The following is a 114,798-nucleotide window of genomic DNA, read 5'->3' on the forward strand; positions in this document are numbered from 1 at the left end:
CCCCCCCTCCCTTAACGCCACTGTTGCGATTGGTAATTTCAGCTAATCATCCTTCTGTAGGGAAATTATGGAGAGGCTTTTAGAGGTCCAAAATGCTATTGACAATTGTCATATCCAATATCGACAAGTCTATCGTGAGACCTACGACTTGACCTTGAAGGCTCTTCGTACGTGGCCCGCAGAGGTTGACAGCGTCACATGGCCTATTTGGATTAGCGATTCATTCCTAGACCTGCTCGAGCAGGGAGATTGGATTGCTCGTATTATCTTCTTATTTTATGGGTTAAATCTATTTTTAGGCTCGCGGAAGTGGTTTAGAATGGGGGCAGGGAGGCGGCTGGTACTGGGCGTCCTAGAGCCCATTGGGACAGACATACCGCCACAATGGGAAGAGATGGTTCACTGGATGAAACAGGTGGTAAATATATAGCCGAGTCTAGTGCATCTGTTGCTGCTAATTCAGGCACGTACTACATGGTTTCGCCCCTCCGGGTCAGTATATTCCTGCCGTGATGAAAGTCGCGATCCGATACTTTGTGGGGTCAAACGCGCAGCGTTTCAAGTGAACCCCAGTACATGAAAATCACTACATGAGAACCAAACTCTGGTCCGCAAATATCGGAGATGGGCTGCCATTAGGTGAAAAAATGGATATCGTCAAAGCCAGTCTATGGATGCTAGCTTGGTGTATCAGAATGATTTAATAACGCGTCGGGCACTCAACTACTGTTTCAGTCGTGCCTTTAGAGTAGGTTGCCGTTATCTATAGTTAATGTAGCGTTCATAGTAAACCAGAGTATTACCCCAGGACGAAGTAGACTCTAAAAGATTTTGTTTGATAAATCATTTTATTTATACTTGAGCACAAATATCTTAAAGTATATCTTCTACTAGATGGAGAGATCTTCGGTAGGAATTCCTGTAACGAATCAATACAAGATTTCAATATTTTATCAAGCAACCCATATTCTTCGCCCCTCCATAGCCTATATGGAAATTTCACGATGAGAGATCCCACGTTATAAGTGACTCCGATGGTCGACTCAATTAAGCGCCCATAACGGTGTTTTGCCATAGGGATAGCAAATCCCATGGCACCCGCCAAGGCAAGGTCCATGACATAGAGGCTATGGAGGTCTTGTGGCTGCGTTGACTTTAATTCAATCGAACGTAGCTACCTTCCGTATTGAGCAAGTACGGTTACATGAAGCTTGTCCTCATGGATCTGCTTAAATTCGTATTGCTAATAGCACAATCGTTGTGGGTCGTTTTACTAGTACGGAATTCCCTGCTAATATATTCTAGATATCGAATTAACTACCGGCTTAGCGAGTTATCTCCAGGAATATAGGGAGGAGAAACCGCTATAAACCCAAGCACAAGACGTCCGGGTAGAGGCAATGACATTCGATTAGGCGATGTGGTGGTTAGTAAACCGGTTGGGAAGTATAGTGGGGTGATACAGTATGATTATGGCAAGGCAGTCCAAGGTGGACAGTTAGAGCCAACAGGCTCCTTAAACAAACCACCACAGACTCTTTTGACACATATAAGTCGACTTGAGGCAAAGCAGATGACTGGGGGTGAGGAGGATGTTTCCAAGATAGTGTCGGAAGTGTTGGAACTGAATCCCGAGATGAATCAAATGTTTTCACCCCCAGAACACGACACTGATTTTCTTTTTCTTTCGTCCTATCATCATGGCAACCAAGGAGATACCTGCGAAAAGTGTGACAAGGAGCAATTGGTTACACGAAATCGGCGTGATACCAGGGCCCCATTCATCCACTACGGATTGATTGCGTCCGGGGATCAGGTGATGAAGGACTCGGACACACGAGATCGTCTAGCTCAACGCCATGGGATACTCTGTTTTGAGATGGAAGCTGCGGGTCTCATGGATGATCTCCCGACGCTTGTGATTCGAGGAATATGCGACTATTGTGACTCGCACAAGCAAAAGGAGTGGCAAGGTTATGCAGCTTTGACAGCAGCTGCCTATGCAAAGGTGCTGGTATCTGTTATACCTGTTTGCTATATGAAATTTGACTCGCTGAAGAGCAATAAAGTACAGCATTGGGTGGTCTCGCTGGCAAGGAATCCGAGATTTGTTGGTCGCCAGGATGAAGTCACGAAGCTAGAAGAGTTAATTACAATTCCAGATGGGCCCAGGAGGGTTGCAATCACCGGCTTGGGTGGAATCGGAAAGACGCAAGTGGCCCTAGAGGTAGCACACCGCATACGGGACCGAGACAAGGAATGCTCAGTTTTCTGGGTTCCTTGTATAAGCAATGAAATGATTGAGCAGACATTCCTGAATATTGCGCAGATACTAGGGCTCCATGACGTGAAACCAGTAGACGTCAAGGAACAGACTAAAATATATCTCAGCTCTGAGCGTGCAGGAAAATGGCTTCTCATTTTTGATAATGCGGATGATACAGAGATGTGGGTCTCAGCCAATAATGCAATCCCATCCCTCGAGGACTTCCTCCCTCAGAGTGACCAAGGCCACATTTTATTCACGACCCGCAACGGAGAGCTTGCGGTTGACCTCACAGCATCCAATATTATTGCTCTTCCAGATGTGGATAAAGAAACTGCATCTAATATCCTCGAGAGCTTACTGTTACAGAAACAGCTGCTCGATGACCCTATTACAACAAGTACTCTCCTAGAACAGCTCGCATTCCTTCCATTAGCAATCGCGCAAGCGTCAGCATATATAAACAAAAAGCGCCTAAGCCTGTCTGCATACTTGATGCTTTTTCAAGAGAAGGAACAAGACTCTATCGAGCTCCTTAGTGAAGACTTTAGGGACCCAGGGCGTTATAAGGATATCCAAAACCCCGTGATCACGACATGGTTAATATCGTTTCAGCAGATTCAACACCAAGATCAATTGGCAGCAGATTACTTATCCTTTATGGTCTGCATCGATCCACGAAATATTCCCCAGTCCCTTCTTCCTCCGCAGACCTGTAGGAAAGAAAGCCTCGACGCTTTGGGGCTCCTAAATGCATACTCATTCACCAATAGCCAAGACTTGAATATAAGTATGCACAGACTTGTGCATATTGCAACCCGGAATTGGCTTAGAAAGAATGGACGTTTTGGGTACTGGATCCAACGAGTGGCAGGTCGTATAGATATGGCTTTTCCAGATGATCACCATACCAACCGACGACTTTGGCGAGAATACCTCCCTCATGCCTTGGCACTGGTGCATGATAATGAATTCGTTGTACAACAGGAACAGTATGTCAATTTGATCGAGAGGATTGCAGATTGCCTTGATAGTGATGGAAGATATCACGAAGCGGAGGTATTATATAGAACGTTAATGAGGATTAATCAAGAAAGAGATGGTCCAGAGCACACAACCACGCTGACCAGCATGGTGAACCTAGCATCAACCTACTGGAATCAGGGACGATGGAATGAAACAGAGAAGCTGGATGTACAAGTTATGGAGGCAAGAATGGCAGCCCTAGGGGCGGAACACCCTGATACTCTTACCAGTATGTTAAATCTATCAGTGACCTACAGAGATCAGGGACGATGGAATGAAGCAGAGGAATTCGGGGTCCAAGTTATGGACAGAAGAAAGACAGTCCTAGGGGCGGAACACCCTGATACTCTTGACAGTATGTTAAATCTAGCATTGACCTACTGGAATCAGGGACGATGGAACGAAGCAGAGGAATTGGGGGTCCAAGTTATGGAGGCAAGCATGGCAGCGCTAGGGGCGGAACATCCCCGTACTCTAACCAGCATGTCGAATTTAGCCTACACCTGGGAATCTCAGGGCAAATCTCAGGATGCCTTGTCTCTAATGGAAAATTGTTTAGAGTTGCGCAGGAAGGTATTAGGGCCCACGCACCCCAATACCAGATCCTCGTATCATGCTATTTGCGAATGGAGGGATAAGTATAGTTTATCCTCAAGCCGTACCCCCTCAGCAGCATTGAAATACAAGTCTCGAAACATCCTCAGTGAATTTTTACCGGGGTCTGCGGCAGCTGTTATGGCCTCTCAGTCTGCCCGTGAAAAGCTTGTCAACCCATTTCGCACCCCGGGACTATCAACCGCAGGTCTATTTATTGAAAACCATCCCTTTTTCACAGATTCCAGAATACCCTTACCTACGCTGGAAGATCGATACCTACAAGAAGTTGATTAATTTGGCGCTGCCATAGCCTCTGCCATCAAGCTGGGCAATACGAATTCACTGGTGGGACTCATTTGATCTCAAATTCTTACTATATGTATGATATTTTGTAGCTATCCTGACATTAAATAAAAAACGCGCTCCTGAATATTGAAAGACATGATGTTGATTGCACGAATGTCATACCTAAGCAAAATGACTGATGTTAGTCTCAGATTTTACCACTACGGGCTGTATTATGTACCCAGATGAGTGCTATATGATAAAACTAATAGATCAACAATGCCCATTAAGTATCTAGTCATCCATGGAGCCGCTTTATAGACAAGCTTAGTCGTTAAATCACTTATTTACTTACAGTGCAAAATGGTCTAGATGTCATAAAGGTTCCGATAGAAATTCGTCATTCCTCAGCAGATCCCTTGGATCAAGACCGTTATTGATTGAGTTGTCACGATCTCAAGACACAGCAAAATAGCAAGATCCTCTATGGACATTCTCCACGATCATTATCTCGGAAATGGTACAAGACGCCCCTTTTAATTACCATGGGTTCTGATTGAGAGACAAGTTACTTGTAACGAGAAGGCGGGCTGGTCTCACCATCCACCACGTAGCCGCGAATGATCATGGATATTCCAAATGTAATATTAGAGATAGGATGATGACATATTCTCTCAGATCAGCCATAACATATTTGTCTAGTCTTGGTCTATACCTCCGTCGACCTTGATCGGACATTAAACCGACATAGCCGAGGCAATGGATGAGCTTATCTTATCGGATCATCTTATCGGCTATCAACCAGCCCATCAATTGTAACACACGAGCTCAAGAACCAATTCAACAGGACTACTACATCACATCCGAAGGACATACAAAATGTACGACCAACCCGTGTACGCCGAGACAAGCCCAGAGGAACTCTACCAATTCATCCGCGACAACCCCCTAGGCATATTAACAACTGCAATCCCCTCAACCCTTTATCCCCTCCTTCAATCCACCCACATCCCCTGGATCCTCGACCCCCCGAACCAAGGAAATGAAACCGCCAAAGCAAGACTCAGAGGCCACATCGCCCGCCAAAACCCGCAATCCAAAGCCATAGTCGACTCCCTCAAAAAATCAAACTCCAACTCCCCTTCCGGCTCCTTCTTATCTCAAGAAGTCATGATCCTCTTCACCTCCCCGCATCACCATTACGTGACGCCCAAATTCTACACAGAGACGAAGCCAGTCACGGGCAAGGTAGCGCCGACGTGGAACTATAGTACAGTACAGGTTTATGGCACCTTAACTGCGTATTTTGATGCCGAGGTCAAAGAGACGGGGGAGTTTCTGGAGCAGCAGTTACGGGATTTGTCTGATCATTGTGAGAGGGATATTATGGGGTTTACTGGGGAGGATGGGAAGGAGGAAGCTTGGAGGGTGGATGAGGCACCGGAGGGGTATTTGAGGGTTTTGAAGAGGAACATTGTGGGGTTGAGTGTGGAGGTTGAGAGGATTGAGGGGAAGGTTAAGATGAGTCAGGAGAGGAAACGGGGGGATCGGGAGGGAGTTGTTGAGGGGTTTGCGAGGTTGGGAACTGATACCGCGAAAGAGATTGCGAGGTTGGTAAAAGTGAGGGGGGATATGAGGGATGGTCACGGTGTTGGGGGGTGATTGTTCTTTGGCTTGTGGTGGAGGGAGATTGGTGTGATATTGTATCGTGGGACTAGAACAGAATACAGTATGGTATGATTATGGGTGGGTGCTATCGGTTTGTATAGCGCCAAATTACTGGCGACGATATACTCCTGACCGGAAACCGACTAAGGCTTGGATGTCATCTAGTGTGAACACTAGGTCCGGTCTTCTCTCTTCGCCTCCTCTGCTGTATCGCTTATCGAAGGAGACGACGAGCTCTCGTTCCCGACCTCTTCCTTCGTCTTATTACCAACTCTCAGACCCCGATAAACCTGTTTGATCTGCTGTATACCACCATCAAAAATAGGATAAAAGATAGCCACAAGCATAGTCAACCAAAGCCAGATGATAGCGACAACAATCCACGCCGAAAAAAACTAGAAAGTCAGATTAGAAATCAAGACGAAATATTTAAATGAAGATATGGATACATACCCCCTTCCCAAAAACATACTTCGACCCATACATCGGCAACGGCCAAATAACCCAATGACCAAGGAACGTGGCGATGGACCAAAATGCCGCAATGCGACCCCATCGTTTCAATTCCTGCGGATCAAACCCCGAGGACGGTCGAGCGCCTTCTTCTAATCTGCTTTCCTGTCGGATGCCTTTTTTGTGGTTATACACGGTTGTCAAATCGCTATCCAGTCGTTCTAGGGCAAGTTTCTCCTTTTTGAAATCATTCCAATCGTAATTCTGGGGGCGAGCTAGTGTGATAACGACGGAATATAGAATAGGCGAGAATGCAGATGCGACAGTTCCATATACACATGGCAGTATTTGACCCGTCGCGGAAACAGAAATGGAACCGTAGAAGTGCTGGGCGGTTCCAAGCCAGACACCAATCCCCGTTGCCATCCCCAGAACGGGCGAGAGAATGGCAGCAACAGTGCTTTGGCGGCGCCAGAGAATAGTAAATGCCATTGGGAAGATGCCGGGGCATGTGACGACGCCTAGGCATAAATCAGTATATATGCTATATACCATTGCAATATAGCGTGTACATGGTAGAAAGCCTTACCGAGCATATATAATGTCCAACCAAGATCGATCCCAACATAATGAAGCATGGTACTAAATCCGGCCGAGAACGCGGCGAAGAAAATCACACCGAAGTGACTGGAACGAATAATGTCGCGATCGGATGCTTTTTTGTTGAAGTATTCGCGATAGACGTCGAAGCTGAGAATGGAGCTGACTGCGATTACCTGTGCGGAAAGCGTGGATGTCACGGCCATGAATGTGATTAGAAGAATTCCTGCTGCTCCGCCTTTGCCTGCGATCGTCATCGCGGCGTAAGGTAGGACGAGACCTCCACTGACTTCGCTTGTGGTCATTCTCTGAATATGGTCGTTAGTACTGGGTAGTATGTTACGGTTGGGAAGTACCTACTCTCGGATACGTAGGGAAGGATGGCTGGTTTTCTAGACCAATGGCCACGGAGCTCATGATGGTCCCTAGTGCCCATGGGATGGCGAAGTATGCGATACCTCCGATCGTGTATCCCGGAACTACAGAGGATGGTGCGGCGGAGAATGCTTTGATGAAATAACTTGTATCCATCTGGGAGAGCTTTAGTATTACTGATGCAATAGATGAACGGCTGCACCTACAATAACGAGACCAAAATTGGAGCAAATGTGCAGGATCCCGAAGAGCATCGCCTAGAGATCGCGTCAGCGTGGCTGGTGTGCTGATATACGAATGCCATACCCCTTTAGATGTCATCGTCAGGTATGTCCCATCATGATTTCCTGAAACTGGGTGTCTTTGTGCAGCAGCTTGGACGAGGTCGTATAACCTGCCGATGGAACCGACCCCGTCGAATGTGAAAGCTTTGATAGAGAAGTAACATGCAATGATAAGGATGATCGCTGTGTGGAAGTAGTCGGTGAGGAATCTGCGTCCCCATGTAAATCTGAAATGTCCAGGGGGGTTAATGCTTTACTCACGTCGCTTTAATACCACCAACAAAAGTATAGACGGTCACACCAACGGGCAGAAGAAATGTGGCAGCGATAATGTGCATACCAGTTCTTGTTCTGGTGTTAGACGATGTGGACACTACGAAAAAGACGCTACTCACACAGCAGATATGACAGCAGCAGCTCCGAGGAGCATGTTCGCACAGGCGAAGATATTGTTGACCAGACAGAGTATCATGAATACAATATGAGCGGTCCGACCTGATAAAGTTAGCATAGCGTGGAGCCAGAGCGGTAAATAGATTATACCATATCGGATCCTGACCACTTCAAGAGAAGTGTGTGCCTCTGGAATTTTGCGCTTGCAGGATATTCCAATGAGGGCGAAGAAGACAATCATCGGACTGCATCCAGCAGCAAACCAAAATGGGCCCGCTACACCATAGTCATATCCGACAAATGATGAGCCCAGCATGGCTGTTGTCCAAAGCCAGGACTGTCACCAGTCGTTTGGTTAGGGCTTCCATAATTTGAGAGAATAGTGGCGGAGGAGACATACGGATATCACGGCTGATGCTGTTAAGCCGGTCCGAACAGTTCGATTGGCTGTCATGAACCTGGACGCTATTAGCGACATTTGACAGAATATAGAGACCAACATTATACATTTCCGTCTTCTTATTGTCTTCTCCCGTTGTCTTCTTGAGGACCTTGGTGATAAGCATCATCGCTAAGGCAAGGTTAGTGAGCCTGGATAGGTGCCCGTAGTCCCAAATGTACGGAATTAGCATACCAAAAGCGATGATCAGGCCAATGACCACTACGATTACATATCCAACTGCCTGCGACAAGAGTGGTTGCACAGAGTCGTTGGCACCTCTGGCTGTTAGTTCTGCCATAGTCGCTGAATGGAGCCAGCAATCTGGTTCTATATACAGAACTCTTGTTTCTCTCCGTTATGGAATCGCTACTGTGCGAAAGTAAGAATTCGACTGACGGTTTCTAGTTAAGACGACGTTTACTTCAATGGGTATTGTGCGAAATAAGTATTTCTATATTGTGTACCGATCCCTCGACGGCTTTAATTCCCACGAATGGACGCTTTCGCCAGAGCTCAAGGTGGTGCATGATCAGCGCCCTTGCATATATCATAGACTATGAGAGGGTTAATGATATGATATGGTTAGTGTATGAGGTGATTTGGCTCTATGCGTGTTGGGATTGGCTAATTCATTTATCAGATAGACTTCTGGACTGGGTGGATAAATCAATATATGGTCGAAAAAACCGATAATCTGGTAGATGTGTAAAACCCAAATTTATTCTAATTGAACATATCCCGGCTTGATCCCTACTTATATAGCTATATAGCGCAGGGACATGACAGTCGTCTTCCATCCGCATGGATGCCATGATGTACTATTTTAAAAGCATTACGAGCGATGCTATAGGTGTACAATGGTAACAATGCCGTGTTGTCTTGTTTCAGTGCTTTGATATTCTCCATTATGATTTTGATCTTTATTGTTAATTCGGGATATGGCCGGGGACTAAATTGCGTGATGCTGGTGTTTGGTGACGAGCAGCGGCCGATTTTCTTGGTAGAGAAAATCTCCGCGACTAAATTTTGGATCTTCCCTTCCTGATAATAGCCCTACACGTAGGTGAGAGAGAATACAAACAGGGAAATAGCGCTCTGAGTTTAAAAAGAGGTGATCGTTAATATGTACTCCGTACGGCCGACCTCACACATCCCGCATGGTGTCATCGCGACCCACTTTGATGCTATGCAGCACAGGAGCAACACCCCTCCATCCCACTGAAGACAAACAACGAGGGGAAATTCGGGTAAATGCTGTTAGCAGATATTAATACTCATGGAGCGACGCTTGGTTCTATGGGCTTCATCTCTTGTTGTTCCCTCGCTTTTTGTACAGACAAGTGACTGGAATTCAATTGATACCGCGCTCTCCTCTCTCTTAGACTTGGACTTCTTGTTTTACACTTCAGTCTACCAGAGAGTTTAGGAGATTCTGCCCTTCTTCGACCATGACACTGACTAATGACCCCTCCCGGCCAAATGGGCCGCGCAAGTCACTTATCCTTAATGCCTTCGTTGAAATGTGTACGAGGGAAAATCTACATAGCCAATTGACACCATAGATATCGTTAACCACGAGTGTAGGCAGCGGCCACCAATCCCCAGGCCTATGGCGACACCCAGAAGACGAATCCCATCGATTCAATGACATAGACCACTGGATTGAATTAGCGAAACTCCTCGAATCGGCTAAATTCCACGGCATCTTTATCGCAGATGTTCTCGGTATGTCACTATGACCCTGAAGCGAGAATAATGAACTGAAAGTCCTTTAGGAGGATATGATGTATACAAAGGGCCCAGGAATTTGGAGCCGGCTATTATCTCCGGAGCGCAATGGCCAGTCAATGAGCCCTTGGCTGTGGTACCTGCTATGGCGGCTGCTACCACGAATATCGGGTTCGGGGTGACAGTCACCACGACTTATGAGCAGCCGTATCACTTGGCTAGACGGCTTTCGACGATTGACCATTTGACTAAGGGGCGGTAAGTCAGCGAAGGCTTCCCATTGTGGACTGTGACTAATTTATTGTTTGGGTTTGTACAGGGTTGGCTGGAATGTGAGTTAGACTTAAACAGATGGAGTTGGGATATTTCTAATGTACATTAACCTAGATCGTCACCGGATACCTTGACTCTGCTGCCCGAAATCTTGGTCATACTCAACAACCACAGGTAAGTGCGTCGAAACCTGGAATCATTCATATGAGACTTCAATCTAACAATAAATAGCACGACGACCGCTACGCAGTTGCAGAAGAGTACATCAAAGTAACGTACAAACTCTGGGAATCATCCTGGCGATCAGACGCCGTCGTCCTCGACCGAGAACGGGGCATCTATACCGATCCATCACGAGTCCGAGAAATCAACCATGTCGGAAAGTACTTTGACGTTCCAGGACCACACATCTGCCAGCCCAGTCCCCAGCGAACACCTGTCATTCTCCAAGCCGGCACCTCAAAGGCAGGCAAGATCTTCGCAGCCCAACACGCTGAAGCCATCTTTGTCGCCGGGCATAGCCCCGTGGTTGTGGCAAAGAACGTGGCGGAAATCCGAGAGCTGGCGAAGACGCAGTTCGGGCGCGATCCGCAGAGTATTAAATTTTTGGCTCTTATTTGTCCTGTGCTGGGTCGTACTGAGGAGGAGGCACAGGAGAAGTTCAAGTATTACCGCAGTTTGGGGTCAATAGATGGGGCGTTGGCTCTGTTTGGTGGGTGGACTGGGATTAATCTGGATACGTATGGGGATGATGAGGAACTTCGGCATGTAGAGAGTAATGCTATTCGGTATGTGCGCGATCATGAAAGTTACCTTCTGATGATCGTATGGCTAACTGTGTCTGCAGTTCTGCTGTCGAAGGGTGGTCGAAGGCCACACCTGGCGTCGATAAGTGGACTAAATCCACCGTCGGGCAGCATATCACCGTGGGCGGCTTAGGGGCAACCCCAGTTGGCACACCCGAGCAAGTAGCCGACGAGATGGAGCGATGGGTGCAGGAAGCCGACGTTGATGGATTCAATCTTGTAAGTTCGCAGCATATCTGGTTCCAACATTTATATTCGAAGTATACCGTACTGAAGGTCAAAAGGCATATGCCGTAAAGCCCGGTTCATTCAAAGATATTATTGAACTTCTGATTCCGGAACTTCGTCGTCGTCGTCTGTTTTGGGATGACTATGCTGTCAACAAGGGTACTTATCGGGAGAACCTCTACGGGAAGCCGGGACAGAGTGGGCCACCACAGGACCATCCGGCTGCCAAATATCGTTGGAATGCAGGGGTTGATGCGGAGGAACATAAGATTCCCGCGAATTAATTTGGCTTCCCTTAAACTAGGAGTCAGGACATGTTTCATTGAGTGTTATGGATCACACCTTTTCAATATATGATAACACCTCGCTGAGAAAATAAGCACCGGCGGTTCAGACATATCTGAATGGCTTGATTCCCGACATGCAAAAATGGGCCATGTATCCAGCATTAAAAGCGAAATGAAGCCGTATGCCCCATTGCGTTACCCCTCTCTCTATGGTGTCCTGCGGATATGTTGCAGTAGATTATCATGTCGATTGTACACCTTCCTATATCCCCGGACCGTGCAGTGTTATTGTTGTGATTGCTGTGAAGACACATAGAGGATATCGATGTGCCGCATTTAATCAGCCTTCCGTCCGAAAGTACCACTATACTGACAGTCTTCCCAGCCACATCGGAGAGGAGTGGTACTGCCATTACTGGGTCAAGAATCCTTTAATAGACTTGAGATGGACTCGGGGTTTCCAATCCTTGGTTATGCCCTTAGAGTTTTAATTGTTCGGACACTTGCTCCACCGGAAGACGACCAGGATTTGAAATTGGGATCCCATAAATTTATACTAAATCAGAAGATTCACTACTACATTAAAATGGATTATTTTAGAAAAAAAATATATTTTAGGAAAATATTCTATACGAACTCGATACTTAAGAAAAATACCAAAAAGACTGCATAAAAAATCATATGACCAAATGGTTACTAAGTTTGGCCTGTTTCCTATGTTTATCTAACCATTTGGTTCTGAAATGTTGCGTTAGCCATGGTCTTTGCGGTTAGTGCCGTAGTCTAGATACATTATATAGGAACACGTAGGAGCACCAAAACTGGGCCAATCAGAGACACTGGATCCGAATTCAACGCTTGAGATCCCAGGTACTAGGGCACAGAATATAGAGTAAGTCAACAAATAGTCCTGTCAACACCGTCAGATATAAGTTTTGTTCCCGATTGTAAAATTCTCTTACACTATATAGGCGCCAACGCGGCACCTAAAGACGTAACGGCAGACACTAGCTCTATCGCGTTATCAAACCACGCTTGGTGTTTCTGCGCGTCTGCTTGTCGGCTGTACCCAACGGGTTTGGGCTAATCGTGGAACCTGGTGGGATAGTAGGTGGGGCATCGAGAGAGAATGGGAGGGTTTTGCGGTTGATAACAAAGGACACTCGAAATGGGATCTTTTGTATCGTCAAGGAGGCTCTTGGCCATTGTCGGTTATCCAATTCATACATAAGATGAAACTGTAATATCTATGTGGACCTGTACGGCTTGCGTATCACTAAGACTATCGTCGAATCTGTCCATTAAAGCTATGCCTTGGGTCAGTGACAGCTCAATTACTCGTAATCATTTGCAACTTTGTGTTTTTCTGAATGCGTCAGTGGCACTGAGCTTAGTCTGAAATTGAGATTCGGCATTTCGATCTCTCGAAATAGCGGACAGAGGGACAGAGTAAGAGCATCACGCCACGTTAGATATAGAAAGCTTATCCACACCGCAAATTCAGTACACAATTTAAACCGCACCGGGAGTCTCGGTTTTATTATCCACCATCAGTCCGTGACAGCCAGCCATACATAAATGAAGTTGGGTGTATTGGATGGTCAAGTACCAAGGTACTAATGACACAGAGACTACTCATGACTTACTGCATCCGTATGTCTCGAGCTTCCTGTCATCCAAAAAAGGAGCTAGAGCATGTGAAGAGAAGCTTATACAATGAGGTAATTTCATGAACAACCTACAAGCGACAAATACCAAATAAACGTCATCATCATGTAACGGGCCTTCAAAATGCATTATTTAAACACAGGGAAACTACGTTCTCATGAGCAGTTGAACTAATAACCCTAGCATACCAATTAATACTTGAACTGCAGACTAGGAATACAGCATTATGGCAGTTACAACAAATGAGGTGACCCTCGAGAACGTTATCAGGATAAGCCAGAATGAGAATCAGTATGACTTTATCATTGTGGGAAGTGGAATGGGCGGCGGTACGCTGGCTAGAATGCTAGTCCAGGAGCACGGTAAATCGGTTCTTCTGATAGAACGAGGAGGAATTCGTTTCAATACCCATTGCCTTAATACTGCCCGTCCACACTGGCATCATGAAGCGCGTTCCGGCCCCTCGCAAGATAATGACATTGTCTATAGGGCGGTTAAGGAGCAAATTCCAGTTGCAGGAGGTAATTCTCGAGAATACGCAGGCGGCCCAGTTTACTGTCTTGGGGGCCGCAGCAATGTCTGAGGACTCTACTCCCCAAGCTTACAGAGTGGCTGGACTAGGGAGAATTTCCCAAGGGAAGTGGCCAAAGGCCTGACTATGGTCGTCAATGGCTGTAACGCTTTCGAAAGGGCATACCAGTTGGTAACTAGCAGCGAGACAGCAAGGCATGACGCACCATATCCAGAAGGTGTGACAGCAAATTATGAATACTACGATGGTAAAAAGGCGGCTCTGGGAAGAGAAACGGGGTTGAACTTTTCATTTGCGCCTCTTGCAGCGGAGTTCGTCTCACCAAACCAAAGCACAGATCAACTGTACAGTTTTCCTGCTGGCGCGTATAGTACAGTTGATTGGTTACTGGATCGCATATACAACAATGACACAAGATTGACTGTCCTGCTGGGAGCAGAGGTTTTAACCGTTAACCCACGATTGGACACACCAAACGACCGGAGGATCGACAGCATAACTGTGCGTCAGAAGGAAACAGTAGGGGAGATACGAACTACATCTGCCAAAGCCGTCATTCTCTGTGCGGGGACAGTTGACACAGCTCACATTGCAATCCGAAGCGGAATGCAGAAAAATGACCATAGCAACGTGGGTAAAGGGCTGACGGATCATTCAATATGGGGCACCCGTTTCAAAATTGTCCCAGATCAAGGCGAATCTCTTTCACCTCTGAAACTACAAGCATGGTGGGACCTACCAAGCGCGTCCCCGTCCTGTTCTTGTGCTTGCGAGGGAACGTGTGATGAAAGCTGTCGCTGCACTCGAACTGAACACAGGTGTGACTGTGGATGCGGGCGACCACGATGTTGCTGTTTGAATTCATGCCAAGGGATGCAGCCCAGAAAGAACCGACAAATGGAGGAGGTTAGATGTGAAGGAGACCCGGTGTTGATTAACATCTGTGTCAATGCGAACACATTTTTGGGGCATAGTCTGGAAAGAATGTTTCCTCTTCAATGTCTCAATCAGAGAGGGCAATCTCTCCCACAGGAGAGAACCGAGAACACGAGGACCAACACAGTGAATGTGACTTTCGAGTTCGCCTCAAAACTTGAAGACAAAAACAGAGTCCTCAACAAAGGTCAGCCCGCGCCGGTCCTGGACATATCAGAATCTGATGAAAACTCCGGATGCTATGAAGCAATGAAACACATGACACGCAATATTATGAAAGCTCTGCAGCCTGAGTTGTTTAATGGCAGATCCTCTGTGGATGAGAGGAGAATTAGGCTATCAAGAGCAGAATTCGGGGCAGTTGCTCATGAAGTAGGAACAATGCGAATGGGTACACAGGACGATGCAGCTGCCGTTGTTGATGAGAATCTCAAAGTTAAAGACTGGAAGGGTTTGTATGTCTGTGACCTGTCGGTTTTCCCAGCATCTCCAGCGGCCAATCCGTCGTTGACGTTAGTGGCACTTGCTATGAGACTTGCAAACTACCTGGTGGAAAAGAGTGGGTAGATGTTTCGAACGGGCATGAGGGTTCTCCGGATGTGAAAAGATAGCTCCTTTGATGTTTCGTTTCGAGCAATGCTATAATAGCCTAAAAGGTCAACGCAATTCTTAAAAAACACTGAAAAATATAGTTGGTGGGGCAACTTAATGGCTTTTAGTAGATCCTAGATAGATCCATCCAATGTTTCGACGAGGGGTCTGCTAGCATGATGGTCTGCTGACGTTGGTTTCTACTACCTTCGTTACGCCTGGAATATGCTTAGACCTTCCGAAGGCAACTTTTGCGTCGTCGTTCGCTAATAGCGTTATGAGAGTGGTATGGTTTGGCTTCCAGACTAACAAAGATCCTATCAAGAAAAAGTTCTGTTCTTACGTTCATTTAACTAATATTTTAGCTGGACTTTAACCTAATCCTTTGGCTGTTCCATATATTCAACGGGAAGCCAGAGTGTCATCGGTCTAGTTGCAGATATAATTTTTGAATCAGCCCAAATGCCAAAGTTTCTAGGCCGTTCCGTTCTTCTCAAGAGACCAGACTATGTGTATTCAGACCAGAATTGACAACCATTCGCATAACTATTGATGAACTCCAGTGTCAGTTTGATTCATATCTAAATTAAATCTCGACAGATCTAATGCACAGATTTTAACATGTCATCTGGATCTCCTGACGTTATTTCGTCTGCTGCCAATAGCGGCGTACTTACGAGCACCGGACAGAAACCTTCCTCAAGAAATGTGGGCTATTGGGGCGATATAAGACCGAGCGTGCAAAGCATGTGGGAAGAGGTGCAGGGCCGAACAACTTTGTTTTTAGGATCGGCCTTGTCATCTTTCAAGCCAACTTGTCTCCCTGCGTGGGATAAGTTTGTTGAGCTCCTCTGCACTTCAATTCTGGACCAGGCCACTACAGATGTTTCCTCACATGATGGTATGCTGCATGGAGGTCCAATATCAATACTGGAATTCAGCTAAATGTGGATAAAGTGAGTGTTCTAAGGGAGATCATCCTCAGACCATTGAATGTTGCGAATTATCACATCACTGAACTCATAGCCCGTCGACTTGGTGACGAATACATAGGTGTTCTTAAAGCTTTCACCGCGAGAAGGGAAAGCTGCAGTTTCTGTCATTGTAACGTCAATCGAGCACATCTTTGGGCTGCAGAAAGGCTGCAGAAAGGCGAAGTATCGGTAATTGTAACAACCGATTTTGATAATTGTCTGGAAAAGGCGTTGGAAGTGCTTGAAGCGAGTCAATACGAATTTACTGGAAGGGAACATGTGCATGTTGAAGCAATTTCCAACCACTTTAAAAAAGGCTGACGTGACCCCTTCCAAGCATTCTACTTTGGTAATCGTGGTCAACGGTCGCGGACCATCTCGATTTGCAGTGTCATTGATGGCACAAATGAACAGGAGAAAGGTGACATTCCTTTTTAAGATCCACGGTTCACAATATCGACCAGAAACTCGTATTGATACCCGGCTCCAGCGCGAACAGAGCTTGCCTTCTCATACTGTTCGCATCATGGAAACATTACTGAGACACACTGTCATGTTTGTGGCCTGTTACAGTTGGTCAGATATGGAAGAAAACTTGGATTACCTCTGCATGGATCGAAATAGAGACAATTCGCGTATCATATGGCTCCAGAGAGATAGCGCAAATATCACCAGTGCAGTAAGAAAGCTTTTTGCTCGATTCAACGATAACACCAGCAGTTCTGGCGGGAGGTTCTGTCTTATGGAGGGGTCTATTTGTTTGGACATCCCTCGGGACGGCTTTGGACAATTCGAACAAGCAATAAGGCAATGGGCAAATGGTATTGGGCCTTCATGGTGTAAACTTGTTGTGCTTGATATCGTGAGGCATTTCTAGAATGTGCGCCAAAGTGGCATCCGTTCCGTTGAGGAGAAGGCATTGAGTGTAGTGGCCGATAACACCGATGCTAGACAAGATTGGAACGCTATTATGTGTTCTACGAACCTTGATAGATACACGGACCAGGTATCATTTCCCTTTAAGGAGGCCAGTAATACTATTGTACTAACATTGCTGACAGGCTACCAAGGCTAAGGTATGTTTGGCGGCCACAACTCTCTTGAGAACTATCATCATCACAACGAGCGAAAGCTCCGATTGCCCTCACAAGAAGTTAATGGCCTCCCTCCTGGAGCAATTCCGGCTTCGGTTAGAGGTTCTGTTAAAGAACAGAGTCCAGGAAATGTTTTCGAAAGCGCCACACACTCAGGGCTGGGTTATAGATGCTCTTTATGGCGTTGTATTATAGTCGGCAACGAGAAGGTCGCTTCACTGGAGGCCCTACGGCACGCATTCAATATTGCCTGGCTTGTAGGCGACCGAGGTGCACAAGATGCCCTGGGTAATATCATACGGTTCATTGAAAAGCAGAGTCTCGACACAGTACAAGCAGGCGACACCAATGTTAACGATCAATCTCCACTAGACCTCCCGGCAGAAAATGTGGCATTTATAGATTTAGACAACGTTAGCATGGAAATTAACAAGTACGATGTCCCACCTGAAAAATTTATCCGCGCACTGCTGCATCGAGCAATCTTATTTACTGACGCCATCGCTCTTACGCCAAACGTCTTGACTAATTCGCGTGTTTTCATACATGAAGTCCTGTTCCATGGTGGAAGCAACAAGCCGGACAAATTTTATCTTCAATTTTTGAGGCCGCTTCTCCCAAGGGTGTATGAGGGGAAACCACGTGCGCTGACAGCTTTCCGCAACGATTGTTTGCATAAGCCAGAGTATGTGAAAGAGAATGTGGCTTGGGAGAAGATCTCGGTACTAGAGGACTATTTTGAAAAGGAAAATAAATATGAATACTATGACGGGAATCAAATTGGCACGCGGTATGGGTCATATATTGAAAGGGAGGTGAGCAATGACTTTAAGCAACAGACCAAGAAGCATCTGATGGAACACTTCGATTCTTCCCTTCTTGAAACATCCGACCATAGTGCATACCGCGATAATGCTGAAGAGATTGCGGATAAACTGTTAAACACTTTACCAACGTACCTGGAACACGTCCAGCCTGTGACGAGGTCCAAACTATACAGATTTGGCGATCTATCCGAGCAGGCTTCAGATGAAGATATCAGAAATCTTATGAAGCCAGGAGAGTCGGGTAATATTCAGCCACTGCCCACAGCTGACGAGGAAGCCTTTCTTCGAAATCGTCATGACATTATCTCTAAACCATGGCTTTCTGCCCGGTTCTGCCACGAGATGTTTCACCCTCCGTATAATGCGAATATACCATTCGAGAAAGTCATTGAGTCTAATGAAAGTACAAGTGTCTTTTTCGTGCCAAATGAGCTTGGCTCCTGGATGTTTGCTGCCACAGTTTCCAGTCGACGGTTGACGAAGATAATACAAAACGATGCTCTGCTTTAGTTCTCAGTCAAGTTCCTCACAGCCGTTTGGTTAATGTGAGAAAATCACTTGCTCTCGTACGAGCTAGTCTTCATTCACAACAGCCCTCACTGAAGCGGATAACGAAAAAATCAAGGAAGCAGTTAGGAACCTACACCATGTTCCTTTCACCGAACAGTGTGGGATCTGCGATGTAGCATTGTTTTCTCCCGAAGAGAGGAGAAATCCACTGCGCTTCCTGGAGCAGTGCCTTTTCTTAGTTAGAAATGGCAAACCATTGGAAAGGATGTACGAACATCCGATACTCAGTTTTCCTGGGCTCCACTCAATAACTGTCCAGAATCAATCTTAGACCGCCCATGCGACCGGGTCTTTTCCAAGGTGTACGTGTGCTGCGGTACAGGAATGCAGCGATACCAGCATTACAAAAGATTAAAACTTGTGAGGAGGTTATTTGCCTTAATTTTGAAGTTGGTTAGCCACTGGGGAAACTGTGTTGGCTCTTCCACGACTGTTTGCAACAATGGGTGCCTGTTCCACTCCCACAATTTGTCTTTTGACGTCTTCGCTTTTTTCAACTGTGATAGGCTCTGTGGCCTTTTGCTTCCTTTTACTGGAGTGCCTTATGCGTTTTGTCTTTCTCTCGCTGAAGCTGCGCAGCAGCTCATTTTGTAGTCTTCTCCTGTCGGTTGACTCCTTCTATAGCGTTCACTTCACTTTCCTAGGTTTTTTCGTTCCTCAATCAGGGCTTAACAATAGTACCTAGTCTCACTCAAACAATACCGTTTAGTTCATGTAGAGAGTGAATAAAACAAGTGTTTCCTTTCATTTTCTTTGTTCTTTTCACTAGTACTACATCCCTATTGGATGTAATACCTTTTACCGGCTTCCTGCAACTGCACGGCAAGGGTAGCAATTATTGGAAAGCGAGTCTAGTACTCTCTCTAAAATAATTATATAATCTGAATTGTATCTGTTTATTAGTAAGTATACTTCAGCTAAGGCTTATTTTAAACGTACTACTATCAAGGTATTGGGTTATGTTTATCAGTAGCTGTTGTATCTGGGAGTGTCTTACTCTTGATATGGAATAAGAGCCTGTTAGCAGGACTTACAATAGGTGTTACACTATATCTGACCCCAGCTTTTTATAAGAAAATATTTCAACTTACTCACCAGGAATAGTATCACTTTAAGAGTAGTATTTATTAACCTTTACCCAACCTGCCTCTAGCGTGTAAAAGTACTTGTTGATTCTATAAAGTATGCTTCTGCTGTAGCTACTTAATTCACTGTTTAAGGCACTCGAAAGCTTTATTATAGAATTTTAATCTAGGATGTACTGTGGCATCTCGGGTTGTTTAAGAGCTCAGTTGGATAGTGAAAGAATGGCTCAGGAATATACAGAAGATAGTTAACCTGGCACCGTTCTCTATCTTGAAGCAATTTCACTTCACAATCATACCTTGCACAGAACGGCGCAAAGATACTGCATGGACACTTTACACGAATTGAATGTTTTCGATAGAAGATAACAAGCCTGATGACCGGCGGTACAAACAAAATTGCTCAATTCCCAAATACTAAAGCTAACCATATATGCAAGTGTACCGACAAATATAGGACATCGCCCAAGTAAACTGCCTCTATATTTGGTGTGCCCGGCGGATATGTTCCAACAGATTATCCGCTCGATTGCACACCTTTCTACATCCCCGGGCCGGGCAGTCGTATGAGTGTGGAGACACGTGCAGAACATCGATGTGTCGCATTAACTCGGCCTTCCGTCCGAACGTACCAGTGTACTTGCAATCCTTCCAGCCACAGCGAAAAGGTGTACTCCTGTTACCCCTAGGTTGTGAAACTCGTTAGGATATAGAAACTACTTTGCTTGGTATAATTGTGCCAAACGACTCACCGTAACTGAACAGACTTCCGACGGTTTTGGGGTTTCCGACCCTTGGTTGCAGCTTTAGGGTTTACCGATTGTTCGGATGACCGCTCAGCATGGGGAACCGGTGTCATTCTCCGTGGCTGGTCTGCGATGGAGAATGGGTTGTTGAGACTCATCATGGGTTGATTACCGAGGCCGGTGTTGTCATTAGTCGGTGGGGCAATTAAGCTATGTGGATCCAAGGTAGGTATGACATCCACCTTGCGGATATAAGATTGGAAGTAACTAGGTATAACATAGCTTTGCTTTGCGGGTTGCGGTACGTCAAGGAGGGTACTTTCGGGATCTTCAAACTCCTGTTCTGTCCCAGATGGAAGGTTGAATTCATTCCAATCAGAATCCGCGGGAAACCATCCATATGCCATGCTGGGGATATTTCTGCGGAAGAAAGGAGATAAATGGGAGCCTGGGGGATATGCGAATGCCCGGCAGAAGCCTTTTCACTAAGGATACGTCAATCGGCAGTGAGAAATCTGAAGGCCATAGATGAGCCATCTGATAGTATTTATGTTGTTTAAGATAGCGTACATAGCGGGCGACGAAAAGAAGCCTTCCTTCACTTTTCTCCTTCACTTTTCTCCTTCACTTTTCTCCTCCAGATTTCTCCTCCAGATTTCTCCTCCAGTTTTCTCCTTCAGTTTTCTCCTCCAGTTTTCTCCTTCAGTTTTCTCCTTCAGTTTTCTCCTCCACTTTTCTCCACTTTTATTGAGTTCCGCGGCCATACGTAGATCAGTCAACCCTCAAACACAATTTGGACCAATAGGAAGACTTCATGGCTGATATTTTGTGCATATTTCGTTACCAGTACGCATCGTTACGCGGCTGACGAAGGACGGTAGACGGGAGTTTCCATCTGTTCTGGGACTTGCGGGGCGGGACCAGGCAACGAGTTCTCTGCCCCATTCGGCAACGGTCGAGCCGTGACCCTGGAAAAACGCTTTCAAAGAAAAAGAAAATAAATTCTTAGACTAAAATCTATGTATGGTAGGGCGCAAGCTGGGAGTTGCCTCATTTACGCAATAAAAATTTTCATTCTCTCCACTACAAAAGTGCCACTGGTTGGTTGATAACTCCTATAGTCACACGACACGTTGCATCCCTAACTCAGCAAAACAAAAATTAAAATCAGAAAATAAAATAGAATAATAATAATAATAATAATAATAATAATAATTAATACGACATGTTCTATTCAGTCTGAGCGTATACTAGAAACTTTCAGTTGCGCTTTATAAACACTATGGCAAGCCAATGCCGCCAATCCGCATTAGTTCATTTTCCTATATTTTTTGGGGGCTTTTTCTCACCCTTTTTTCCATTGGCTCTTTTACCGCTTGGCTGGCCGCCTTTTGATAATTCAGTACTAAGCCAATTCTGATTGATTCAGTAGTTCTCACACAGTCACGTGGCTATATGATTAGACCAAGTAGACCAAGTAGACCACGCAGTTTAACCAGACTAAGTAGACTAAACAATTCAAGTAGATTTAGTATTGTAAACTATTCTACTGGCAGAAACAAGCTAAAATATATAGGAAAATGAATCAATCCGGATTGGCGGCATTAGGTTGCCGTACAGTTAGATACATTATTGATATTTTATGAAGATCCCAGCCACTCTCATTCGTCAGTAGGTACTATCTGAAGACTCTTGCTTACTATATTACAAATAATACTCTCAATGATCGTGGTAATCTGCCATCATCCACTTCATATACCTCAATATATAGACCACACCCCCTTGCCTGACAGAAGCTTCACAACCAGCACCATGAAGCTACCGACTATAGTCACCACCCCACTAAATGTCGACGCTGTCTCGAAACCGCCAGACTGGGACACAAGGACGCCGCTGATCGGTGTTCCGATTAAAGCCCCAAAAGCTGCACAGAACATGCCCATCCCAATGTAGGTGCCAATGTCGCGCGGATCTTTGGGAATCTGGGCGAAACAAGCCGACAGCATGGAGACGACCGCACCTGAGGTGAAGCCATAGATCACGGAGAATACGACAATCGCCCCGACCGAGTGTGCGCGTGTCCAACAGAAGCACATAATACCAGTCGCCAATCCAGAAATACCAAGAACATTGAGGCGGCCTAGAAGTCGATCGGCGGCCATACCCAAGATGATGCGGCCGAAAAATGAGCCACCATTTAGCGTGGCGACAAGATAGAGGGAAAGCTGTTGTGACATGCCATGTGCACGCTCGGCGTAGGTGGGGAGGTAGAACATTGGAATGAAGAGTCCCATCACCAGGAAGAGGTTGGAGAGCACTGTACTGACAAATAGGGGATTTCGGAAGCCTGACCAGAGAACAATGGCCTTTTTGCGTGGTGGGAGACGGGGCCGCACTACTGCACATGAGGGAAGTAATATACCAAGCATCATGAACGCGCAGATGCGAACACTCCAGCCGAATCCCAGCTTGGGGTTATTTAGCATTTTCGTCAGCGCAATGGGGAAAATGACCCCGCCCAGAGATGACCCTGCGACCGCGATTCCCAGCGCGGCGCCGCGGTTGTGGAAGAAGTAGTGGCTCACAGCAGCCAGACCAGGTGCCATGATCATGCCGGATGTGATTCCCTCCAGAATGCCCTGCGCCAGCAGAAACTGGTAATAGTCTTTGCAGAGGCTGGTCATCATGGCGGAGAAGATGAAGAGAAGGGCACTTGGCCAAAGGACCTATTTCAATGATAGATCTAATGAGTACGAAGATCCATGGGCCTCCCCGAGTTCAGCAGAACGAGGAATGAGGTTTGGGGGAAGGGAAAGGGTGCACCAACCACAGATCCATACTGATCAAATAACGGCCCACCAATTAAGGTACCTGAGAATAGAAAAAACACTTGTAATGATCCTAGCCATGAGATGTCATTGGGCGGCCGCGTCGACAGTTGGTGGGTTTGATAATATTCCTGGTATACGCCAAAGCTATTCACATATCCAAAGGCGCAGAACATCAGTCCGGCAGCTCCTGCGACGACTGACCAGGCTCGAAGGCCTCCGTCAGGAAAATCGGGTTTCCGGGCAGCAGGGGCCACACTCGATGTCAAGTTGGCATCCTGCTGGCCGCTTGGATTGTTAGACATGCTAAAAGGCGGGTGAATAATGCGTCTAAAAGAATTGGTTCTGGTGGTAATAGTCGGGACCAAAAGGAAAACTGAGGATACAATCTTTGAGGTAATAATAAGTCCCAAATTAACCCGAGCTCGAAGATCTCGAAGTGCCTTATAGCTTGTTTATGCTGCCTCGCCTCAGCGGCGCTCGGTGCGGACATCTCGGGCGAAGAGCGGCGATAACGTTGCTTAGGAACATAGGGCTGGTAGCTCGGCACCATTCGAAAAGCGCCAATGAACAATTTTAATTTGCCCACTCAAATACCATCAAGGACACTGTCCCTGTAAAGGAATATGCAATCATTTGAATAGCTCGGCAAGAGGGAGTATAGGTAGACGTACCTATGTACTATGTTTCTCTATATCGCTGTTTCGGGTAATCATCTAAATCACACTGTACTATGTATGTATGTTATACAACCGGTTTTTCGAATATTCTGTTTTGGCTTCTTAAATTATAAGACAGAAAAGACACCACTTGCTTTTCAATACTTCTCCTCAAACTTTCATATCACTGATTCCCATACGATCCGTAATACAGATGACCGTGCCTAAGTATTATCGTTGTATATGTGACTCACAATGGATCAAATACTACAGACTCAACCTACGAGACTGAAATCCTGCTATTATGAACCCTAGGCAGTTTCCGAAGCCATCGATGATATCTTCTAACTAGGCTACACGGCTAAGCCGCATCAGAAAATATATCGTTATATTCCTACCACGTCCCTCAATTTTACTCTGGGTTCCTCGCTAAGAATCTGTTCGCTAATGGAATTGATATCCCAGAGTATTCCATTAATTTAGTTTGCATAATCTATCTATACCCCTATAACGAAATTCACAAGTAGGTCGGGTGGGGACTATCTAGAGTGCCACTGCTACCTCCAACCCCAGAGAGAATGGGGGATGCGATGTTCACCCATTTATAATGCACTGATTAGAGCGGATATTCATCCATCGAGTCCGAGAATATCCAAGAAGCCATGTCACCAAAGTTCAAGTTCATATTGCCGAATTCTGTAAGTGTTAATGGTACGGAATCATCCTGACGCACAGTATCTAGCTCTGACTCCGACGGACGCCATGTACCGCCATCGTCCCGCGGTCCAGTATCACTCTGCTGTTGTAGAATCTCCAACGCCTCTCGTGCGGCTATTGTAGCTGCCTTTAAGACATGCGCGGCAACATCTATGCCTTGCTCCATCGCTTCAATCTGAGCGATGGCCATATGTAGAAAGACATGGCTCTTCACGTTAGTTTCACCCCAGTGAAGACGCTTGACTGTAATGCCTAGAACCTGCCTGGTTGTGGTGAGGAGTTGTGCTCTGGTGTCCTGACGAATCTGGAGGAGCTTTTTCTCCGATTGATCTTCTTTAATTTGGGCCACGATCTCGACGCAGAGCACAATCGCAGCATGGTGCATTATATGCCGAAAGAGTGTGATCGATACCAGTAGCATCTGATCGAAGTCCCAATCCCGTTCAGGTGTAAGCAGAAGGAGGGCATTATCGAGGCAGACCTTGCGGGAATAATAATAGCGTGGGTCTTGACGAGCCTTGGTTGCAAACGGCCTGTGTAAGGCTAGCAGGAAACGGCGCGTAAGAAAATTGATTAGGTTGCGATGGACTGCAGTATACGAATGCAAATTTGTTTCGCTAGCGGTAATAATCCCTACTAGATTGTCGGTCTCTCTCAACACATCCTCGTACAACGGCTCAGTGAATGTATCGTTCATTAGTCGAGCTATCGTTATACGGGCCGCTAAAGAGCGTCGTAAGTGGGTTTGCAACGAGCTTTGAGTTTGTGTTAACGGGGTTACCTCTGTAGGATAGGTCGTGGTTGTCTCATCAAATGCATCGTCGTCAAAATTCGAAGGAGGCGTAGTATCGAAATCAATCGCGTTCGGTAGCATGCCCAGGTCCATTGATATCTGGACGTCAAGCTCCAAAATCGTGCTCCACAATCGCCGTCGCATTTCGGCATGGTAGAGAGGCATTTCCGGAAAGTGAATTGGGTCACGATGCAAACCCATATAGTTCGCTATGCGCTGTACTACCCCCTGTGCGAGCCATAATCTATCAGGCTTGCCACCGTTGAATTGGAGCGAAAGTACAACCAAGCAATGGGCCTGTAATCCAGATATAGTGGCGAAGTCTTTGCATCGAATGTCCGAAAGCCAGGCTTGGGCTGCTCGAATCCATTGGGGAGCATAAACACGCTGAAGTGTCTCTGATTCTGTGTCCTCAGAGAAGTGGACACCAATTGACACGACTAGAAGGACAATGGCAACGAACAAAGGTCGCCGTTTGTTCGGTTCGTCCCAAAAGGCAGAGTATTCCCGCCGAAATTTCGGAATATGGAGGATGCGAAATGGAAGCTCTACAAGGCGAATATAATTATCCACAAGTTTGTCACAAATTTCTCGAGCCGGTAGAGACCTAACAGCCTCTTCCAGTGCTAAGCCTGCTGGGGTTTGGTGGTTCTTTACAGATCGCGCCATAGCCTTGGATGAAGCGATCAAACCCTGCACCTCAGACAGTACCGAAGATGGAATAATCTCCGGGGCCCGATGATACTCTGGGTTGACATGAATCGGATACATTTCGTCACACTGATATTAATGGGTTAATTACGCTGCAACGCGCGCCAAAGGCGGAGGCGTACCTGACGATAGGTTGCGATGGGATGGGTGGTCCCAAGAAGGCGAGCTTTCGACAAGACCCCGTGAATAGTCCCCAGATCCAGCGAATCATTTTCATGGCGCCGGGTGTCGCTGATACAGCCTCGTGAGTATGGGAGGTCCCTCTGGCCATCACTACGGCGTTTGGTAGCAAGTGGAGAAGACAGTTGCTGCTGAGCTTGGGGCAACCGTGTTGCACTGGTATTGATTGGAACGGTACGACTGTTAAAGCTTCGCGTTGTAGAGTTGCCTCTCGCTTCAACCTCTGTGAGGGAGTGAGGTTCTTCATCTCGGTCGGCGGCGTAGACACAGCGTATCTCCGCCGCGGAACACCGACCGCAAGGGTCATTTCGGTCGCAACGGACTTTTCGCCGATGACATTCTACACATGAAAGCTGTATTCGTCTTCGCTTGCGAAGTGCTCGTGATTCCATTTTGTATTTTATCTGTCCTCCAGTTGCTTGGAAACGAAGAATGTGAACAAATTGTCCAAGAACCGATCTCCCGGATGGGCGGATTTATGGTCGGCGTATCGGTATTTCGGCGTTATTTTCCAAGTTTCACATTTATCGTCGGTCATACTTAGTAATCTTTGAGGAGCACTTTTTTATGAACTAACAACAAGCGAATATAGGAGACGTTGACCCTAATACAGGAACTCTTAGGAAATAAAGATCACCGCCAAAATACATTGATGAAGACAGGAAAATCGGCGAATTACTTGCCGAGAAGGTTAAATTGAGCTGTTAGTGCCTTGCTGCCATTCCCTATCTCACCGTACATTTTCTTCTAGATCTCGTGTTATCACGATATTCTGACTGGTTCCTGTTCAGATCAAGACATATGCAGTGGTCAAACTACCGTCGGTCTCATTGTTCTACCCACCTGAACATAAGCACTACTGTGTGGGGGCTATTAATCTTGCGTATCCGACAGGTTGAATCTAGTCTGCCCATAATCAGTGAGCACAAGCTCATTGGTTGCTGGGTCTGATTCCTGGTATTAGCTCAAGACTATTATTCTTAGCACTTGAACGCGGTTATATAAACCTGACTTTCCCAGCCCTACAAGATGGGATTTCGTCGGTAACATTTCCACGCCCCTCTCCCAACTCCAACAATATCCCAAATACAAAAGAATGGACCCGTCCAAGCCAACACTACTTCTAATCTCTGGAGCATGGCATACCCCAAAGTCCTACTCCAAATTTACCGATGCGCTCAAAAACAACGGCTACGAAGTGCACGTTCCTCGTCTCCCAAGCATGAACGGAGCAAAACCCCCCAACGCAGATCTGACAACCGACACAGATCTGATCCGCGGCTATGTCGAAAGCCTTGCCTCCGCCGGTCGAACAATAGTAGTAATTATGCATTCCTATGGTGGGCAAGTCGGAACCAACGCCCTTCATAACCTTGGGTTGAACGACCGCAAGAAGCAAGGACTCGTCGGCGGTGTCAGCCATCTGGTTTACATGTGTGCTTCTCTTTTCACGGAAGGTGCCTGCATATTGGACATAGCTAAAGAATTCGGTACCGCGGACCAGATGGCCAATGCGTCCGATATCCTTGAGTTATTTCCGAGGGAAGATTTGAAGAAGCTCATGGCTGGGCCAGGGGTCGAGGATGCGGATGCTGAGGCCCTTGTTTCGACGTTGACGAGGTGGAATGGTGATGCGATGTTTCAGCCGTTGGAGAGGTGTGCTTGGAGGGAAATTCCATCGACTTATATTCATACGACTAAGGATGTTGCTGTGCCGTTTGAGTTTCAGAAGGTGATGGTTGAGAAGGCTAGGGCTAAAGGTGGGGCTTTTGAGATTGTGGAGTTAGATGCTGGTCATGGTGTTTATTTGAGTCTGACTGCGGAGGTGGTTAAGATTATTGATGGCGTGGTGGGCTGATAAGTATAGTTCTGACTCATGGTCGACTTCTAAAGCCGATGCTAGTTGGGGTTATTTTTCATTCGGCCCTGTGTTTCCTGTTTAGAATCTGAATCCACCAGGGAAATACTGCCAAAGAATCTGCTGAACATGAATTATCCTATTGAAGTACCAATGGCGACCATGATTTTCAAAAACTTCCAATATATACCTTCTAATATCCTGAATCTCATACATATACGTGCTAAACGCTTAAAAGTCCTCCATGGATGGGAATTCTTCCCACTGCACCTCCTCTTCAGGAGGTTCCTCCGAGACACATCTATCGCACTTGCAAACAAAGCGAAACGACCCTTGAAGATGGTCTCGCCGGTCTTTGAGTTCGACCTTCTTCGTCAGATCGAAGTACGATATACAGCACTCCTCGCCGGTGGCGATGTCCTTCGAAGCGACGAAGACCATTCGGCTTTGGTTATCGGGTTTATGTATTATCTGCATCAAACGTTAGTGCATGACCAATATTAGGGAGCGGAATATAAATAAATCAGACATTCGGAGAGCAAGAGTGATTCGCTAGAGCTGCAGTCGGGTATACGCCAGCCCCGAACTGCTCTCCGCGATCGACTGCAAGCTCCGGGAGGGGGAAAGCCCCCGTCTCCCTGGGGTACAAGCCAAATGAATTGGCTTCTTCCTGACAGATTAAATCCAGCACATCGCTGGAACTCATGCCATGTGGTAGGGAATCGCTGCTTCCCAGATATTTCTTGACCAACATGGTCCAATGTCGCACTTGGGAATGGGCCCAGGTCTCTTGAGACCCGCAGAACGAGCGAATAGCGTTCCAACCTGTCTCGAAAGAACCGAGATTTGAAGATACTGAACCAGTTTTGTCGCTTGAGGGTGTATTCCGAAATTCGACATGTCGGTTTGCAAGGATGCGCACGATTAACCACAGCATACCGAAGTCATACTCGCCCCATTTTGAGCGTATCGAGGTCGCATATTTCTTTAACCAGGTACATTCGAATTGATGGCGGATATTGTCGGCATCCCGACACGATGGATTGCACCAGACCACATCGGCCGAGCATCGGTTCGGACAAGATACGCGCTCTACGGTCCGAGCAACACGTCTATGACAAGCAGGATTGCTACAGCGAATATCTTCGCTTTGTTCCGGACAATCGACAACCGGGATGAGCGCATAGGGCAGGTCAACAAGTAATAATTCACCCTTCCGGATGGGTTGGGAGACTCGGAGCTGACGGCCCTTGATCGGGTCCACGCTCTGGATTAAACGAGGGTGGATCCATGATTGTTGACGATCGTTTAGATTTTGGTCTGGTCTGATAAGGTGATCTGTTGTTGCGAGTAATCGTTCTCTAGCTATGGGTGATTGCATCTTATTTTAGGCTAGGTTGGGTGGTGTGGAAGGGTTGATGATGGGGGAAATTGCTGGAGGTCAGTTGGTGGCCCCTTCAATTTCCCTCATTTTTTTTTTCTGTTTGTCTCAGGCACATTATCCCCTTTCTGGGTTCCACTGTGTTCCATAGATATGCGAGGTTATCTGTGGGTGGCTAGCGAATTTATTCGCCATAGTGGGGATTCCAACGGATAGCCAATTATTGGAGGTTATCGTGAAGAAAAGAAAAACTTGGCTTTCGAATTTAGGGCTCCGAGGCTTCCGCCTATCGCACCGAAGATCTAGGCACGTGGCTAGAATCTCACTGCACAACTCAAGAGAGGAAAAGAAAACACGGACACACACAGAGTGAGATACACAAATAATCCATGGAAACATAATCGATATACTCATATTCGAAAAGCCGAGGAGGGAAGGCTTGGCAATAGTAATTCGCCTCAGCTAAAAAAGATATATATTCATATCCACATACCTGAATTAAAGGGTCTCTACGCGATATACATCCCATTTGACATCGATTCTGGAATAACCCTGTTGGATTATGTATAGTAGTGAGTCGTATGAGTCTAACAGGGATTTCCACAAGTTTAAAGTGACTATGTAGCAAACATAATGTACGTTGAGACGGACGAATGAATAGAAAAGAATTTGAATTCCGTTTATTGTTATAAAGGATGTGGTGATTATAGTTTTACTTGTAAGGGACTCATTCTAGTCTGGTTGCGATGCCAGCTTGGTACGCGAGAAATATTGGTCATAAAGTCGATGGTTATTCTGGCACTCTCTTGGACAGGAGGAACTTCGTCGTTGACAAAACGGCACTTGTTTTTGAATTACACACATTTATGAGAACCGTTACTCCGTATGTCGTTCCACCGACTGAACTATGTAAATGTCCCGAGATTTGGTGAATGGGTTACCAGATGTACTACTTACCATATATCGCCCAATGTGCCAATGAAATCATCCGAAAGCTCGAACTTGAGCTAATTATACCCCAAAAGAAGAAGACAGCGATGAAATAACTAGACGTATCCCAAAGCCTAGGGCCTGAGAATTGCCATAATGGATGGCAATGACAATACTAAGAATCAAAACACTTAACTCCGCAAATATGACAAACAGGCTGTCAGGCTCATAATTTATGACATGATAAATTTTGGAAAATGTCCTTTGTAACATCTACATTTCATCGTGTAGAAAAAATAGACACACGGGGTATAGAAAAACATAAGAGATGCACTGAACTCTTAACACCGACAACATGACCATTTATACAACAGGTGTTAGCTCGCGCTGACTATCATAAGCATTGAGATGGAGATCAGAGCTTCCCTTCGACTGACTTCGAACACGCTGAAACCCTGGTTTAGCATCTATGGATGGGTACTTTGTATGAAAACATCCTTGAAATACAGAAATGCGGTCGTTGTCCTACTTCACGAACAACTGGAGGAAGGAGAAAACGAACGCCATGATATTGGCTGATTGTGCTTTTGGTTAGCATCCAAATGGCTAAGTTGTGATTAAGATGCTCAAAGGCAATACATACCGACAGTGGCTTTGATAAAGCTCCACATCCACAGTCAGGACATGTCGGGGTTTTTCTCCTTTGTGACAACGACAGCAACTCGCACAATCGCTACGATGATGATGATGATGACTGCCAAGGATAGAATACTAATCAGAATCTTCTTGTGGCGGATGGGAAGTCAGACATTCCATAGTAGAGTAACTAGGAGGCTGATGACTATATTGGGAACCAAGGATCAGTAAGCTAAATTGGTAAGGATAAGGGTGGTTAAGACTACACTGGTGAGATCAGTGAGACATCTAACATCAGGTTGATGATAGAAGTGTAGTATTGAAACATAACAGCTGCCTTTTTCGGGCAATTTTCTGTCGAGTGAGATATCAATAAGAGTTAGCCTGATCCACAAACTAAGTGAAAAGCCTCCATCATTGTGAGCGTACCTAGGATGTAGCCTTGGTCTCTCAGCAGGCAGGGGTATGGAACGTTCCCAACGCAGACAAGATACGTGGCGGCAGCGAAGCCAACAACACACCAGAGCCAGATACGCCACGAGCGATCCGTACCTCCAATCCGCTGGATGAAGATCTTACAATGAAGACCGGCCCTGTCACCTTGGCAGAAGTGTCTACCTGGTAGTTTGTCATGGTGAAATATAGAGCATAATGAGTTATTCACATCAAAGAATGACGAGCAGCCTGTGCAGCTCCGCGAGACTAGATGTATGTTGCCTGAGCGCTCGATGTTCGCGAAGAGGCTGGGGTCAGGTTAGATATGTCTGGCTTGTGGGATCCCATTTGGAGGCTATCAGTGTGAAGGAGGAGATCCAATCGCCTCATGAAACAACATCGGGACGGAGAGGCTCTACGCTCCTGAAGTACTATTGACAGGCATTATGTACAACGTGATTAAATTGACAATGTCTTGGAAGCGGTATCTCGGGGCGATTGCAAGACTGATTTCTACCTCACCAGCCTTTACAAGTAAGATCCCCGCGCAACCACGCTCCTACGGTCGTCCGAGTGGGACTTGTACTGCAACATTGCTATTTCAAAATGTGTGGAGTAAGCATTAAGGGACGACCGGGTGAGTATCTCATAATAACCGACATAGTCGCAAGGCTGACTCTCATGGGGCAGAATTGCAGATACGCTACATTAGGGCTAAGTGTCGCTGTGTTGCCAATTCCTTATTTCTGGTCAGGATCGGCGGCCCGGTCCTGATCTACTGCGCAATCCATCCAATCACTTGCTTCGCGCGCTCAGCCTTTTTCCGATCGATGTTGGATTGCTGCTGTAGGTATACCCTACAGGAAAAAGTCTGGTTTCTTCAAGCGACGACACACTTACAGGCACGGCGACAGCTGAACAAAGCGAGTAGCAATAAACGGTCAACATTAAATACCGGGTGATACGTACCCATTTCCAGTCGGGACGCCATCCTCATTACGAATATGGTAAGCTTTAGGAGCTGGGGTCTGCAGGACAAGGGCACACAGGAATTCAGCACATAAGGCTTGGGAAGATGCTTGGGACTTGATAGTTAGACTCGCTTCCTGGGTCCAAATGTACTGGGCCCCCAGCACCGTCTGGATGCGTGTGGCATTGACGGTGTTGGCGACATTGACCTTCTGGTAGGATTGGAGGTTTACAATTGTGCCATTTTTTCATCCCAGCGAGCCAGTCGAGCTACCATAAGTTGAATCGCCTGTAAGGATCCCATGGGAGAGGATTCGAGAATTATTGCTAACTTTCAGCAAAGTTTGGTAGATTATTGAAGGTGAATTGCTTTTCCGGAAAAAAGGTTGCTGATGTGCATGACGATCGGGACATATGGGTACGTTCCTCAAGGACTCGCACAAACTCATAAAATGGCGTATGGGCCCCTATATTTAAATATTCTATACTGATGCGCAAAACTAATCACTCCCTTAAGAGATGATGTAGCATGATCATCGCCGGAGATTGACACTACGCGATCACCTTACCGGCAGACACTCACCCGTTGTTGGCCGATGTGAATGCTATGACTACCGACGGATTCATCGACCGAGAACTGTTAGCCTTCGGATGTGTTCCTGAGCGCTTGCATATGTTGTGGTAGCGCAATACGCCGACTCGAACTTACCCGCAGGGGAAGTGTTCCATCCATTTGATGCAAACCCTGTTCAAGCATGACCTGGTGCCTGGACCGAAGCCTAATATGCTACAGTGATACCAAGGGGCTCTCGATGAACTAAATATTTTCTCGGCACTGATCCGGAAGGTGATCTCCATGTTACATTGACCTGGAAGGAGGGGAACAACGATTTAACATAAATAATAAGACCTGAGAACTGAGAATTCTGCATCGATTGACTGAATTTGCGGTATGATTAATTGTGTAGAGGAAAGTGTGACGGACGATTCCTGTTCTAGGGCCGGCCCGCATCCCATGATGGCCGGAGCCCCAACTGGACCATGTGTCTTAAAGTCTTGTCTGCTTTGGGGGTTTGGCGTTTGTTTGGTTATTTTTAGTGGGCACTGACTCGCGCTTAGTGCTTCGAAGTGGGAATAAAACGCTCGGGAACGAGAACTGTAGGTGAAACCATCTCGGGTGTAAGCACTAATGCAGCCCTAAGATCTTAATCCCAGAATAGTCGCGGGGCCAACGAGGCGGAGTTGAAGTTCCAGCAACGATCGGCGCATTGTTCGACGAGTAAGAAGACAGGAATAAGGAATACCCGAAGCAGCACCACTTGTACTCTCCCGACTTCAATCTCCTGGTCGTCGTCTTGGCGCCTATTTTTTTTTTTCCTCCAGCCTGTGTTCCGTTCTTTCTCTGCTTTTCTTCCCTACCTCTTTTTTCCCCTCGTCTACCACGACAATTGTTCGACCATGTTGCTGCTAATTCTTGCAGTGGCCGTCCTGGGCTGGACCGTGTACAGCGTCGTGTGCCTGGTGGGGAACATCCGTCGTATCCAGAAAATCGGCATTCCTTACGTCGTCATTCCTTGCAGCCCCGTCAATCCGGTCTGGATCCTGCTCGAGCCGCTTATCTTCTTCGTTCTCGATATCCTCCCGTTTCAATTCGGTCGCGTCAATCACTATGGTCGCCGCACCTGGCAGTTTGCCGACAAAGCCCAGTCGCATATGCGAATGGGCGATGCCTGGGCCATCGCAACCCCCAACGAGGTGTTTGTCTACATCTGCGACGCGGAGGCTATTACCGACATCATTGCGCGTCGCACGGATTTCGTGCGCCCGCTTGAGCTCTTCAGTATGACCCGACGATAAGTTATGGAGCCTGTTTCGCTGACCTTACTAGCACTGCTGAATGTGTTCGGGCCTAATGTTGCCACGGTTAGTCTATTATGCTTCTACCACTGTGATATAAATTCTAACTTGTTGGTAGACCGAGGGGGCCGACTGGCAGCGCCATCGTAAGATGGTCGCCTCTCCCTTTAATGAAAGCTTGAACAGCTTTGTCTGGCGCGAGGCCCTCACCCAGGCGCAGAGCATGCTCGCCACTCGCATCACGGCTGGACCATCTGGCGGACTGGGCACTGACACCCGCACTCTGGCCCTCAATGTGCTTGCGGCAACCGGTTTCAAACGGTCTACACGCTTCCAGAGCGCTCAAGAGGTGCAGTCGGAGGATCCCCGCTCCTACGCCCAGTCGCTGAAGACCGTCATGTTAAACACTTTCCTCATCATGCTGATTCCCCCCTCCGTGCTAAAAGTGCCCATCTTCCCCAGCTGGTGCCGTCGCGCCGGTCAAGCCGTCGAGGACTTCAAGCAACACATGCTCAACATGTTCAACACGGAGAAGGCGCTCCTGGACCAGGGCCAGCCAGGTACCGGCACACTTATGTCTTCCTTCGTTCGCGAATCGACGGTCGATCCGAAGAGCAATAAGACCGTCCTTACCCTGGACGAAATCCTGGGCAATATCTATGTTATCAACTTTGCCGGCCACGATACAACTGCTGGTACTCTTGCTTACGTCCTATTCTTGCTTGCCGCATACCCCAATATCCAGGAGTGGATCGCGGAGGAGATTCGGGCTGTCTTCCCCAACCCCGACCGCGACACATGGGATTATAAGGAGGCTTACCCCCGACTGAAGCGCTGTCTGGCAGTGGTGGTAAGTATCCCCGGCCGATCTCTCCTTCCACGACCCATATATTAACTCAAAGATCCAACAGCTCGAAACCGTCCGTCTTTACCCACCAATCATGGCATTACCCAAATCCGTAGCACCCCCAACTGGAACCAGCCTGCGCCTCCCCGAAAGCAACCGCACCATCGTCCTCCCCAAAGGAACAGTAGTACTACCCAGCCTCCTTGCCAGCCAAACGCACCCGAAATACTGGTCCGACGAGCCAAACAGCTGGAATCCCCGCCGATGGATCGAAACCAGCACACCGAGCACCGACACCACCACACGCGAAGAGCAACTCGCGTACGAAGAAATCATGGAACCTCGCCCAGGCACATACTTCCCCTGGTCAGCAGGAGTGCAGAACTGCGCTGGGCGCAAATTCGCCCAGGTGGAGATTGTGGCGGCCATGGCGGCGTTGTTTAGGGAGTATCGGATGCGTCCGGCGTTGTTGGATGGAGAAGACTTCGAGAAGGCGCAGGCGCGGATCTTGAAGTCGACGAATGATAATTATCTATTGTTGGTTATGGGGATGAGGGATCCGGATAGTATGCAGTTTGTTTGGGAGAAGGTTAATTGAGTTATATCCTTGGGTTCGATGTGATTGTATGTGTGTATACTTCTGTCGGGCTTGAGTTCGATTATGGGGTGGATGGGGTGGATACTATGGCACTATACATTAAATACTCTAATCGACTCTTCTAATTATCATTCAATGAGATACGATTCACATTCGTAAGAGTACTGTGCATACACTTTCTGAATTAATTGGGTCGCATTGGGTGTTTATTGTTTGGGAACATCGACGTAAGGAGGAGCGTGGTGTTAAGAGACGCAGACAGAAGCGTCTGGACTCATGATGCAGTAACTTGGCATCGACTAAGTCCGAGGGAAGCTACCTCGGGAGGACCAAAGTACAGGTACAGTAACATAAAGGCTATAGCAAAACGGTTGAACATGGCGAAGCAGCCAGTATGAGGGGCGAACTCTATAGTAGTGAGGGGAAACGGCAACCTCGGTCCGGGGTTATGGGGAAGATCCCCTCACCACCAACCAGGCAATAAGCTCAATTACATATATTAGCCAGATATCCACAGCGATTACACCAAAACATCCAAAACAGATACAGCAATTGAAAGTAGCAAAATGGCATCAACAAACACAAACAACGCTTATGTCCTAGGCGTAGGAATGACCCAATTCCTCAAGCCACGACGCACGCGCGAATACCCCGAACTCGGCTACGAAGCTGGTGTCAAAGCCATGATCGATGCCCAGATCAACTATGACGATGTACAAACCGGAATCGCATGCTATTGCTATGGAGACAGCACCTCCGGCCAGCGGATTTTCTACCAGTTCGGCATGACGGGCATCCCTATCTACAACACAAATAACGCCTGTGCTACGGGCTCGACTGGTCTACATTTGGCGCGGACGATGGTGAAGGGTGGAACCGCGGACTGTGTGCTTGTCGTTGGGTTTGAGCAGATGCGACCGGGTTCCATTAAGAGTGTTTGGGATGATCGGCCCAGTGCGCATGGGCCGTCGACCCGGATGATGGAGGAGGTGTATGGCAAGGATCCGGCGCCGAGGAATGCGCAGTATTTTGGAAATGCGGGGAGGGAATATATGACTAAGTAAGTTATGTGTTACTTTTGCTTTGTATATCAAATGGGTGGTGTGGTCTAATATGAAGCTCAGGTTCGGGGCGAAAGCGGAGGACTTTGCAGAGATTGCACGTATCTCGCATGAACATTCACAGAGGAACCCATATGCTCAATTCCGGACCTCCTATACCCTGGAGCAGATCCAGAACTCGGGGACTATCTTTGCTCCGTTGACCAAGCTGCAATGCAGTCCCACAAGTGATGGTGCTGCAGCGGCTGTTATAGTATCGCAGCGATTTCTGGATGCCAGACCGCACTTGAAATCCCAGGCTATTCTCATGGCGGGACAGCAGCTCATGACGGACGGGCCGGAAGTGTACTCGCGAAGTGCAATCGACCTGGTAGGCTTTCAGATGAGCAAGCAAGCAGCCGCGCGCGCCATGGCAGAAGCGGGTGTCACGCCGAAGGATATCAAGGTGTGCGAACTGCACGACTGCTTTTCGGCAAACGAACTTCTACTCCTTGATGCACTTGGCTTTGCAGAGCCAGGAAAGGCCCACGAGCTGGTTCGCCGGGGTGATATCACATACGGTGGTCGTGGACCTGTCATCAACCCTTCCGGTGGACTTATTTCCAAAGGTCATCCTCTTGGAGCGACTGGTGTAGCGCAATGTGCCGAGCTCACTTGGCAGTTACGGGGGTGGGCTACCAATCGCTTGGTTAAGGGGACTAATGTTGCTTTGCAACATAATCTGGGTCTTGGTGGTGCGGTCGTCGTGACCGTTTACAAGAGGGCTGACGGACAGAGTAACCCAACTCTTTCGGATGCAGAGGTCCGACAGAAATCTGCGTTGGGATACAATCCAGCGGTTGAGGCGCGCTATGTTAGACCTGAGGATGGGGAGAAGGTCCGGAGTCGGACTAAGCGACATGACCATCCATTGAAGGAGACGGTGGGTACCCTGGCAGCACGTATTTAGCGGTGGGCTTGGGTGATGGTTACTGCTGTGGAGGGTCGATACTACTAATGTATTTATTTGTCGTGAGAACCATTTTTATTCTTCACCAATGGATAAAAGACATAAATGATCATTGACACATAGTGACAGAAATATATCACATTGAACCATTTCAACGTATAGCAAGCCTGACATGTAGACGACACTACATGACACATATTTAGTCGTGGTTATGTTCTAGAAGTGCCCTTTCTAAACGACGACAATGGAACAAGCTTTACCCTCTCTCGTAGAAGAAGTGCTACAATCAAGGAATTAGCCGACGACACCAGGCCCGATCGGCCCTGATAGGATTGCCTTAAGGAGGGTAACGATCTCATCGCCCAGGGCTAGAAGAGCCTTCGGGTCAGCAAGACCGGTGATCGCAGTAGATTTGGTACATCCTTGTTGAACGGGCTTATTGTTCATACGATCGATGAGCCAGAGCATCCCATCAGCGGACCCCGTAATCTCGAGTGATGCATGTTCAGAGAGTTCATCACGCTTATACTCAACGCTAGCTCCACCCTGACAATAAGTCTCAACAAGAGCATCGGTGTCATTCACGGGGCTTATTTCATCCCCAACAGACTTGTATACCAGAAGAGGGATCTTGGGCACATGCTGTCCCATCGCGTTGGCATCCATCACTTCCACAGCCGCCGGCTGATCGAATATATTCCGGTCATTCGTATAATCGTAGATATCCTGACCAAGATATTGAAGTATATCTCCCGAAAGACACAGATTTTGGGTCTTGTTGAAGTCAGCCCTCTTTGATGGTTTAAGTCCGGCATCAATAAGTTGCTGGATGCTGGGATACTCATTCGCCAAACCCTGGATGCCGGAGGGGACGAGTCCGACAAACAGACCCTTGTTGACTGCCTCAATGACCGGTCGAATCTTGGGCACCGTACCACCCAGTGCGGCTCCCACAATATTGAGCTCGGGGGCATAGGTGGGATGCAGCTCTGCGGCAAATCCACTGGCCAGACTTCCACCGGAGTACCCCCATAGCGCGATGGTAGGATCCGAAGTGATGTTTGTAAAGCTCGAGGATGCCAAGGCAGCACGGATATTATCCAAAACCGCTTGCCCAGAGAGGTTGTTGGCCAGGAAGGCTGCCTTGGGTCCGAGATGGTCTGGGACTGTCACCACCCAGCCTTTATTAAGGGCTGCGCCGAAGAACAATAATTCTACTTGCGGGATTACCAGGCCCAGAATACCGTCGTGGGCTGCCTCAAGCTGTAGGGCATAGGAGGGGGCACAGTTTGGGTCGGCTGCATCTTCAGCTACCTGGTAGGAGAGCAGCTTGGAGTAGTCGGCGTTGTGGGGAATCAGGATGGTAGTAACTGTTGCAATGGCATTGCCAGAAGAGTCGCTTGTTCGGTAAAGGATCTGATGTGCTGCCTGAATGTTGACTTTGGCGAAGCCAAGCGCCGCAATTGGGTTTGGGGGAGTTCTATGGCGGAGAATTGTCCCAGGCGCCGAGGACTCAAAACCTTCAGGAGGGATATAGAAAGGGTCGTCCACTGGTAACGCAGGTGCTGAATCCCGTGAAGGCAGCTGGGTTGGGAAGGCCGAAACAATCGAAAGCACGGCGACGAGTGGCGCCAACAAAAGGCTTAGCCTGGCCATGGTGTGTTATTTTGAATGTGTGCAATTATTGGCCCCTGAGGTAGAGGCCATACCGTGTTTATATACCGTTTCATCCGCATACCTCAGTCGAGCAATTTAAAAGCAGACTATGGTGTTATCACGATGAATACTATTGGATAGGCAAGGATATACCCAGTCATTTCTTATTTGTGAGTGTGAATTCATTGCAAGAGAATGGCACATGAATGGCACTCAGTACGAAGCACATCATGGACTATTGTCAGCAACCGAGGTTTTTCAAGGCTGATTAATTAAAAGCGCAGTAGCCTCTCCAATGATCAATCCTTCAGGCAGATAGAAAGGGTCTAAAGTGCGGGGCAGGTAGTGTAGGGCTCAAATATGGGATCTACTTACCCTGGTCACGAATACCATCGCGTCCCCGAAAACATCCCGATGCATGCAGCTAGTCCATCTTGTCACTAGGAGTTATTATTTTCCTCCTATATGAAATTAAGGATCGCTCAACAGTTTCAACGACACATTGTGCTTTCATCGCAATAGCCTCGGCATTTTTCACGCTTGACATTCTGTTGGGAACATGTCTATATGATTTCCACTTCTCGAAGGATTAGTTCAAATTAATACGTGCTGCTAATTCAAATGGGGCTCTATAATATCGAATCAGCTTGAGGCATTAACCGGAACTTGTTGGTACACCAACTTACTGAAAATAACATAAGGAATTCATGTGCCTTGGAACAGCTGATCATTTCCCCTTCCGAGTAGAAAGCGGCACTCGCGTCGATCTCCTTGTGAAGAATATGGGGTAGAAGCCTCCCCTCGTATTCATCGTATTCACACATGTCTGTCTCTCGACTCCTTGTGATGCAAACATGTGGGTCATCTAATACACAGGCTACAGCTCAAGATGTTGACAATGGTCAATGGTGGAAATGATCGGTGGTTCCAGGGGTTAAAGCCTGCGGACGGTACGCAAATTTTGGGCCCCACCATTGCTTAGCACGTATTCGAAACAACCCTAATTTTGGATCTGAGGTTGTCGTTCCAAGTAGTGCTCCCAGGACTACTGCCATAACCTGTCCTAATAACCCGAGGAGCCCAGTTCCCAGCCTGACCATTTCCATTAAAATGTTACAGACCCTTGACCAGCACATAGTATCGAAGGTCGGTGAATGAGGGAGAATTGATACATAGAGTTGCTCTGCATTTTATAATCTGATAGGCTGTATACGCCCCCAGAAATCCGCATATACATTGAGTTTTTCATTTCTCCTCTATTTAACCAAAATATAGCCGTTACGTTACTGATCTATTTACAGAGTGTAGATATAATATCGTCGGCTGTTGTGGAGTAGCGACTCCCCAAGTCTCTCATGCAGCAGTATACTCGTCAAAGGATTTACCCACAATTCCTTCCATGTCCTCTTGATCCACTTCGTCTCCATCGTTAGATGGGGAATCCAACGAGGCTGCAGTAGATTATCCGGCCCCAATCGATCTATACATTGGTTCTCCTTCCGGAATAAAACTGCTAGCCTTTCATGTCCTTCGTCTTCCTATGTACACGGGCGGAGCAACGAGGATCGCCTTCAATTCACCTCTATGTATGTCCAAGTGAGAGGTCGTAAATGACAGAAACGAGGAAGAAATGTCCACTACCTTAGGTGTCGACAGTCCGACACTGTGGATCAGTCAGCCTTGCGATTGAAGGGTAAAGTGCGATGCTACCCGTCCAGCGCGACGATCGCGTGAAGCAAACCAAAACACTTCTCTGCTACTAGTAGCTCACAAACCTTCGAGTTGCGACTTGCGACTTACTGACTTACGATGGTCGACTCTGCTAGACCTTCAACCCCTGACCGTCCGAATTCTACGCGTCTCGACCGAGACAATAGAATACGTGTCTTGACTCTACGGGATGCTGGATTTACCTACCAACAAATCGTCGACCACCTGCCCGGTATAACATATCGGCAGGTACAATATACATGCCAAGCCAAGATATATTCACCTAAAAAGGCTCGTGGCCAAGCCCCTAAACTGTCTGCTGCCCAAGTAGACGACATACTCTCTTTTATATCGTCCTCGGAGCGGGCGAAAAGGTTGCCATACGCGAAGACTATTCAAGAACTTGATTTAAAGATTCCAACGCAGGCTTTGGCTAGAGCTCTTCGAACACGAGGCTATTCACGCGGTGTCAAAAAATCCTGACGAACTTGTCCAATTCCGTTTCGAGTTGTGAAGCACCACCTGCGGGATTTGCTTCTGCATTTACTCCCCACGGAGCCGCATACTCAGGACTGCAGTTCTTATGCAATCCTCGTGGAGATCTTCCCCGCTTTATCAATGCAAAGCAGTTGTCTCCATACTAGGTCAATTTATTATACTACACCAGATTCGATTAGGGCAGATGGAGGGGCGGTTTATGATTGGTGGACACCCCGAGTCTTATCGCCCGCGCCCGCATCCCGTGATCTGGCTATGACTGGCCATTTTCAGCCACTGTCTCTCTACCTGTCTTGAATCATATCCGTCAAAAGACCCAAGTGTCCCTCTGTAGCTTACCTGGGAACAAATGTAACCTTACAGGGTAAGGGTAGCGCGATGTCAACAGATAAAAAGCGCGCAGCACGGGCGTAAGTCGGCAGCTTGAAGCTTTCGAGGACTACTTCAGACACTAAGGTTCCACCATGCAGCTGCGACGAATGCCGGCGCTTGAAGGAGAAGTGTGAAGGTGGGATTCCCTGCAGTAGATGCTCCCACTCTCGTCGCTCCTGTGAGTTTAAGAACCGCGCATCAAAGGTGCGCGAATTTCGTGCCTACATTCCTAGGTGTGTACCTTGGCTCCATCCGTACTATACTCGTCCCCTAATAAAACTGTTAGAACCAGATCTCCTGCCGTAAGAGCAGATATTCGAGAGTTGGCTGAGCGCTCAAGGTATATGGAGCGTATATTAAAACACACGATACAGGGTATCTCCCTTGATACGGACAATCTCTCTCACATGGCAAATGCCCTCGCGTCGAACCAAGAGCACCCCAGAGAACTCCCTATGGAACCCGAAGGGGTCGATGGTCTCTCCATAGATGACGAAGCTTGTACAATCGACCCGGTTGAAGATACCACTACTCGTTCGTTCCCTTCTATGAGTGCTTTAATTGGTAACAACACTAAAGTTGAGCAGATTATTCTGGAGAGTTCTCATATTGGAACTTTTCCATGCGCATTAAACACCAAATTGAACATCAAACCAGGCGATCAGTTGCTCAGGTACTCACGACCGATGCCAGTTATGATAAAAGCTAACCGAAGCAGCAAACACCTAATTCTGATCAACGTGTCTTTGAGTATTGGCGAGCGCAACAACTACGTTCTGGCCAGAGTCATTTATCCGCGGCAGTCGCCTCCTGTCCTCCACGACAAATAGCCAGGTTTCTGGCGAACATCTTTTTCAAGTATGCTGAAACACATTACTTCTTTGTCCGAAAGGGGTGGTTCTTCGAGAACCTCGATGTGCTTTATAACGACCCTAGCAGCTTTGGTAGGAAGGGTGCCGCTGTCATAAGCATCATGCTTACAATATTCGCGATCGGGACACAGTATGCGTACCTGGACTCGCCCAGTCGCGATACCACGAAAGATGGAGACTTCTCAGAAGATGACATCGGTGCCACCTTCTATCAGAATGCGGTCCGACTGTTACCTGAAATTATCGAATCGTCTTGTTTAGAAAGCGTTCAGGCATGCTTACTCTTTGGATTTTACTCATTACCAATTGATGCGTCCGGCCTCGGATATATCTATATCAATCTCGCTGTGCGACTCGCTATGCAGAATGGCATGCACCGGAAGTGTAAAGGTGACCTGTTCAACCCAGATATGATCGAGACGCGGAATCGTGTTTGGTGGACTGCCTACTCGCTTGAGAGGTAAAACATAACGGCTGTATGGAATGGTCTGGGTGCTAATATGGGCTCCCAGAAAAATATCCATTTTCCACGGGCGACCGCTGTCTGTCCTGCGATCAGATGTCGACACAGATGTACCAGAATATCGCGATGGGATGCACACCGAAGATCCCCAGTGGAATGTTGCACGCGCTGTGACATCCATCCAACTTATACATTTTCTCGAGGACTTCTTTCACGAATTGTGAGCGCGGAATATTTTCGTTAGACTCAGTACGGCAAGATATTAATGTTGTGCCTAGATCGCTCCTGCGTCATTGCGAAAAGAAAACAATCCCAAATATCTTGGCTCGTTTGCGGGACAAAAAATGCACCATGACGGATTGGTGGAATTCAATATCAGAAGGTGTACTTGGTGATTCAAGTCAGCCACAAAATCTAAACCGCGCTGCAATGCATCTGCGACTGGAGTATTGCCTGGTTAACATGTTTATCGGACGGCCGTTCCTTCTGAGAGACCAGGCCTCACAATCCCCCCGAAGCTCTCCAGCTGGGCCAGAATTTACGAACACGGCACACGATAATGGCGACGGCTCGAGTCCAAAGCAGACATCTAGTACACAGAGTCTCATCATATGCTGCATACAGGCAGCAACGGAGGTGATACGACTTTGTCAAATACTGCGAGACAATGGTCCAGGTCTCGCCAGAGCTTCCTACATTGAATATAGTTCTTGTCGAGCCTCGTCGTTAGTCTTGATTGCCTACTCAATCCAGAACCGCTCGGGAGAATATCATAAAACATTACAGGACGGGCTGGACATGATCCGTGAAATGGCGGCTTCTGGGGATTCGGCTCGATCGGAAGTGGCGTTGATTGAGGCGCTGGAACAAGCACTCGCTCGTCTGCATTCCGAGACACAAGCTACACAGTCGAACGATGGCCCCTCAGAGACAGTATCAGCGATGTCAGATTATAAAGCATTCAAGCAATGGGGATCATCATGGAGGAGCGGTGGAGCTATGAACATGTGCGACAATGTTGCTATTCTTACGACCACTGCTGGAGCATCAGCTGGCTCTTCACTGCCGCCTATAAACTTTGATCCCAACTCAGTTGGTTATATGGAGCCTCTGAATCTCAGCGAATTGTCCAATGAGTCCCCTAGAGATATGCAGATGGACGCCCTCAATGCCTGGGATCCGGTCAATGAACTGTCCATTTTCGGGGCTGGAAATCTAGCCTTATCCTCCGCATGGCCGACACAGACAGAAACGCAAGTGCTTGAGCAATTTCTTGCCGTGCCCGAGGCTGGCATAGTACCTCGTCCTGACGCCGATGGCCACGGTGGCTTCGCGCAAATGTTTCCCTACCGTGCGTCCCAAGACGCCAGGACGTCCCGACGTTGAGCGAGGAACTTACCTATACCTTCCCCATTGTACATTGATGTATCTAATATGTTATGATGATTAAATGAGCTTTCAACTTATTACTGTGGCTCCCATTACCTTTGTTGACATCTCAAAAACACTACCTTGAAGCTTCAATAATCTTGTCTGCCATCTCAGGCAAAGAATCCGCCAACACCTCCATCTGGGTATCAAAAATCTCCGCACACGACTCCTTCTCATACACCGTACAATAAGCCCCTCTAAATCCGACCTTAACCGCCGCCGAAACATCCCACATATGCGCCGCTGCAAACCACTTCACATCCTCCTCAGCAAACCTCTCCATCGCAGGCCTATACGCCCCCAGCGCCGGCTTAGCCACCCCCTGCGAATCACAACTGATGAAGTTTTCCAACGGCATATCCACCCCCGCACGCTCAAAATACCCTCTCACACGCCTCGTATCCCCCGTCGTGAGACACCAAACCGTGAATCCCGCCTCTCTTAACCTCGCAAAACACTCCCGGGTACCTGGTCTAAGCTCCAACTCCGAATATCCCTGCACACACTGGTCCCTCTCAGCCTCCGTCGCAAACGACCTCGGGTCCTCGACCCCCGCCATATGTAACGTCCGATAGAAAAACGCCGTAATAACCTCTTTATACGGTTTGTACCGTTCCGAAATCGACAAGAAGGTAAATTCCAGCTCGGCAGTGGTCATCCAGCTGAATCCGAAGAAACGGGGCGTAATACATTGCGCGCGGAGCTTGTCGCCGATGACGCGGTCGATACAGTTGTAGAAGGCATCGAAGGAGACGCAGGTGCCGACGACGTCAAAGACGACGTGCTTTTGGGCGGGCATGATTTTTTTCTATTTTGTGGTTGAGGTGTTGTGTTGTGTTGTGTTTGTCGAATGTGGGGTGTCGGGTTATCGGCAGGATGGATTGTTATGATATGATGCTGGATGATTGTAGTGCGTGTTGTGTGCTGCTGATGTCCTTAATACAGTTTTATACTCAATTGGTCTTGGGGTGAATATCTAACCTTCGAGAAGAAATATGCACGTGGTAAAAATACCACAGATCGAGGTTTTGCTTGACAATGGAAGAACCGATAACGGAGGAAGCTTGTTTACCGGGATTGAGCTTATCGAAAGCTTTCCCCGCTATCACTTGAACTCTTGTTGTCGTGGCCGGCATTTGTTATGCCGGATATCGCTTACTTGTTTGGGAATGTCCGGGCCGGTAGATTGTGATTTGTTTGTTCTGCCGGTAAGAGAGGGTCATGTGATGAATCTGATAAGCCGAGATAAGATAGTTGATAAGGTTCAGATAAGAACCAACAATCAACACCTGGACAATGGGATTGTTGAATTGATACCATTGATTCTGATTATGAATATCCTATGGTATGATTGGAAATGTATCGTGTAGTATATTCTAGGTGGATTATTGTACGATATTAAGTCTTTTTGGAAAATTTTCTTCACTTGAATATAAATTATCATTGTTTTCAGTATACTTATCTTTAGAAGGCACTACTAGTATATATATTCGCAAAGGAATCGTAAAAACCGTACTAAGACCACAAAATATTCAACCTTCTCAGCCCCTTCTTCGGCCTCGGTTCCGGCTCCGGGTTATTCTGATAATTCTCAATAAAAGGCCGAATAGGAATCTCCTCTAACGGAATAATCCTCGTCTTCTTGACAAACTTGTAACCCAGGTAAATACCCAAAATAAGCGGCCCATTCAGATACGACGAGATAAAAGTCTCAGTATCCCAATGTCCATGCATGAACGTCTTATAACCACCCGTAAAGAAAAGAATAACCAGTAAGATCAACGAGCACCACGTACTCCAGGGCTGGAACGGTGCCGCCCACGGCAATTCCTTATGACGATCGATCCCTTGCTTCTTGCATCCGTAGTAGAAACGGAGGTAGACGATACAGATACAGACCCAATTGACTAGCGTGGATATGGCGACGATATCCTGTAACCAGGTGAAGACTGTACTTGCCGAGTCGGAGAGGGTCATGTAGCCTAGGGCCATAAAGAGGCCGTACAGGGCGACGGAGACGTATGGGACGCCGAAACGGTTCATGCGTTTGAAAATCTTCGGGGCGTGCCCGTTGCAGGCCATACCGTAGAGGATTCGGGAGCCACCGAGCATGTTCGAATTGCCTGATGACCAGGCGGAGGTGAGGACGACGGCGTTGATGATGGATGGCACTGCCGAGATGCCTGCGTTGCGGGCGGCGATGACGAAGGGTGAGTGGGCTGCTGTGCTTGTTGAGCCGAGTAGGTTGGGATCGTTGGAGGGTACGACTAGGCCGACCATGAATATTGTCAAGATGTAGAAGAGGAAGATTCGAACGAAGATCCGTCGCGCGGCTTGCGGGATTGCATGTCGAGGGTTGCGTGTTTCAGCGGCAGCGACCGTGATGTTGTCGATGCCGGAGTATGCATAGAGAGCGTTGTCGAATGTGGTCCAGAATCCCATGAAGCGGCCTAATGAGCCACCGACTCCTAGGTATTGTACGAACGGGCCGGGGTTCTTCCAGTAACTGAATCCGATGGCTTTATGGTCGGGACCTCCACCACATGTGATGACCAAGGCCATGATATTGATTCCAATGACTAGCATGATCTTCAGCATGGAGAAGCCAAACTCCAGCTCTCCGTATATACGGACAAAGAGGAGCGCCGTGATAAGCATGAGCACACCGAACACAGTTATCCATATCGCGTTGTTGATCGTAGCCCAGAACTCAACAATAACGGCAGCTGCCACGATCTCGGATGGAATTGATACAACGTAGGAGTATACATGGTTCCACCCAATGGCAAAAGACAAGGCAGGATCGCAGAAGAGTTCTAGGTATCGAATGGCACCTCCTGTGAGGGGGGCTAGGGCACCCATTTCTCCAACACCGAACACAACGCTCGACACCGTGAGACCAATGATGGAGTATCCGAGAAAGGCTCCAAGAGGCCCTGCTGTTGCGATGGCTCGTCCAGAGCCCAGGAAAAGACCAGTTCCGATGGTACCAGCCAGCGCGATCATCTGAATATGTCGCTGGTGGAGGCCTTGTTTGAAGTCATGCACCTCCTCCAGCTGGCCGGCCGTGTTCTCCACATCGTACGATCCCACATTGTCGTGGAAGCCCTTTTTCTCTGTAATGGGTGATGGACCAACTTCGTCAAACGAGGGGTATTCTGCGGTATGGGCAGGCATCTTGCTTGAGACTACAATCGATAGTGTCAAACGTAAAGTAGGAGATCGTGTGCTCGACCGGGGGGTGACTTCTTCCCATTTTTGTACAATTTTTCATATATCTATGTGCAGTTTAGGTTCTTCATGGGGCTATTTCCCCCACTTGTCAGAGGCTAATGCAAAGCCAATATCAAATCCCATTTCCTTCATTGGCGGGGAGTTCTGCACATACATGGTTAAGATAAGAACTAAGTGAACCGGATGGATCCCGGCAAGTTTACCACGTTGGACATGTCTAGGGGAATAGCTTGAAAGCCAGATATAGAAATAAATTAATTGATATACTGATAAACCGGAGAATCTCAGTGGAGCCCGGACCGACCATGGATATCTGCCGGGTTTAATTAGGCAATTCCGGTCCGGTAGCGAGCTTTTAGTGATCCAAAGAATCGTACGCCGTGCCGAGGCCGATTGGCGATAAGATAAGACCTCAGACGCATCACTGTCTTATAAACTTAACTGTGTCATCTTTTTCGTAGCTACTCCAAGCTATAGAGGCCATAACTTCACATTTTAAACACGAATATGCAACCGCCTGCTTCGAATGGGACTATAGCTGCTTCTGCAGTGGAAACACAAACGGCAGGATGCTTCCCCGCTCCTAATCCGGGGGAATGCTTCTGGCAAACCCAACCTCATCCGAAGAGTGACCATCGCTCGACGGAACAGTTGCCCGAGCACAGTGACATTGTCATAATTGGCGCGGGCTACGCTGGTATCAGTACGGCCTACCATATTGTGAAGGACCATAAGGATTTCAACAAGTCAATCACAATCCTGGAAGCTAGGGGAGTTTGCTCGGGCGCGACAGGTCGTAATGGAGGTCATCTCCGGCCTGATTTCTACGGCCATATTCCCACATACATCGATCGCGCTGGTGCACGTGCAGGGGCTGAGATAGCGGAGTTCGAGGTTGCTCATCTGCCCGCGCTAAAGAAAGTCATTGAGGAAGAGAAGATCGATTGTGATTTTACCTTGACAAGGACGATCGACGTCTGGTGCAATGAGGAAGCCGCGGCAAAGGCTAAGGAAACTTTCGACAAGGTAGTTGCGCAGAGTTTTGAGTACATGAATGATGCTATCTTTTATACCGGCAAGGAAGTCGAGGGTGTAAGTGCTTGCTAATTATTAGGCAAGTGACAGATGCTAATGTTGTATAGATCTGCGGCGTCAAAGGCGCTGTCGCATGCGCTTCGTACACGGCTGGGACTGTGTGGCCGTATAAATTTGTCATGCATCTTACCGAGTCCCTTCTTGCAACAGGCAAGGTCAATCTTCAAACACATACCCCCGCGACCTCCATCACACCGGATCCAAATGGCGGGTATGTGATTGGAACTCCACGGGGAAGAATGCACGCAGGCAACGTTATCCATGCAAACAATGCATACGTCGCGGCCCTTCTCCCCGAGTATGAGAAAAACATTATTCCATGCAAGGGTATTTGCTGTCGAATTACGGTGCCAGAAGGAACTACGGCACCCCTTCTTAACAACTCCTACATCAACCGAACAGAAGATAACACTCTTTCATATCTGATCCCGCGAGCAGACGGCAGTATCATTGTTGGTGGTGCCGCCGCCAAGTTCCGGGCCTTCCGGGAGCAATGGTACAACAACGTGGACGACAGTGTTCTTATCGATTCGGCAAAGGATTATTATACTGACTATATGCAGCGGACGTATCGTGGGTGGGAGAATTCGGGGGCTAAAGTGGACAAGATTTGGACTGGAGTCATGGGGTACTCCTATGACTCAAATCCCCACGTCGGCGAAGTGCCTGCCAAGGATGGCCAGTTTATCATTGCTGGTTTCAATGGCCATGGTATGCCGGTCATCTGGTTGGCAGCCAAGGAACTGGCAAAGATGGTTGCGCAGGGAACATCGTTCGAGGAGACAACTATGCCCAGATTATTCAAGACGACGCAGTTCCGGATTGATCGGGCAAGGGATGGGAAGGAAGAGGATGGTGATATTTTAGGAACTGGTAATTTCCCGGCGACGAAGCAGTAGTGCCTCTGTTATGGATATAAGAATGATTGCGTTATGCGATGTTGCAATTGATGTTGGCTCGGACTATGGAGTTATACATAGGTAGAATGTAAATAGTTCCTTTGGCATACTAACCACGCTGAACCTTTGATGGCTTACTGTCATTTTGTATTTTTCCATTTTTCATTTTAAATTTTTTTGTCTCTTTCACTACTTTGGACACTTGCATAGAGCCTTTGCAAGATCTAATAAACGAATCAAGACCCCTACAAGTGCTTCTAGGCATCCCAATGACACACCAATAAACAGATTGCATAGTAGACCTCGATAGTCGCTCAACAGATACAATACAACACAGACCCCCCAAAAAGCTAACTGCGAAACATCAAATCCTCAACCCCCAACCCTCAACTCAGGAGACTCCTAAACATGCGGTCCCAGCTCACGGCAATCTGATTAAACGGACTCACAGCACTTGAAGCAGCCCTATAATCATTGTCAGTAAATTGTCCACCCACTATACCACGCTATCTCGGCTTTGATGAAAGAGTACTGGTGTACATACAGGGCCTTCACGGTAAAGAGCCTATATGCATTGTTAGCGGTCAGGTATTCATGCATGCGAGTTCAACTACATGGACAACATACCGGGTGTGCAGCATCACAGTACTGATCGGAACCAGCGCTGTAGGGGTGACATTCCTCAAGACAGTTCTTGGGGTTCTGGCCCCCTGCCATCACGGCGGGGGTGAGGGCAACGATGGCGGCGAAGATGCTGAGGAAACGCATTGTGATTACTTGCTGTATTTATTGAGTGATTGTTTGAAAGATAAAAGACGAATTGCTTGCTGTTGTGTCTGGCTGAATGGTCTCTTGCTCAATGGATATCTAGCCTCTTTTATATCTTTTTGTGATGGTCCAAATGCAACGTTGTGTTCAACTCCACTGCGGTGGCAAACTCCATGTGTGGAGTAATTCTTCAGATGGAGAACATATGCATTGTATTCGAATCGTTACATCATACTAACGGTGTAAAGGTAACTACGTAGTTACTATTAATGGACCGGGTTCAATGATCGTCATGGTGGATGAGATAGTACGTGGGCCCGAGACCCATCCAACCTCAACTTTGGGACTGGAACGGGGATGTAAACCGCCTTCTCGATGGAATGGGAATCCAATACCCAATTTTTGGAAGGGATCGGATTTCCTATTGCCCCGTAAACCCCGTTTTATTGCTTATCCCCACAATAATCCCATAGGATTCTTCCGTCTCAACGGTCCGCCGGACGGGATTGATCGTCCTAAATTTGTCTCAATAGTGGTAAATAGCCGTTGACGATTGAGACTAAATTCACTAGTTTTAGTCATCATCATCAGTATTTGAGGCCTTTTATGAAAGCAGGAATCGTGGAGGCTTCTTGTAGGATTTGTTGGTTTTATAGAGAATCACTATTGTCGGACGTCCCTACTGGGCTTTGGCACTGTTTCGGGTAGTATCATCCCAAGGGATATAACATCCCTAACAGAAATATACAAATAGTCATCACTCGTTATTGATCAATGTCCGATCGTCCATGGGAAGGCAAACGCGGTTGTGGCTGAGGAAATGTTGCCGCTGTCAAGGGATGGATGGCGCGGTGGGTCTAAACGATCCACAAACCCCGATAATGCATGACGCATAGGCATAGGGACGGAGAAACCCGACACCAAAAGGACCTTTAAAAAAAAGTACAACTGGACAATAAGCTCCTTGTTGAGACATTTAAACGCTGACTATACCATATATATCCATCCTCTCACATAATTATTCCAGAAACGCCGATCACAGTGTATATTTGAACAGGGGACTTTTTTCACCCATCTCGTTCAACTCCTCATCTGTATATCGGTCTCGGATCTCCGCTTCGCTTAGCTGGGCTTTCTGTTTATTTAACCTAAAGAGACAGAACTCGAGTACTAGGCAAGCTATGAAACCCGCCGAAGCGAAGGCAAAGGAATTCCCGTAGCCGGTGGGATATCGGGGCGCCTCTTTCTCCTGATAGATAAAACTGCCAATAATGCCTCCCGCATTACCCATACAGACCAGGTAACCGATACCAATTGCTCGCTTTGTGGGGTTTGGAATATTGGAAACGTTCCAGGCGTTTACACCCGGTAGAATGGGGTACATCCTAAATGAGATTGAGTTGGAAGGTCTGTGACTGAAAAATTGTGTGACTGTGTACTTACCCGAAACAAGCCAGACAGACACCAAAGTAACACAGTGCTATATTATCACTAATGTCGGCTGCCTTGGTGAATAAGATGCTAAACGCGACGACCTGCAATAGTTGAGGGATGATGATAAAAGGCATGCGCCAGGTATAGCGATCGGCGAAAACCGAGAAAATATAAGCCGAGAAGGCACCTACGGCGTAGGGTGGAATGGTTAATAGCTGTGCTTTGGCGGAAGTGAATCCCATGCTTTGGATGATCTGGGGCATGGTGAACTTCAGAGCGTAGTTGGGTACGGCGTTGGACCAGTTGGCGAGGATTAGTAGGTAGATTTTCCAATCCATCAGAACACTGATCAACGCGCTCCAGGCGACTCCTTCTTTCTGGGCTCCTTGGGTGCTGTTCGCAATTTGCCGGACCTCCAGAAAGCGAATCTCATCGGGTGTAAGCCACCCCGAGGATAGTTGAGGTGAGTCAAGAAGCAAGAAGAAAGTAAGGCAAGCCAGGCAGATAGTAGCAAGACCTTCTATTATGAAAATCTGACGTGATACACCGCATTAGCTCGGACGTCTGGCAGTGCACAGTTAATAACCAGGTTTGGTGACGCACCCATCGCCAGCCTTCGTAGCCAGCAATACCATCCATCTTGGCAATGACAAAAGCAAGAAGCCCCGAGAATGCTCCTCCCGAGGCAGCCGATGTGTATAGGATAGCGATGCGTGTTTGGGTTTCGTTGGGAAGGTACCATTTGGAAATGATCAAAACAGCGCCCGGAAGAAATCCTGCCCTGCCATATGTTAGGCACTGAAGGTAACAGCGTAGCCCGGCTGGGATAAACCTACTCGAATAGACCAAGGAGAAACCGGATGCCAACCAGGGAACCAAAGTTGTGAACAAACCCTGTACATGTCATGATTATTCCCCAGACAAGGATCAAGGATCCCAGATAAACAGACGGTCGTTTGAAGTGGTTAAGGATTATGTTACTTGGAACCTCTTGTATTGCTTGTTAGAATTTGCACTTAGTTTCTAGAACTGGAGTAAACGTACCGGCGAGAATGTAAGGAATGAAGAAGACAGCCAAGGCAATGTTGTACTGATTGCCATTCATCCCCAAGTCGGGAAGAAGTCCTTCAATTTTGGCATTACCTAGCCAAGCCAAGTCAGCGATACACCGAAACGAGGCACACTGGAGAGACGCATATACCAATGTTGGTTTTATCAATGTATGCAATCAGATATAGTAGAACGAGCATGGGAATCAGCCGCCACTGCGGGTGTATGTTAGTACTTCACTGATCAGTAAGAGCAGGGAGGACAAAGCTGCGTACATCAACCTGGAAACACAACGTGCTGTCAGCATATTGTTGTATGTAATATCTAAGAAAGCACGGCAGACCTTTCTCAGTACTGTGGCCTTAGCCTCATCAGAGAAGTTGGCAAGGAATTCTTCATCATCAGAAGATAGGCCGCGAGGCTGATGCTCGAGATGCATAACAGCCTCCTTCTCTGATGATAGCTTTTCTTCGTCAAAATTCCGACCGGTAGACATGGTGAATACGCAGTCCGAAGCCAAGACAGAATGATCGACAATGCCTCAGAGCTAGGCTAGTACTGCGTTTCTGGGGAATTGAACCCCGTGGGGAGAGGAGATATAAGAAGTCGAAAGGTAAAACACCCCAGATAATGGACTAGAAATTGTGGGCCCGGAAATGGCACCCCAAGACAATGGGCCTACAAAGTGCATGATGTGACAAAGAGAGCCGTGACACAGACAGATTCTGTCGGATTATAGGATCGTTTTCTTCGCCCGTGGAATCCGGATGTTAATCGTGGCGTCGCGGGTGCTAATCCGACATCTCCGAACCAGGAATGGGATGTCAAACAATGATTTCTAATCCCCACCAGGATACGTGGCTCGGATATGCGTCCATACACATAGAACACAATGGACTATTGAGCTTGGTACTAAATCTTCTAGCACGATGACAGAGGCGGTTTATGTACATAGGCTGCTATACATGCAGAGGTAAATGACCAAAACTAAAAGTCTATATAATACAGAGACAAGGTTACCACGTTGGTGAGATTCCTAGATCATCTAGAGCTGAGTAGAAAGCCTGCTTATTTGTTAGCATAATAATTTCCATCTCTGACTGATTGTAGGAAACGTACAGAAGCATCTAGGTCCAACCAGTCGACAGCTTGCCATGCGTCCAGCATGCTAGGAACAGGATTCACAGATTTATCTGTCGAGGCTATACTTTCAAAGGGTGCTTCAGCTAGCTCGGAACTATCGAAGATATTGAGCTGAGAATTGTCATGTCCTGAACCTTGAACCGTTCTTTGTCCGGAATCAGTATGCGTGTTATTGATTGTCTCGCGTTGGGCCTCCAGGCGTAGCTCCTCCAAAATCGCCGCGTACTTTCGCCCAGGTGATGCTGGCGAGCCAGTCCAAGCTAATTGAGCCCGACACTTCTCAGCGAGGTCAAAGAGCTTGACGTACGATGATTCATTCTCAGGCTGTTGACCATTGCGTGCCTTGCACTGTATGTTCCAAATATATACCACGGCGAGTGCGCAAAAGGTCACATAATGGGTCCACCAAAAGGAATGGAGCAGGTTTGTGTCTTTCGCCATTGTGTTGACTAGTTCTAAAACCGCTTTCGCAGCGGAGATACATTCGGCTATTCGATCTTTTGCCTCGGGATCGTCATCAGAACTAACTACATCGCCGAGTAAAAAAGGCCGATTTACATGTATGAGTGCATGGGAATAAGCGAGTTGAAGTGCTGTGGCCTCTCTTCGGAAGCTTGGTATTAGCGTAGAGGGCTTGATCGTGCCCAGGTGTAAGGGGAGGTTGGCCCGCCAAACGTGAAGCTCGTGAACAATACGATATGCAGCCGCCTTTCGGCTCTCACCAACTGAACTACCAACTGAGTACACTTGACGTGATGTGCGACCGATGATATGCGCGATCCTGAAAGAATGTTAAAAGAAGACCAACAAACACAGCAGGGACATCTACTTGACTTGGGGCACGCACTTTGCATGAAAGATAAGAGCATCTACGTGACAATCCTCAGGATCCTCTACGCTTAGGAGACCATCAGGCCCAATGTCCTCGTCGTTAACGCTGTCTGGAAAGTCTTGGTCGATGTCATCATCGTGCAGAAGCTGTGGCCGGCCCATCACCACGCTAAGATACTTATCGATGGTATATGTGACCCAGAAGACACGCTTGGCGCATTGGGCCTTGACATAATTCGAAGGACCATTTGAGGGAATGTTTTGTTTCCTTGAGCGCCGCCTATGGAGGCCCAGCGACGAGACAATCTGATAGACGTTACCGAATACATACCAAGCCCGATTCACTCGAGATGTCTGGAGGAGATATAGCACTTGGATTAGTCTGGCCTGGGCTGACTCCAACCGCGGAAATCCCTTCTCTGTATCGGTAAGATGCATCGCCGCGCAAAATAAGGGGTCAGTTTCCTGGAGAGCTGACGCCTCGTCGTTGTTAGGAAACTTCCGTTCAACCTTTGAAATGCGAAAGCGTGCGATTGCCAGAATCGTCAAAATAATGCTATATTTAGCATTCTTGATGGTATGCGTTATTGGGCGATTTGCTCGCCGATTGTCCAAGATAGTATCTAGCCAGCTTTCCACGGTTTGTTGGTGGAATACTCGATAGGTAACAACACAGGACTCGAAGTAAAAATTCAGTAAGCGGCGCGCCGTGAGAGCATCGGGAAACGGATCCGAACTATGCGCGTCTTGGTAGAAAGGTCGGTCTCCAGCGGAAACTAAGGGCTGATTCATCTCTGCCTCACTCGACCTTGGGGATTGAATGTCTCCCTTTTGCATAGAAATCTTGCGCCATGCTTGATGGAAAGATGTGAGGCCAGACGTTGGATCGACATACTGTCCCTCGATCACTAGCTCCGGTGATGCGCGTGATGGAGCACCATCTCCGACGTTCACCGAAGGACCACTGGCCTCTTCGGCGATGTTAACCTGAGGTCGTTCGTTGATTTGTATATTTTCACTGATATTGGAGGTACTTCTGGAACCCGTATGTTGCGCATTTGATCTTTGGCCAGTGCAGGCAGTTTCTTGCTCTCTGGATGTGGATAGGGGTGGAGGTGTAGGAGGTCGACCACGCGAATATTTGCTGGCATAGGTACATATCAAGCGCCTCCTGTTGCAGTGTTCACATGGGGCTGTGCCTGAGCATCGAATCTTCTTGACCTTACAGGAGTCGCAGGCGCGGCTGACTTTTGGATCTTTGCGGCGGTTGTCCGAGCCATCGTAAGCATCCTCAAGGGGGTGTTTCCGAGTAGAGAGGCGAGGAGTAACGCTGCTAGTGGGGCTTGTTGCATGGTCTGGAGTTCCTGGTGTCATGATGCAGGCCATCAAGGGTAGGATTGAGGTGCAGCGTGTAGTGGGTACGGAAATCACGGATTCATATACAGAGGCGTGGCACCGCGGAGAATCTGGGGAAATGTTTTACACGCCGTCGCTTTTCCTGTGGGTCTCCGGGTGATGGGATTCGCTTATCATTCGTTGTTCGAAGCTGCCTTTCGGCTTTCGCTTCTTTTCACCAACAATACGAAGTGGATGATCATTGCCATTGGTCGAATTAATGGTGTCCGTTGCTCGCCCAGGCCTGGCGAACCGATCACGCCATCTAGTTTGGGCTAATGTGTCCTTGGTTGAGATATTGTCTTCTCCATGGTTGGCTAAATATTTTCCGTTTTAGTGTGATTCTTATATGAATATTGTACATTTAAGCCTTTTCGACAAGTGGCTAGAAGGTGAGAGCTCTCGTTATCATGCTCTCAAAAGACATCCGGACAGTAAACTGCACACGAGGCTAGTTGTCATGCTAGATAGAATATACCAGGGGATTGGCGCCCTTGCTCTTAGTTCCGAGTTCAGATAAAGTAGATTTTAGCAAGCACATCTTATCTCTGAGAACACTATTCAATACGGTCATCACTATATGTACTACTTCGAATTTACAATTTCTCAAGTAATTAACTTGGACTGTATTGCATATCATCATAATAGAATATAAATACTTAGGAGATTCTAGGAAGTAGATAATAAGGCCCTTGAGCCGGCATCGAATTTTATATCAGATATGTCCGTCATAATGGGTTCTATACTACTAAGTAGTATGATTCTTAGAAACATTAAGATGTCTTTGCTTGTGGCCTACAATAGCCCGTACGGTAAAGCTACTCATCAAGGAAGAAATATTTGAGGAAATCAAACTGCATATCTCTATATATAAACAGATACGTACATCATTCTCGCGTTCCAATCCCATTCGTTTAACTCTCCGCCGCCTTATCTATGCAACTCTGCTGAGGCTAGCAGCACCAATCGCTGCATGAATTTCCTGTTCTGCACCAGGCTCAAGAGGCAAAAGAGGTGATCGAACGGTAGCATGCTTAAGAATACCGCGAGCAACAAGAGCGTGTTTGAGGGCGACCGTGCCCTCCATATGCGACCCCCGGTGATAGACACTCTTCGTGACGGGTAGGAGCTGATCATGGATTTCGCGAGCCTTCTTGTAATCCTTGGCTTTCCCAGCCTTGATCAACTCAATCAACGGTTCCGGGGCGATATTACCATAACCGACAAGGAAACCGTCCACATCGAATGAGGTATGCAAGAGATACTCGTCGTGGCAACTCAAGACCTGGAGTTCGGGCCGCTCGCGACGAATCACCGGAATCTCCGTATCCCAGCGGCGCATGTTGCGGACACCGTTCTTCATGGCAAAGACACCGGGTTGAGCTGAAATGTCGAGCATCGTCTTCAGGCTGTAGGTGGCTTTTGTGTTGTCTGGGTACTGGAAGAGGATCAAGGGAAGCTGGCTGACTTCGTAGACTCGTCGATAGCGATCCTGGGGAGCGCCATCCTGGTATCCAAAGCGCAACCATCCATGAGATGGGTAGAGGAGACCAGCCGCAGCACCAGCGTCCTTTGCGCGCTTCGCTTCAAGTGCGGCCACCTCGGTACCCTCTCCTGTGATTCCTGCAATAATGGGGATCTTGTTGTCGACGGACTGGACGAATGCCTTGATGACTGATATTTGCTCCTCGGCTGTGAGGAAGGTTCCTTCTCCTGCGTGGCCCAACACAACCAGGCCTTTCACACCATCGATGCTACCAAGCCAGCCACCCAAGCGTTGGATGGCCTCATAATCGACGTCTCCTGATTCAGTGAACGGTGTCACTGGAGCAGGGGTCAAACCGCGCATGTCAAAGCCGACCATTTTGGATATAGTCTTATGGTGTGGTGATATAACGTATGTTAGGAGTTATAATGAATTGAGAGATAACTTGGAAATTTCCGGGTGCGTTTGTGAAGTTTGTGAAGTTGATGATCTTAAAAGGACATTTTGAGTGATCACCATCACTGATATATATACATCCAGCGGTGGTTGTTTAATCCATACCTCTCCAGGAAGTCGGTCGCTATTCACAAATACCCTCGGAGGTTCTCCAAGACGGACTCCCGGAAACCTGAATTCTCTACAGACATGCCCACTATAACAAAGTGTAGAAATATGCCCCACATTGGAAGAATCCGACATATGTTGAGCAACCTTAACGGGAATCCGAGATATTCGCAACACCAGCCCGGATTCCACGGGGAGAGTGGGTCCGCGAAAGGAAACCAGTCTAGACTATACCCGCGAATTCTCCGTAACTCAAAGGCAAATATCAACAGAAGCTGAGGTATTTTTTAAAAAGCTTCCAATTACCCCGTAAACCCTGCTCTACTGAGTATATTTCAATATCGTGCCCCATCGTAGGCGGACACACAAGGCAGAATACGATAGGATGACGGCCAGCACCTAAAGGATTATTCTCCATGTAGTATAGTTGGCGGTCGAATTGGCTCAGACTACGGCATAGCTCAAGGTGACAATGGTCATGACACGGTGATACATGGTATTTAGAATAAGTAGGCTTCTTCAGCGCCCTGGGCCCAGAGTTGCACGCGGGTCGATTTGGGTCGGGTCTAGCGGGGAACTCGTGCCACTAATAGGAACCTCGTCTCCCCCCCATTACCAGTGATCGACAGGTCACCGTAAAGGATATCAATGAAGCGATATCGTAAGCTACGTAAAGTCAAGAGACGAAAGAAAACCTGTTCACTATTCTGCAGTGCTAAAATTGGATACTAAAGCGGTAGGATAGTCAAGACTGACAAAAGTCCTATGATCACCTGATCTTCGTACCCTGTCGCCTCATCGGCTGCTTTCCGAATAGCCTATTCGTTTTAATAAGGTTCTTCACCTGCAGATATCCCGACCCACCTTTCACCATAGAAACCAGTCATGCTTCAGTCAGGCTTCAGTCAGGCTTCAGTCAGGCTTCAGTCAGGCTTCATCTCCGACCGCAGGGGTAATCGGGTACTCGGTGTTCATGGATCCGTGGTAAGGCCATTTCTCACGAACAATCAACTTGTTGAAATGCACCAGGACAGAGAATCTGGTTCACCGCATCCAGACCACCCAAAATGTATAAGTACGCCCGTCACTGGCGCTGTCGAGGATATCAGTTCGTCCATCATCTACAACAGGCCCAGTGAGAGTATTGATCACCCATTGCACGTGTCGTAATATAGATAAATATTTTTTCGCCATGGAGGAACCGACCTACGATCCAAGGTGTGTGTGTACTGAAGTTGGCATAGCAGAACGCATCTAACTTACTAATTCCCCTTTACGACAACAGCCGCCCCCTTGCGACTACCACCCTCGTCTACCAGTATAAATTGGCCAACTGCCCTGGGAAGACTACTGTGGGCCTGCTTGTCGAATACCCACCAGATGGTGCCACGCCTCCTCATCGCCATGGAGGAGCCTCTGTGTCTGCTTATGTGATCAAAGGTTCCGTGCTAAACAAGATGAATAACGACCCGATGAAAGTGATCAACCAGGGTGGGTCTTGGTATGAAGCCCCAGGGTGCCATCATCGCATTGGTGCCAATGCCAGCAAGACCGAGCCAGCGGCATTTTTTGTGAACTTTGTTCTTGACACCGAGACGCTTGAGCGGGAGGGGCCAGCTGTTTTGGTGCAGTATGATGAGGAGTACAAGGATATTGTGGCCCAGAAGATGAAGGCTTGAAGTCAGGAGGCCGGTTAGGTACGTTGTGGACGAATGGGCGATATGGTGTCTTAAAGCTTCCGCTGGGCAGTATATTTGTCGCCAGTGTGTTTGTTTACTCTTGATTTTGTATTACACATTTCAGATATTACAGTTTGGCGATTGCCTTAACAAGGCTAAAGTTGTACCTGATTGCGGATGAATCCTCCCCGAGGACCGAAGAAAGTGAGCGCATACATCTGTCTTATACGTTGCTGAAATATTAAGTTTTAATTCCGATATGATTTTTCTGTGGCAATGTAAGCGAACTGCATACTAATTGGAGCAGCCTTATTTCAAGGCGAACTTATGTTTGCGAAGCCTAGCTGGTCGCCGGAACATAGGATCGTTAAAGCAGCAGCGAGTCCCCTTCGTTCGAGGGAGGCTTCCACCTTCAGTAGCTGCCCGGTAAGCTTGATGGAAAATTTGGAACGCAGCTAGGCCTTGCGGTGTGCAGTGTGCGGAGGGAATAATTGTGGATGAGGGAATGTTAGCTTCAATGCGGCCGAGGTACTCGAGGTACTCCAGGTAGGAGTAAATGCCATCCAGGTCATAGCCTCTTCCACGAGATATCGGGTCCGCTGGGAATCCCGCAAGCACCGGCCCATCAAAAAGACTGATCGACGTCCGCTAACCATGGACAGCGGCGCCATCGGTGCGTCCTCTTTGGATGAGGACAGATGATATCGTGGGCACTCTTGACAGCGAGAGCAGATATTATGTCCACTGGCCAGCCAGGGATGGGAACATCGAGAGCACGAAAGTTGCTCTCCTGCCATGGACGACATCAGCGACGAGAAGCATGGCGTAAGATGTGCTTCCATTGTCTTCCCCAAGCTCGTCAAGGAAAGCGAAAGAGGTGTAGAAGCGGGGCGGTGCAACCTTTTACCGGCATTGTGTCAGAGCTATAGAGCTTACGCATGTCAACAAATCTGCGGATAAGGCGTTATGAAAAGCAGAGCATTGAACGTGGGATAAAGCAAGCTCTTCCACCCGAGCTGATACGTAAACCTACTTTGGCACAATGCCAACCAGGAAGAGTTTGGGAGGTTTTAGCCATAGACTAAGCGAAGTATATAGCGAAAGGCCATCACTACTACTAGGCCGTGAGAATGAACTTGCCCCGTCCAGAATGCTGTCCATTTGCAAGGTCGTACGCCTCCTGAGCCTTTGCAAGAGGGAACGTGTCCGCTACCAGTGACTACACAGCTCCGACACCCACCAGTTCTGCAAGGTAGTGTAATGCATCAGCGCTGCCCTTCACAATAAAAAACAGAGCACACACTCCTGATTTGCGCAGGCCGCGCTTCTCATGCTCTTCCACAAAGTTGAAACTTGCAGAGTCGATAGAAATTAGCATCCCAGTCTCGGTGACGTAGTCCCAGCATTTTACCAGCAGCTCCCCGCCAACCACGTCAATAATGACGTCGAACGTTCCCCGGTAACATCCCAGCATACCGTACTCGACTACCCCACATGCCCCAAGACACTGGAGAAATTCTCCGTTACGCGCATTAGAACTAGTAGCCGCTACTACCGTTACGCCAGCCGCCGCTGCCGCAAGCTGAACGAGATACACTCCCACCGCACCCGCAGCCCCGGTAATCAGCACGCGCTGCTCTTGCTTGCGCGTAGCGCGAGACTTGATCCCCTTCATGGTAGGGCGAGGGATCCGGGCGTGGTCGAATAAGGCCTCATATGCGGTTAGTGCGCTAAGCGGCAAAGTGGCAGCTTGGGCAAAACTGAATCAGGTAGGCTTCAAAGCGATCTCATCCTCTTTGAGAATGGTGTATTCAACCCAGATGGCGGCGCGGTCTATATCAGCCATGCCAAAGACCTGGTCGCTTGGCTTGAACTTGCTATCGGACGAGAAGACCTCGGCTACAGTTCCGGCCACATCGCTGCCAAGAGTGACGTATTCATGACTGTAGGTTTCGGGCCAGGTTAACATGTCGCGAACAATGGTTATAGCTTTGACGCGGACGAGAAGCTCCCCAGGCTGTGAAGGCTTTGGGATGGGGATGTTGTCCAGGTGCATGGCAGTAGTTGGGGCGGGATGAACCCGAATGGCTTGCATGATGTCTGGTGTTTACTGGTTCTTAATTAAGTAAGAGGGAGGATGAGGAACAGTTGGTCCGAGTGATGGCCCTGACCATGGGCTAAATATATCTGCGATTACATTATTGGATAATACTTTTGATATGTGATGTAAAAAAGGTATGAAGATACACAAGAGACAAGCAGCGCATTCAACTTTGTTGTAGGCTATTGATAGACTATTCAAGAAGCGAGGGGCATATCTGAGTAATATAACCCTCAACGCTCAAAGCTTATGATGTGCTTCAAGGAATAGATCGAGAAAACAAAAAATTACAGTATCGTCAAGACCAAACCAGATGTTTGGAAAGCTGTGGACTATGTCCCTAGCTACTCTAGCAGTGCATGATGTCGTATACACTCTATCTAGCATAATAGAAGTTTCTCCTAACTTATGGTAATTATTATTATTTAGTAAAGGCCTTTCTAGGCGTTATTCATTCTTGCCAAGGCTGTATTTTTGGAATCATAACTTATTTTCTAATATATATGAATCATTTATAAGATTATGCCTACATGTCAAAAGCCAAGCTGGTGCTATGCCTAGATAGGCACGCCTTACTGTTTGTAGTAATTCACTAGAGTACTGAACCGTGGCTATGTTCTGTGGCTATGGTCCGTGGCTATGCTTTTTGCCAGCGACATCATAAAGGGGGCGATGGTCCATGAACCATATTGACATTGAATGGGAACACCTATTATTTGCGAATCCTTTTACTGCGATATATATGAAATTAAATCATTCCGGACAAAATCAGGTGTTCCAATTCCAATTTATGAAACAATATGCCATCAGGACTCAGTGGACTGCGATTTGGTCGACAGGAGCCATCAACGCATCAGCATTCATGGAAGATAAGCCCAACCATTTTGGCTCCCGCAAGCTCTAGGGAAGAGGAAGTACGGATCCCAGACTCGGAAATATTTAGAGGAATTTCCATCCCTCCTGGTCACACACCCAGAGCTCTCGATGCCTCAGACACAGGCAAAGTCGACCTTTTGTATCCATCAACTAATCACTTAGCAATGCACCTATGTCTCATTGAATGTTTCTATAAGCTAAGAAATGATGTTACAAACTCCAAGGAACTGGACGCCGTCATCGGACCAACTGTGCCCCATTTTGTCTCCGCAGAAAATACTCAAAACTCCCAAACACACCCTACGGCTGCGGATGCGGATATAGTCCGTACAAGCCAGATAAAGAAATGGGAACTATTCGTAAAAGCAGCCGTTGGCCGTTTTAACGTTTGGTGGCAAAATATTGACAAGGTAATACGACATGCAAAAGCATACAACACTATCCCTGCCGCAGCGCAGCAGGACACTAGTACTCTCTCCAAAAACTATCTTCCTCCATTAGATGTGCTGCTGGTGTGGTACAGCTACATTCTCCATCCTTCCTACTCTTCTGATTGTGTGGAATTTGGTAAACAAAATGCATTCATGCTTTGTTTTCCTTGGCACGCCCTCTACGAAGTCATTGATCAGAAGACACTTGTCTACAACTTGCCAACTGCGGCAGCGAATATGTTTACGACCATGTCGTCACAGGCTGTGGATCTTATTTCTTGTCTTTCATCTCCACCTCCGTACACCGCGTCGATAGGTGCCCAGTGCTCAATTGACCTGGAAGACGCAGTCGCCATGCAAGACAGCTTTGTTAATGACACACATCAGCTTCTCTGGCTCCGCTCGCCCGCATGCTCGGGATCATTGACCCGCTGCATGGAGAGATATAAGAGATTTCTTCTTCTCGTACATTTACATCCAGACAGACGTGCTGGTTTGGTGCCAACATGGGATATTGAGCTCGCGTTGAGAACCCATCAACTTTATGCAGACAAGTTTCACACGTTCGCCAGCCGGCCTTTTGGAAGAGAATTGGATTACGCCAAAGTTCCAAGACCCTTGGAGACCGAGAAATCTACGGCAAATACTACAACTGAGACCAATACTGCTGATTTATGGAAAAGGCAGTTTGCAGAGCCATATACCTGTTGTCTCTGCTGGGCTTGCGAGTGTATCAAGGATGCCAGTGGTGGAAGTGAGGTGGAGGTATCTACGAGCAACCTGTCCCAGAAGCATATAAAAGAAATTCAGAAGGCGCTCCAGTTCTACGCGTCCGTTGAGAGAGCACGAGAGTCTGGAGACCGGCTCCCGACTTCTCCGCGTCAAGCCAAGAAGAAGGATGACAAGTGGGAACTAGATTGGGGTCACGGTTGGCGGGAAGTGGTTGTAAAAGGCAAATTTGATGAGCATGGGAATCCTGTTAAGAAGGTTGTGAGGGAGAAAGCGTACACTTCGCATATCAACTGGATGATGGGAGCAACATAACGCGTATGGTATGAGATACAATCTAATGATTCATGATTTTTACTATAATATACTGCACTTCCAGTTGTCCTCCAATTGAATGTATCGCTTGCATATTAGAGTAATATTATATATCAGAACTTTAAAAATGCCCCCATGCCTCCCGGGTTGGAGAGATTCCCGACACAGCAGAGGTGGAAGGAAGCGCTTCACGCGAAACGTCCTTAGTCATTTTACATACGCCTTCGCAGCCTCCTTTACTTCCCCTCCTTTCTCTTCGTTCGTTTCAGGGTACTGTGTGGTATCGAAGTATCTTATCACAAATAACCGGTGTCTTACTGAGGTCTGTAAGATAAGTGATCTGACATTATGCGGTACCTACGAGGGCGCCGTAAGCATAACTTCTCCTAGTCTTGAGGGCAGGAAGATACAAGAGTTTTTAAGGTTCATTTGAACGTCCACTCTAGTCGATCAGCTCATGTCGTGTACCGTCAATTACTTCCAAGCCCGACCCAGATAGCATGTTAGCAAATGATGGCCGTGCATCAGGAGTTGTGAGAGGTTGGTACGTTACGGTGAGTAAATAGTTGCTAACAATAGATCAATGATGAACTGGCATGCACACCTTGCATCTTACCCCACTTCACTTAACCCCACTTCAGCCTCGTCCAAGATGTCCAGCATTATTCCTGCTTTCTCTTATTCCATTTTTTTTTTTCGTGAGGTAAGCCCAAATAACTAAAAAACATTGAAAACATGGACGATATAATCTACACACTAGATCCGGAAGGTGATGTTATCCTGGTTCTGCACAATGTTCCTGAGAATCTGCCAGGGAGCATGTGGGATATCGATGCTTCTACACTTACTGGATTTTCGGACCTTTCTATGCACTCTGAAGTAGTATCTGAACCGCCACCAGATATTGGGAACATGGAAGAAGAGAGCGAGATCGTCGAAGTCGACCATACTGATGATATAGACAAACCTGCCGAGTCATCCCGGAACCACGAACATGTCGAGCAACATCTTCAGATTCGCGCATCCTCTAAGCACCTCACGCTTGCTTGTCCACAGTTCAAACGTACACTACAACATGGGTTTCAAGAAGGAAATGAGTTAAAGTCTAAGGGCTATCTGACAATACCCGTGCAAGATTGGCCGGCTCTACCTTTTCTGATCTTGATAATGATAATTCACGGCCGAACACGGACAGTGCCTCGAGAAGTATCTCTAGAAAGGCTTGCAGAGATAGCTCTATTAGTCGATTACTACGAATGCTATGAAGCAGTTGAAGTGTTTTCAGAAATGTGGATTAATGCCCTAGCCGAGATACCCTTCGCATCGGTATCCGATGCAGAGAAATGGTTGTTCGTATCCTGGGTTTTCCAACAAAATACGATTTTCGAAACCTCTTCGAAATACCTACAGCTCAGATACAGAACCAATTTGGCAACCATCCAATTCCCATTCCCCTCTAGTGTACGAGGTAAGTGCACATCGAGAGCTAGTTCACCTTTTCCATTTAATGCTCGGGAGTTGATCTAAATCCAGATGCGATCAATATGGCAAGAGAGAATGCAATTGAAATGGTTATTGAGTGTATGCATGACCAGTTGTCGAGGCTACAGAGCAGCACAATCCAATGTTCTTACGAATGTGATTGCATGCTACTTGGGGCATTAACGAAACAGATGTGTCAAATGGAGGTACTCTCCCCAAGACCAATATCAGACTTTCCAGGGATGTCTTTTACTGGATTGGTCAACGAATGCCGCAAAATGGAGTATCCTCAGTGGTACAGCCAAAAGGGCAAGAGAGCTCATAGTTGCGGCTTATCGTCAAGTTTGACTACCCAGCTAGAAAGTCTGGAACACTTGTTGACTGGTCTGGATATTTCATCATTTGTCCAGCTTCGAAGACCTGGAGACCTCAAGTAATCAGTTACTTCTCATATTTTTGCTACTTTCAGTTTACCAGAATATCTTCGTGGAAGAGAACAAACTTCCATATTTGAAAGGCTTGGGATCGGATCCGGGATCAAGTCAATGACATTGTTCTGGGTGGGCCATTGTTTTACTTTTGGAATAAGTAGTTTAAGCTTGATCGGTTTAGCTTAATGAAGGATTTAAAGCACTGTCAAGCCCATAGGACAATGGATTGGTGCTTTTATAACCACAGCAGTATTATAATATTTGGTTCCATGGATTTGCAGGACCTGTTGTAAGGCTTATGTAAGTTTCCACTGTAGTATAACTAACTGACCACGAGATTTATTGTACTGTGCGATATCACGGGTAACTACCTTTGAGTGGCTATTTTATTATACAGAATGTATCTTACTACGTGCCTCGACCTTATGTTGCCTGACTTGGAAATAATTATATCTTCGTGGGTAAATTGACTTTGATGATGACTGTACATACGTAATATAATAAAAAAACGATTTAGCACCTACTCCTTTCAAATAATAATGTGTGAGGTATGGGATGAGATTTCAGGCGCGCCTATAGCTAGAAATCGCCTTGGTACAATTATTAAGGAAAAGGAAAAGGAAAAACAATATACATAAAACTTACTACGAATTGCTAATAGATTGGATAAAGGCAAATAGAGAGAAGCAACTCGTATCCACCTAATTAGCAGAACTCTTAGGGTTCCGACGCTTATCGCGTACTGTGATCTCCGCGGGTGACCCCTTTCGAAACGAGCGGCGGGTGGTTTCAAAGAAAGACGAGGAGCCGATAAGATCGCTGAGCTTATGGTATCCATATGTACGAGAGTCGAAATCAGGGTGCTTTTTTGTGAGCAGCAGGCCCACCTGAGAAAGCCTTGCCCACCCATCATCATCCGAGGCGGCTTCTACCGCTGTTCGCAACCGACCTGCCAAGTCGTCATCTTTGTGAGCTTGTAGAGCTGATGAATGACGTTCAGGCACGGCAACACTGTCGGCGTGCGGCACAAGCTTGTCAAGATGCACGAGGTTTTCTGTGTAAACAAACTTGCTACAGGCAGCGACGAAGGGCTTGGGTGTGTGACTCTCCCCGGATCCATATACAATTAGTCCTGACTCGCGGATACGGGCAGCCAGCCGAGTGAAATCACTGTCGCTTGAGACAAGGCAGAACCCATCATACCGGTTGGAGTACAGAAGATCCATCGCATCGATAATCATAGCTGAGTCAGTTGCATTCTTTCCGTGGGTATACGCGAACTGCTGGATGGGCTGGATCGATTGTTTAAGGAGCTCGTCCTTCCAGCCGTTTAGATAGGTTGTAGTCCAGTCCCCATATGCCCGCTTTGCATGAGCTGTACCATATTTCGCGATCTCGGAGAGGAGGCGATCCACAACGGAGGGCCGAGCATTATCCGCGTCAATGAGAACCGCGAGTTTAGGAATGGTGTCACCGACCATGGCCGTGGACGTGTTTGAAGTGCGACTGTCAGAGTACCGTTAACACTCCGAAGAGTGACATCTATGGGAAATATTTCCGATTCATATAACCATTGTCTGTATATATCTAGGGATCGGTTTCGTATAGGCAGAAGGAATGATGAGGGTATATACGTGATTGATTAGAAAAGGTTCGAGGTGGCGGGGGTCACACATAATGAACTACGTAAGAAACGATCTAGATTGAATAGACATGAGTAAATCAGAGTAACACTCAAGATAGACTAGTATATACTGGCTACTGTACAGCCAATACCGTACAGGATAAGTCTCTAAGAGTATAGAATTCGTTGTGCCTCGCTCTATCTGTGCCACTTGCAAGTCTAGAACCCCCCTCCTAGCATATAACCGGAGATGGCAAATTTCCGCAGTTCATGCGTACAAGCTTCATAATGTACAGGGTAATACCATTGACAGATATATTCATGTCCATTAGCAGTGTTAGTGTCTATTCCAGGAAAGCCCTTTTGCGTCATGACAGTTGGTGTTGATCATAGAGCGCTCATTGATGTCACTCATCAGCTGACTAATATCCAGAGCTTTCTCACTTTGTTTGGTCCAATCCACACCATCCAACTTTAACATCATACGACATTTGCTCATAGTGATAGAAATTTGACTTTGGCTGGTCAATGGTGGCTTCACTTATGGTATTTGGTGGCCTGATATCACTTTCGAAATGGCCCACCAATCTTCATCTCGCCGATTTTTAAATATCCAGTCAGTTTTGGAACTGGAGTGTGTGAAGTTCTTTGATCATACCGATATATACCTGTTATTATCGGTCTTTTAGTCCTAACCGCCCTGTAGTTTCTTAACCAAAAAGCAACATCACTGGCTTGGCTGTGTATAGCTTCAGCTTGCTCCCCCTTGTAAATATTACTACTTCTGTTGAATGTGCAATCGAACGAAAAGTGCCCGATATGTGTGCTTCGAAGGTCTGCGGCTCGTACATCCTCACGTGAAAGCCAGGTATTTAAGACATTCCGGGGTTGTAATGCTTCCTCTTCCATCACCTTTACTCTACACAATAGTATCAATGCTGTGAAGTCAATATGAAGAAGATATAAGAAACATGTGCTCTTCACATGCAAATAATAACGACAGATAGTTCAATGTCCTTGTTCCTGCCATCATTGTCTTCTCCCTCTAGCAACGCCATATTATTTTATCCAGCGGGCAAGCCATTTTAAGTTTTTAAACACAAACAACTCATGAATTTAACAACTCTTGGATCTGGGAGGCAAAAGAAAATAGAGTAAGAAACTTTCCTAAGAAACTACTGAAGATATTCGAACTTTATAAGGGGTAACAAATCCAACTGCATAATGTGTTGAGACTAGGAGCGTATAAAAGCTTATAAGGAGACTTGGTTTTATCCAAAAGGTGGAAGCACACTTCGGATGTATCATATCTGCATGACCGACATTTCGCTTCCAGGACTGAGTTCAATAGTTCGCGCTGGTTTGCAGTGATAAAAATTCAATCTGCCGAAGAGACCCACCTAACCCAAGATTTAATAAAGTATCTCTATTGGTAATCGCTGTTCAAGACATGACTATTACTGATGTTCGTCAACCTATTTGCTAATTTGTGATTCTACTATCCCTCTTGGTAAGAATTGGGTTTCAACCTTTATTAGACGCACCTTATCAAAGCCGGACACCCAAGGCAGAACGCATAGCATGACGGTAGCCGGTTATGGAACGGCTAGCACCTAAAGGATTACTTTTTATGTTGATCCTTTCCTCAAGCTCTACTGCCGGATTCAATGATCCACAGTTCAGCTATCTCAGAAGCTCCACTATAACCATACCACGCGACCGGAACTTACAAGTGGCTGCGTCCTTTTTGTATTTGGCTACCAAACCGAATTTGGTTAGGGGTGGATGTGGAAGTGAGGGTCTATGAGAGATATAAATACCACGAGTACAGGACATACCAGCGAACAATCTTGATGAACATTCTCCCACAACGCCATAATAACTAAGGGCCCTTGACTATTGATTATTGTTGATATCATTTTTTTCTCTTCAATATGAAGGTTTCTACTATTTTGACCACCCTTTGCGTACTGGGTGTTACGACTTTGGCGGAGCCAGCCTCACAATGCACCGCCCCGGCATCCCTTCAATGCTGCCAATCGCTCGGTTCACCTTCTGACGGCCCAATTGCCAGTCTACTTGGCTTGCTCGGAATAGTTCCTCAAAACACGGACACTAGAGTTGGAACAGTTTGTATGTCTGAATATTCTCCTTTGCGCCTTAGAAAACTAACGAGCTATCTTTTCAAGGCAATCCTATCTCTGTGGTTGGAACTTGCTCAGCCCAGACAGTTTGCTGTACAGGAAATGTAGGTTATAGTCATATGGCATATGGCTTCGGTTATCTAAAGTCCATTGAAGATGATCACTGACACGAGTACAGGGTTTCAATGGTCTCGTAAGCCTTGGCTGTTCACCTGTCGATTTGTAGTAAAATAGTGAAAGGAGAACAACAGCAGCTATGTCCCAATAATTATTCCGACCTGGTTAGCAATGGATGGAGATCCAAACATCTTGGATGGAAATTGAATATAAATGTACGTTGAGCAGAAGTTTTCAAGGTGGTAATAATCATGCAAAATAAGTCTTATAGTGTGATGTGGCCTCATGAGGGGTTGTTCATTTGTCATTACTTCAATTTGGGCAGCCAGATAGTAGATGCCGAGTTAATGATATTATATGATTATCGGTAAGTGGTGTTAGTGTCTTGTATGATAGGAGACTACAATTAGGAAATTCCTTAACTATGCCAAGAGTTGTCCAGAATGTCTAGGGCTTTGCATTTCAAGTACCAGCTTGAACAGCAATACAGGTAAATAAGCACTATCCGTTTAGTATGTCCGAAAACCTCATCGTTTGAACCCCAACGGAGTTCGCTCAGCAGGAGCGGGAAACGGGTACGGGAATGCCCCAACTCCGTGTCAACAGAGGTGATATGGAGAGATATTTGATCCAGGTGTTGAGAGGGATAATACCACCTCCTTGAGGCATAAGATGCCGCTGAGAAGCTTACAACAAGATTATCCTATGTTAGTTTTTACCAAACACTTTCCTTGAGCAGGATACTGGTCCTGATAAGCTTGTAAGAAATATAGTCATTTATATTGTCCCACTTAACTCCTGCGTAACCCGCAATATGTTCCCTGGATTGGCACGATAGGAAAGGAAAGTGGAGACGTTTGGTAATTGAGAGATTGTTCCTTTCGAGTCGCCACTAGAATAATGTTTGTCTAGAAAATGGTACACTAGTAAACTGATGTATTTATTATTAATCTACCAAGACACAGGTGTATAAAAATCTGGCGAACCCTTTCCGTAACACAGAGATTAGCAGGGATCGCAAACTCAGTCTTAAACATCAGATTCTTAGTATATTTATTGTAGCTTCTGCAAAAGTGCTGGTTCAATTTATTGGAGTTCTTTATCCTTGGTTCCCTTGAAGCTGAGTGCCAGGCGGGTATCTATAAGCTTTAAAGCTGGAGTGAATAGCCCAAATATAGAGAAGAGGCCACTGCGGAGTATCGTTCCTTTATACGCATGATGTAGAGTAGGATTCTCGAATTTTTAAACCAGCAACCTTGGCGTCTTTCCTAGTAATACATACGTCGCTAATTACTCGATTTGTCATATAATCCCTCCTATCAATCCAAGTTTTCAACCACAATACCTATATTTCGAAAGTGGCCTTCCACTGTAAGAGAGATCGCTAGGGCTCCATATTCCACAAGACTAAAAGGTCATAATAATTCTGAATCGACGATTCAGAATGCCCTCGTCGGACCTACATAGCTTCCTTCCGGTAAATCCGCACTCCACTTCTCTAACTTTATCGAAATACTTCTGAAGGACAGTACAAAAGCCTTAGCCAAGATTTACCCTAAACATTAGCCAGAATTTCCTGGCCTTATATTTTAGCTAAGTAAAAAATCCTTAATCGAATTAAAGTTTAGAGAGTAAAATAGTAAGTGCAGTAATGTAACTCCTGCCTTGAATGACACTTACTCGATCCGGGGGAAATAATAAAAAAAACATACATTCTCTATTACTAGTATAGATTCAGGCTCAGGCTATCACTAGAGTTGATCGGGTTCCCCGCACAACCTCGCCCAAAACCCGGCCTAACCTAGCGATTTTCGGGGCGGGTTGTGGATTTTGGACCCGAACCCGACCCGATATCAACTCTAAATAGGCCATACTTAAATTTCAAATTCAGAAGATAGAAAGCTACATAAATTTCAGAAACACTAACATTTCGGTAAAGTATCCGAAAAAATGTCACCCCTAGTACAATTAGCAATCTTACTTTTGTGGCTTTTCTGGTCGGAGAAAACCTCCGATATGGAGTCTTTTCTGCACATAGCTGCCTTTCTTGATCAACACCGGCAATGTAACAATTACAACAATTTTTATAGGAGATATTTACCGCCGTATTTGCATAGTTATACATGATGGATTCATCGATAGCAGCTATACATGATATATATATCGCACTTCTATCACTCCGGGACCCTATCGGATGCTCAATGACAGGCCTTCCCATATTTCTTCAGCCGTAGGTAATTATACGGCAACGGAGCCAGATAGCCAGCCGTCATCGAGACAGCAGCTGCCATCCAGAAACTCGGGTCGTCCAGAGCCACAACACCACCAGTAAGGTGGTAGTCGACAACATTCTCTGCCGCTTCCATTGCAAGCATCGATACCATACTCATCCCCATCGCAGTACGAAGTGCCATCGGCCAGGAGAGCTGGTCCGCTCCACGCCGGAGGAGGACCGTTTCAAGAATAATCGACGTGCTTATTCCGGAGGCCACTGCGTTGTGTTAGCAGCTGGGGACATGGTTTCTCCTCTCTTACAATGGGTTGGGGAAAAAGAACTTACTAGACGCGGCCATGATAGTACCCATCCCGAGCCCTGGGTAGAACGTCTGGAGCATCCACAGGGCGGAGAAATCACCTAGCGTACAGCCGACTAGGCAGCGTAGCGTGTTGATCCCTGCGCGTTTCCATGTATGACGGCATTTCCAGAAGTTTAATTGCCACGCTGATAACGACTGTTTGCTCGCTGTGGCTGAGGCAGTTGCTGAGCGACAGTATCCATTTTGGGGTTCGACAATGTTCTTGTCCTGACTGGAATGGCCGGCTTGCGCGGGAGGGAAACTCGAAAGGAGCTTGTGGCAATGAAAGTTCGGCCGGAACGCCCGGACTGGCTGCCACGATGAAAGCATCCGACCTCCTAATCTATTCATTTTACATACAGATAGACTTGGAAAAGCTTAGGAATGGGAATATTCAACATCAGGACGGTTCCGAGCTTTACTAAAATGTTGTTGCCGCTACCCGACAATAACGCAAAAAACGCGCATCGGCGGGAATTTTTTTTAGGGAACGGCTCCACACGTGTTTTGAAAGGTTATCCAAGGGGCTTTTTGTCAACTGCCAACAACTCTATCAACGAGTTTACTCCAAACTAAATATCTCCGCTAATTCGCAGTAAATACACAATGTTGATTTCAATCAGTACAGGTTTGAATGTTAGAAAGGGCTGCTCTGGCTGTTCTGATGTTATTCGCACATTCACTGCTTGGTGAGTCTGAACATGATATTGATTGTCTTTGGTGGGCTATGCACTGTAATTTACTGAATCAGTACGTAGTTAATATTGACAGAGTAGTTGAGCTAAGTTGACTTTTCGGTTGTGAACCTTAATCCGTTCTGCAATTAGCGCCAGTCTCAGTATGAACATAGTTATCTGTCCGGTATCGTAGGTGCTAATCAATTTACACCAGGAGGAAGCTGACCAGAATAGCAAACTCGACTTGTCCCATGAGGTTGAAGATTATTCTCTTATTGTCTTTGTTCGTATTAGTCGCCGCCAGAAAGGTTGTAAGTCATCCCAGTATTTTCCGAAGAAGGTCTGTTGCTTCAACTCTTCGTTTTGCTTGTGATCGATCTATTCTACAATAGCAAAGACCTATGGAGGAAAGACACGACTAAGATGATAGAAGGGTACGTGCCTTCGTGATACCGTGCCGGGCGTATGGAGGCCATCATGTGGTAAGACGTAGGCGATATTGACAAGTTGGATTGCCTCCCGGAGCAATCAATAGCACGGACACCAAGTGACTGCCCGACCGAAGTAAGGACTACCCTTAGGTACACGGAATATGATAATATTAGTTTGCTGCGAGCGTCGATTTTGCAACGATGACACCCAGTTTGAACTGAGGTATCCATGCCACATAACCCTGCTAAAACCGGTGCTGTAAAATATACACCTTTGTGGAAGCGGAGGGAGGGATCAATGGCATTTACTCCAGACTGACATTGCACAAAGCTCTAGAGGAGATGGAGCTCCGCATTGCGGCGCCTCCTGCGAAACATCGGGTCGATGGGGACGCCCAATATTGGCACAGATATGAAGTGCCAAGAAGGGTCTCTCTCAATCGATAAATACTAGATGTGGACAAGATCCTCCGATGACCCGATTGGCTTATTATTTAGAAGCAAGGCGAATTTGATGATCGATTGGGGAGGCGAGGCGTACACGGAAAGAAAGGAGGCAGCGGTGATAGGCCAGCCTGAGGTACCATTGACTTCTAGTTAGGCCAATGTTGGTAAATGAGACAGACAAATCTCGTATCCGTCGCGGGATGAACACTGAAGTGGGACAATGTGCGTTAGGCTCCACCACCCATAATTCCAGCAACATCCCTTGTTCCGATGTAACGCTAGGCCTCTCTGACCAGAATAACTGCCTCCAGCTGGGTGGGGCCTATCCTGATCTGGAGAACTCACAGGACGGCTATCCCCAGATTGGTCCGGGAATGAATGCCAAGGCACTCGGGTGGCTTGGGCTCAGATTAGTTCCAAGGGCTAATGCAGAGTCCCTCAGTGAACCCTGGGAGAGCCTTGCGGCTATATCCGATCCTGCTTTTATGCAGCTTCATAAAATGGGATTTATTAGTCGCCAAACCCCCGAGGTAGATCGTACAACGCACCTGTACGCCTCAACACATCCTCACCATGAAGCCATTAACCGTTCTCAGGATTTCGTTAGCCTCCGTTGTGACCACAACCGTTGCCAAGCAAGTGGGGTATTTCCAGTCGTCGGATTGCGTTGACTCATCGGGATTCGAATCATGTTACCAAGATGCCGACCAGGATTTTGCCAGTTGTGTCAATAACAACTGTGCTGGCGGAAGTAAAGGATGTACGGAATCCTGCAATGGGAACCCTGCATGCGTGCAATCGAAGTGTCCCGACTTGGGAATAGACTGCATCAATGCCTGCGAGTGTTTAAAGAACACTGACTACATTGAATGTACCGCAACTAGTTGTTGGAATCAGGTACGCAAACTGTCGTTTTCACAACAAACAATGCAATCCATTTCCTAACATATGCTGGTTGCCAGGTATATTCTTGCGAATATCAAAAGACTGCCTACGACTTGCTTGACTCCTGCGTGAACACGGATATCGAATCAGTCCCTTTCTTCCCGCCTCCTGATAATGCCCCGGGTGGCTGCTCCTGTAATCTGGGCAGAGTGGCTAAGGTACAGAAAGTGGCGGAAAATGCGATGCATGAGTGTTACGACAATATGAAGCCGGATTGGCCTTACGAGCAGACCATGCTCTATGGGGCCACATGCCTGTGTTGTGGCCAAAGCTCTTATATTTCATCGTACGTGCGGGGAACACGTTGAGCCGTTGCCTAAAGCTCGCATTGCTAACCTTTCTGATTAAGGATATGGGACGTATGCCCAAATACAATACCCGCCCTGCTGGATGCAGATGCCGTGTATAAGGCTCTCCTGGAGAACAGTGACTGGGACAAGTGCGGGACATATCTTGATAATGACACTTGCACAGCGGATCTAGGCTTTAGCAACCTGACGGAGTTCCATGGCCCAGGAAAGCTGCCCGCGAATGGGACGGAAACACTATACAATACTGGTGGTGTGGTTTCGACGCCAGTGAGCGGTAACACCTTCACATGGACAATCCATGACAGTCCACGCCCCATCACAGCTGCGGCCACAAACAAGGCTGTACCAACCAAATCAGAATCTGGCGGTAAGAGTGACACAACCACTGCGGAATCTGGAACAGGACATGAAGCTAGAGTCTCACTGTGGACTCTTCTTGGCACGATTGGTGCTGGATATCTGCTTGTCGGATAGCCATTATATTCGAGTTCAAGTCCATTCAGTGTATCTCAAGAATAACATTCTGATCCTATCTCACCAGATCTTTACTACAGTATTAAATAAAAACCCTTGAATACAAGTCATGACACCCAGGCGCTGCATGTATTCCCGTGAATAGATGTTGGACTTCCATGGAGTCACAGGGACAGGAGAGTAACAGCTCTCCGGATAGCTTCAATAGAGAGAGAAATTATGTGCGCCACAACCTAAGGCAGCAATTCCATCTCAGGCAGCATCTGCTCCAAGGTTTTCTCTTTCGGCATCGGACTTTCCTTTGTGCCGAAACCAAGGCGGTGATGCGATCAGATGACCTTTAGCGCCTGAGGCACAATGTACATTGTTCGCTCAATTGCCGCGGGTCTTTGACAAAAAAAAAATATCCTTGAGCGGCGAGCCTCAGGGACCTTGACCAAGGCTACGGCTGCGTAAAGCGAGATAATGAGAATGAGGGTGTTACTCTTGGATAGCTAGTCCCGAAAGACATGCCGGGTGAATAAGTTCATCCTTTTTAAGGCTAACACGCACTAAGAAACTAGACTCCGGTCTTCGGACCTCTTCAGTTGCCCTTTCATCTTCACGCAGGATATGCTAAGAAGCGTTGTATGATGCTCTGTCTACTCCCCCGGGAGCTCATACTGCATGTAGCCAGCTTTCTCCCGGATGCTAGTCTCGCCGCGTTGATTCAGACCCAGACGGGCGTCGCACGACTACTGACGCCATGTCTGTACAACAAAGTGGTTCATGAACCTCTACCCCTGGAGCCGGAGGAAAATCCTGATTCTGACTTGGATGATTTTCACACTATTTCGACTGCCTCAGAGGTTGAAGTGCCATCTCTCCATTGGACTGAATGTGTACCGCGATGGCATTCAAAAGTCATACTCAATTATCTCCAATCGCAATCTCAAGATGTACTATCGCGGTGCGGAACCCCTCGATCGAGTCTCCTGCACCTAGCTGCCCAGGGTGGAAATATTGATCTAGTCGAGGTACTCGTGTCAAAGGGGATGGATATTGACAGGTGCCATGACGGATACAGCCCTCTCGCCAGAGCCATGCAATTTGGCCGGGAGGAAATGGCCCTCTGGCTGATCGCCCACGGCGCCAATGTCACCGAATGGCTCATGGGAACTGGTTTGACGATCCTCAGCCTAGCTGCTGGATTCTGTTGTGCAACTGTTGTCCGCAAAGTCGTCGATATTGTTCGGGCCAAAGTCGGTGCAACCGGAGATATATTCGCCCCCGCCGATGATGTCTTGGTCCTGCACCGTGCAATTTCAAAAGGAGATGTTGACTCTGTCCGCATTCTACTTGAAAACGGGGCTGATCCTTCCGGGTGGGATATACACGGTCAATCGGCATTGACACTCGCTACGGCAAATGGCAACGAGGAGATAGTCACGATGCTTCTGGATCGTGGTGCAAATCCTTTACCTCATGATGCCGTGGAACGATCTGCGTTGGGGTGTGCTGCCTGCTCACCAAAGCTGAGCTGGGAGACGGTAGAGCGGATTTTCCACGCGTATCGAAATGCAGGCGGGGATATCAATAGCACACATGTTACCATTCCGGAGTTTGTTGGCGGAGCACCTAGACCTCTTGAGAGACTGCCACTGCATCAGTTTGCTGGTGGCGGGTCGGTACAGGGGGTAAAGTTACTCCTGCGCTATGGTGCGAAGGTCTCCATAAAAGGGCGAAATGGGATGACGGCACTGCACGCGGCTTTGTTCGGCTATCGGTATAATCGGGATACATACCAAAGCATTTATGAGATTTGCCAGATGCTGGTTGAAGCTGCTGTTCGGTCGGGCGAAGATTTAAATAACCAAATGACCCCGTATGCTTCCTTCATGCGAATGAGAGGTGCCACGGCATTGCACATGGCTGTAGTTTGTGAAGCAGAGGAAGTTGTTCGCTTACTGCTGGAAAATGGGGCAGATGTGATGATACTTGATGAGGAGGGAAAGACCGCGTTGGATCTCGCTAAAGGATTGCGCAACCAGCCAATTATTGATCTGCTAGCGTCGAATGATAGATGAAAGTGTACACAATATTGTATCTTATTCTTGATCCTTTTCATGTAAGGCATAGTGGAAGGATTATTCTCGAATAGCCATGTCCTCGTGATCTCCAGCCCTAGTGGCACAGCCGTCCCTGTACCAACCGTAGTGACACATGCTCTCGAGCCAATCATGATGTTCCTGTCGACATTCCTATCAGAGTTAGTGTAGCCTTTAGTGTGATTCTAGCAGTTCCAGGTCACTTACGACGGAGTATAGTCGATTTTAGTAAGTTGGGGGCGGTGGAAACGTCGGCAACGTCCGAATCGTGGAATAAGCTCAGGTACCAACGATTGCTAATATTATTCCCTGGCAAGGCTGAGTGCGGGTTTACCCGATGGCTTAGCCATTTCTATTCATTCTAACGTGGCAATCCTATTGGTTACTTCGTTTACATGTTGCTTTAGTGTGATTAAAGATACTTGATTGTTTTTGGGGGCGAAAAAGAGCCTCAACAACAGGCATTAACGTGGCTCGGTTGATGACAGACCACTCAATCCTAGTGGAGATAGTCATTTAATGACTACACCACTTTTGACAGCTCAGCCACGGTGGTTAATGCTGAACCAATATTCCCGAGCGGAATCTTGCCGAGCAACTTGTGTATATATATACCCAGTTTTCCTTCGGAGTTCTCAAACCAACCATCGTGTCCCACCCATTAAATTGTCTTTATAAGTCAACAGACAACATCTTTCTTATATTCAAAATGCACTTTACACTTTCTTCCCTTGCCCTCTTGGTCGCAGCCACGACCGTCGCTGCTGACAGTGTTGTCACACTGGCCGTGCCAGCTGATAGCGATGACGGTTCGATGGGTGACCTTGCAGACATCAACTTTAAAATCGTTGGCATTGTACGATTCCTGGCAACCCTTCACATGTAAAGCTATGTCCTGAATGGTAATATGCTAACGAAACAAAAATACAGAATGGTTCCACGACGTCATTCGTACCCAACTGTCCCGCAAGCGCTACCGCTACGATTACCGCCAGCGCGAGCACTGCCACCGACGACACCTCCCTGAACTGCGATATGACGTTGGTTTCTGGCTCTAAAACCTTGTGGTTGGAATATGAAGGGTAAGTCCAATTGTATACTGAAACCAGGTGGAAAAACAATCTAAGTCTTTCCAGTGAGGAGTTCATACGTTGCGATATGGGCGATAAGAGCGCTACTTGCTATCAAACATGGACAACAACAAGGGGAACATCGACCATTGGAACATCTGTCACTACTGATCAATACCCTGTTACCTCCGTGGCAGTCACCGTCACAGCAACGGCTGCCTCTGTTACACCCACTGCTTCGGCCTCTGCTCCTGTTAAGGCGAGTGTCAGTGGATCTGCCAATGCGACATCGACGAGCGCCAGTGCGAGCGCCAGTGCGTCGCAGACGGACAATGCTGCCATGGGTCTACCCACTGGCCACGGCTTCTTGGCTGTGGGGGGTGCAGCCATGGCGCTGGCTCTAGCCATCGCTTAGGACAGGGAATAGAAACCAGGGTAATATGGCCTAAGACCACTTTAAAGGAAGGTGAACTGGATGGAAGTGATATTGGTGGTTTATTATCAGGAGCGGCATAATACAATTACATCCATGTATTATTATAGAAGTTGAACTCTGCGATAGACTATGTTTCTTTTACAAACATTATGTATGTTCGTTATAAATTCCAACGCATGTGACACCTGGTTCATGTTCTTCTCACATCCCGTCTGCAGGCTCTTAGTGTGAGCTTTCTCAGCATACCCAGTCGTAGTTGAATCAAAACCAAGAGATGGTGAATCCTATGGATTCTAAAATACATCAAGACCGGAAAAGGACGATTTGATGCACACTATAATTTATAACTAGATAAAACATGTGGTTGACCTATAGTCCAACATTAAGAACGTTGTAATTGAGCAGAAACCATCAGGGAATATAATAGCAATCTAATAGTTTGTAGAGAGGATTACGATTGACTATTTCCTCTGAGAAGAATTTATCTACTAATTTGAAGTAAAGCTTACTGCTTCAATACAAAAAACAAGCTAATAAAGCCAATATTCATATTTGCCCTGTATGGCTTAAAAGCCGACGTGGACATCACACATGGTTGAGGATCAATATAACCCTAAATGCACAATATTTCGAGCGCAGTAGTTTCTGTAGGCAGGACACGTCTTGAGGGCATAGAGCAGCAGTGTAGAAGATGATGTTTTATAATCACTCCACCTCGAGCGAACATTTATAAGCAAAAAGCCGGTCTCGGGGGTACAAGACGCAGGTCCTGTATTTCCGTTCGGGTGTTGGTCATAAACGAATTTGTTGATGCCGTCGGCCCCCCCTCGACTCCGGTGGGATTCATGAAATTACAGATCAAATAGATATTTGTATTTAATCTATGTATTAAATTGACAAACTCTAGATTGGTACAAGAATAAGTATACTTGATTTATAATCCCCCAGACATTGTAGATAAGATTAATCAAAATTATTACTATTTAAAAGATTCAATCTCGATAGCCATCTTATGCTGGACGCATACGATATAGCATACTTTAAGTTATTATTAAAGTACGATAATTTTCACAGAAATCGTAGCTTTTCGGAAGCGTTGGTGCAATATATATTTGTAGGTATTGGGTTAGTTAGGACGACAGCTGTCATTACTCCTCACATTTTACCGTATAAGTTAGAGAGTCTCGTCAATTAGCCAGCAGTATGATTATCTCAGTCAAACTTCTAGACTTATACTTAATTATACCTTATAGATATGAGTGAAATAATCCGACCCTACCAGCACCTTGACTAGCTTGTCTGTTTTTTATAAGTTCTCTTGTTCACTCTATCCCTCACAAAGATGACCAACATACGACGACTACCAGCCTTCTCAATTTCCGTATTGATCATTATATCTTGTAGACAGGCTATCCCTTGCTTCAGGACGGCACCCGTACAGTGCAGCTGATAACTAATAAACAGCTCATGATTGGAATGTCGACGCGTCAGGAATGTTGCCCATCTTCGAAATCAACGTCATTGTTTTTAGTTCGACTTAAGCAGCTATGAATACCTTTAACTGGCCGCTTCAGACTGCAATTTTCTATCGAATCACATAACACCCGTGTCCTCAACATGACATTGAGAAACACCATTCTAACCACCTTCGTGGCTGTTACTACATGTATGCTAGGCCTCTGTTCGATCATCTGAGAAACTATCTGACATTATTGGACCAGTACTACCTGGCTGCCAGGCACAAGCTCCTGAAGCAGTGGTTTATAGTGACCCAGGCACAGGAATCACCTTCGATACATGGAACGTGCCATCAAGCTCAAAGGCTGGTGGGCTAACCTTCGGAGTCTCATTGCCAAACAATGCGCTCAAATCAGACGCTACTGACTTCATCGGATACCTAGTGAGCATAGCATCCCTTGACTTATATGTGATATGCTGCAGCACAAGCTAACCAGAACAGCGCTGCACAGCTACCGAGGAGTCCGCAGCAAAGGGCTGGTGCGGTATTACACTAGGCGGCTCGATGATAGACGCCCTTTTATTCGTTGCGTACCCAGATGGCGACGCCGTGCGGACCTCCCTGCGCTTCACCTCGGAATACGCGATGCCCGGCGTGTACGGCGGCAATGCGACCGTAAAGCCGATCTCCTCTACTGCCAACTCAACGGGTTTCTCATTGATCTTCCATTGCCAGGACTGTCTGCATTGGTCGCAGGGTGACACTACTGGCAGTGCATCTACCAGCAGTGGTTTCTTGGACTTGGGTTACGCGCAGTCCGTCAAAGCACCGACTAATCCGTCCTGTGCGGCCGACCTGAAGCTTGCTCGACATGATATACAGGGTACCTGGACCGCAATGCTTGATGATCATGCTGCGAGTGACTCCTACGATAAGTGGCTGGGCCAGGCGAAGGATGCAGTTCCTGATAAATGCTCTGCCTAAAGATGGTATATTGTTCTACCTCAAACCAGTTAGCTCTGTTGCAAAATCGTTACGCGCAGACTTCAACGGGTTAAAGCTTGGTAGGGTGGCACCGGTATCAACGTTCGTCTGGATATAATATTGCAGCGCGAAGAGCAAAGTGCGTTTATCACTTTTGCGTTTGATCATCATCCTCGCACCATAAACACTCGGAATATCTTATTTGCGGCTATATTTGATGGGGAGTATGTTCATGGTAAATGTATCTTTACTTACCTAAATTATACTTACAATTAACAAGTATGTTTCTGTCGCTAGAGTCCGCATATATGCACAACATATACGAAGATAGTAGTCCCATTACCCAGCGTCCGTGCCTAACTCATTATTCCCAAAGTCCTACGAGAAACAAATATGTTAGCTTGAGGTTATCAGCGTAGAAGCAAAGATAGATAAACGATTTGAGAAAGGCATCGATGGGGGAGTAGCCAGATGAACGTAAAAGCAAATCAACACACCCAATTAATTGACTCTGGGTTGAACCACTGTACGGCATCAATCCAGCTCTCGAATGTGCTGTCAAAGCCATCTTCCCGCCCTGGCTGCTGAGTATGGTCTGCGAATAGCTATGTTCTATGGAAGAGTCAGCTTAGGTATGAAAGATAACATAGTAGAATGCTAACTGTATATGGCGGAGGATGGGTAGCGCTTTCACACAAACTGGGCTGCGGTCCTGCAGCGACTCCATTCTTCTGATGGTGTCATCAAAGGCGGTTCGGTAGGCGGCTGAGTCTAGATCATTTGGTCGATCAAGGAGGCAGGATGCTAGGGCTACTGCCCCGTGGAGGGCGTTGAGATCGGAGATCGGACTTATATATTAGCAGACTGTGGTCTCGATATTAAGAGGCTCTATTATTTCTAAGCTAAGAGCTCTAATGGGTGTTACATATAAGACTACGGTGCCTTGAACATGCTTTAAAACGCGCCATACACCCCCAGCCCTTGAAATGCAATCATAAATATCATATCCCTTTTGGTGGTTCAGCTTCTCTTCCTTCTAGTCACGCACCAATTGCATATTTCCCTGGTCGATCAGTGATTCCAGTGGAGAGTACTCACCGCATTGAAGGCAATCCAAAATATACTGAGCAACACCGTTCCTATTCCTCGTCGCTCACAGAGAGCTACGAATTCAACACAGATGCTTCTGACCGAATCCAGCAGGATGTAATATCCGCATTGCCGACTAGAAACCGTGCTACTCTCAACGCGGATAACATCATCTACCCTGATGGAGGACTAAAAAGCTGGCTATATGTAACAGGAACCTTTCTAGGCTTGGTCGCTAATCTCAGGTTGCTCAATTCGATGGGTGTCTTCGAAGCATATTTAGACAACCATCAACTAAAAGGATATGGATCTGGGAGCACGGGCTGGATTTGCAGTGTCTATACATTCCTGCCCTTCTTCTGTGGTGCTCAAATCGGACCGATCTTTGATGCTCGGGGACCCCGACCTCTCCTCATACTCGGATCGATCTTCCTCATGGCGATGATGATTGGGGTTGGATTCTGTACGGAGTATTGGCATTTCATGCTTTCCATTGGGGTTGCTGGGGGAGTCGGAACATCTCTCACCTTCACCCCTGCCATCTCCGCCGTGAGTCACTTCTTTTATGAGAAGAGGGGTATTGCCACTGGTATTGCTGCCAGCGGTGGTTCCATAGGGGGCGTCATCATGCCTCTGGCCCTTCAGAATGTCTTTGACAAAGTTGGCTTTGCGTGGGCAACCCGGGTCATTGCTGACCTTGACCTGCTCGTGTCTACTGACATCCTCACGCCTGCCCAAAAATCCCTTTTCTCGAGAGCACATCCTTCCGGACTTTGGTATTTTTCTCGAAATCAGGTTTTTCCTCACAACAATGTCTATCTTTTTCATCGAGTGGGGGTTATTCGTTCCGCTCACGTATATAATTTCCTACGGCTTCGCCGAAGGGATCTCGACTGAGTTCTCATATCAGCTCCTTGCCATCTTCAACGCAGGTTCATTTTTCGGGCGATGCTTGCCAGGATTCTTGGCGGATAGGTTGGGTCGGTTTAATACCCTCATCGTCACAGTAGCCCTTTGCCTCATCTTCAATGCATGTCTATGGCTACCTGGTAACGGCAACGTCCCGATGATAGTCGTATATTGCTGTCTATTTGGTTTTGCCAGCGGAAGTAACATCAGTTTGACTCCGGTCTGTGTTGGACAGCTTTGCAAAACAGAGCATTATGGTCGGTATTACGCGATGTCATACACTATTGTCAGTTTCGGGTGAGTTTCCCCCTGCATCTCTTGTTGATATGGCGTTTGTTGACCCATTTGTTTAGAACACTTACTGGAGTTCCTATTGCAGGAGAGATCCTATCTCGGTGCGGGGGAGAGTACTGGGGCCTTATCATGTTTACTATTTGCTGCTATGCTGCTGGTTTAGCGCGTGCAATCGCTGTCAAAGTGATCCAGACTGATTGGCGTGATGTGTGGTGGAGTGTTTATTAAACTGCCACGTTTTACTTTGTCCTTCTATATGAGGATTACAATAGCATCTGTAATCATAAATCTTCGGGAGTTCTCTCCGACAGTTGTTTCAGGCGTGGACCCTACTCTCAAGTCATTCCGGTTAAGATATTGGTCTTTGGATATGGGAAGGAGTCGGTGTCGTCGCGAAAGAAAAGCCCGGCTAACGGTCACGGTTGACATTTTGAGGATTCCACTATGATGTCAACTCCTCCCCACGTTTCCTCAGTGGCAACTCTCGTTTGGAGATCTTGATTCCGAGAGCTGGGCTTCCCGGGCAGCTGCAGTGATAACAGCAACAGCAGTGGTCTAACCATACAGTACAGCTATACTTATGAGACAGCCTTCACTGTGGGCTGAATATACAGACAACATGTAGATTAAGAGCCAATGCTAGAGAATGCTCACTGTTGTGTTTCAAGCAATGTGGGAAGTAGAGTATCGGGTGGGACATCGAACCATGACGCGGATATGATTTATGTGGTCTGTGCATACAAGCGTTTGTTTACAGGATTTCCCTAAATGGACCAGTCACACAACCCCTTATTCCACAACTTCAAAGCCTCTCTCGAACATGTTTAGCCCGTAGATTACACATCCTCGATCCATAGTCTATTCCCTTGCCTAAGGTTAGCTCAGTGTCTTCTAAAACCATGCCTCGTGTCGCCAAAAAAGCTTCGGCCCGGGCCCCTCTGGATGCCGCAGATCCGAATGGCCTCGTGCCTATGTCCCAACCACCAAGCAGCACATCCCACATTCCTGACGTGAGGCCTGGCGATGAAAACGCGAACCCAATCATTCTGTCGCCTGGTAAATCTACTCAGCCCACGGTCTCTACAGCAGGGACAGAGGAAAGCCGACGCGTCAGAGCCCGAGGAGATAGAGGAGATAGACGATGAAGATCCGCGTCTTTATGTCTTAAAATGGGACTGCAACCAAGTTCGCCGCAAAATCAAAAACTTCATCGAGTCGAAGGAGATGAAAATTGGCGAATTCCAAGATGCGATCGGTGTTTCGTCACGGAGCTATAATGCATTCCTTAAATTGAGTGGCAAAATGAAAGGGAGCGAGTCCAACACGTATCTCTACGCTCACCGGTTCTTTGTCAAGCGGGAGCTGCAGGGCATTACGGAACCCAAGAAGAAGCCAGTTAGCAAGCAGGCGAAATTGGATACCCAGAAGAAATACGATGTCAGCGGGGTTCACCTTCCTGGAGAGGAGGAAGGCAAGGTAGAGGTCTATGATTCATGCGACGTGGTCCGAAAGAAGATCCATGCCTATTTGCGGGATGCGAACGTTACTAAAGCCGGCTTTCTCAGGGAGATTGTGAAGACCTACCCGCCAGAACAAGGTGTGAAGTTCCAAGGCAACTCTTTGACCCGGTTTCTGGATATGTCCGGTGCCAACTCGGGCAACACGAACGCTGTCTTCTACGCCGCTTATGTTTTCTTTGAGAAGCTACGTATCCGTGATGGTCAGCCCAAGACCAAGTTTCGCGAAGAGATGGAAAAGATCTGGCGCCCTCATGGTGGATTCGATATCACAACCCCTCACCATAGGGGATATTGGTGCCATGCTAGCGAATTTGTGTATGTCAATAAGTACGGTCAGGCGGAGTTCGGCAAAAGGCGTTGATTTGTACTTTCTAGGATGTATGAAACTCAATACTTGCTTAGTTATATACCTTCATCTTTGTATAATATATTTGGATCATTGCTTTGTCTAGCGACTTGTTGAATGTATGGGCTGCCATACGCTATAATCTTCTTTTCTCCTTCAAACACTGTATAGAGCATATCCTTGCTGGATCTTCTGTGTTGCAAATGATTATGAAGTTGAAACCAAGTCCAACAGCTTGCGAATTGATCCTAGTCATCGCTTACATTGTTCGAGCGAAGACGTCGACGTTCGGGTTGATGGCTGGACATAAAGATGAATTAATAAAAGAAGTGATCCTAGATAGGAGGCTAATTCAGCTATACTTCACGAATGGCCACTCACTCTCATATCGAAGGGCGCTGTCATGAATTTTTTCTTATGTATGATGTGTTTGGGAATTTATATTTGCGAAGGATAAATCCCAAAAACAACCGAGCTAGATGATCCTCTTTATGCTAGGAATTTTACGTAGACTTGCGATCGAGACAACGATTACTTGTCTTACCTCAACTGTTTGTTTCTCCTCTTTTTCATGTCCTTTGCAGTACCGACATTGATGCTGGAACCAGACATAGTCCGTACTACGTTGGAGGTCACATGATGAGGTTATACGGAACAGGAAACATTCTAGAATAGCGCCCATTTAAGAAAGATCATTACTGGCGCCTGAAACCTTTTCCCTTAGACCAATAGGTTAGTTATATCGATATCCTTGGCTTTATGTCTGGTGGTGTTTTTGTTCGGCTGACGCTCCTACGCTTGACAGAGACTTGGTCTGTGTTTTCATTTATCAAGCACAAATCCCCACTGCATCCGCCTCACAAGAAACGTCAATCTAATCGAAGCTCGTGCAGCCGTGACGATGTTAGTCTGCGCTCCTAGCCAGGGCAACAGAACTGGGAATGCTTCGGACAGAACTGAGGCCTTACATAAGTTGACAAGATAGCTAAGATTGTGATCACACACCAAAGTTCGTGCCGGATTCTATTTGTTACTCTTACCACGTGAGGGTTGAGCCAATGGAACGAAGACTACTAAAGTATTTGCAAAAGCCTCAGCTGAGGTGGAGTTGGTTGTATTGTTTAGTGATAACACGAGTCGTTAGATGGTCTCCACGTGCCAATCCGAGAAGTGGGCTCTGAGATCTACAATGATACGAGGGCTATCCACTTTCCACGGCACAATCTGCCCAACTACTTGCCTTGGCTGACACAATCTTCCCGTATAGACACGAAACGCCAAGGGCCTAACTGGGAAGCAAGGACCTATACGAGGAATTAATGGGTATCGTGGACATCCGAAATGCTATAAATACTAGCGACTCTTCCCATGCAAAAGTGGCCTGTCAATGTCACTGGTTTTCTCCGCTCATACCGCCATACCTTCAACATGGCTTCCCATATTGATACTCGCAGGGCGGGCCGCTCTCCCTTGACTGTCCTCGCTGTGCTCTCGTACCTCATGATGGTCCCAAGCGTCTTGGCGATGAACTTTGTGTCCCGTGAAGAGTGGAAGGCACGGGCGCCCGAAGAAGCCTATAAACCGATGACAGATGCCAAGGGCGTAAAAGTACACTATCTGGGACCCGAGTTCAGTGGAAAGCAGCATTCGGAGTGTGACGACTTCATGAGATCTGTGCAAAACGAGCACATGGACGAATCACCTGAAGATTACTTTGACATTGCCTACAATCTTGCAGTGTGCGAGCACGGCTACGTCTTCGATGGCCGAGGCAAGGGTCATCGCAGTGGTGCCAATGGAAACGTGCAGTTGAACTCGGATCATTACGCTGTTCTCGCCTTTTTAGGAAAGTCTGGCATTACGGAGCCTAGTGATGCCCAAATTACCGGGCTGCAAGATTCGATTGCGTATCTTCGTAGGGCTGGGGCTGGTGACGAGATTAAGGGTCACCGAGATGGTTACAATACCGAGTGTCCTGGTGGTCCGCTATATAAACTCGTTACTGATGGTAGCCTGGACCCTGGCAAACTATGGGACGGTGGATCTCATATAGTACAGAAAGGGGAGGACCTGGATACGATAAGCACCAAGTACAATGTGCCAAAGCAGTATATCATTGCCACAAACGACCTGCAATCGCCCTACCGCCTTGCTGTCAATCAGACGATCGAGATTCCTGCTCGTGGAGTGCCGCTCACTGAGAGTGGTAATTGATACACCAGTGTGTCCCATCACATAGATCTCTCAATTCTAGATCCCATGTACACGAGAATGCAGCCGTTATGTCGGAGTTAAGGCTGATTACTACATGGCTTGATGAGTGCTAGGGCCATAGCCACCAAAATAGAGACCTTGTGCATCAGCCCTGTAGGAAGAATTTCATGTTGAGTGCTCTTGGATACATGGGTGATGATCTTAATGAAGGCCATTGTCGCGTCTGCAGGTACTTAATGTCACGATTGTGATGTTCTATTTTATATCGGTGCTGTAATATGTTCGAACTTACATCTCTTTGTAGCCAACCCCTGAGAGCCCTTCTTCACGTAGGTTGTTATGCGACACGGTGATCATGGGCATGTAAACTATGGTTCCCATCGTTCCAACACAAGACCACAGAGATACTGAAAGCGGGACTTCACGAGTGGATAGAAGATGCATGATAGGGCTGTTCGCACTGGTCCTTTGTACGAACTTGGCAACGCATGTATTGTAGCCTTTGATTGAATCTCGATATCCAACGTGGGTTAAATAAGTTGACACTTGAACTAGACCTCTTGTACTGATAGACATTCGCGACAAAAGCTGTTTCTCACTGAGCAAGGGCCAACATGTCGAATCATTAAGCGCAGTGAAATATCTTGTATTATAGAAGGTTTGATTGATCAGCTTCAGGGACGTAAGGATGGGTATGAATGGATAGGTGGTATCGCTGGACTAGACGTTGTCCCTTACTGATGAAGTTACATTTGAGTACGAACTCCGTGCATGGTCTTAGAGCCCTGTGGGCTAGTCAGTTGATTCTCTCACCTACTATATAGACGCTCTGAAAGCTAGGTTTGCCTCCAGAAAAAATGATAGTGGAGGATGTCATAATGTAAGAGAGTTAAGCCTTCACTAGTCTTTAACATTGTACGGGACAGCACATCACGAGCGAGCCCAAGGCTATAGCAACGTATCATGTGCTCTATGAATGCGGCGGACACCTTCAGCAAGTAAAATATGCTCCGATGTCTCTCCGCGTTGAAAATCGAACTGAGATGTCCGAGATTGGAGCTGTAGAGGAAGCGGTATTACGCGGGGCTAATCGGCTAGTTGTGCGACAGCCGAATAAGCCAAATACTAAGCTCCACAAGCCGCAAGCTGTTGAGTTATTTTACGGGAATAACAAGAGATCTTCTTATCCAGCTCGTGAGAATGGCTTTCGTGTCATCATAACCTATTCTGCGTATCGACTGGATGTAGTAGTTCAGTACGCGCCATATCCGCCCAGTTGTAACCGTGAGCAGTTGAATTCAGAAACTGGGCTCCTAGTGCACCGTCAACAGTGCTTGATCGCAACATGCGCAGGATGTATACGACTCAGAGGCATCATGCGCTTGTCATTGTCGCTGGGGTACAAACAATGACCCTCTTCACCCCTCGAGCGACAGGACCTAGCAGCATTGACCTGCCACCACCGTCTCCGATGCCGACAAAGCCAATCAACCATGACTTTGCTCGTCGATACAAAACTTGGTTTGGACCTGCAAGTGACTGCGGTTACTGGGGCGATAGCGGTGAGTAGGAGAGCTGAGCTGGACTCATCCTCTCGCATATTTTATACTGACAATGACTTCTCATTAAGGGACATACGGTTGTGACGACAACTACATCTGCCGATTCCATTCATCGCATGCCGGCTATCCCGGAATGATGGGCTGCTGTTCCAAGGGCCCTGCTGGGCCATGCAACGGATTCTTTAGTACTTGTTACGGCCGCCACGAGATATCCAAAACCCCGTCTTTGCTGTCTTCGACAGACGATTTCTTTGCAATGTTCTGCACCAAGGATGATTCTCCATATTGCTTGCCCTGGAACTGGCCTGAGATAGGCGTTTCCGCGTTCGAATGTACCAATTTCACTCTGAGTGAAACCGCTACGATAGAAACCTTCTTCACGCACACAAACATCGCAGGGTTCGGTAAAACAGCAGTGTTTGTCGTGTCAATATCATGGATTGAGGATCCTGAAATGATTACACGTTTGGACTTCAAACCTACAAAACCTGCAACATCCCAGTCGTCTCGATCAACGGCTACAAACACATCGGAGTCCTCTTCGGAGCCCTCTCCGATCCTGGTCGGTGTATTGGTTGGGAGTGTTGTTGGGAGTTTTGCGTCGCTTTCTGCTACGGTGATCATTCTCTGGATGTTGCGAAAGGGGAGACTATCCAAGGATAAAACTGTATTGAACGAACAGTCGCCACCGACGGGTGTATCCCACAACCTGAGCCCAGTTGAGTAAGCCTGCCCTCATACAGAGCAAAAGCCCAATGGACTGGATGGTGATTCAGTACCTTAGTCCTCGGACTGAACCTGAGTCTCGTGGTATTGACGAACATGGTTGTTTACGTTCACCTGTGGTATCTGAGGTATCTGCGGGAAGTATGGATCGTTGCTAGGAGATTGTATCTATTACACTTCGGGTTTCTCTTATCATGAATGGGATGTGATGCATCTGGGTCACTGGTACACCATTTCATGGTGCGTCCAAGTCTACAACGGTGATCAGTACAAGCTGTATCTAGCTGCACGGGTCTCTAATGAATGCAGTGAAGAATTATCTGGGTATTAAGAGGTTTGTTGTGAATATTGAACTACGGGAGTAAGATGATAACACAACCCCTCCTGTAACATCTGTACGAACAGTAACTGGCCGCGATAGATACCGTGAGGCATATACAATATCTATTTCATAGATGGAATGTCCCACGTGTATATCACTACAACAATGGATGCTCAAGCGCCAGCTTCCCAAATCCTCGTGTACCATCACCCAGGGCTTGCACTTGTTCCAGCGCAGTTTCCGCTATCCCATTGATCACATCTACAGATGGGAACTGGAATCCCGCACCGTAATTCGCAACCGCCCATTGTAGAGCCTTCCATGCACGCACATAGTCAGAAGGTCTAGCTGGAATCGTAATAGGACGAGGAGCCCCATGAACCCGAATAGTAGCATCCCTATTCGGTGTAGCAAAGGGCATCTTAAACCGAGGATCACGCTGGACAACAACAGAGACAAGGCTGGCCTCTCCTGAAACACACTCAGCCATAAGTTTTGCTGAGCCAGCTCCTGCGTAACTTCCCACCGTGTCAAAACCATAGTCTATAGAATCCCATTGTCCACTCTTTAGCGCTGACTTGATTTGCGAAGCCACATCGGGGGATTTGTAATCAAAGCACTGTGTTGCTCCGAGGTCCAAGAGAAGTTGGTGTCTTTGTGGGGATGCAGTGACGAAGATCGGATGAATACCGCTGGCCCGGGCGAGCTGTACTGTGCAGAGCCCAACACTGCTTGATGCGCCCCAGATAAGCACTGGTTTTACTGTCTTCCCTGTGTCTCCAGTGTCTGGCAGAGGAAACTTGAAAATGTTATAGAGCGTATCAGCAGCTGTCATGGACACGACGCCAAGACATGCCGCATGATGCAGTGGAAGGTTTGCAGGAACATGAAAAGCCATTTCTTCCGGGCAGACCAAGTATTGCTGATGGGTCCCATATCCAGCCGGTCTGTTGAGACCGGTAGGAGTATATCCGGCAATAGTGTCACCGGGGCGAAAGGACGACTGGGGCGGTGCCTGGAGCACTTTCCCGCAGAAGTCGTAACCCAGCACAGCCGGGTAAATGCCTAGTTGAGTAGCATGTTTGACATCAGCCGGATTTGCACCCGAGAACTGTGTCTCAATCAGGAGTTCTTCATCCCCGGGCACAGGGAACTCTAGATCTCGGCGGACTCGGAAAATGGCGTTTTCATCGGCAAATAGACCGGTATTTGCGTTTGTCTCGCTCATGATTCGCAGCTGCTGACTAGGAAGAAGACATATGATAAGAATAATGTTACCAAAGAGGGGAAGCCACAGCCGAGGATCGTTCTGGTCATATATAGACCATGTAATCACGGAGTAAGTTCGCAGTAAGTGCGGAGCATCGCGAAGACTGGGCCTGGACTTCATGTATACTTCTTTCCGGATGCTAGAAATACTTCCGATTCCGCTTAATAACCCACGCTAACCCCACAATCTTGTGGGGTCCAGGCATGCGGAATGTAGATCAGCTTCGGCCAGTTTAGTTCCGGAGGTATATATATACCGATAATTTGATAGCTCAGTGTAGACATATAGTCCTTCCTAGTTCCCTATACCCCACTGTTCATTTGCTGTCTGGCAAGCCAATCTTCATAAGATCACCGCCATTATGTTAGTGGAAGAAAAGCTGCAAGCTCAGTTTCCAGACACCGTCTACACGGCACTGGCACCACCAGACCGTCATCCCGGATTCAACTACAAGGGTTTCCATCCAGGCCGGGTTACCCGACTTCCGAGGGGCCATGTTAAGGAACCTGGATATCAGGCATTCCCTGTGGATGTGACTTGGGAAGAAGACCAAGCAATTCCCATGCGTGATGGCGTAAAGCTGTATGCAGATATTTTTCGTCCCGCTAATGAGAGTGAGAAGGTTCCCACTATCATACCCTGGAGCCCATATGGGAAGGTCGGGACCAGTACTCTCAGCTACGATAATATGGGGCCATGGCGAATCGGCATTCCGTACCAGAATCTTAGCGGATATGAGACCTTTGAAGTGAGTTATCGTCGGGTCTCGCTCATTAAAATTAGTAATAATAGCTGACTGTGCTAAGGGTCCCAACCCGGCGGAATGGTGTTCTCGGGGCTATGCTGTTGTTGATGTCGATGCCAGGGGGGCTGGGAATTCGGAGGGCAACCTCATGTTTTGGGGCGAACAGGTAGGCATAAGATGTTCCCATGATGATGAATGCAGTGTCTTATGGGTTGATTAGGAAGCAGTTGATATCTATGATACGATCAGCTGGATAGCCCAGCAGCCATGGTGCAATGGATCAGTAGTTATGGCGTAGGTCTCATGATTTATCACACTGGAAATCATCTAACAGCTCAAAAGGGGAAACTCTTGGTTGGCTATTTCACAGCTCAACTTTGCGTCCCGCTTCCAGCACCCAAATCTGAAAGCAATCGCCCCATGGGAAGGGTTGACGGATCTCTATGCTCATCAGATATGTCGTGGAGGAATCCCAAGGCCTGCATTTGGTGAATTGGTCCTCCATGGATTGGCAGGTGCGTTATATTGACTATCATCTGACCCTCGAAAGGCCTGCATGAAAGGCCAGATACGAAGTGGGATTTAACTTGTACTAGGACTTGGGAAGGCAGAGAATATTGGTGCCATGTTAAAATCTCGCCCATTGTGTGACGAATACTGGGAGGGAAAGCGAATCAAACCAGAGGGTATCAAAGACGTTCCAATGTATCTGACAGCCTCCTACTCGACCGGTCTACACTGCGACGGTTCCTTCAGAGCATTTGAAGCAGCACAGACATCTCGGAAATGGCTACGCGTGCACTCAACGCAAGAATGGCATGACCTATACAGACCAGAAGCCACAGATGACCTGCAGCGCTTCTACGATTACTATGCCAAAGGTATCCAAAACGGGTGGGAGACGGAAACGCCCCGTGTGCGCCTGACCCTATTGGGATACGATGGTAGTATTGCGAAAACAATTGTCGAGCGCCCTGAAGAGCAGTGGCCTCCGGCAGGGCAACACATCCGTCGCTATTACCTGGACGCTGCTACTCAATCCTTTAGCACAGCCAAGCCTGTTAACTCTGCCAGCATTACTCACGAAGGACATTCATTGATAGCCTCCTCGGTATGTTTCCTTGGAATCACTACTATCCTGTTCCCATTGTGATTGACTATCCGTCATATCTTAGGATTTCACTCTTATCTTCGATAAATACACCGAACTATGCGGACGTCCCTTTGTGAAGCTTTACATGTCTTGCGATGTGAAGGATGACTTTGATGTTGTGGTGCAGATCCGCAAGATCTCTGCGTCCGGAGAGCTTCTCGAGTCACTTAACTGGTCGCCGATGCCTGTACCAGGGCCGAAGGTCCCTAATGTCAATGTCGCAAAGCATTTAGGGCAGCAGGGTATGCTCCGAGCCTCGCACCACGTGAGCCTACAGCCCCGAGCCTGCGAAGATGAGGTGCCAGTGTATAATCACCGGAGGCGCGAAGCGATTTCTCCTGGAGAGATCGTTCCCCTTCTGATCCCAATATGGCCCCTGGGTGTGGTCTTTGAGGCCGGTGAAGGCTTGACCCTGCGAATCTCCGGTCATGATATGTCACTCACGGAAGCAGAATCCATGAGATTGACAGCTCCAGTAGATGATAATGAAGGGCAGCACACCGTGTATACTGGTGGGGAGTATGAGAGCTATCTTGCGATTCCAGTGATCAAAGGATAGGTATTATCATGGCCGGTCATTGAGGACCCTGTGAGTTGAGCCTTGAAGTTGAAGGCAGGGTCGCGATGTCATGTTTTGTATTAGCTCTAGAGCCTATGTCAGTAGATAAGACCAACTGACGCAAGTTACCTGCACGGTCTTGTTACAAAGAATATTTTCATCTCCACCAGGAAAGTCGAGTACGGGATGATGGTTCGGATCGGAAGGAATCGCCCGCAGTAACCATCATTGACATCCCAAAGCGGACGATTTGACTTGAAAGAGCATTACGGCTGGAAATTACTGAAACCAGTGGCTATGGCTTAAGTACAGATATATGATTGTTGTGGGCCTCATATGGACTTATGATAAAGGGAATGAATGAGAGACATACATACTGTGCCGCGTGGACGGAGTAAATTTTTATATATGGTTTCATCCTTCGCTTCCTCCACTATACGATGCAAGTCAAGCATAAATAGATCGTTTCATCAGGCTCATACACCTCGTCCCTTGCAATGCTATTATTCGCATTAAGCAGTGTCTGCATTAAATATGCAAAAAGGTCAAAGTGATGATGGCGCGGATATGGTTAGGGGCTGCTGAATAAGCCTGCCGCGTAGGTTGCCAAAATTTGCAGGCAGCCGTCGCCGGTTGCCTAAAAGATACCTAAATACCAAGCCCTATATCTTCCATCGATCTCCGTATTGACCTGAGTTGCTCATTCTTCAGTCTTTTGGTATACACTCTAGAAGCTGTTCTTCACAAGGTAGCAATCATGACGAAACGCTCATTAAGCCCTGACCCAGCGTCCGCAAGACGTCGCATCAAGCCCGTATCCATCGAAAAGAGGCCATTCAAAATCATTAACCTCGATGAAGGCGACCTAGTGCACCAAACTTGTGTTGCGGTCCATGGCGAGTGCCAAGAGTTTGACTATGCGGCAGATACCAATTTCGTGTCTGTCTCGTCATCCAACATGCTCAGCCGGGCGCAGACAGTCAATCACTGGCCGTTGAACAAAGGCCAATGGAAGGCGCTCGTCATGCTCGCACCAGGGACCAACACACTTATCTTCAAGCTACATCACGCCGGTGGAATCTCAGCTTCACTGCAGATTACAGTGAATTATATTCCCCTGCTACAGCTGCCTCCGCTCCATCTCGCGGTGCTTGTCGCAAAGGATTCGCCACTGCTCATCGATTGCCCACCAGCCAAATACGGGGGCATCTCAACTGCCCACAGTACCCTCAATGCGGCCATTTCTAAGCTACGAATGTCGGCGTATATGTGGCAAGCTCTCACAGCAGAGGACTTCCGTCAAAAGGGATTGGGAAGGCGGTCATTTCGCCTGGAGGAAGAGTGGTCCCCCAACACAACCATGCAGACGGAGCATCAAGCGACACCTGGCACCAATAGTCATATGGGAACTGTCGCTAAAGTCCATATTATCCGGTCGGATAAGACTATCGCAGAGCTCAGGGATGCTGATGTTGCCCAGCAGAATCCTCGAGGTCGAGATCGGGATGCCCTGCACAGATATTTTGAGGCCGCCCTCGCTAAATCAGGGCCCCCCTTCGAGTCAAGCTGCCGTCCAGTGGTGGCCGGTTTGATTTTGGATGCTCATTACTCCACCGAGCAATCGATGATCATGGGCCATGCAGCGTTGGGTTGTCATAAACCTGATGGCATCTCCTTGGGCATCTTTGGCAGTCATCTTACCTACTCTTGGCCGCGTTTCCTCGAGGAGGTCCCTGCCTGTCTGATAGATATGATGCCCACGGGTGATACCGTCGGCAATGACAATGGTGAATGCGACACTATGCGTGGCGCGTGTTTTGTCGGCCAAGGTGCCTTTCTGCACGAGGTGGGCCATGCCTTAGGTGCCGGACATACTACAGGGATCATGGCAAGAGGGTACAGCAAAACTTGGGCGATGAACTTCATATCGCATGAGACCAATAGCGCGGCAGAGAACGATGCTAAGTGGGATCTGCAAGATGCGCTCAAGTTCAAATTGCTGCCGCATTTTGCACTCCCTGGCGATGAGCTCGTGTCAAATGACTTTCGGCTTGCCAAAGTCAGAGTTGAGGTTGATTTCGGCTTGGATAGCCCAGGTATCATGAATATGGAAGGGGAATATCCGGAGGGCCTCAAGGTGTCTTGTACAGCAGGCCTGGCGCAAGTGAAAATTGAGAATGGGGCAAACGATCCCCTAAACCATGATTTTATAGGTGATGAAGATGAGAAAGGTGGTTGCACAAGGCTTTCGTACGACAATATTCGTGAAAGGTTTGACCAGAATCATCCGCTAAGAGTCACTGCCATTGGCATGAATGGTAAGGTGGCCATCGTGAACGACTTGTGGGTGAGGCTCAAGGGAAAGCCCTACATCATCATCCCGGGCAGTAATGTGGCTCTTCGCAAACAATCTGTTCGGTCAAAGGATCTAGATTCAAACAATGATGACCGAGACTTGATCCAGTGGGCTATGCTCCTTCATCGCCGCGGCCAAGATGGCCAGCTGCATCGTGCGACGAGTATCGACCTTCGGGTGGGATGTATCATGGATGGAGCAATCGTCTACTATGCCGATGGGCAGCAGGCAAATTGCGGCCCCAGCCATCCTCATCGGTTTGGTGGACACAGATCAGAAAGCCATGAAATCCCTGCCGAGGAGACCATCACCAAAATCAAGATTTGCAAGGATGACGGCGGATGGAGCTGCTTGGCAGGTATCTGCATGACCTTGAGCAATGGAGATGAGTGGGGCCATCTCAACCACATAGAAAATGGCAGTGACAGTGACGATAGTCACGACGACAATCCCGTCTTCACTCTCGAGCCAGCCGAGGATGAGGTTATTGTGGGCTTCTACGGACAGAGTAGCTCGCCCAGTGGATACACATCTGAGTTTGGAATCTTGACAGCTCCTCGGGGGGTGAAGCTGCCAGAGAATGTTTATAATTTGCCTGAATTCAGGAATAACTGATGGAAATAGGTCTTGGGAGCCTCCTGTCCCACCTTGATCAGTTCATGAATAATACAAGGATCAAGGCAACCCACAGAGATGCACTTATGTGATAGTACTGCACAGGTAAAGGGTCAAGGCGGTCTACTCAAGATAGGAACTCGAGGACACAGATGTATTATATCAGATATAGAAGGGCTACAGAAACCCAATTGAAAGAGTAAATACGTTTTTGATGAGAGTGCAAGAAATAGCGGACAGCCATACTAGTCGAAGGTCATAGTTTTCAACGACAGCGGCTGTCAAGATAAGGAGCGACTCTGGGCCGAGCTTCGAACGCCGTTTTGAACCTGGCGAGAAGCTCCGGTAGAATAGCCTGAGAATTCTCAAGAAGTAAGTGACGAGTACACATAAAATGAAGTAGGGGGGGAATTTACCGGTAATGTTCCAATCTGCGGGTCGTTGTCGATAGACTGGTAGATGACAAAATCCGGGTAAGTAATCCTTTCACCCAGGAGATAAGGGCCCTCTTGCTTAGCATAGGATGTAGCTAGGATGTTGTAATATTTGGGAACAAACTCGTTCCTAAACCTGTCTGTGATATTGCCAAGGCTGTTCACCCATTGGAGCTCACATAAACATTAGTTGAAACATGGATTCTTGCACAGCATGTAATGATATTCACCGTGTACTCACCAGTCATTATACACGTCACCCACTGCATCTAGAAGATACTTCTCCAGGTTTGCATTTCCGTCGTATTCCCCGAGCTCTCTAGCTAGATATGTTAGAATTGGCAGATGCTGTCAAATAGTGAGCACAAATTTGATTTTATAGGCCACAGTATTACCAGTGTCAGAACTTTTCCTTCATAGACAAGGACAGGCACCTGACCAGTCACCGATAATGCCTTTTCCTTGAGTTCTGCGCTGGTTGTTGACCAAGTATCGTCATACTGATATCCGACATCATCGAACTCGACTCCTGCGTTTTTGAAGAACAGTCTAAGCAAGCACTTGTAAGCTAATAATTCCTTCTTTTCGCTACGGTCACTCTCACCGGATAACCTCCCCACGGGCCAGGCTCCCGATATCAAGATAAAGAAGGGTAGGTTTAGCCGACGGAAGCTGCATTTCTACTATGCTTTGAGATGTTGCTTTAAATAGTAAGAGATGGCGATAGTGATTTTACTCTGGTGACATGTCTTACCAAAATGAAACTAGAGGCAGGGACAGGGCACCAATGCGAGTTATAAAATGCCCATCATCTCACGTCATTATGGGATATTATCAATGAGGCATCTCTCCAAACCTTTCTAGGAAACAGATATAGTCATTGAATGCCCATTATAGCAACTTAGTAATCATCATGGCAAAATCTAGGCTCTAGACCGCTTGAATTAATCTCGTCGGCAGAGGCCTAGTTAGCCGGCCCACGATCATACGAATATAAGCATAATTTCGAGGTGCAGTAGGGATGATCACCATGTGAAACTAGAGGTAAATGAAAACAACTATTTTCCTGGACATGTCCAATGGGTTAGGTCTGATAATACAAGCTTCTATATTTTTTCCAGACTCAACGTTATTAACATAGTCAATGAGCTTTTAGTTGAAAATCGGAACCGAATATTAATTTGAGCAACTATAAAGAGTCATCACAGTCAACGATGTTCCAGATAAGCTTTTGGATCGTATGTTTAAGAAGTGAGACAGTGGTTGCGATAGTTTTATATTAAGCTCAATTTAGCTCATAAAAGTGTAGTTTGTTGTTATGTGTGCACTATCTACATGGCTCTGACTATGTATATAATGGTGCTTGATGTCTCTATTGGTAAAAGAATGTCAGAAAAAGCTTATGATATATATAGTCCCGTCGTCATGGTGACCGTCTACTGTATCAGATACGAATTTCCAGTTAGAAATAGTGGGTGGAAGTCCTTTTACCAAATCCATTGCTGGGTCTATTAGTTATCCTGAAATTCTCGTAATGAGTAATAATACTATTCGACGGGGTTAAACATGAACTGCATACAAAACATGTCCGAAACCAATATCCATTCTGACCGTCTACTCGAACCGGCGTGGAGCCGCCTAGCACCCTATACCCCATATTATATGACAAAAAGATCCCGTAGGTTGAATTCCTTGATTAGATGATTATGTTGCTTGAATCTATCAGCATGACTGTGGGAAAGAAATCGCTTAGGAAGAATAACAACACTAGGCCTAACTAGGCAGCGTCAACATTATATATTGTGAAATAATGAAGAACATGAGTTCCTTACTAAGAGATAAGATTCTTGAATTCCTATTAAATTTACGAACAAAGGAAGACCTTTTATACTGGTCTAGAATCATATGCTTGCAGACAAAGAGCCTTTAGGCATCTACATATATTCCATATGGGCAAACCGCACACAGAAGCAAAGAGTTAAATGCAAGGCTTAGCCAAAAACGACGAAACAGAAATGACCTCAAATCGCTGGATGCAAGAAGAGCAAGTGAGATTTTTAGAGTCCGTCAAAACTACGTGATACATGAAAGCAAAGCACAAAAACAATCATTGAGCATATACACTCCCCGAAAATGCAAATGCAGTGAGATATCCATCAACGGCCTGCACATGGACATGGATATCTCCTCCCAGTCACGTAGCCGTCTCTAACACAGTATACCCCGACATAAGGAGCGGGACCACCACTATCCCGTGCCACCGTTTCGAAAAACATCATAAAGCTGTGTCGACCTCGAAGCTGAACCCGCAACCCGTGCCTTCGCTAGTTACGAGCCAGTCAGGGCTGGCAGACATCTATTCTTAAAACAGACAAGACGTGTAACGGTATCGAGTGAGCCCCCCATCCTCCCTCCCCCAAGCAGACACACTTGAGTTTCAATGTTTTTCGGTGCAGTATCAGGCAGACGTGCGTGGCCATTCGTCGGAAAATTCTTCAACCTGAAGTGAAGACCAGTCCATTATCAGTATGTATTCGCTCGAAGCAATTCAGAGGTCGTACCACCATAAGGAGGGAGGCCTCTCAGCCAGTTTATCAGATCAATCAAGTTCAAAAGAAATCGCGGGAGGTGGGCGACGAGATCGGCAAGCTCAAGTAGCCTATCAGAGGTATTTTTTGTCGAGCAATCCATAGCCACAGTAGCTTTTTTGCCAATGAGATAGGTAGTCAATATTTGAGATATAGAATAATGTGGAGGTAAGGGATCGAATAAATCTGGGCAAGGGGCCAGTTATATAGGTCTCGCCAGGCGTCAAGATTCCCTTAGTTAGGATAGCTCTCTATCTTGATGACTTATCCCACTAGCTGCGACTAGGAATGGTGTGTTGAAAGCACTTGTTGTTGATCCATACCTTCTTTGCAGTGGTTGCTGGAGTGCTCTTTGGGGGAGCTTGTGCAGGGTAGGGTTGAAAACAACATTCGACCATGCTAGGGTCTGGTGAAATGGTGCAAGCTCCCACGAAGAGGTGGTAGGCATCCACAATGTCTAAAAAAAGCAAAATTGGGAAAAGGGAGAGCCGCAGAATCGTCGTATTGCTCGACCTGGCGGGTTTCCACAGGGATAGGGGAAACAGACTGCTCAAGAGTTTTGCTCGGATCCAGATTGATTTCCACAAGTCGGTGTGCATCGGTACGAAACAGAGAGGTAAATTGAAGTAAAATACCAGTCTAGCTCCACTGTCTTCAACGCATCATGGACGAATCGAAGACAGTGCCTACAATCAAAAGTGGTAAGTTGCGGTGGTCCCTGGAAGTACATAGTGATGCAGTAAAGAAACGTTACCAATCCTCTAAAACATCAGACTCAAGGCTTGCTTTGTATCAGGCTAGTAAAATAGCCAATTAGATGGCGAAAGGAATTTTCCCACTCACATATTGCTCCTGCTGAAATGCCATCCTAGAGGCTGAATACACAAGGTATCGGCGACAGGAGTGCACAAGGTTTGAGGCGCCATCGACCCACCACACCTTGTCCGTAGTGCCCGTAGTATTATCTCTATTCTTTTAGTATTAATTTTGCATTTTTAAGTTTTAATCCTGGAAATCCGCTTTTTGTTTTTGTGTTTCTTGTTCTTTTTTTTCCAGCATGCATCTGCAGTATTCATTACGGAGAACGGCGAACAAGCCTGTCGCACTTCGAGTACCGTTCCTCCCTGACCCAACTCATTCAACTTGAACATGCTCATTGTTACCCGAGGCACTATGTCCCGTAGGCTCTGTGTTTGGTGGTTTATATTTGTTATTATTTTCCTTAGTCGGTCGAGCAACCCGCTCCGCCATAGATATGACTTAAAACGTATTTCCCGTGACCGTTGGTTCATCAGTTCTTATTTTATTTTCTTTTCTTTTCTTTTTTCTAGAGGCTCATTTGGTACCAATTGAATTTGCTGACATTAGCTTTTTTGGGTCCCGTGAGGACCGTTTGATCCCTCATCACCAGATGTCCCCCGGAGTTAGAGATGATGCTCGCTTATGGAGAGTTTATGTTCCTAACCCCATACCTGGACCTCCACAGGGTGGTGGGTCCGTAATACGTACATCAATCGATAGTCGGCGCATGTCTTGCACGGAAGACGTCAGGTACCGTTGTCCAGACGCACCTCGTACGGAAAGGCTACCATGGAGTTAAGATTGACCTTGAAAAAAAAAATGTTGGGGTCCAGTCCCAACCAGGAAGATTATGGGCTGGAATGTTAGCCTTTGCTGATCCCCTGAGCAGCATTACTCCCCGCCGGAACAAAGCGGTGAATCGCGTTCGATTCTGTTGGATAGTCTTGGGGTGGTGGGATCCACAGGGCCCATGTAAATCCGGCGAGTGTTGCGCTGCGCGTGTTGGCTTAAAGTGAAGTTCGTTTTAGTTTCAGGTACAAACCCTATCTCGGCAGGCTTGGAGTTTGAACTGCCTACACGTGGGAGATGGAGCAGCGATCCTCTCCTACCTATGTATGCCATTAGAGAAATTGATTCCTGTACTAGATACATACAGCTAATCACACACATGTAGTGGTAGGTGGCTTAGCGCCCCTGAGCCCCGTTTAATCATTCGGTGTCCCTGCGTCTACTTCGGAGTTTTAATTCTTGAGGTTGTATTACTCCGCCGATTCCTGGCCGTAGCAAAGTCAGATACCCGGTAATTGAAACTGACACCAAATTGAGTGATACACATGTATGTGGTTGTCTCCAAGACAAACCGGTGCGGCTGCGCGGAATGCGGGTTTACTCGCACGAGACACCAAGAAATTTGAACTCGCTACCAGTTCTCGGAAGTCTGATCGCCGGTAAATTGGTTTGGTCATAAGAGTACTCCGTACGAAACGCGAGTCTGGAGGCTGTCGTTATCTTTGCTGTTCACGCATGAACTGGGAGGAATTGCGCAAGTTGCGGGCCGGTTCCGTCATTAGGAGGTCTGAGTTAATCCTAAAGCACTGCTCCGCCTCGCTTGGCCCCCAGCTTCTGGAAAATGACAAAAACACAGAATTACCTACAGTGCAGACCGGGATGAGCCATGTCCTTTTCAATGCAACTAAGATCTTACCGTACCATAGCCTTTGCCTGCTTTACGCTCTAGCCCTAACTCTTGCCCGAGTCGTCGTGGATTCCTCCACCCTTGGGTGGCACGGCGGCTCCACCCAAGGGAGAAATAAATAAATAAAAAGAAAAGAAAAACGCAAAAAATTACCAATAAGCTGTTTCTAAGTTTCCCATAGAATGCCGACGAAAGGCTTTTCTCCTTTTTTTTTTGTGTCTTTTTCGAAAAGGGTCTTGGCCCGACTGTTGATAACACACGCACTTCGTTCGGACAACCATAATTAGTTCCACTGATCTGAGGACAGATTCCCCCGCCTAGGACTGTCTGGTGATTTTAGATTAACGTGATGCTTAATTTAATGCCTTTGAAGAGTCATTGTATCAACTTTTTGATTTCCAGGCCCTATGATTTGGTCAAACATGCCTTGATTGCACTCCCAAATCATACTACCCGAAGTACTCCGTATTCATATTATCATACTAACTAAATAATAACATGAATGAAGTTGAATTTTACGGAGTAAGATTAGTTTGAAATTCGACATCCGGATCGTTTCTGCCTCCAGGTCCAGTCTCGGGAGATTTTCGCCGAGGAACCGCGATGATTAACCAACAGACCCTCCTTCTTGACGGCTTTAATGATCGTATCCACCGTAGGTGCGTATCTGAAGATCTGCTTGCCGGTATAAAATATATTATAATATATTTCAAATAAATCTCCTCAAAATCACCGAACAATTACGTACAAGATATTTTACGTGGACTCGACCCCTAATGGGTTGGGCGCAGTACCTGAAATCGGAATAAAGCGACTTGACCGACATGGACACATGATAAATGAGTCCGCTCCATAGACAATAATATATTCTTTTTCAATTTACGTTCATCTACATGACTGTCGGGAACTTCCGCTCCCGCGGGTGTAACGTATGTCGCGAAAGTTAAATGTTTTCCCCAGCCTTGACGGGACTTTGGTCCCCAGATGGATGGATTGATTGATTGATTGATGAGAACCCTGTATCCATGATTTTGAGTTTTGCCCAACACAACCGGGGAACTTGCCGTTGCCGGGCAGAGACGAAGGTTGAGAAGAGAGGATGAGTGACTCTACGCCAAGCATGTCTAGCATAGCCCAAAGAAATTGCTGTCGCATGGTAATCTCCTGAGGTGCAGCCTATCAGGAACTGCATCTTCTGGTCAGTAACTTATGGAAGGTCTAGGATCTACATTAGCAACAGATGATCTTCCTATAGGAAAAGGTTAGAGTTGGTTCTCACCCTTCTCCGCTTGGCGGTTAGGCCTTTCGCTCCTTTCGATTCTTTTCTTTTTCTCGCTCTCTTCCTGGAAGTGGTTTAGTACCAACATAATAATATCCTCTCAAATCATGGCCCTGGCAACTATCGCCGAAAGACTAGGATGTTATCTTTGGCCTCTAGCTTAGTTGTGATCTCCCCTTCCTGAAGACCTGCCTTCGCCAGGTACAACCTCCAGAGTTCCCAATACTCGTCTCGGCATTATGCCTGACCATCCTTTCCTCCCATCTCTCTTTCTCTCTCTCTCGCTCTCTCTTTGCGGGTCAGTTAGATGACCTTTAACCAACCAATTGGAACATTGTGTATTTATTATACCCATAATTCGTTGTATCTAAGGAAACATTAAGTATATGAAGAACTAAAGACTAAAAGAAAGAAGGGTCCACGGTTGAAAATCTTATTCTGGCGGCAATACAAAGAGCTTAACCACGGGGAGGAAAAAAAAGCCGGGGTCTGGGAAGATCCCGATGAATTATCTCTGGGGATGTGAGTCGTGGCTCATGCTCTAAGTTTGTACATTGATAGATGAATTGAAATAGGGGAAAAAAAAAAAAAAAAAAGAAAAGAAAAGAAAAGAAAGAAAAAAAGGATCACCACCGTTGGTTTCGCTCTCGGGACTTCTAATGCAAACTGGACTGTTGTTTCAAATCAAGCGTCATAGCGCAATAATCCCTGGTCTTTTGTCTATCGCTGGGGCTATTATTATTATTACTATTATTATTATTATTATTATTTTCTTTTTTAATTTGTTTTTATTTTACTGCATTGCATTGCATTACATTACATTACATTACATCACTTTATGTCAATTCGTCCCATTTTGTCTCGCTTCGTCCTATTGTCTTTTAATTTCCTTCATTTCTTTCCCTCTTTCGTTTTCCTTTCCATTTCATTTTCATTTATTTATTTATTTTGTTTGCTGGGCTAGATACAGATTGGAATTTCATTTTCTACAATGCTGTGCTGATGGCTATCTATCGTTTATACAGTAAGTGTGTACAGTGCTAAGGCCGTTATATGGGTGTAAGAGATTGCATCCCAGGAATACTTATCAGGCGCAAGATTTAACAGTATTGGATCGTTGCAGATAACCTCTTAGCTTTGACAGACTCTGACCCTTTAACAGAGATATCAAACAAGACAAATAGAGAACTCCGCCCTCAGAGTATTCGCAAACAACCTCACACCCTCGGTCAAATCCACATCTGGTGCAGCAGAAAAGGTTACTCAGAAGTGTAACTCGCCAATATGACGCTTGTTGAAGGAAAATAGTGGCCCTTTTGTGACAAGGACCCCACACTCTAATCCCTTGGCTGCAATGCGATACTCAACCTGGTGGAGCTGCAAGTCAGTCTCTTCCCCAGATGCTGACAATCTACACAAGCGAGGATGTGCTCTCCAATCTAGCTTGATCCAAAGAAACATTCCATACTTCGGTGGGACCATTTTAGCTATTTCTGGGCGTAGATACCGATTACAGGCGCGGAGAAGAATGTTGCGGTTTCACCGGTACTCCTGTGAAAGGTTCGCCAACCAGGCGCTCAAGCTTTCATGATCCCAAGTCTTGTCCAGAGGTACCACAACATTAGCTGTGATGGACCACTAACAGCCACAGTTTTGACTTCTTGATAGGAACAGAACTTGTCAATGACTTGGGATATTGCTGTCACCCACCCAGCCCTCAGCCCGGGAGCGAGTATCTTGGATGTCGAGTACTGGCGGATAACAGGGCCGGATATATACTTATTAGCTGGTATCCTCGCTGGTACGTAGAGGGATGAAGGGGCTTGTCTAGCTCTCTAGAATGCTGCTAGTATAATCCATGGCCGTGGGATAGGGCCCCTACCCGGAATCACCCTTCGGGATGGGGGGTTTTCCCAAACCCCATGCTAAGAATACGAGTAGCTTATTTTGTGCTCTTTCGAGAAACTGGATTTAGCGCAGTGTATGATAAACTCTAATAACATGATTTTCCGAGGCTGTCTATCACTTGCTTTCGAATTACGAATAGCACAAGTTCTTGATGCAATGTTCCACACTACAAGGGATGTCAAAAGCAGTGTTATCCATTGGGATATTTGTTTTATATCCCAGGACAATATGTCAAGAATGTACTAAATCTATTCTATAAATATTGAAGGCTTCTATCAGGCGACTTTTAGCAATTCTTTGTCGATAACCCCAATCAAGGCCTTAGGACAGTGATTGGGTGGTGCATAGATGCTGCTGGGAGAAGGAAACAAGATATAAAAGAGTATATTCGCAATTCTGGCATAACACTTGAGGCATACTTGCATAAGTAGCACAGCCGTAATTTGAAGGCTATCAGATTTAATAAATGCTCTTTAAAGTATCAAAAAGTCTAAATAACTGGTTCCAGAATACGGGATGATTAGATCTTCTGCTTTTTAACAGGTTACCAAGACTGCACGCCATTGGCATTGATAACTTTCCCTTCATCATTGTCCCTTTTCCCATCCACAACATCCTTGACCAATTTCCCCTAATACCAGGGTCTGCCGCGCCCATTTTGCTAAAGACACCGCCAGCAAGACCGGCTGCTAAAAACCCGGGCGACACAGCGAAAACCTTGACACCATCCTCCCGTAGTACCTTGGACCAGTCTCTAAAAACCAGATTCAAAGCCGTCTTACTGGCTCGGTAGGGTAAGAGACACAGATTAAGGTTTTTGGGCCAGCCAACTGGGGAAGACTTGTTGATGAAATGGTTGGCCTCCATTGTCTCCGCCAAAGACGACGTCCCACTTGTTTTGAAGATTAGACGAGGACTGGCGGATTTCAGAAGCAAAGGGGCAAACGTCTCAGTGAGGAGATGGGTACCGGTGACGTTCACATCGAGGGTCATATCCCAGGCCTCGCGTGTATTCATCGTTTCTTCAGCATTTAGCTGTATGCCTAAGTACCATGGATTAATTAGTATTGCAACACTCTAAAACAAGCCGGACACCGTTACCTGTATTATTGATCAGTATGTCGAGTCGATCATACTTGCCAGAGATCGTTTTATAGGCGTTCATGATAGAATCGTCGTCAGAAATATCGAGTTGAACAGTTGAAACGGTACTGGGACTTTCTGGAAACTCCTGCTTGAGTGTCTCGACCGCAACCTCCCCTGTTGAAAGACTCCTAGCAGCTAGGAGGATATCATAAGGAGCACTACCACGACACAGCGCCCGAACAGTCTCCAGGCCGAGGCCAGTGTTGGATCCAGTAATGAGGATGATATTTGACTAAACATATGGATTTCTCATGGAGTCCGTTATCTGCACGGCTATTATCTCAACTCTGATATTCTAAATGTGATATTCCAGTTTAGGGTCTTATTCATATTAACGAATGAGATCTGAGCTGAACGCAACACAGAAAAGTACTTTGAGTCACTGGTAGAATTAACCAAATTCGGGAGTATTCTAGACGGCCTTGTCTATCTTATGCTTAACCTATCAGATAGTGACTATGGTAATATGAATCAATATAGATTTAGCTAATAAGAATGTGCTTAGTCCTAGTGCGTAGACGATTGACATAGCTCTGAGTATATATATAGTAGTACTGAACCGAACTATTTTAGAAAGTTCAAAGAGGATTATGACCTGTCTAGTGTCGTTATTATGGCTGTCTGGTCTATTAGGTATTCCTTCCTGTTAGCTATAGTGGGTGAGGCTCCGTGTAGCAAATACATTTGCCGGGTCTATTCGCTATCCTAGGCATGCTCGTAACCGGTGCTGAAAATATCGTACCGGGTTAAGATGAAATACATACAAAGTGAGTCCGAAACCAAGCACCAGTTTGTCCGTTCATCCTAGCCCGGGATCTTGCAACGGTACAGTTAGTTCACCTGACTGTCATCTGCCGTCCAGGTTCTAGGAAGGTATAATTTATTCTAACACCCATTTGCTGAAGGTTTGATATATCATATTCTGTATAGAAGGTGATCCAAGGTCGTGGTATATTTTACATTTCAATTAGTATTGGTGTTTAAGAAGGGAAAGAAAGAAGATGGCCCGAGTTTATGGGTAGAAAAATAGGACGAGTTTAGAGTCCGTCAAAGATACACAACACAAAAAGACAAACCATAGAAACAGTGAACAAATACTCTTCCCAAATAAATGAAACTCCGTGAGCTATTCATCACAGATATACAGATGGACCTGAATAGCTTCTCCAAACAGCAGAGCCACTTATGACCAGTATAGACCTTATGTGCAGGGTCACTATTATCCAATGCCAACATCTTGAAAGATACCAAGAACGTAATCTTGACCATTAGTGTACCACCACGACAGCAGGAGCCAGCTACCTCTGCTTATGCCCATCATCAACAAGTTAGGACTGCCAGGCACCAATGCCCCGACAGACAAGATATATAAGGTACTGTAGTATCCGTTCTTTCAAACACACTTGATGTTCCATGCTTGTCGTCAGGTAGATATGCGGTCATTTATCAAGCTTCTGTCGAATCTGAAGTGAATGAAAATTTATTAGCAGTATATACTGGCGTGTCAAATATCGGAATTCTTACTACTATAAGGAGGACGACCTCTTAACCAGTTTGTCAAATCAATCAAGTGCAAAAGAAATTGCGGGATACTCTCGACAAGCTTGACAAGCTCAATCAACCTATCAAAGGTATTTTTTGTCGAACAATCCATAGTCACAGCGGTTCTCTCGCAAAAGGATATTCAAAGACTGGAATATAGAATGATATGAGCACAACAGAGAGAAATCATTGAGCGGAATGGCTATTTATATGTCTCGCCAGGTGTAAATGTTCCCTTCGTTACTGTAGCTCCCTATCCAGATGATATACCCCTAACTGCGATTAGGAATAGTGTGCTGAAGGTACTTATTTTTGACCTGTACCTGGTTTGAAGTGGTTGTTTGAGTGCTCTTAGAAAGAGCTTGTGGAGGGTAGGGTTGGAAAAGTCCCACTATACAAGGACCTCATGATGCTGCGAGCTGTCGGAAGAGGAATGGTGCATCCGGCATATTTCTTTTATAAAAAAAAAGAAAAAAAAAATATAAGTAAATAAATAAAACAAAAGATAATAATAAAATTGGGAAAGAGAGCCGCAAAGCCACCACATTGTAAGACCGGGGGAGTTTCCATAGGGATAGTGGTTCTGACTGCTCAGGTACTTTGCTTGGATTTAGAATGACTTCTGGAAGTCGGTGTACATTTGTACAATACAGAATCGTAAATCGTAGTAAAATACCAATCTAGCTCGAACCCCTTCAGCACCATGGGACGAATCGAAGACGGAGCTGGCAATCGAATGTGGGAAGTTGGCGGTGACTGGAATTACATTGGAACGAAAAGAAACATCCTAAAACAGCACACTAAAGGCTCGTGTTACCACCTACATCGGGCTAGTAAGATATTCAATTTGTCTGTCAAGGTCACTTCGCTACAGGCTTATTCCTTATGGGGAACTGCCATTATAGACGCTGAATACAGACTATATCCGTCAAAGGAGTGAATAAGGGGAAACGCCAATCGACCCACCGCGCACCTTGTCCGGCATGTCCATCATGGCACCTCTCTTATCTCTTATTTGGTCTTAGTCTTTCATTCTAAAGTTAGATATCCGAGACTCGCTTTTTTCTGTTTTTCTTTTCTCTTTTTTCTCTTTTTTCAATTTTTGTATTTTCCCATTTTCCCATTTCTGTCATTTCTTTCATTTTGCATCTGCAGGATTCGTTATGGACAATGGCGATCAGACGCTGACACCGAGTCATAGCTTAGACAGCTCTTCCTCTTTGACCTAAATTATTCATCTTTAACAAGATCATTGTTGCCCGAGGCACTATATCTCACAGGCTCTGTGGTTCACGGATTCTTTTTGATTTTTGATTTTATTTTCAGAAAGAAGTTTTTTTGTGGATTTGTTTCCACTCATGTACTTATTTCCTGTGGTTTGTACGTGTAGCAACTCGTTCTATCGTAGCCAAGACTTAAATGGATCTTTGACTGTTGGTTCATTACTTGTTTTCTCCCATCAGAGGCTCGTCTTGTATCAATTGTATTTGCTGGCGTTAGCTTTTCGGCATTTGGTGATAGCTAATTCGTCCCGCATCTCTAGACGTCCCCTGGACGTCCCAGACGATGTTCGCGTATGGAGAACTAGCGTTCCTGGTTCCATAGCCGGATCTCCCCCGTGGGTGGGACCGTAATGAATTCGGTTGATAATCGGTGCATGTCCTTTGTCCAGTAGCGTCAGGTAGTGCCGTTCAGACTCTACTGAAAATATACCATGGAACCAAGAGGGTCCGATCACGACCGCGATATGGGTTGGGACATTAGCCTTCACTGATCCCCCGAGCAGCACGCCTTTCCGCCAGCCTAGTATACCTATCCGGAAGGAGCGGTGAATCATGTTGGGTCCGGTTGGGTCCGGCTGGGTCGTTTGGGGTCCACGGAACCACGTAGATCTAGTCGAGGTCCCGCCAGGCGTATTGATTCAAGTGACACGGATCCTATATCCGCAGGCTTGGAGGTTCCACCACCCACACGTGGTAGATATAGAGGCGTAGTCCTCGCCTACCAATGTATGCCATTAGACGGATCCATCCCTATCCGTCATACCTATAGATAATCACGCACATGTACATACGACTGTGTGGCTTAGCATCTCAGCAGCGGTTGGTCCCGTTTAATCATTTAGCGCTCCTCTGCTACATTCTTCTCTGATTCGCCCAAGACGCCAAGAAAGTTGGTCTTAGTATCGGTTCTCGGAAAGTGGGTATTTTGGCCCTCCCTCAAAACCACAAAACCACGGGATGCGAATCGAGGGGGTGCGAATCCAGAGGTGGCGTACTTTTGCGGTTCATGCGTGGATTCATGCATGAATTGCGAGAGATTGGGCCTGCTGGGTGCCAGGCCCATTCCTCTCCCTCTCTTAGCTTCTAGCTTGAGAAAGATAGATAACAAAAGTACAGAATTAGCGCTATCTACCGTCTAGACGTGATTGACATCATGTTCAATGCAACTAAGATCCTACATATCTCCGGAGTCTGCACAGCCTTTCAGCCCAAACCCTAGTCCAAATGGTCGTGGATTTATCCACATTCAGGAGGACAAACGGCCCCAGTAAGAGGCAAGTCAAAGAAATAGAAACTTAAATAACGAAGAGCCTAGAGGTGGGATTATCACCATACACTGGTTGTAAAATGCTCGGGTCAGAAAAGGTTGTGACCAGATTAGTTATCTCGTGTTAGTCAACTGACCTTTGATAGTTAAGTGTACCCACTTGGTAGCGATTGACAACTAAATGAGATCCTCCCACCTGAGGACAATCCACCACCCCCCGGGGGCTTCCCGGATTATTTTAGATCAGCGTAGATGCTTAATTGAATGTCTTCTAGCAATCATCGGATTAATTTCGATCCGATGGCACTATAGCTTGGGGGCTCCCCATATGTCTTCGCCATCAACTTCGGGATATGAATCACAGCTACTATTTAAAAACCAACATCTCGGTTGCCTTTTTGTGCCAGGAATATTCCGCCGCCCCAAAGACTGACCGACACATCTTTGTTTACGGCAACTCATTGGGCCGTTGCTTTGGTCTAATTTCCCTCGATGATGGGATTATTAGTGGGTCATCTGACGATCTTCTTGCCCGCATAAGGTAACATATAATACAATTTATTTTAAATCTCAACTAACCTTTTTGAGGAACACTCAAAGGATCTTTTAACGTCAAACTTACCCTAATGGGTTAGGCGCTGTACCTGAGATGGGAGTTAAATATAGAGCCCAGCCTCTATGTAGGAAACCCGTTGGACAAGCTTATGCATTTCCGGAACGCTATACTACGACCTCTGTCGGATATTCCTAGAAAAAAAAAAAGAAAGAAAGAAAGAAATCTGTTTCGCTTGGACATTTCCGGCTAGCGTATGAACCAACTTATCCATCTCGTAGTCACTCCTCACTTGATCAGACTTATGATAAACGAATCAGTCACGGAGAAAATCAGAATTTCTTTTTCAGAGTACATGGTAGGTAGTCGGGAACATCCGCTCCAATCGGTATAGCCCGCCGGGTCCGATTATGAGAATTGATTTCCAGTATAACAGCGGTGACACCCATAGACTGGAAATAATACGGGTCATGGCATCTACCTAGGCGGGGCCTGGTTGGCCAGCTTCGTAAGGATCCTGTTTCCAGGATTTTGAAATTTGACAGACAACGAGAAACTCGCTGTTCTAGGGGAAAAAGAGAGAGAATGATAGGAAGCTCCATGCCAAATATGTCTAATATAGACCAACAAAATTCTGTCGGCATCCCAACCCCCTGAGCTGCAGCCTATTAGTTCTGCATCTTCTCGCCAATGAGTCTTCGTCATGATGGCTATCACTCCTGCCAGCACTTAGAGGACTTAGAGGATAGGGATTTACGGAGTACATTAGCACTATAGGATCGTCTTGGATGGTAAAAGTTAAGAGCTGGTTCACAACATTGTTCATTCTCCAATGACGTTTTAATGGCTCTCAATTTACTTCCGCACAGCCCCACACACATTTTCGCCTCTTTGTTCAAGCAGTACTTTAGTACTAGCACTCACTAATGTTCTTTGTCTAGAGAAAACTCCCTGTTTCAATTCATGTTGCTGCCTATGGGGCTCGAAACAACAATCGGTGAAGTACTCGCAAGTTACCCTTGCCTTCTATTATTGCCAAAAGCAGCTTAGAGCGCGACAGGGTCGGCCTTTACCCTAATTTGTAGCCAAAGGGGTATCTTACCAAAGTGCCTCAGCTCACTAGGGACACTGTGAAGGATCCTCACTACGTGTCTTGAGATTCGACCCTAGTACCCTATTTTCCCTTTCTCTTTCCATAAGTTAGGTAGCCTTTGGCCAAGCAGTTCCGACATTACCTATTTATTATTGTCATTCTTCGTTATCAGGAAGAAAAACGTGAAAAAGAAGGGGAAGAAAAAAAGCCGGGGGGGTCAGGATACAACGGCTATAGGCAAGACAAGTCCACAATTGAATGGGTATAATTACTATCCTGACGACCATATAAAGAGCTTAACTACAGAGAGCACCCAAAAGCTGGAGCCTGAGAAGACGTTTCCGGGGATGTGAGTTCCACATAGGCGAGTGAATCTGAGGAACGATTCTTAACCGTTGAGAGGCTGCCTTTCGCCCTACCATACAGGCGAACCGGACCGTCGTTTCAGACGGAGGATCATAGCGCAATGGTGCTACCACTAAGCAGACATGCGCTTACTATGAGCCAAAAACCAGAAAGTGCGGATCCTCGGGATAGGGTTCCGTATATTTGCTGGCCCAGAGGCGTCAGGGATATTAGATATTCATGAACACCTTGTGGTTTGTTGTTCGTTGCTGGGGCTATTATTTTTGGTTGTTTCTTTTCTTCTCCTTTCTTT

General features: G+C 46.8%; 43 protein-coding genes across 43 annotated transcripts; 25 read left to right on the forward strand and 18 right to left on the reverse strand.

Moving 5' to 3' along the window:
- Positions 1-1,573: 1,573 nt before the first annotated feature.
- On the forward strand, positions 1,574-4,183 carry BDV27DRAFT_158413 (P-loop containing nucleoside triphosphate hydrolase protein; the record flags this gene model as incomplete). The annotated part of the gene is made up of 1 exon (XM_032072676.1): positions 1,574-4,183. One exon carries the CDS (start codon positions 1,574-1,576, stop codon positions 4,181-4,183), a length of 2,610 nt encoding a protein of 869 aa, XP_031926878.1.
- Positions 4,184-5,053: 870 nt separating this feature from the next.
- Positions 5,054-5,915, forward strand: BDV27DRAFT_165214 (FMN-binding negative transcriptional regulator; the record flags this gene model as incomplete). The annotated part of the gene is made up of 1 exon (XM_032073864.1): positions 5,054-5,915. The coding sequence occupies one exon, from the start codon at positions 5,054-5,056 to the stop codon at positions 5,834-5,836; it is 783 nt and encodes a 260-aa protein (XP_031926879.1). The 3' UTR covers positions 5,837-5,915.
- Positions 5,916-6,015: 100 nt separating this feature from the next.
- BDV27DRAFT_145801 (sodium:solute symporter family protein) lies at positions 6,016-8,687 on the reverse strand (the record flags this gene model as incomplete). Its single annotated transcript, XM_032070463.1, has 12 exons — positions 6,016-6,237; positions 6,296-6,816; positions 6,885-7,203; positions 7,256-7,426; positions 7,477-7,527; positions 7,577-7,763; positions 7,816-7,899; positions 7,950-8,049; positions 8,098-8,284; positions 8,348-8,405; positions 8,455-8,518; positions 8,582-8,687. 12 exons carry the CDS (start codon positions 8,685-8,687, stop codon positions 6,016-6,018), a joined length of 2,070 nt encoding a protein of 689 aa, XP_031926880.1.
- A 1,150-nt stretch (positions 8,688-9,837) lies between these two features.
- Positions 9,838-11,708, forward strand: BDV27DRAFT_158416 (LLM class flavin-dependent oxidoreductase; the record flags this gene model as incomplete). Its single annotated transcript, XM_032072677.1, has 8 exons — positions 9,838-9,913; positions 9,974-10,114; positions 10,165-10,375; positions 10,437-10,449; positions 10,505-10,564; positions 10,622-11,178; positions 11,238-11,415; positions 11,481-11,708. 8 exons carry the CDS (start codon positions 9,838-9,840, stop codon positions 11,706-11,708), a joined length of 1,464 nt encoding a protein of 487 aa, XP_031926881.1.
- A 1,897-nt stretch (positions 11,709-13,605) lies between these two features.
- Positions 13,606-13,962, forward strand: BDV27DRAFT_158417 (uncharacterized protein; the record flags this gene model as incomplete). The annotated part of the gene is made up of 1 exon (XM_032072678.1): positions 13,606-13,962. One exon carries the CDS (start codon positions 13,606-13,608, stop codon positions 13,960-13,962), a length of 357 nt encoding a protein of 118 aa, XP_031926882.1.
- A 75-nt stretch (positions 13,963-14,037) lies between these two features.
- Positions 14,038-15,414, forward strand: BDV27DRAFT_158418 (GMC family oxidoreductase; the record flags this gene model as incomplete). The annotated part of the gene is made up of 1 exon (XM_032072679.1): positions 14,038-15,414. One exon carries the CDS (start codon positions 14,038-14,040, stop codon positions 15,412-15,414), a length of 1,377 nt encoding a protein of 458 aa, XP_031926883.1.
- Positions 15,415-16,059: 645 nt separating this feature from the next.
- BDV27DRAFT_158419 (uncharacterized protein) lies at positions 16,060-18,843 on the forward strand (the record flags this gene model as incomplete). The annotated part of the gene is made up of 6 exons (XM_032072680.1): positions 16,060-16,339; positions 16,396-16,691; positions 16,750-17,249; positions 17,304-17,418; positions 17,474-17,488; positions 17,545-18,843. The coding sequence occupies 6 exons, from the start codon at positions 16,060-16,062 to the stop codon at positions 18,841-18,843; spliced, it is 2,505 nt and encodes an 834-aa protein (XP_031926884.1).
- Positions 18,844-20,461: 1,618 nt separating this feature from the next.
- Positions 20,462-21,566, reverse strand: BDV27DRAFT_129400 (uncharacterized protein). Its single transcript, XM_032067182.1, has 3 exons — positions 21,448-21,566; positions 20,741-21,382; positions 20,462-20,673 (listed from the first exon to the last, which is right to left on the reverse strand). Exons 2-3 carry the CDS (start codon positions 21,139-21,141, stop codon positions 20,469-20,471), a joined length of 606 nt encoding a protein of 201 aa, XP_031926885.1. The 5' UTR covers positions 21,142-21,382; positions 21,448-21,566; the 3' UTR covers positions 20,462-20,468.
- A 928-nt stretch (positions 21,567-22,494) lies between these two features.
- On the reverse strand, positions 22,495-23,867 carry BDV27DRAFT_158421 (MCT family MFS transporter; the record flags this gene model as incomplete). Its single annotated transcript, XM_032072682.1, has 2 exons — positions 22,495-23,460; positions 23,562-23,867. The coding sequence occupies 2 exons, from the start codon at positions 23,865-23,867 to the stop codon at positions 22,495-22,497; spliced, it is 1,272 nt and encodes a 423-aa protein (XP_031926886.1).
- A 970-nt stretch (positions 23,868-24,837) lies between these two features.
- BDV27DRAFT_158422 (uncharacterized protein) lies at positions 24,838-27,014 on the reverse strand (the record flags this gene model as incomplete). Its single annotated transcript, XM_032072683.1, has 2 exons — positions 24,838-26,511; positions 26,565-27,014. The coding sequence occupies 2 exons, from the start codon at positions 27,012-27,014 to the stop codon at positions 24,838-24,840; spliced, it is 2,124 nt and encodes a 707-aa protein (XP_031926887.1).
- A 665-nt stretch (positions 27,015-27,679) lies between these two features.
- Positions 27,680-28,741, forward strand: BDV27DRAFT_129404 (alpha/beta hydrolase). The gene has a single exon (XM_032067183.1). The coding sequence runs from the start codon at positions 27,719-27,721 to the stop codon at positions 28,478-28,480; it is 762 nt and encodes a 253-aa protein (XP_031926888.1). The 5' UTR covers positions 27,680-27,718; the 3' UTR covers positions 28,481-28,741.
- Positions 28,712-31,021, reverse strand: BDV27DRAFT_165220 (SET domain-containing protein; the record flags this gene model as incomplete). The annotated part of the gene is made up of 3 exons (XM_032073865.1): positions 28,712-28,951; positions 29,010-29,845; positions 31,006-31,021. The coding sequence occupies 3 exons, from the start codon at positions 31,019-31,021 to the stop codon at positions 28,712-28,714; spliced, it is 1,092 nt and encodes a 363-aa protein (XP_031926889.1).
- Positions 31,022-34,204: 3,183 nt separating this feature from the next.
- BDV27DRAFT_129406 (cytochrome P450) lies at positions 34,205-36,264 on the forward strand. Its single transcript, XM_032067184.1, has 4 exons — positions 34,205-34,671; positions 34,720-34,754; positions 34,807-35,538; positions 35,600-36,264. The coding sequence occupies exons 1-4, from the start codon at positions 34,290-34,292 to the stop codon at positions 36,131-36,133; spliced, it is 1,683 nt and encodes a 560-aa protein (XP_031926890.1). The 5' UTR covers positions 34,205-34,289; the 3' UTR covers positions 36,134-36,264.
- A 435-nt stretch (positions 36,265-36,699) lies between these two features.
- On the forward strand, positions 36,700-38,143 carry BDV27DRAFT_165221 (thiolase-like protein; the record flags this gene model as incomplete). Its single annotated transcript, XM_032073866.1, has 2 exons — positions 36,700-37,193; positions 37,258-38,143. The coding sequence occupies 2 exons, from the start codon at positions 36,700-36,702 to the stop codon at positions 38,141-38,143; spliced, it is 1,380 nt and encodes a 459-aa protein (XP_031926891.1).
- Positions 38,144-38,437: 294 nt separating this feature from the next.
- BDV27DRAFT_158427 (putative secretory lipase) lies at positions 38,438-39,799 on the reverse strand (the record flags this gene model as incomplete). The annotated part of the gene is made up of 1 exon (XM_032072684.1): positions 38,438-39,799. One exon carries the CDS (start codon positions 39,797-39,799, stop codon positions 38,438-38,440), a length of 1,362 nt encoding a protein of 453 aa, XP_031926892.1.
- Positions 39,800-42,370: 2,571 nt separating this feature from the next.
- On the forward strand, positions 42,371-45,161 carry BDV27DRAFT_3526 (fungal specific transcription factor domain-containing protein). The gene is made up of 6 exons (XM_032076401.1): positions 42,371-42,612; positions 42,666-42,913; positions 42,967-43,052; positions 43,098-43,711; positions 43,764-43,934; positions 43,993-45,161. The coding sequence occupies exons 2-6, from the start codon at positions 42,724-42,726 to the stop codon at positions 45,098-45,100; spliced, it is 2,169 nt and encodes a 722-aa protein (XP_031926893.1). The 5' UTR covers positions 42,371-42,612; positions 42,666-42,723; the 3' UTR covers positions 45,101-45,161.
- Positions 45,161-46,352, reverse strand: BDV27DRAFT_3530 (putative 2-haloalkanoic acid dehalogenase). The gene is made up of 2 exons (XM_032076404.1): positions 46,127-46,352; positions 45,161-46,069 (listed from the first exon to the last, which is right to left on the reverse strand). Exon 2 carries the CDS (start codon positions 45,942-45,944, stop codon positions 45,222-45,224), a length of 723 nt encoding a protein of 240 aa, XP_031926894.1. The 5' UTR covers positions 45,945-46,069; positions 46,127-46,352; the 3' UTR covers positions 45,161-45,221.
- Positions 46,353-46,660: 308 nt separating this feature from the next.
- Positions 46,661-48,573, reverse strand: BDV27DRAFT_3538 (aromatic amino acid and leucine permease; the record flags this gene model as incomplete). The annotated part of the gene is made up of 1 exon (XM_032076407.1): positions 46,661-48,573. The coding sequence occupies exon 1, from the start codon at positions 48,320-48,322 to the stop codon at positions 46,661-46,663; it is 1,662 nt and encodes a 553-aa protein (XP_031926895.1). The 5' UTR covers positions 48,323-48,573.
- Positions 48,574-48,839: 266 nt separating this feature from the next.
- Positions 48,840-50,498, forward strand: BDV27DRAFT_3539 (NAD(P)/FAD-dependent oxidoreductase). The gene is made up of 2 exons (XM_032076408.1): positions 48,840-49,471; positions 49,522-50,498. Exons 1-2 carry the CDS (start codon positions 48,887-48,889, stop codon positions 50,371-50,373), a joined length of 1,437 nt encoding a protein of 478 aa, XP_031926896.1. The 5' UTR covers positions 48,840-48,886; the 3' UTR covers positions 50,374-50,498.
- A 127-nt stretch (positions 50,499-50,625) lies between these two features.
- On the reverse strand, positions 50,626-51,198 carry BDV27DRAFT_129412 (uncharacterized protein). The gene is made up of 3 exons (XM_032067185.1): positions 51,001-51,198; positions 50,918-50,938; positions 50,626-50,838 (listed from the first exon to the last, which is right to left on the reverse strand). The coding sequence occupies exons 1-3, from the start codon at positions 51,139-51,141 to the stop codon at positions 50,809-50,811; spliced, it is 192 nt and encodes a 63-aa protein (XP_031926897.1). The 5' UTR covers positions 51,142-51,198; the 3' UTR covers positions 50,626-50,808.
- Positions 51,199-52,176: 978 nt separating this feature from the next.
- Positions 52,177-53,825, reverse strand: BDV27DRAFT_165224 (putative MFS transporter; the record flags this gene model as incomplete). The annotated part of the gene is made up of 6 exons (XM_032073867.1): positions 52,177-52,526; positions 52,585-53,108; positions 53,179-53,356; positions 53,412-53,565; positions 53,620-53,718; positions 53,777-53,825. 6 exons carry the CDS (start codon positions 53,823-53,825, stop codon positions 52,178-52,180), a joined length of 1,353 nt encoding a protein of 450 aa, XP_031926898.1.
- An 816-nt stretch (positions 53,826-54,641) lies between these two features.
- BDV27DRAFT_158434 (transcription factor domain-containing protein) lies at positions 54,642-56,973 on the reverse strand (the record flags this gene model as incomplete). The annotated part of the gene is made up of 3 exons (XM_032072685.1): positions 54,642-54,689; positions 54,745-55,549; positions 55,616-56,973. The coding sequence occupies 3 exons, from the start codon at positions 56,971-56,973 to the stop codon at positions 54,642-54,644; spliced, it is 2,211 nt and encodes a 736-aa protein (XP_031926899.1).
- Positions 56,974-57,928: 955 nt separating this feature from the next.
- Positions 57,929-59,021, reverse strand: BDV27DRAFT_165228 (dihydrodipicolinate synthase family protein; the record flags this gene model as incomplete). The annotated part of the gene is made up of 1 exon (XM_032073868.1): positions 57,929-59,021. The coding sequence occupies exon 1, from the start codon at positions 58,856-58,858 to the stop codon at positions 57,929-57,931; it is 930 nt and encodes a 309-aa protein (XP_031926900.1). The 5' UTR covers positions 58,859-59,021.
- An 817-nt stretch (positions 59,022-59,838) lies between these two features.
- On the forward strand, positions 59,839-60,357 carry BDV27DRAFT_3561 (uncharacterized protein). The gene has a single exon (XM_032076422.1). It carries the CDS (start codon positions 59,930-59,932, stop codon positions 60,212-60,214), a length of 285 nt encoding a protein of 94 aa, XP_031926901.1. The 5' UTR covers positions 59,839-59,929; the 3' UTR covers positions 60,215-60,357.
- Positions 59,926-60,986, forward strand: BDV27DRAFT_129417 (cupin domain-containing protein). Its single transcript, XM_032067186.1, has 2 exons — positions 59,926-60,262; positions 60,330-60,986. Exons 1-2 carry the CDS (start codon positions 60,237-60,239, stop codon positions 60,721-60,723), a joined length of 420 nt encoding a protein of 139 aa, XP_031926902.1. The 5' UTR covers positions 59,926-60,236; the 3' UTR covers positions 60,724-60,986.
- A 956-nt stretch (positions 60,987-61,942) lies between these two features.
- Positions 61,943-62,818, reverse strand: BDV27DRAFT_145818 (uncharacterized protein; the record flags this gene model as incomplete). Its single annotated transcript, XM_032070464.1, has 2 exons — positions 61,943-62,434; positions 62,540-62,818. The coding sequence occupies 2 exons, from the start codon at positions 62,816-62,818 to the stop codon at positions 61,943-61,945; spliced, it is 771 nt and encodes a 256-aa protein (XP_031926903.1).
- Positions 62,819-63,526: 708 nt separating this feature from the next.
- BDV27DRAFT_129419 (uncharacterized protein) lies at positions 63,527-65,299 on the forward strand. Its single transcript, XM_032067187.1, has one exon. The coding sequence runs from the start codon at positions 63,625-63,627 to the stop codon at positions 65,173-65,175; it is 1,551 nt and encodes a 516-aa protein (XP_031926904.1). The 5' UTR covers positions 63,527-63,624; the 3' UTR covers positions 65,176-65,299.
- Positions 65,300-65,305: 6 nt separating this feature from the next.
- On the forward strand, positions 65,306-67,340 carry BDV27DRAFT_129421 (uncharacterized protein). Its single transcript, XM_032067188.1, has 3 exons — positions 65,306-65,545; positions 65,622-66,643; positions 66,709-67,340. The coding sequence occupies exons 2-3, from the start codon at positions 65,911-65,913 to the stop codon at positions 67,092-67,094; spliced, it is 1,119 nt and encodes a 372-aa protein (XP_031926905.1). The 5' UTR covers positions 65,306-65,545; positions 65,622-65,910; the 3' UTR covers positions 67,095-67,340.
- Positions 67,341-67,392: 52 nt separating this feature from the next.
- BDV27DRAFT_3593 (uncharacterized protein) lies at positions 67,393-68,831 on the reverse strand. The gene has a single exon (XM_032076433.1). It carries the CDS (start codon positions 68,567-68,569, stop codon positions 67,790-67,792), a length of 780 nt encoding a protein of 259 aa, XP_031926906.1. The 5' UTR covers positions 68,570-68,831; the 3' UTR covers positions 67,393-67,789.
- Positions 68,832-73,094: 4,263 nt separating this feature from the next.
- On the reverse strand, positions 73,095-74,477 carry BDV27DRAFT_129426 (DUF4396 domain-containing protein). The gene is made up of 2 exons (XM_032067189.1): positions 73,534-74,477; positions 73,095-73,464 (listed from the first exon to the last, which is right to left on the reverse strand). The coding sequence occupies exons 1-2, from the start codon at positions 73,898-73,900 to the stop codon at positions 73,172-73,174; spliced, it is 660 nt and encodes a 219-aa protein (XP_031926907.1). The 5' UTR covers positions 73,901-74,477; the 3' UTR covers positions 73,095-73,171.
- Positions 74,478-75,641: 1,164 nt separating this feature from the next.
- BDV27DRAFT_3616 (uncharacterized protein) lies at positions 75,642-76,941 on the forward strand. The gene is made up of 3 exons (XM_032076436.1): positions 75,642-76,001; positions 76,067-76,335; positions 76,399-76,941. The coding sequence occupies exons 1-3, from the start codon at positions 75,678-75,680 to the stop codon at positions 76,832-76,834; spliced, it is 1,029 nt and encodes a 342-aa protein (XP_031926908.1). The 5' UTR covers positions 75,642-75,677; the 3' UTR covers positions 76,835-76,941.
- Positions 76,942-77,260: 319 nt separating this feature from the next.
- BDV27DRAFT_129428 (ankyrin repeat domain-containing protein) lies at positions 77,261-79,074 on the forward strand. The gene has a single exon (XM_032067190.1). It carries the CDS (start codon positions 77,464-77,466, stop codon positions 78,898-78,900), a length of 1,437 nt encoding a protein of 478 aa, XP_031926909.1. The 5' UTR covers positions 77,261-77,463; the 3' UTR covers positions 78,901-79,074.
- Positions 79,075-79,594: 520 nt separating this feature from the next.
- BDV27DRAFT_129429 (uncharacterized protein) lies at positions 79,595-80,621 on the forward strand. The gene is made up of 3 exons (XM_032067191.1): positions 79,595-79,777; positions 79,852-80,003; positions 80,058-80,621. Exons 1-3 carry the CDS (start codon positions 79,631-79,633, stop codon positions 80,404-80,406), a joined length of 648 nt encoding a protein of 215 aa, XP_031926910.1. The 5' UTR covers positions 79,595-79,630; the 3' UTR covers positions 80,407-80,621.
- A 1,423-nt stretch (positions 80,622-82,044) lies between these two features.
- BDV27DRAFT_165230 (uncharacterized protein) lies at positions 82,045-83,056 on the forward strand (the record flags this gene model as incomplete). The annotated part of the gene is made up of 3 exons (XM_032073869.1): positions 82,045-82,093; positions 82,149-82,327; positions 82,388-83,056. 3 exons carry the CDS (start codon positions 82,045-82,047, stop codon positions 82,868-82,870), a joined length of 711 nt encoding a protein of 236 aa, XP_031926911.1. The 3' UTR covers positions 82,871-83,056.
- A 728-nt stretch (positions 83,057-83,784) lies between these two features.
- BDV27DRAFT_145827 (major facilitator superfamily domain-containing protein) lies at positions 83,785-85,390 on the forward strand (the record flags this gene model as incomplete). Its single annotated transcript, XM_032070465.1, has 4 exons — positions 83,785-83,808; positions 84,071-84,667; positions 84,717-85,165; positions 85,222-85,390. 4 exons carry the CDS (start codon positions 83,785-83,787, stop codon positions 85,388-85,390), a joined length of 1,239 nt encoding a protein of 412 aa, XP_031926912.1.
- A 1,014-nt stretch (positions 85,391-86,404) lies between these two features.
- On the forward strand, positions 86,405-87,134 carry BDV27DRAFT_129432 (uncharacterized protein). Its single transcript, XM_032067192.1, has one exon. It carries the CDS (start codon positions 86,465-86,467, stop codon positions 87,041-87,043), a length of 579 nt encoding a protein of 192 aa, XP_031926913.1. The 5' UTR covers positions 86,405-86,464; the 3' UTR covers positions 87,044-87,134.
- Positions 87,135-88,456: 1,322 nt separating this feature from the next.
- BDV27DRAFT_145829 (N-acetylmuramoyl-L-alanine amidase domain-containing protein) lies at positions 88,457-89,242 on the forward strand (the record flags this gene model as incomplete). The annotated part of the gene is made up of 1 exon (XM_032070466.1): positions 88,457-89,242. One exon carries the CDS (start codon positions 88,457-88,459, stop codon positions 89,240-89,242), a length of 786 nt encoding a protein of 261 aa, XP_031926914.1.
- Positions 89,243-90,650: 1,408 nt separating this feature from the next.
- On the forward strand, positions 90,651-91,688 carry BDV27DRAFT_145830 (uncharacterized protein; the record flags this gene model as incomplete). The annotated part of the gene is made up of 3 exons (XM_032070467.1): positions 90,651-90,804; positions 90,873-91,471; positions 91,548-91,688. The coding sequence occupies 3 exons, from the start codon at positions 90,651-90,653 to the stop codon at positions 91,686-91,688; spliced, it is 894 nt and encodes a 297-aa protein (XP_031926915.1).
- Positions 91,689-92,009: 321 nt separating this feature from the next.
- On the reverse strand, positions 92,010-93,080 carry BDV27DRAFT_158451 (zinc-binding alcohol dehydrogenase family protein; the record flags this gene model as incomplete). The annotated part of the gene is made up of 1 exon (XM_032072686.1): positions 92,010-93,080. The coding sequence occupies one exon, from the start codon at positions 93,078-93,080 to the stop codon at positions 92,010-92,012; it is 1,071 nt and encodes a 356-aa protein (XP_031926916.1).
- Positions 93,081-93,483: 403 nt separating this feature from the next.
- BDV27DRAFT_165236 (Alpha/Beta hydrolase protein) lies at positions 93,484-95,579 on the forward strand (the record flags this gene model as incomplete). Its single annotated transcript, XM_032073870.1, has 5 exons — positions 93,484-93,870; positions 94,088-94,161; positions 94,210-94,382; positions 94,464-94,978; positions 95,043-95,579. 5 exons carry the CDS (start codon positions 93,484-93,486, stop codon positions 95,577-95,579), a joined length of 1,686 nt encoding a protein of 561 aa, XP_031926917.1.
- Positions 95,580-96,336: 757 nt separating this feature from the next.
- BDV27DRAFT_165237 (putative peptidase family-domain-containing protein) lies at positions 96,337-98,550 on the forward strand (the record flags this gene model as incomplete). The annotated part of the gene is made up of 3 exons (XM_032073871.1): positions 96,337-96,600; positions 96,640-96,652; positions 96,683-98,550. 3 exons carry the CDS (start codon positions 96,337-96,339, stop codon positions 98,548-98,550), a joined length of 2,145 nt encoding a protein of 714 aa, XP_031926918.1.
- A 265-nt stretch (positions 98,551-98,815) lies between these two features.
- On the reverse strand, positions 98,816-99,662 carry BDV27DRAFT_158454 (glutathione S-transferase; the record flags this gene model as incomplete). Its single annotated transcript, XM_032072687.1, has 5 exons — positions 98,816-98,905; positions 98,967-99,141; positions 99,226-99,332; positions 99,380-99,533; positions 99,589-99,662. The coding sequence occupies 5 exons, from the start codon at positions 99,660-99,662 to the stop codon at positions 98,816-98,818; spliced, it is 600 nt and encodes a 199-aa protein (XP_031926919.1).
- A 2,049-nt stretch (positions 99,663-101,711) lies between these two features.
- BDV27DRAFT_129436 (uncharacterized protein) lies at positions 101,712-102,282 on the reverse strand. Its single transcript, XM_032067193.1, has one exon. The coding sequence runs from the start codon at positions 102,169-102,171 to the stop codon at positions 101,845-101,847; it is 327 nt and encodes a 108-aa protein (XP_031926920.1). The 5' UTR covers positions 102,172-102,282; the 3' UTR covers positions 101,712-101,844.
- Positions 102,283-114,798: the final 12,516 nt, after the last annotated feature.

This window comes from Aspergillus caelatus (genome assembly GCF_009193585.1).
Source record: "Aspergillus caelatus strain CBS 763.97 unplaced genomic scaffold BDV27scaffold_104, whole genome shotgun sequence".
Lineage (NCBI taxonomy): Eukaryota > Fungi > Ascomycota > Eurotiomycetes > Eurotiales > Aspergillaceae > Aspergillus > Aspergillus caelatus.

Excerpts from the sequence above, each read along its gene's own strand:
- BDV27DRAFT_129400 (XM_032067182.1), bottom strand. The coding sequence starts at position 21,141 with ATGGCATATGGATGGTTTCCCGCGGATTCTGATTGGAATGAATTCAAC. Across the intron at positions 20,674-20,740 it reads CGGAAGTCTGTTCAGTTACG|GGGTAACAGGAGTACACCTT; the intron begins GTGAGTCGTTTG and ends TTCACAACCTAG.
- BDV27DRAFT_129404 (XM_032067183.1), top strand. The coding sequence starts at position 27,719 with ATGGACCCGTCCAAGCCAACACTACTTCTAATCTCTGGAGCATGGCAT.
- BDV27DRAFT_129406 (XM_032067184.1), top strand. The coding sequence starts at position 34,290 with ATGTTGCTGCTAATTCTTGCAGTGGCCGTCCTGGGCTGGACCGTGTAC. Across the intron at positions 34,755-34,806 it reads TCGGGCCTAATGTTGCCACG|ACCGAGGGGGCCGACTGGCA; the intron begins GTTAGTCTATTA and ends ACTTGTTGGTAG. Across the intron at positions 35,539-35,599 it reads AGCGCTGTCTGGCAGTGGTG|CTCGAAACCGTCCGTCTTTA; the intron begins GTAAGTATCCCC and ends AAGATCCAACAG.
- BDV27DRAFT_3526 (XM_032076401.1), top strand. The coding sequence starts at position 42,724 with ATGGAGCGTATATTAAAACACACGATACAGGGTATCTCCCTTGATACG. Across the intron at positions 42,914-42,966 it reads GGTTGAAGATACCACTACTC|ATTATTCTGGAGAGTTCTCA; the intron begins GTTCGTTCCCTT and ends AAAGTTGAGCAG. Across the intron at positions 43,935-43,992 it reads GAGGACTTCTTTCACGAATT|ATCGCTCCTGCGTCATTGCG; the intron begins GTGAGCGCGGAA and ends TGTTGTGCCTAG.
- BDV27DRAFT_3530 (XM_032076404.1), bottom strand. The coding sequence starts at position 45,944 with ATGCCCGCCCAAAAGCACGTCGTCTTTGACGTCGTCGGCACCTGCGTC.
- BDV27DRAFT_3539 (XM_032076408.1), top strand. The coding sequence starts at position 48,887 with ATGCAACCGCCTGCTTCGAATGGGACTATAGCTGCTTCTGCAGTGGAA. Across the intron at positions 49,472-49,521 it reads CCGGCAAGGAAGTCGAGGGT|ATCTGCGGCGTCAAAGGCGC; the intron begins GTAAGTGCTTGC and ends AATGTTGTATAG.
- BDV27DRAFT_129412 (XM_032067185.1), bottom strand. The coding sequence starts at position 51,141 with ATGCGTTTCCTCAGCATCTTCGCCGCCATCGTTGCCCTCACCCCCGCC. Across the intron at positions 50,939-51,000 it reads ACTGTGATGCTGCACACCCG|GCTCTTTACCGTGAAGGCCC; the intron begins GTATGTTGTCCA and ends CAATGCATATAG. Across the intron at positions 50,839-50,917 it reads CTCTTTACCGTGAAGGCCCT|GGCTGCTTCAAGTGCTGTGA; the intron begins GTATGTACACCA and ends CAATGATTATAG.
- BDV27DRAFT_3561 (XM_032076422.1), top strand. The coding sequence starts at position 59,930 with ATGCTTCAGTCAGGCTTCAGTCAGGCTTCAGTCAGGCTTCAGTCAGGC.
- BDV27DRAFT_129417 (XM_032067186.1), top strand. The coding sequence starts at position 60,237 with ATGGAGGAACCGACCTACGATCCAAG. Across the intron at positions 60,263-60,329 it reads GAACCGACCTACGATCCAAG|CCGCCCCCTTGCGACTACCA; the intron begins GTGTGTGTGTAC and ends TTACGACAACAG.
- BDV27DRAFT_129419 (XM_032067187.1), top strand. The coding sequence starts at position 63,625 with ATGCCATCAGGACTCAGTGGACTGCGATTTGGTCGACAGGAGCCATCA.
- BDV27DRAFT_129421 (XM_032067188.1), top strand. The coding sequence starts at position 65,911 with ATGGACGATATAATCTACACACTAGATCCGGAAGGTGATGTTATCCTG. Across the intron at positions 66,644-66,708 it reads ATTCCCCTCTAGTGTACGAG|ATGCGATCAATATGGCAAGA; the intron begins GTAAGTGCACAT and ends ATCTAAATCCAG.
- BDV27DRAFT_3593 (XM_032076433.1), bottom strand. The coding sequence starts at position 68,569 with ATGGTCGGTGACACCATTCCTAAACTCGCGGTTCTCATTGACGCGGAT.
- BDV27DRAFT_129426 (XM_032067189.1), bottom strand. The coding sequence starts at position 73,900 with ATGAATAGATTAGGAGGTCGGATGCTTTCATCGTGGCAGCCAGTCCGG. Across the intron at positions 73,465-73,533 it reads TACTATCATGGCCGCGTCTA|TGGCCTCCGGAATAAGCACG; the intron begins GTAAGTTCTTTT and ends AACACAACGCAG.
- BDV27DRAFT_3616 (XM_032076436.1), top strand. The coding sequence starts at position 75,678 with ATGAAGCCATTAACCGTTCTCAGGATTTCGTTAGCCTCCGTTGTGACC. Across the intron at positions 76,002-76,066 it reads CAACTAGTTGTTGGAATCAG|GTATATTCTTGCGAATATCA; the intron begins GTACGCAAACTG and ends GCTGGTTGCCAG. Across the intron at positions 76,336-76,398 it reads CAAAGCTCTTATATTTCATC|GATATGGGACGTATGCCCAA; the intron begins GTACGTGCGGGG and ends TTTCTGATTAAG.
- BDV27DRAFT_129428 (XM_032067190.1), top strand. The coding sequence starts at position 77,464 with ATGATGCTCTGTCTACTCCCCCGGGAGCTCATACTGCATGTAGCCAGC.
- BDV27DRAFT_129429 (XM_032067191.1), top strand. The coding sequence starts at position 79,631 with ATGCACTTTACACTTTCTTCCCTTGCCCTCTTGGTCGCAGCCACGACC. Across the intron at positions 79,778-79,851 it reads ACTTTAAAATCGTTGGCATT|AATGGTTCCACGACGTCATT; the intron begins GTACGATTCCTG and ends ACAAAAATACAG. Across the intron at positions 80,004-80,057 it reads TTGTGGTTGGAATATGAAGG|TGAGGAGTTCATACGTTGCG; the intron begins GTAAGTCCAATT and ends AAGTCTTTCCAG.
- BDV27DRAFT_129432 (XM_032067192.1), top strand. The coding sequence starts at position 86,465 with ATGAAAGGGAGCGAGTCCAACACGTATCTCTACGCTCACCGGTTCTTT.
- BDV27DRAFT_129436 (XM_032067193.1), bottom strand. The coding sequence starts at position 102,171 with ATGCACACCGACTTGTGGAAATCAATCTGGATCCGAGCAAAACTCTTG.